The sequence below is a fragment of the Medicago truncatula genome, chromosome 5 (genome assembly GCF_003473485.1).
Source record: "Medicago truncatula cultivar Jemalong A17 chromosome 5, MtrunA17r5.0-ANR, whole genome shotgun sequence".
Taxonomy (NCBI): Eukaryota; Viridiplantae; Streptophyta; class Magnoliopsida; order Fabales; family Fabaceae; genus Medicago; species Medicago truncatula.
The window spans coordinates 24,628,559-24,755,971 of NC_053046.1; the positions used below are offsets into that span (position 1 = coordinate 24,628,559).

The window sequence follows — 127,413 nt, forward strand, 5'->3', positions numbered from 1 at the left end:
CACTCCAATTCCACCAACTGAGTCCTTAAATTTATGAAATTAGAAATAATGAGACAAAAATTCTATAGAGCAAAATGAGAGATTGTTAGGACTTAAGCCCATGAGAAGAGCCAAACCCAAAAGACTAGTCCAATAGGTGTGAGAGCCTCATGGCTTAAGTACTACATCAAACACTTTTAGTTACTCGATGTGGGACTCGTAACATTGTCACGCCCTTTAAGAGTCGGCGTCCACGACGTCTTTCCCTCTATCGGCACTGACCTGATGGTTGCCCTTTCCTTTTTGGCAGCTTCACTCACCTATCAGTATTCGGTGGCGCACCTTAATCCAACCTAACATAACATTGTCACGCCCTTTAAGAGCTGACGTCCACGATGTAACACCCCGTTTTCCCAATATACAAATTTCTTAAACATTTATCAGAGTAAAAACCATAAACGGGATATCACATAGAAACGTAATCCAAAAACAGTTAAATAATAATTTAACTTTCACATAATATCTTAACATAGCAGCGGAATATTAGTTCAGAAATCATAAATCAGTTTGGCACGTAGGCCCCATCAAACAATTCATATCGTAATCCATAACATGATAAAAATAACATATTAATCACGTAAGAGAATGAAGCATGTATAACATTAAACCCCATCCCGTTACGTATCAGAGCGACCTAGACGACACAGAGAAGGCAAGGCCACTCACGACGGCAACTGCACACTAAGCACGATCACCTGCAAGTTACCCATACGAAGGGCAACATTTTCAAGCAGAAGGGGTGAGATTTCATAACAAAATAACATTAATCAATGTAATTGCGAATCATAAATTAACATCATAATCATTACTTTAACAACATTGCATAATTGCTAAACAGTTATCACGTAATCATATATCCAATTATCATGAACAACATAACATAATTGATAAACACTTATCACGTAATCACATATTCAATCATTATCAACAAGGCATCTTAATCATGACAATGTGACAATGCTCTTAGACTCCTTATATGCATGTGGTACCAATCGTCATCATAAGTATTAATATACTTTAATCGTGCGGAGGACAAAGCTCCTATAAAACGTGCGGAGGACAAAGCTCCTAATAAACATGGTGAGGACTAAGCTCAATGATATGCTATGCATGGACTCTTAACAACAAAACACCGTAATCAACATATCAACATGCATCCAATAATTTGGAGATAAACTTCATCATATACCATATGCACTTAGTTAAATAACGGAAGCAGCATAAACAAGTCACATAACAAGATGATATCATTATACCAATAGCAAATCATTTGCATCATAATTAACCTTCATATCCTACATGATTGTACAATACATGAATCATGCTCAATTAACGACAACATGTCTTAAAGGCTTTACAGATTGCATTAAACGTCATCATTAGGTTTCATTACCAATTAGGGGTTCACTCTTGATCAACACGTGCGACACAGATCGCACAAACACTCAAGCAACTACATTCTGGTTGTGCTTGCGAGGCGAGAGTTCTTACTCGCCTTGGCGAGTACCACTCATCTCCCAAACTAGTGTTGTTCTGAGTTCAATCTGATCCTACATTCATTCCTAATCAATACTAGGTATGTTCAGGCACTCAAAGACACTCAAGGTCCAACTAAAAAGTCGAAAACATAAAATCTAACATGCTCTCTGCCTAAGCTCGCGAGGCGAGGAAGGGTTGTTTGTAACGCCCCATTTTTATTTAATTATTTTTAGTTGATTTAAAGTCTTTTTATATGATTTTTAAATGATTTACGTTGATTTTGTGGTGTGGTATATTTTATTAAATGACTATTTTATTATTTAATAGAATAAGTGAGAAATAGGATTTAATTGGAGTTTGGGGGTTTTACGAGAATTAAGTAAACTTAGGGGGAGTAAAGTGAATATTGGGAAGATTATATTTATAAAAGAATTAGAAAATAGAAGTGAGGGAAGCAGTTTTTACGTACAACAGAGAAAAGGGAGAAAAGTCAAGAAAAGGGAAGAGAACCAAGAAGGGCTGCGATTTTGATTATCTAAGGTAAGGGTGAGGCTAACTTACATTAATTTTAGTGTATATGATTCTGATTATGTTTTAACAAAAGTTATGAACAATTTGGATAATTGGGAATTAGGGTTATGATGAGAATTGATGATTAAATGATGGAATTAGGGTGAATTGATGTAGTAATGATGAACAGACCTTAGATGTTTCATATATTGGTGTTTAGAATCAGTTTTAAGGTGAGAACAATGGGTTTGGGTGAATTTTTGAGAAAAACTGTAACCTGGCCGTACTGTTATTCATCGCTCGCCTCCCGAGTGATGAACCTCGCCATAACGAGTGATGAAGATCATCGCTCGCCTCGCGAGCAGGAGTGGTCGCCTCGCGAGTTGCATTTCGCAGCTCGCCATAGCGAGCAAGTTTACTCGCCGTAGCGAGTGTGGGCAGAGAGCTTGCAAGATTTTGTGTTTTTGAGCTGTGAGTTTAACCTTGGATGTTTATGAGGGCCTGAACATGTACTCTAATGATTAGGCAAAGTTTTAGAATGAGATTGAACACGGGAATGAGACAGAATGGATTCTTGAGCGTTTTACCCTAACTCGCCGTGGCGAGTAGAGGCTCTCGCCTCGCGAGCTAGTGCTTTACAGACTGCCGTGTTTAGGTTTCTTGTGGTTTTGTCACACGAGTAGTTGTGAGTTGAACTTTGGGATAACAATGAAAGACGTATAGGATATAAATGATGAACTGTGAAGCTGGTCATGGCAAATTGAGGTTATTAATGTGATAAAATTGTATAAGTAATACTTAGATTATGTGAAAATGCTAGACATCATTGAATTGTATAAGATATTGTTATATCATGCTGTCGTATACTGTTGTGTTGCCGTTGATTGATTATGATTGTTAATGATCGCTGATTTATACTTAACTGCATTCAATTAGAATGAACAATGTGTTGGTTCGAGTTGTAAGTGGCGAGCTGTCGTTCCAAGTAACGGAGTCATAGGTGGTTGATGTTGATCGAGTTGGGGAGTGAGTCATAGTTATTATGCACGGTCGTTGTCGTTGCCTATGTTGTCGTTGTCGTAGTTGAGTTGTATGCTGATATACACAAGTTGAGTCCTTCATGATTAGGAAACCGTTGAGGGCTCATGCCCTGGAATGTTAATCATTCAACCGTTGAGGGCTCATGCCCTGGAATGCCTTGTCATTCAAATTGTTGAGGGCTCATGCCCTGGAATGCTTTGTCATTCAACCGTTGTGGGCTTATGCCCTAGAATGTTCATCATTCAAATTGTTGGGGGCTTATGCTCCGGAATGCTTAGTCATTCAACACGTTGAAAATAGTACCACGTTGTAGTTGTTGTTGTTGAGGTTGTCGTTGATGTAGTTGTTGTAGTTGTTGTTGTTGAGGTTGTCGTTGATGTAGTTGCTGTTGATGTAGTTGTTGAGGTTGTTGTAGATGTCGTTGTAGATCATGTAGTGGTCGTTGTCGTTGACGGAGAGATTGAGTCGTTGTTGTCACTATTGGTTGATTTAGTAAGTGTTGTTAAAGTTGAAGAATCATGAATATTATTGTTGATTATATATTGTTAATTATGTTTATTTAATTAAGTTGTTAAATGCAGTTGATGATTATATATACATCTATTATTATTGTTTGTGAATCTCACCCCTTCTGTTTGAATGTTGCCTCGACCGTGGGTAACGTGCAGGTATTTCTGAGTAGTAGGTGCGGTGGCTCAACTGTCTAGGGCTCTGATACGTTCGGGATGGGGATTAGATATATTCATTTTCATTCCTTATGTATCAATTTTGGAACATGTCTTTGGAGTTTTATTGTGATGGAATAAAGCCTTGAAAATTAATTATGTTGAGGCCTTCGTGCCAGATTTAGTGAAGGATGTTTAATGTTGAAAAATATTCCGCTGCAATTTATTGAGGTTAAATTAAATAGTTTTATATTCTATTTAAGAAATTTTGAAAAGCAGTGTAACACTCCGTTGTTGATTTAAACTCTGATTTTATTTATAAATATAATTGTTGGGAAGTCGGGGTGTTACAATTGGTATCAGAGCAGGTTGGTCCGTCCGGCCAAGTAGTAGAGTCGTGTTGAGCCACCTAGGATAGAGTGTCAACTTTAATGTTGCTTTTTGTTGTTGTTCTGATTGTTGTTTGTGGTGTAGAGTTTTAAAATGGCTGGGAGAAATGATGCTGCTATTGCTGCTGCGCTTGAGGCTGTAGCTCAAGCTGTAGGACAACACCCACAAGCTGGTGCTGGTAACGATGGAGTAAGAATGTTGGAAACTTTTTTGAGAAATCATCCACCAACATTCAAAGGAAGGTATGACCCTGACGGAGCCCAGAAGTGGCTCAAGGAAGTTGAAAGAATTTTTAGAGTTATGCAGTGTTCAGAGGTGCAGAAGGTGCGGTTTGGTACGCACATGTTAGCTGAAGAGGCAGATGATTGGTGGATAAGTCTTTTACCTGTGCTTGAACAAGATGGTGCTGTGGTGACCTGGGCTGTGTTCAGGAGAGAATTCCTGAATAGGTATTTTCCGGAGGATGTCCGAGGGAAAAAGGAAATTGAATTTCTGGAGCTGAAACAGGGGGATATGTCAGTTACGGAGTATGCTGCTAAGTTTGTGGAACTTGCTAAGTTCTACCCTCATTACAGTGCAGAGACAGCGGAGTTCTCCAAGTGCATTAAGTTTGAGAATGGCTTGAGAGCTGACATTAAGAGAGCTATTGGGTATCAGCAGATCAGAGTCTTTTCCGAGTTGGTGAATAGCTGCAGGATATATGAGGAGGATACCAAAGCTCACTATAAGATTAGGAATGAGCGGAGGAACAAGGGTCAACAAGGTCGTCCGAAACCCTACAGTGCTCCTGTAAACCAAGGGGAACAGAGATTGACTGATGAGAGGAGACCTAAGAGGAGAGATGATCCTGCTGAGATTGTTTGCTACAAGTGTGGTGAGAAGGGCCATAAGAGTAATGTTTGCAATGGTGAGGAGAAGAAGTGCTTCCGATGGGGGAAGAAAGGGCATACAATAGCTGAATGCAAGCGTGGTGATATTGTTTGTTTCAATTGTGATGAGGAAGGTCATCTTAGTTCGCAGTGCAAGAAGCCTAAGAAGGGTCAGGCGAGTGGAAGAGTGTTTGCTTTAGCTGGTACTCAGACAGCGAATGAGGATCGTCTGATCTGAGGTATATTTTCGAGGACGAAAATTCTTCAAGTTGGGGAGAGTTGTAACGCCCCATTTTTATTTAATTATTTTTAGTTGATTTAAAGTCTTTTTATATGATTTTTAAATGATTTACGTTGATTTTGTGGTGTGGTATATTTTATTAAATGACTATTTTATTATTTAATAGAATAAGTGAGAAATAGGATTTAATTGGAGTTTGGGGGTTTTACGAGAATTAAGTAAACTTAGGGGGAGTAAAGTGAATATTGGGAAGATTATATTTATAAAAGAATTAGAAAATAGAAGTGAGGGAAGCAGTTTTTACGTACAACAGAGAAAAGGGAGAAAAGTCAAGAAAAGGGAAGAGAACCAAGAAGGGCTGCGATTTCGATTATCTAAGGTAAGGGTGAGGCTAACTTACATTAATTTTAGTGTATATGATTCTGATTATGTTTTAACAAAAGTTATGAACAATTTGGATAATTGGGAATTAGGGTTATGATGAGAATTGATGATTAAATGATGGAATTAGGGTGAATTGATGTAGTAATGATGAACAGACCTTAGATGTTTCATATATTGGTGTTTAGAATCAGTTTTAAGGTGAGAACAATGGGTTTGGGTGAATTTTTGAGAAAAACTGTAACCTGGCCGTACTGTTATTCATCGCTCGCCTCCCGAGTGATGAACCTCGCCATAGCGAGTGATGAAGATCATCGCTCGCCTCGCGAGCAGGAGTGGTCGCCTCGCGAGTTGCATTTCGCAGCTCGCCATAGCGAGCAAGTTTACTCGCCGTAGCGAGTGTGGGCAGAGAGCTTGCAAGATTTTGTGTTTTTGAGCTGTGAGTTTAACCTTGGATGTTTATGAGGGCCTGAACATGTACTCTAATGATTAGGCAAAGTTTTAGAATGAGATTGAACACGGGAATGAGACAGAATGGATTCTTGAGCGTTTTACCCTAACTCGCCGTGGCGAGTAGAGGCTCTCGCCTCGCGAGCTAGTGCTTTACAGACTGCCGTGTTTAGGTTTCTTGTGGTTTTGTCACACGAGTAGTTGTGAGTTGAACTTTGGGATAACAATGAAAGACGTATAGGATATAAATGATGAACTGTGAAGCTGGTCATGGCAAATTGAGGTTATTAATGTGATAAAATTGTATAAGTAATACTTAGATTATGTGAAAATGCTAGACATCATTGAATTGTATAAGATATTGTTATATCATGCTGTCGTATACTGTTGTGTTGCCGTTGATTGATTATGATTGTTAATGATCGCTGATTTATACTTAACTGCATTCAATTAGAATGAACAATGTGTTGGTTCGAGTTGTAAGTGGCGAGCTGTCGTTCCAAGTAACGGAGTCATAGGTGGTTGATGTTGATCGAGTTGGGGAGTGAGTCATAGTTATTATGCACGGTCGTTGTCGTTGCCTATGTTGTCGTTGTCGTAGTTGAGTTGTATGCTGATATACACAAGTTGAGTCCTTCATGATTAGGAAACCGTTGAGGGCTCATGCCCTGGAATGTTAATCATTCAACCGTTGAGGGCTCATGCCCTGGAATGCCTTGTCATTCAAATTGTTGAGGGCTCATGCCCTGGAATGCTTTGTCATTCAACCGTTGTGGGCTTATGCCCTGGAATGTTCATCATTCAAATTGTTGGGGGCTTATGCTCCGGAATGCTTAGTCATTCAACACGTTGAAAATAGTACCACGTTGTAGTTGTTGTTGTTGAGGTTGTCGTTGATGTAGTTGTTGTAGTTGTTGTTGTTGAGGTTGTCGTTGATGTAGTTGCTGTTGATGTAGTTGTTGAGGTTGTTGTAGATGTCGTTGTAGATCATGTAGTGGTCGTTGTCGTTGACGGAGAGATTGAGTCGTTGTTGTCACTATTGGTTGATTTAGTAAGTGTTGTTAAAGTTGAAGAATCATGAATATTATTGTTGATTATATATTGTTAATTATGTTTATTTAATTAAGTTGTTAAATGCAGTTGATGATTATATATACATCTATTATTATTGTTTGTGAATCTCACCCCTTCTGTTTGAATGTTGCCTCGACCGTGGGTAACGTGCAGGTATTTCTGAGTAGTAGGTGCGGTGGCTCAACTGTCTAGGGCTCTGATACGTTCGGGATGGGGATTAGATATATTCATTTTCATTCCTTATGTATCAATTTTGGAACATGTCTTTGGAGTTTTATTGTGATGGAATAAAGCCTTGAAAATTAATTATGTTGAGGCCTTCGTGCCAGATTTAGTGAAGGATGTTTAATGTTGAAAAATATTCCGCTGCAATTTATTGAGGTTAAATTAAATAGTTTTATATTCTATTTAAGAAATTTTGAAAAGCAGTGTAACACTCCGTTGTTGATTTAAACTCTGATTTTATTTATAAATATAATTGTTGGGAAGTCGGGGTGTTACAATTGGTATCAGAGCAGGTTGGTCCGTCCGGCCAAGTAGTAGAGTCGTGTTGAGCCACCTAGGATAGAGTGTCAACTTTAATGTTGCTTTTTGTTGTTGTTCTGATTGTTGTTTGTGGTGTAGAGTTTTAAAATGGCTGGGAGAAATGATGCTGCTATTGCTGCTGCGCTTGAGGCTGTAGCTCAAGCTGTAGGACAACACCCACAAGCTGGTGCTGGTAACGATGGAGTAAGAATGTTGGAAACTTTTTTGAGAAATCATCCACCAACATTCAAAGGAAGGTATGACCCTGACGGAGCCCAGAAGTGGCTCAAGGAAGTTGAAAGAATTTTTAGAGTTATGCAGTGTTCAGAGGTGCAGAAGGTGCGGTTTGGTACGCACATGTTAGCTGAAGAGGCAGATGATTGGTGGATAAGTCTTTTACCTGTGCTTGAACAAGATGGTGCTGTGGTGACCTGGGCTGTGTTCAGGAGAGAATTCCTGAATAGGTATTTTCCGGAGGATGTCCGAGGGAAAAAGGAAATTGAATTTCTGGAGCTGAAACAGGGGGATATGTCAGTTACGGAGTATGCTGCTAAGTTTGTGGAACTTGCTAAGTTCTACCCTCATTACAGTGCAGAGACAGCGGAGTTCTCCAAGTGCATTAAGTTTGAGAATGGCTTGAGAGCTGACATTAAGAGAGCTATTGGGTATCAGCAGATCAGAGTCTTTTCCGAGTTGGTGAATAGCTGCAGGATATATGAGGAGGATACCAAAGCTCACTATAAGATTAGGAATGAGCGGAGGAACAAGGGTCAACAAGGTCGTCCGAAACCCTACAGTGCTCCTGTAAACCAAGGGGAACAGAGATTGACTGATGAGAGGAGACCTAAGAGGAGAGATGATCCTGCTGAGATTGTTTGCTACAAGTGTGGTGAGAAGGGCCACAAGAGTAATGTTTGCAATGGTGAGGAGAAGAAGTGCTTCCGATGGGGGAAGAAAGGGCATACAATAGCTGAATGCAAGCGTGGTGATATTGTTTGTTTCAATTGTGATGAGGAAGGTCATCTTAGTTCGCAGTGCAAGAAGCCTAAGAAGGGTCAGGCGAGTGGAAGAGTGTTTGCTTTAGCTGGTACTCAGACAGCGAATGAGGATCGTCTGATCTGAGGTATATTTTCGAGGACGAAAATTCTTCAAGTTGGGGAGAGTTGTAACGCCCCATTTTTATTTAATTATTTTTAGTTGATTTAAAGTCTTTTTATATGATTTTTAAATGATTTACGTTGATTTTGTGGTGTGGTATATTTTATTAAATGACTATTTTATTATTTAATAGAATAAGTGAGAAATAGGATTTAATTGGAGTTTGGGGGTTTTACGAGAATTAAGTAAACTTAGGGGGAGTAAAGTGAATATTGGGAAGATTATATTTATAAAAGAATTAGAAAATAGAAGTGAGGGAAGCAGTTTTTACGTACAACAGAGAAAAGGGAGAAAAGTCAAGAAAAGGGAAGAGAACCAAGAAGGGCTGCGATTTCGATTATCTAAGGTAAGGGTGAGGCTAACTTACATTAATTTTAGTGTATATGATTCTGATTATGTTTTAACAAAAGTTATGAACAATTTGGATAATTGGGAATTAGGGTTATGATGAGAATTGATGATTAAATGATGGAATTAGGGTGAATTGATGTAGTAATGATGAACAGACCTTAGATGTTTCATATATTGGTGTTTAGAATCAGTTTTAAGGTGAGAACAATGGGTTTGGGTGAATTTTTGAGAAAAACTGTAACCTGGCCGTACTGTTATTCATCGCTCGCCTCCCGAGTGATGAACCTCGCCATAGCGAGTGATGAAGATCATCGCTCGCCTCGCGAGCAGGAGTGGTCGCCTCGCGAGTTGCATTTCGCAGCTCGCCATAGCGAGCAAGTTTACTCGCCGTAGCGAGTGTGGGCAGAGAGCTTGCAAGATTTTGTGTTTTTGAGCTGTGAGTTTAACCTTGGATGTTTATGAGGGCCTGAACATGTACTCTAATGATTAGGCAAAGTTTTAGAATGAGATTGAACACGGGAATGAGACAGAATGGATTCTTGAGCGTTTTACCCTAACTCGCCGTGGCGAGTAGAGGCTCTCGCCTCGCGAGCTAGTGCTTTACAGACTGCCGTGTTTAGGTTTCTTGTGGTTTTGTCACACGAGTAGTTGTGAGTTGAACTTTGGGATAACAATGAAAGACGTATAGGATATAAATGATGAACTGTGAAGCTGGTCATGGCAAATTGAGGTTATTAATGTGATAAAATTGTATAAGTAATACTTAGATTATGTGAAAATGCTAGACATCATTGAATTGTATAAGATATTGTTATATCATGCTGTCGTATACTGTTGTGTTGCCGTTGATTGATTATGATTGTTAATGATCGCTGATTTATACTTAACTGCATTCAATTAGAATGAACAATGTGTTGGTTCGAGTTGTAAGTGGCGAGCTGTCGTTCCAAGTAACGGAGTCATAGGTGGTTGATGTTGATCGAGTTGGGGAGTGAGTCATAGTTATTATGCACGGTCGTTGTCGTTGCCTATGTTGTCGTTGTCGTAGTTGAGTTGTATGCTGATATACACAAGTTGAGTCCTTCATGATTAGGAAACCGTTGAGGGCTCATGCCCTGGAATGTTAATCATTCAACCGTTGAGGGCTCATGCCCTGGAATGCCTTGTCATTCAAATTGTTGAGGGCTCATGCCCTGGAATGCTTTGTCATTCAACCGTTGTGGGCTTATGCCCTGGAATGTTCATCATTCAAATTGTTGGGGGCTTATGCTCCGGAATGCTTAGTCATTCAACACGTTGAAAATAGTACCACGTTGTAGTTGTTGTTGTTGAGGTTGTCGTTGATGTAGTTGTTGTAGTTGTTGTTGTTGAGGTTGTCGTTGATGTAGTTGCTGTTGATGTAGTTGTTGAGGTTGTTGTAGATGTCGTTGTAGATCATGTAGTGGTCGTTGTCGTTGACGGAGAGATTGAGTCGTTGTTGTCACTATTGGTTGATTTAGTAAGTGTTGTTAAAGTTGAAGAATCATGAATATTATTGTTGATTATATATTGTTAATTATGTTTATTTAATTAAGTTGTTAAATGCAGTTGATGATTATATATACATCTATTATTATTGTTTGTGAATCTCACCCCTTCTGTTTGAATGTTGCCTCGACCGTGGGTAACGTGCAGGTATTTCTGAGTAGTAGGTGCGGTGGCTCAACTGTCTAGGGCTCTGATACGTTCGGGATGGGGATTAGATATATTCATTTTCATTCCTTATGTATCAATTTTGGAACATGTCTTTGGAGTTTTATTGTGATGGAATAAAGCCTTGAAAATTAATTATGTTGAGGCCTTCGTGCCAGATTTAGTGAAGGATGTTTAATGTTGAAAAATATTCCGCTGCAATTTATTGAGGTTAAATTAAATAGTTTTATATTCTATTGAAGAAATTTTGAAAAGCAGTGTAACACTCCGTTGTTGATTTAAACTCTGATTTTATTTATAAATATAATTGTTGGGAAGTCGGGGTGTTACATTGTTCGCCGTGGCGAGCGATACCAGAATCACTCGCGAGGCGAAGGGAAAGGGCTCGCGTGGCGAGCGATGAAGTTCATCACTCGCGAGGCGAAGGGAAAGGGCTCGCGTGGCGAGCGATGAAGTTCATCACTCGCGAGGCGAGGATCATAGCTCGCTGTGGCGAGCGATGAATGCCGCTACGGCCAGGTTTCCTAAAATCACAAAAATCCGTCGATCCACATGGTTCTAAGCTTGTTTTTGATTCCAAAGTTCGTCCTAAACATTATCTAAGGTCTAGGAACACTTTCTACATCAATTAAACCAATTCTCACCGTTTGATCATCAATTCTAAGGTTTTGACCTAGTTTTCGTTTTCTCCAATTAATCCTAATTCTTGCTAATTAATCATCAGAATTACAACAACTAATATTACTGAGTTATTAGTCTCACCCTTACCTTAAATTTGCAGAAAATCGCAGCCCTCTTGGTCTCTTGCTCCTCTCTAAGCTTTTTCTCCCTTTTTCCAAAAGTTTTCACGTACAATCAGTTTTTCTAAAAATTAGGTCTTCCCTATTTATATCTTTTCTTAATTACTTATCTTATCTCACTTTCTCCCCTAAAACTATCTAAAATATCAAAACAGCCCTCAACTAAATATTTTATATTATTTTCAAATCTTTATTTTATTTAACAATAAAATAATTCTCATATCCTTATCAAATCTTCCAAAACTCATAACTTATCACGTCATCGATCAAATCATCAAAACATATCAAAATCATGCATATATTATATAATTATAATATAATCACCTAAACTCGATTAAATAAACGATTAAACGAAAGTGGGCGTTACACACGACGTTTCACTCTATCGGCACTGACCCGATGGTAGCCCTTTCCTTTTTGACGACTTCACTCATCTATCAGTATTCGGTGGAACACCTTAATCCAACCTATGGAAAACTCTTTCCATGGTCCAACTCTCAATGAATGCACCAATTGTTAGGACTTAAGCCCATGAGAAAAGTTCAACCTAAAAGACTAGTCCAATAGATGAGAGAGCCTCATGACTTAAGTACCATATCAAACACTTTTAGTTACCCGATGTGGGACTCCTAACATCAAATTAATTTTTTCTTTTGGTTACTATATCAAGTTAATTCATTGTAACACGAAATAAAAAGAGGAATTTAACTAAAAAAATAAAACTTATCTCGTAAATGAAATTCAAATGAAACTCTTAACAGAAACTATATATACATCTATAGAGCAACCAAATCCACTCCAATTCCACAAAATGAGTCCTTAAATTTATGAAATTATAAATAATGAGACAAAAATCCTATAGAGCAAAATGAGAGATCCAAGTAAATCCCCTAAAAAAACTTATCACTAAGTAAATAAAATTCACGTGTTTGCTTAGCAACGGGGTATTAATACTATATTTTGGTTTTTCGAATGTGGCCGTTTTATCATACCAAGTGATACGTAGCAATGAATCTGAATGGGTTCTTTTTAGATAGTTTTTATTTTTATTTTTTTGGTTTTAATAAAATAACATATAAAAATTGTTATGCGACTTTGTTGAGTGGAAATTCAGCACCTTTTTAGAGTCTAGTATATATTATGCTTTTGATTACATGGAAAATGGAAAATAAAAGCAAAATGGTGTAGGTAGGTTAGGGTTTAGGAGTAGGAATATGAATAAAGAGGAGAAAACAGAAAAAAGAAGATGAAGGAGACGTCTTCTGGGGAAGAGATTGAGATGGTTATTGAACAGTGTGTGACTGTATCTCTATATGATATTGGGAAAAATCCCGAGTCAGATAGCAATAATGGTTCTTATTTTATTTTTTTGATCAGGTAGTTTAGTGGCTAGAATTATAAGGTGAATAAGTGGGGTGTCTGGGGTTCAAATCCCAACCCTGCATATAATAATGCATTGTCCTACCAACTGAGTTATGCTCACGGGACGCAATAATGGTTCTTATTATTATGCTTATATATTAACTTCCCATTACCTCTAATATATTATTATTATTATTATTATTATTGTAAATATGTTATTTGAACATATAAAATCCGACATCTTTTGTGAACAAGTGTATAAGTCGGACTTACGCAGTTCAAACATAGATGTTGATATTGATATCAATCATTATTAAATGTTAACAAGTATCTATAAAATATAAGTTAAAAAATCGTGTTGAAGAATTGTATTACATAAAAAAAAATTAAAAAAAAAATGGTGTCTTTCAATCCAAAATTACTATTTGGTTTTAAAACCACTATTAAGTACCCCCACAATGCTACATCAAATTTATGCAATTCAAACATATTTTGCTTGAGGGGTAACCTTGACGTAACTGGTAAAGTTGTTATCATGTGACTGGAAGGTTACGGGTTCAAGTCCTGGAAACAATATTTTGTGTAAAACACAGGGTAAGGCTGTGTACAATACACCAAATGGTGGGATCCCTTCCCGGATCCTGCGTATGCGGGAGCTTTTAGCTCAGGGACAAGTTTTCAAGAATGGCTCATTTCATCCTATGTTAGGAGGTTAGAAATGTTGTCTTGAGGAAGAAGAAGAAGAGCTTGACTCGAGGACGAGTCTCTTCCAACCCGGGGAGAATGATAGAGAATGATGAAGAATAATATGGAAGACTCTAGAATATTAGGGAATAATGTGGAAGTCTCTAGAAGACTAAATAATAATATAGAAGTCTCTAGAATACTATGGAATAATAAGAAAGCTACTTGACACTACTAAATAAGCACTAGGGAAGTCTTAACTTTTCTAGATCCTTCTAGGCTTATGTACTAGAGTATCCATATCTCTAGACTTTTCTTTGTTTCTAGATATTTCTAGTTGGTAATGGAGAGTCTTGCTAAAGTAGTATAAATAAGGCTCACCACCTAGTGTTTTGGATCATCAAGCATTGAAGCATTCAAATAATATAATCTTTTCTTTGAGAATATTAGAGAGTTTCTCTATTTTCTCTACCTTCCCTTTTGTCCCTGAGCCAACTTTAGTGCATCGGGTTGCTCTTTTAAACATATTTTGCTTAAATAATGGACAAATTAAGTAACTTGTATGAAACTCACTTTTTAATGTTTTTTTATTTGCACTCAAATTTTAATTTGACGAGACAATAATTTATTTAAGCTATTTCAATATGTTTTTCTACCCACATTGTCACACCATGGTTCCTCCCATAAGAAAAAAAATAAAAAATAAAAATAAAGAATGGTTTATCAAACTCGCTTAGATACTTCTACTAAAGATACTCTTGTGATACTTTGTAGTATGATTTATAAAAGTTACTAAATGATAGTTTGGCAAACTAACTAGAATTGCTTAATTTAGAAAATAGATATTGAAATTGCAGAATTTAAAAATTGAAAAAATGCTAATAAGTGTTCATGAGACATTTTTTTTATGAGGCCAAAAAACATTTGTTAAGAAATTAAATATAATAAAAAGAATTATCTTACAACTTGTATAATCAACCTCTTAAAAATGTAAAATAATTTATTTTCAATACAAGATTTAGCTTTTTAGTTTTCTTAACAAATCCTGTGACGTTACTAGTTAGTATGATCTATAAACTAGAATCAAAATTATGGTTGACAAAAATAGAAAATGCAAAGTACAAGTCTTATTATTGGATAGTTTTGTTTGGTTTTGCTAATGAGTGCTCATGGTACACTTTTTTAAATATTTTAAATTAAGTAATTATTTTTTAAAAATATCAAAATTTTTAATTTTCAATAAACTGATTATACAAATTTTTATAAAAATTTATCATTTAAGGTCTTTAACTAGTGCTATAAAGATATTAATTAGCATTTCCTAGAATTAGATGATTATATGTAGACATTTCTACTTCTCATAAACCCATTTAATACTATATTTTCTTTCCATCTCTCTCTCTCTCTCTCTCTCTTTTTTTTCTAAGGCAGAAGATTGGACAGACATCAAGGGGAATCAACGACATCCCAACTAGGTTGGCACCCCGCAGAACCCCCATCCTATGCCGTCAACCTCAACAAAATTTTATTAAAAAAAGGAAAAAAAGAGTATAAGAGGGAGGACTAGACCACGACCCTAAAAAAAAAAACAATAAACAAAAAAAAAAAAAAAAAACAAATGACTACAGGAACCTAGCGTGAGGGAACCCTCTCTAATCCAAATTGAAGTCATTCTGAATAGCGTGAGGCAACACTGAGAATCATATTGTACCCTGAAGTGAGTGTCCTATAATAGCAAGTAAATCAGCACAACAATTACCTTCCTAAAGATGTGAGACAATATTTAATAACACCAATGCTTATGTCAATAACAAGATGGAACCTGTGCCCATTGGCTCCCCAAAAAACATAGAACCATATTTTTTCTTTTATCACATCATTAACATATTTAAATAAAACACATTTTTATATGTGGGTTTAAATGGTCTGCCCAAAGGCATATGGACAAATAAGACTACATGCTATCATACATACTACTCTTTCTTTATCTCTCAAGGTGTAAAAGAATATTAGGATGTCCATTTATAACTTTCCTTATACAACTAGTTACAAACCCGTGCTTCGCACGGGTTGAATAACGTATCTTGTAAAAAAATTATTCCAAAAGAAATATTTACCAAAATATTTATGAAAGCTCTACCAAGTCTTGATTCATGAAAAGAGGATATACTTTGTTCATGAAACCAGAAAAACATGATCATAATTAAGTTGAAACTAATTGGAACCAATGCAGGTAAAGGGTATAGAAATAAATTTGAACTTCATCGAGTTTCTTTCTAAACAGTTTCACTTATCACCTATATAAGTTGAGATTTGATTAGATATAATTGTTGGTAATGTTTTTTGTATAATTAACCTGAACTTTCTTACAATATTATTAGTGCAATTTATCTCTGTATAAACTTCCTAACTCAACTCCTCTGGAAGCTCTATGAATATGTAAGTCAAACATTTATTCAGAAAAAAAAATTGATTAGTATCAGACGGCCAAAGGACTAAAGTTTAAAATAGTAATTTTACCACCATGACAATGATAATTTTTTTCAATCAAAGAAGGGTACCACCATTCCTATTCCTCAACTATACCATCAACATGTACCACAAAATATAAACATATCACTCACCCTAACTTCCTTTAGTTCTGCAATAGACTTCTTTGGATGGAGATGCAAGGAATCTTCATCTATCGATGGTTTACCCCTCAGACCAATAAGCGGCACAGTGGGCTACTTCCGATTGAATTAACATCCAAACTGATACAATATGCAGACATTGAGGCATAAACAAACGAAACACATACATATTTAATTAATGTGTATCAGAATCTGATTAAATATATTAAAAACCACGACAATCCAAATAAAATAACTAACCCTTTCTTAAATTCAGCAGCCTCTGATATATCCGGATTGATCATAATTCGGGTAGTATTCACTACTTTTTGCGGGGATCCATTCTCTACAAAAATTCAACCAATGACAAAACTTATAAGAATATTCATGCATTAAATTTTCAAAATGTTTAGAAGAAATAGACCAAAAACACACCACTGAAAATCTTCACTTTTGTGAACTGCATATCCAGCACATGCAAACCTTCATCAACTTTGGCCATGAGTTGTTTCAAGTGATCCACATAATCTCCAAACAGAGCAATCTCACATTTTCCACTTGTGACAAAAACCAAACAGAAGTTTAAACGATCTTCCCTTCTATAAACAAAACGAAGATAAATCTTAACATGCCTCATAAAATAAGATATCAACATGCGATCAGTTAGCTGAAGCAAAATCATCTTGGTGATCTTCCCATCCTTAATATACTCCCTTACCTCCGATATTACAGTCATTAAGCCAATGCCATCTAAACAACAAAAACGATTAAGAAAAGAAAGAGGTAATCATAACAAAAAAGGAACAATAACAAAGGGAAGCATAAGGAAAATAAGCAAATTAGGAAGATACGTAGATAACTCTATGAAAACAACAAACCAATCAAATAATCGTTGTCCACGGTTTGATGGTTAACCTCAACTATATTAGTCAAAGTTAATCCAAACATGGGAAGCAAGGGACCCTCAACAACACTCACTTTGGTCCTCATATGGAAAAACAACTTATAAGTATGGGTAGTTGTCTTGTACAAACCACTGCTTGGAGCAACTGAATTCTAATCTTATAAACGCATAATTGCTTGAATTCTAATCTTCCGATTTTGCCAAAGACATGTCCTGAAAATGCCCTCGGCGCGATGTAGCACCTTTTTATTCTACTCTTTAAGGGGCTGACACAAAGCATTATAAAACTTTGATGCATAAAAAGTGTCTCTTTCACTCTGATCAAGAAAAACTGGTGCAACTATATAGTAAACATTTTAATGTTTTTCAATGATTAAAATTAGGTGTCATTGCATGAAAGTTATATTATGTAGTTCGTAACACCATTGTTTCTACAAATGTGTTTTCATGGAATGCTATTAACATTTTTGTCTTTAAATGTATGCGACATGTTTTAGCAATTTTTTACAGAGATGTTAATTTTCATTTGTTTCAACAATGTTGATGCATTTTTCTAAGAATATTGGTTAAGATCATAGACGAATCAATTGGGTGACATAATGCACTGATAAAGTTAATATTTTCCATCCTATACAACCAATTATAAATAAGAGTTTAACCGTTCTTGTTCATTGGTGACTATATTCAACCAATTATTTTTTTTAAAAGAGGTAGAAATAGAAATCATAAATTATGATCAATCTTATGTGTTTCACATACTAAAAAACTTTAAAATTAAAAAAAAATGTTGTTCAACTTACATACATGATTTCTTTATCAGATTAGATTTTGGAAACAACCGTTATTTTCTAGTTAGAGATCCTGACTAACATCTCAAAATCTAATTATATATGAAAGTCAAATAACTTTGCAAGAGTCTATGACATGTTTTCAAAAAAGCAGACAAAGAAAAGGTCAATCACTCCTTCATGATGTGTTTGGCCAACTTAGTGGAAGACAATTGCGTTGGATTATAGGCATCAGATGCAATGTCATCTTGATATTTTTAAGTGGACGAACGCTTTGCATGAGTGCAATTCCAAATCATTTTCACCACAAGCAGAGAAGGAATGTTGTCAGAGTAAGGATAAAATTTCCATGGTTAAAATGAATATAATATTAATAATTACAATAACAAATCACAGAGAAATTCAATGTGTTTAATTATTATACCGTGGGAATGTTAAGGGAATCTGAGCACTTAACAGAAGCATTATTCTTCTCAAGAATGAATGTCTGGGTTGGATTATCATAGATAACATTCTACAATAATAAAATGAAAACCAAATATAAGTGACAGAAAAAGAAACAGTCAAATCAATTATTAAAAAAAGAACACGACAGACACAAAGAACCTCATCAAGTTGTTGCTCCTCTGGCTGAAGATGAGACTTAATTTTTTTGATGACAAAAGGATCACGGGAAACACCTAAAACGAATGATTGATGATAGTATGGCTGATGGTTGACACGTAACACAAACTCAAGGCCGAGTAGTTTATATAGATGTTTTTGGTATATTTTAGGATCATCCTCATCGACCTTCATAAATAAATACAATTACATAAGTTATAATATCTATCAACCATGCGGAAAATAAGATGAAAATTAAATTAGGGATACCTCTTGCATAGTCTTCCTAAGAGCTTGGGTAGTGATACCAATAATCTGAAGACCTTCACTATCCCAGAACACAAATTTAGCCTTGTGACTATCATGAACAACTTGCACAACTACCTTATATCTGATAAAATGGATAGATCCAAAGACATATTATAAATGTGCCAAACAAAAAACACTAATCTACCACATGAAATTTTAAATATGTAACCTAGTCAATGGAGCATCAACATCCTGTCCGCATGTACATCTATAGCTAGAACCATTTGACTTTGATTCCTTTGGATATTTGGTGCAACTCTTATAATGCCATCCAAATTGGTCAGGATTGAATTTAGTCATTTTTCCAATAGTGATGCAGTATGTATCTTAACACAAATTAACAAATTTCGTTATAAGAATACCATATTTTTGGTGACTTTCAAAAAGATAAGAATTTATATTATTTGACATTATATTTGCTAAATTGTTGTTGTCATTGAAACATACATGTTTAGTTTTTTTGAATAAGAAAAATATATGTATAATTTATTACAATATAAAGGTGCAAAATATATATAAGTATTATTTTTTTAGGCATCTATACTTGTATTTTTAATAAAATCAAAATTTTATAAAAATAATCATATGCATTATGCAACGCTAAAAAAAATTATAGGCATTAGCGTAACAAAAAAACAAACAGACGAACATAAAATATTACTCTAAATGCTAATGTGTGTGGATATATTTGTGAGGTTGAAGATAGGAAATAAAAATATTTGGTATCATTAAAAAGATAACGTGAATAAAAATATTTGTGTGGTTGTGATGATTAAACTATATTGAAATTAAATATATGAGTGATAAAAAGATAATAAAATTCCCTTGAAAAAAAGATAATAAAATTAAATAGAACCTCCTTAAAAAATTAAATAGAACGGTTCAAAAAATAAAATAAAATTAAACGGAAGAAAAAAAACATATTGAAATATAATATTAAAAAAATAAAGGAAAAGGTTTCCAACATGAGTTTAAGAGAGGTGCTTGTAAAATAAATTGTCGACAAGTAGTTTTTTGAGATAGCATTCCACAACTTTTGACCAAAGCTCATTCCATTCAATTTTATGCATTAAAAAAATATTTTTTTTAGTAAGTACTTAATTTGAGTGGTTTAATTTTGGCTCGTATCAAACATTTTGGCCTAACTTCTCCTTAAAAATGTAGAGAAGTTGAAAGAAAGTCGGGTCAAACAGTGTCTTAATCTCCCACAACGACAGTTTAGAAACAACTAAATTTAGAATTATTTTTATTCTTATAAAATAAATATAAAATAAAAAAGAAAATAATATAAAATAAAATATAGAATATAATATATATATATATATATATATAATGATTTTTCTTTATATATATATATTGAGGTGAGGTTAATGAATAATTGAATTACCAAATTGCCCCTCTTGAGGGTAAAAATGGTAATTCATAGGATATTAACTTTTATATAAGTAATAGATTATTTATTATAATTATTGATAACTTTTTCTTTCATATTTACATCATACACTTATTATCTCTATTCATTTTTATTTATCTATTGTTTTTATAAATAAAAAAAAAAAGAAAAAATAAAACTGTCACAAAAGTTGTCTTAATTCAACTTTCAAACATCATTTTTCATTTTCATTCATGTCATTTTTAAACAATTATTATCACATCATTCTATCACTTCACTTCTTATTCTTATTTTATTCCTGGTATATTTCTCACTTTTTCCTAGGCGTATATATCCTCGATTCCTTGTATTAGTAACTGTCACAAAAAAATCTAGGTTCAAAATATAATATTAATAAAAGAAAAGTACTAATACAAATCAATACGCAATCCTCTTCTTTAAGATACATTAAGATTTTCCTTCACTTCTCATAAATCTTCTGATTCTTCTCTCTTGGTTTTGCTGCTTTGGTAAAGACAGAAACAAGAACCTCTCTTACATTATGTGTGTTATGTTTTAGTACACAAACATTCTTAACACACATTATCAATAGTTATGCAAAGCTTCAAAACAGCTCAATCAAACTCTCAACTCTATTGCCACCAACCCTTCTTGCTTAGGTATGTTTGTGTAGTGTTTTTTTGTTTTTGTTTTTGCATTCTCTTGTGATAAAAATGGTTTCATGCTGTTTTGGTTTTTTGATGAAACAAACAGAGGAGAAGACATAAACAGAAACACAATGCGTTTTTCTGATATTGGAGACTTTCATCATTCTTCTCCTTTCTTTCCACAACAAGATGTTGTTGATTTAACTTCAAGTAACTTTCTCTTCTTTTACATGTGTTGGTATAGAAAAACTATATAGTATAGTATAATTTTGTTTATTTCTAATCTAAACTTTTTTTTTTTTTGCAGATTGTATGTTTAGTAGTGTAAAGTCGAACAATGTTGTTATAGGTGGTAGTAACATGCAGTATGGGACAACAATCAACATGGTTCATCATCTTCTTTTCTCTCTTACCTTTTTACTCCCTCCCTATATGTAAACATTTTTTTATTAGATGTAAAAGATGTTTACATACAGGGACGGAGAGAGTAGTTCGTAACATAATTTATTTTAGCCCATGTGGAAAAATGTAACAATTCATTTTCTGATAAAGAATAGTCCACAAATTTATTTTACACTTGAGGTGTTAGTGTTACCTTGGTGAAAAGAGTTTGACATCGTAACCTTAAGGTACCGTGTTCAAATCCCCTCGGAGACGGTTGTAAAATGACTATAAGACCACTTAGTTCTTTAAAAAATTTAAACACCCAAAAGGAGTCCTAACACCAGGAAGAATTTATCTTGATTCTGTAATTTTCATTAGAGTTTGGCCTTGTAAGCTGAAGGAGCGATGTTCAAAACCCTCTCGGAGATAGTTGTAAAATGATCATATAATACCACTTTATTAATTAATAATAATTTCTCCTTCCCTAATTTTATTAAAGAAAAAGGACTTGTTAAACTGGGTTTTGCATCTGATTAAGCTTTATCTGTGTTTTCATAGAATGTTGGGTCTGCAGAGATTGCTTCAAATGGTGCAGGGTGTTCGGATGCAGGGCTGCAGCAGCACCAGCAGCAGCACCAACTGATGTACAACAAGGGAATAGCTTCCTTGCCTTTGGGGAATTGTCATGTTGAGAATTGGGCTGATTCTGGCGTGGCTGATAATAATAGCCAACAGACTGATGATACTTCCACTGATATTGATATCGATACCGATGATAAACACCAAGTGAGTTACCTCTCCATTTCTCAGACATGTTTGCTTTTTACAGATTACATTACCGATACAAACAATACAATTACTCAATTTACATTTTAGTTTTGTTTTATTCATGCTTGTGTTATGTTAGAAATCTGCCTCATTTTTAATCAAGTTGAATATCATGTTATGCGATATTAATTGTCTTTTTTGAACCATCATGAATTGAGATACACAAGTATCTTTTTGATATTTTGTGTAGATGTTTCTTTTAGATGAGTTGTGTGTGTTTTGCGGACATCTGATATCGTTTTTTAAACTTTGTGTTAGTCCAATGGAGGAAACGCTCACTCTAATAATCAGACCAAGTTCAGAGCTGAAGATCACAAGGTTTTTGTTCTTGATTATTTCTTTGCTATAACATGTATTAACATTTTTAATCTAGTTCCTGATTTGGATGCTCTTTTTTCTAGACCCTTCGCAGACTTGCTCAGAATCGCGAGGCGGCAAGGAAAAGCCGGTTACGGAAGAAGGTAAATGGTCTCAATGGAAATACCGCATATGTATCTATCTTTTTGTTGTAGACCAAGGCGTTACTGAATTCAAAGGATAGTTAAGCTTTAATGGTATATATGGATGTTGGTTTTAATAGGCATATGTACAGCAGCTGGAGAGCAGTCGAGTCAAGCTTATGCAATTAGAGCAAGAGCTTCAACGAGTACGTGAACAGGTGCATCAAGTTGTTGATTTCTATTTCCAGTTGATGTTTATGCACAATCTGTTATTTTTTTCCTCATGGTTGTGAATTTTAATGCAGGGCATGTTTATTGCAAATCCTGGAGATCAAGGTCATTCGTCTGTTGGAAATGGTAATGAAAATGCTATTTCATGTGATGCATGTATATTTATTTTTGTGTGAATAAAGCACGATGCATATATTATTTACATATACATCAATGTACAATTGATTCTTGTATTACGCCCACTGTATTGTGATAATGTTTATTGATCATTCAGGTGCTCTAGCATTTGACATGGAATACACCCATTGGGTTGACGAGCATCAACGTATGCTCAATGATCTAAGATCGGCGTTAAATTCTCAAATGGGTGATAATGAATTGCATCTGCTTGTCGATGGTGTTATGTCACATCATAATGAGTTATTTAGGTTAAAGAGCATAGGGGCAAAGACTGATGTATTTCACATGCTCTATGGGTTGTGGAAGACACCAGTAGAAAGATTTTTTATTTGGCATGGTGCATTTCGTTCATCTGAAATTCTCAAGGTGACTGACCAATTCATAGTGTGTTTTTTAATTGGAGAATGAGGAAATTATTATTAATTAAATTGACATTAACGATTATTTTACAACTGTTCCGAGGAATTTTGGACCTTGTCCCTTGTGTTATAAAGTCAAGCTCTTATTGCTGAGCTAACACCTCATAGTCAATTCAACAATACTTCATTTGCAAGTAACTTGATCACTTGCGTAGAACCATATAATTAATTATTCTTAATTTGTTGACTCTCATATTCGTTTCGTTTATAATTCAGATAGTAAAGAACCACCTCGAGCCGTTAACTGAAAATCAGTTGATGGGAATTTGTAGTCTTCAGCAGTCTACTCAGCAGGCTGAGGATGCTTTATCTCACGGCATGGAAGCATTGAAACAATCTCTTTTAGAAACACTTTCCTCTACCCCCTCAGTATCCGGTACAGGTTCTGGAAATGTATCTGATTACATGGGCCAGATGGCATTTGCAATGAACAAGCTTGCATCCCTAGAGGATTTTCTTCATAAGGTAAAACAGATGTTCAAACCCTAAGTTACCGTCTTCATGTGAATTTTTTGTTTCACCGTATTCCTACTCCAGTATTCCCTTCCCTTCTCCGCCAAGTAGTTCAAACACATGGTTTTATCGTTTTCAAAAGTTTATAAATATTGTTGTCATGCTTGTTTTTAGGCTGACCTCTTGAAGCAAGAAACTCTGCAACAGTTGCAAAGAATTTTGACGACACGTCAGACTGCAAGGGCTCTCCTTGTCAGAAATGATTACATTTCAAGACTACGAGCACTTAGTTCGTTATGGTTGGCACGCCCAAGGGAGTAGCGGTGGACTTACATTATTAATATAATCATCAAGATCTAGCTATGGTGCATTTTCTATGTTTCCTCCATATTAATTGGTTGTTTATGTTAACTTTGTGATAGAAACTCAGTCATTAATAATCTGTTATAATCTCTTATACTGAGAAGAAACCTTATCACTGGTAGCTACTGATCTAATTTTCCTTAGAAGATAGGTTAGTGGCACATATTTTTAACCGTCGAGATATTTTGTATATTAATGCACATTCAAGCTGCTATATTGAAAGTTTAGGGTTCCAATTACTTCTTGTGTTTTCTGTCAAAGTTCATAGCATAAATGAACATCAATTTTACTCCTTCACTAACAACTATTAGGTAAATTTGCAAAATAGACATGACTCTTTTTTCAACTACATTGCATATCTGCACAACTTCAATACTTCATAGTAATTTACTAATTACTTCCATAATGTCGCAATTTCACAATGTGTTATGGAAATTAGAAAAATGTGTTCTGGAAATTTCATGAATGAATGTTTACTCCTTGACTTTATGTACTGCTAGTTCTGTTTGATCTAGAAAATTCAACTGTTATGACATATTAATATTATTGGTATGCTATAAAGCGTAGACACTCCTCATATCTCACATTGACACGATACAGATACATAACCATTGAATTATGTGATTTTTTCAAATTATTAGGAGTGTCGGCGTGTCTGTATCATGTCTGCTATTTGTGTCCATATCCATGCCTTATAGTTGGCATGTAATATGTTTGGTTTGATTCCGTAGTAGTGTGAAACACATTCGGTCACCTGAATTTAAGATTGCTACGTTTTCGTCATTTAGTTAACATAGTCATATACTGCCTTGCATTTGATCAATTAAAATTAACATAAACAATTAACAAATATGTACTGATTCAACAGCAAAACAAAAAAAAACTTGTAGATATAACATAAACAACTAACAAACATGTAATTTGATTCAACAGCAAAACAAAAAAAACTTGTAGATATAACATAAACAACTAACAAACATGTAATTGATTCAACAGCAAAACAAAAAAAAAAACCTGTAATTGATTAAACATTTCCACCTAAACAATTAATCATCCATAAAATAATTTAGTAAGTAGCTTAATCCGTTTTTAATCACGTAAAGGAATAATAAACACATAATCTTGTTCACAAATCAATTGCAAAACTACCATTTTTAAAAAGTAAGAGGAGTAATCTAACCTCATCCTTAATCTAAATTCACTATAGTAGTTTACTACATGTCTTCTTCTTGTGCGTTGCACTATTACATTGGTATGATGCGCCCCACCAAAAAAAAATTGGAATCACAATAGTAGAGGAAGGTGCATTGCTGCTCCGATTACTTAATTTTGAAAGGATAATCACCAAATAGCGGAATACAAGGATTATAAACGAGAACGGACTTCGACTGTTTTGAAATCATTTATGGAGTTTGTTTGATAAGCCTGTCAAACCTCTCAACTAGCCGGGTTGCAACTGCCGATGGACATTTTTGTGAGTAAAACCCAATCGGGTCGTAACCTTTCTTCTAAAATTGTGAGAAATTTGAGGGGTTTATTGAACAATCACCATCATTTATAGGCTAGGTTTTCTAAAGGATTAAAATATGAAGCTATCCCATATGTCCTAGAGGTTAGATAAAGTGGTATGGTGTGGAAGTTGTTTTTTGGTGTGCCAAGTCTCTTGTTGAAGGCTAGCAACTGTTTCTTCAGCTCATTTCTTTAGATGCTTGTCCAATTCACTTTTGAGTTTTGATTATGACTAATAACCTAATCAATTAGGTCAGGAGAAAGCATCTCTAAACCATAGTCTAAGCATCTAAAACTCTATAAAACTCTTAGCCATACTATTCACGGACGCAAATAAGGCCTAAATACCAGCAAATCCAGGACAAGGGTGTTACATTTGTCTGGTCTTCTTCTACAGTTCCAGAGTACTTGGATTGTAGGTAGGTCACTGTATTTTTTGAAAACATGTGATTCTGCTTAGAGAGCGTAATGTTTCATGAGTACTTGAACTGAATAATAAACAATGTCCATTGAGTAAACATGATCCTCGTATGTTGGTAAAGACTACCATGATGTTTTACGGCGCCGTTTGAGGTAGGCGACCCTTATGAGTCATGTATGGTAGGACATGCATTTACAAGTTTTATTTTTTATTTTTTATATTGGTCTTATAACTTGTATTTGTAGGTCAAGCCAGTATTAGTTATCTGTTGTTGCAGGTCATCAGTAATATATTAATCACATGTAACTTTAAAAATAATTTGATGTATATATGTATGTGGTTTTTCCAAACTACAAAATTAATAGTTAACCTTAATATTTAACTATTAATTGTTTGTTTTTAAGAAAAAAATAATATAAATTTTTAAGTTTGGGGGGCATTTTGCACATAAGTGCAAAACTTCAGGGGGATATTTGCAAAACGTCATGTTCACTAACATAAAAATTTGACGGAGGGGGTAAATTAACTAACATTGTGAAATTTCAGGGGGTAATTGATGAAACTTACAATTTCAGGGGGGAAATTGACTATTTACTCATTACTTTATTAAAGACAAAAATTAAACATTATACTCCCTCCGTCCCTCAATAAATGACCTAGTTGACAATATACATTATTGACTTAATATACTTTGACCATATTTTTCTACTAATTCACAAAGATAAATAATATCATGTAAGATGTTGTTGGAATCATCTCGATGAATATTTTTAAAATATTAAGTTTTCATAATTTTTTTTAATAGAAAATTGAAGATATCAAAGATAAAACATATGCATTGGTACGTGTGTCTAAGTCAACTAGATCATTTAACATGGGACGAAGGGAGTAATATACATTGCTAGTGGGTCAACATGTCTAAAGATCTATGCCATTGAAAACTTCTTTCCAAATCCAATGGCTAAAAAGCATTTTAGAAACCAAAAAAAAATAAAAAATGTAGTCACCTACGGTAGGAGATCCATTGAGGTCTCCTACCGTAGCCTAAGCCGATGTTTTACTAGTATTTGACTTAAGTGCCATCTTTCATACTTATATAAACAGAGAGTTCTTCAAGGCAGCAGAAACAGCATGGTTGTGTTGCTTTAAGCAACATTCTCTACGCGCTTAATTACAATCTTTTTCTTTGAATGATACATTTAATCTGGTAAATCTTTTAGTTATTATGAAGATAATAAATGACAAATATTTAAGACGGAATAAATGAATTGTCCAAACAAACCCCTCATCCGGGGATTCTTGACGAATCTTTAACACAACTATCCCTGTCGAGAAATCGATACATGAAACTGTTTGGTTTCTCAAAAATGTTCAGAGAGATCAGTTATTACTACATAGTACAACGCCCTTTCTAGTGCAAAGTAAAGTAAGAAATCAGTCGACCCAAACGTTATCCCTCTTTAGGCTCCAAGCAAAGAAGATAAGCCATTAAGCCAACAACCGGCACATATCTAAGATACTTCACTACTGCAACCTTATTTTGCTGAACATTCTGTAGGTTGTCACCAATCAACCAAGGCTGAAAAATTGTATACAGAGATATATCCCATATGAAGGCGTAAGCCAGCCTTTCTGAACCAAGATAACCAACCAAGTACTCCCATCTGTCTACTATGCCACCAAAATTTGCATCCATTCGACCAAAAAGAGCCCACAATAGAGATATGAGACATATGCCCCCACCAATAAGTCCAACAAGAGGAGCACCAGTTGTCATAATAGAACCCAATTTTGAATTTTTGATTGGAGCATTGTCATCATCAGCATTATTCATTCGGATAGCCATGTATGGGATCAAAAATGCTGTCATCACAAAGAGAAGTTATGACATGTGATATAATTACATTACGTCATCACATATCATGTTGTCAATCGAGAATCACGGAAAAAAGTTTTTGCTCAAATTCCGCTATACTACAATCTATGATGCAGGTACAGTACCGGGTACGAGATATGGTTTTTTTTATAAAAGTTACAAAATGAGAGTTTTATTCTATAATGTAACATGAGAGAGCTAAATTGTTCAATTCACAACAAAACATCACTATAAAAGTTTAAAAATCAAAATTTTGTTGAGTTACAACAACAAAGAAACTTAAATACGTTAATAGTATTATATTTATTATGTTAATATATGAGAAAACAGCAAATTTCATTCGAAATGGGATTATGAAGAAAGGGAGTACTATAAGCACCGTACGCATATCCATGCTTCAGAGGATACAATGCTATAGCCTCTATTTGACAATACTTTGCATTAAATTGCGTATTGCAGAACAATAGCAATTCGTTAAAATTCCGTTTTACTATAGCATCGCTGTTTGGGAACACAGAAAATATTAAGGAAAAGTAAGTTGAGATTAAAGCACTTATAGACGATAGACCTTTTTGTTGCTAGAAATATACTCTTCTATGTAGGCAATCAAAAGACTAGTCGAGCAAAAGAGTTATACGAAACGTACTATTTGTGAGGAACATTTGTAGTCCCCATAGTACATCAAGAGACCCCTTGTATCTATCTCTCTTACGATCTGTGAACAGTAAGGGGGCAAACATGAATGTCCATCCAATCACAAAGTTGAATAGTCCTTCTGACATCTGAAGCAAGAAAAATGTCCAACATCAGGGAAATTGTTTCATCAAATGGAGTGTATGTGGTACCAAATCATATGTTACATGTACAGTGACACTTACAGGATGAAGAACTGGGGCATCAATCAGACGAATGCCAACTACTCTGCCAAAACCGTCAAAACAGAAATCATTGAAGTGCAAAGCAATAATTTTCTTCAAAAACCAGAACAGTGTATATATTCCCCATAATTCTCAAAAAAATCATAACAAGTTTAATAAGTTTGTTAAAGGATTATATTAATTGGAGCATCACATATACAAATTGGGATTTAGCTGGATGACCAAATGATAGAGGGTAAACTTCTGGTTATTGTGTTATCATGAAGAAAATCTTATATCTTGAAAAAGCAAGATGCAGAACATGGTCACTAGATCGAATGTAGAGCTAGAATATCAAGCACAGACTCTTACCATGCGTGCGCTCGTTTGTCTGATATATATGCACACATGTAACGGACAGTGTTGAGACTTTTCTTACCTTATTTCTGTTTGTATAAACTTTTCTTATTCCCTCTATGTAAATTCCATTTCCTCTTTTTTCATTTTTCCTGTATCTATTTTCTCAAGAAATTAAGGTATTCAAATCATCTATGAATTCAAATTGTACACGTATTGTTATAAATTCACCAGGTTGAGAGCTAATTTCTCAAGCAATTAAGGACCGAGTTTAGTCTTCTACTTGGGTAATTCAGGTATACTATGTCCCTCTATTTACTAAAGGAAAATTCTATGGTGAAGTCATGAAAATGACTTTTCTGGTGAAGTTAAATGGCCAATCATTGAGCATTATGTATTTAATCCATGTCACGTCATATTATATGGTGTATTGGACATTTGCCCATAAGGTGTGTCATTATATCTTTACTTATTGCAATTGTGTCCCTGATTAAATCAAAATTAAACATAGATTCTCATTTGTGCACTAAAATTGAAATTCCCCTTAATATTTTGTATGAGGACTGATTTGTAATAAGGTAAAGTTTAGTTTTAGAGTGGTCCACCAGCAGGACACTAGCTGACATGACTGCAGTTATACTATTGGCTAAACAAAATAACTTTTCCAAAAAAATCAGTTTTCTGACTGCACCATAGAAGCCCCCCTTTACTAAATTGAGTCTCCAGAACTACAAACTAATATAATTGATTTAATCCTACCTTTACAGGTTCTACTCTATCCTACCCTACTATCATAACACTTAACAAAATCAAAGAAAAAGAATCCTATTGAACAAACCGGGAGTACATTTCTAAAATATGATTCCGCTCTCAGTATTTTCGCCAAAGGAATAGGATAAAAAAATAGAAACATGGTGAAAAAAAAAACCGCTCTATTGACAAATACGAAAATAGTGGAAGAAAAGGTAAAATCACGAGCGTGTCAGTTTTTTCTAGCTGACAATTGAATGCTCGGTGCTGAAAACAAACGAAATCAACTTAAACATTATTGATTAGGTGTAAAGAGAAATAGGACAACATACCAAGATTCACGAACGGCAAGATGAAAAAGAAATTGAGAGAAAGACCCACAAGAGAGTTGACTGTGTCTGAACTTATAGCCCATACAGGATCTCCCTATCAAAATTCAAGAAAACAATCATATATCAAAATCAAAGCTATGCAAACTTATCGGGGTGAATTTTAACCTTTTTCAAAACATCAAGTTGATCAAGGCATTGCTCATAGATCAATTTGTCCCCTGGCTAACTACATGATGGTATGGCTGAATGCAACAATTATCATATGGTTGAAGTAAACCTCTCTATATACTATCACAAGTTTATCTTCCACCCCAGTTTCAGGAGCATGCTTTCGAAACAGCCACTTATCTCATTAACAGATTACCCTTTATCTCTCACAACAATTTCATTCGTCTAACTACTTTATTAAACCAGAAACCTTACTACTCCTTTTTTAGGATGTTTAGGTGTGCTTGCTATCCCCCTGCTGAGACCTTAGGTTTCTCCTTTTAATATTATTGATCGTGACAGTGTTGCTTTTGATTCAGCAGCTATCTAGACGATTATCACAAATGCATCAGAGGCATTACTCTAATCTCATAGTTCATGGAAACGGTTCAAACCTCAAGTCCGTACATAGTAATGTTCTTATGAGGTATTTTCCACGTTGAGTTCTATGCGAGTCATTGCAATTTCTCCATTAACTAAAAGGTGCCTTAGTGGGGTGAGCAGAGTGAGTGTTTTTAAACTATATCAGCCTTAATTCTCAAGCAATGTACTTTTTTGGCATATCCTAACAGTAGCAATGGTCTAGGTTAAGGAATTAAAGAGTATGTCAGCACTCGTGCATGTCCGAGGCATTCCCTCTAGCACCAAAGTTCGACCTCAATTATGCACCACTTTTTGAGTTATTGTCAAGTTGGTTTTTCTGAAGCAGTATAAGGGTGCGTTTGGCCCGACTTTTTTTCCCTCCTATTCTCCTTAAATGGAGAAGTCAGGCCAAACATATATTTAAAAAAAAAATTGCATTAAAAAGTACTTAATAAGGTGTTGAGAGTTACTTCTCAACCACTTTTCACATCCCAGTAATTTTTTTTTCTTCTATAATATGTTTCGTTTTTTTGAATGTTTTATTTATTTGTGATAACACATAATAACATAATAATTTTTATTAAAATATGTTATCAACCACCTTTTTACTTAAGAAAATACAAACCCGAGAGATTAGTTTACAAAGTTGCGCACGCAAGATACTCAATTTACATACAAAATAATAAAATAAATATAATTACTAAACAAGTTAACGTAATTTCTAAAGCTCATACTTTTAGCTTTAGTCTTAAAGTAGCTTCTAGGCCTAAAAAAAAGTTTAGCCAAATGCACCCCAATACTCTTTGATGTATGGGAGAAGTAACAAAATCGGTCTATAAATTCAAAAGTGAAAATCATATCGTATAAGAACTATGATGAAGCACTAACACAGACACCGACATGTCATCATTTCAAAATATAAATTATTTCTATTTTTAAATCCTTAACCATTGCCCTCAGGCACTGGTTAGTAACATGACACACAAGAAACCACATGAGCAGTTATTAATTCAAGAAAGCACATCCAATTCCAACACAAACTACAGATAAGAACAAAAAGAAAGAGTACCTACAGGAGCATAAGGAAGCAAGAAGAGCCACAAAATATAGACAGCCTCAGCACCCCACAACCCAATTTGAAGAACTCTCTTTAGATTCTCATCTCCCTCTTTATCCGACGAGGATGTGGCCAACTCTGTGGGTTTGCGTCGACCTGCGGAGCACAAGTGGGTTCTTCTGGAATTGGAAAGAACGAGTGGTTTTGCAGAAGAGAGTGAATTGATGGAGCTGAAAGGGTAGTGATTGTGAACCTGTTTTGGTATGTGCCATTGGAGATGATAGAGTGATGATTTTGAGGCCAAAGGTGAATGGAATGAACATAGCAATGTTGGAGACAAAGCTGTTGATGTCATCGTTATTGTTTGGTCATTGCAATTCAAAGTTATTCAGTGTAATGTAATGTAACCACAGAATGTTGATTAAAGTGGAATGTCATTTTTGTAATTCTAACTTAAGTTATGGCTAAATTCGGCAAAAATGGGTTATATTTAACTGTGCTTTCCAAATAAAATAATTTTTTTTTTTTTTTTTTTGTTTTGAAGAAACTAAAATGGTTATATTGAATGGTTTAAATGTGTCATTGGTCTCTGCACTTTCATCAGATTTTGGCATTGTTCCCTGCACTTTTTTTTGTTTGGCATTGGTCCCTGCACTTTGTAAAAATATTGGTATTGGTCCCTCTGTTAACTTTCTGTTAAAAAAAAAAACACAAAATCAACGGAGTGCCACGTGGCCCAATCATTTCACGCCACGTGGCACCAATATCAATATTTTTACAAAGTGCAGGGACCAATACCAATATTTTTACAAAGTGCTGGGACCAATACCAATAGTTTTGTGTTTTTTTTAACAGAGGGACCAATACCAATATTTTTACAAAGTGCAGGGACCAATTCAAAAAAAAAAGTGTAGGGACCAATGCCAAAATCTGATGAAAGTGCAAGGACTAAAGACATATTTAAACCATATTGAATTAACCACCTCTTTTCCTCGTGAGCTTAGCTCAGTTGGTATGAACAATGCATAAAATATACAAGATCCGGGGTTAAAACTCCGATCACCATAAAAAAAAAAAAAAAATTAACCACCTCTTTCTTTATAGTACAACAGGTACCAAAAAAGAATCACAAAAAGGTTCTTATAACAAGCAAATCATTCTAGTCGCTCAAAAGTTTAAATTGGCTTTCTAAGATTTTCAAGGGCAATGAAGGTCAATGTTCATGTAGGTCGGTCCATCTATGAATATTAGGACACTCATATCACACTCTCTTCCCCCACTAGTACAAAAAACACTTATTAAGCTGGGTGTAAGAAAAGTTTTTAACTTCTAATGATATTAAATTGTTTCATCCCATTTAAAAACTATTTATTAAAATTTAAAGTTCCAAACCAAATGTAAAGCGCCAAGTGCCCCTCCTAAAAAAATTTCACATTTCATTATCTGACAAACATCCTTTTTAACTTTCCAAACCTTGTGGTTCTGAAACTGAATCAGTTAATTGTGCCTGATCAAATTTTGTCCTTTAATCTTCCATCTCTCAAAACTCTACATTTGAATTCTGTTTATTTTGTATATCCCATGGATTTGAAAAGGTGTCTTTCTGGGTGTCCTATTCTTGAGGATTTGCTCACCATTGATATACGCAAGGCTACGGAAGGAGGGTTTGAAACAGCGTTATCCAATTTGGTTAGAGCTACTATCAGTCCATTTGATATTACGTTTAAGGCAATTTATAATGTTGAGTTTCTGCGCATAATAAAGGTATCAATGTAACATCATGCATGTTTTTTACTTTTTTTTTTTTTTTTTTTGGTAGATAGACGAAATGGCAAAGCCCAGTCATGGCATCCGGCCTAACAATTTCGGCATTTTGTCAGTTGAGCTAGGACTTCTGGATTGTTTTTTACTTTACTTGTAGGTTCATTTTAATATTTTGTTTGTTGCAGATGGATGAGATTGATCACAACAAAAACATCAATGCCTATTACAAAGACTTTCCTGTTTTTTGTAACTTAATTCACCTTGAAATACTATTTTCGGACTATGACCATAGCTGGAATAATGTAGCAAAAGTGCTCCAACATTCTCCCAAGCTTCAAATTCTTTTAATTAGAAAGGTTCACACTATATAGTTAATATGATTTTTTTTTAGTTCTTTTATGTATTTAGTTTACGGAAAATTACACTTTTAGTTCCTTAACTTAATTTTAGGTAACAGTTTGGTCCTTATCTTTTTTTCATTTTAATTTGGTCCATTTTCATATGAATTTTTAAGCTTAAAATTCATGATTTTATTTTCTTATGGTCCTTGAGTCTTCAAATTTATGATCCTCATCTATGTTTGCATAATAATATTAGATTTGAAGCTTGAAAATGTATATGAAAATGGACAAAAAGGATCAAATTGAAATGAAAAAAAGATAAAGAACTAAACTATTACCTAAAATTAAGTTAAGGGACTAAAAGTGTAATTTTGCCATTTAGTTTAATATATTTTTAATTTTGACTTCCTTTGACAGAGAAGCAGCAACTATTACACATATAGAAAAGATTGGGAAAGCCCAAATTCGATTCCTGAATGTGTTTCTTCTCACCTCAAGACATGCACAATTATAAACTATGAAGGTTGGAAAGGTGATATTCAATTTTCAAGATACATTTTGAAGAATGCAAGATTTCTACAGGTTATGAGAGTCATGGTTAGTAGAATTGCTTCTTATCGAAAGAGCCAAATTTTAGAAGAATGATCCTCGTATCCAAGAATTTCAGAAGGGTGTAAATTTTTACATGGTTGAGTTAGTATATCTCAAGGCCTTAAGCAAATTCAAAGAAGAGGGTTTTTTTTAAAGTTAATAGTAATATTTTAGTGAAGTTGTTATATTTTTATTAAAATTTTTCTTTTTGAATTCATTGTTTGCAACATTATTTGTTAAATTATTGTAGCCGATTTTGTTTAACATGTCCTTTTCAATCGATAATAAAATTACTTCATTTAATCTTTATTGAGATATTGTTGATCTTAAATAAAATTTTGTTAAAGGAAAAAATGTTGGCTACAGGCGACACCCAACACCGAGCACCACAACTGGAGCATCAAAATCTAGTTCCAATTGCTGGAGGATCAGAGTAAAGAAGTTGAAAACCTCCACTACTGTCACACATGACTGTAAAACACGGCTTAAATTGCGACAAAAATCCAAATCCTCCTCTGCATAAAACCAGCTCCAGCAAACTGATCAGAAAATAGAAAAATGTGTCTCCACAAACAATTCCCCCACTCTTTTACTGCCAGTAGCACAGCCACAATGCACACAAATTCTGCAGTTAAGCATTTATCAGAAAAATATGACTCGACATACATAACAACACATAGACCGACTTGTTAAAACCCTCATCTGTTGATCGAATTCCCAACGAACAGTGAAAAGCCACTCCTAATACAAGCAAAGGAACAGACATAGAGCAAACTCAGCTCAACAATCATCTAACTTAGACTGCTTCATAAATATCTCTCACAAATATTTAACCTAGTTCCTCCAATGTACTCCTCAGCAACTTCACTGTCCAAATGCATTCGGTCATGATGCAAGACCCAAGCAAGCTAATGGATTTAACATCCGCTGTGACAATGGATACTTAAATCCTAGAGCTTTTGAATTCAGTCAATTGCATGTCAATACCTTTGGAAATTATGAATAGTTAACAATTGAACCACACCGTATGCCGTGCACTTTTGAACCACACTGTATGCCGTACTTAGGTTCCCAGGTAATATACACGAACTGCATTGTCTATATTTTTGACTTAAAAACTTTGCCTCCCGGAACTATAGCTGAGAAAAAAGTGTGAATGACCTCCTCCCTCTTTGCAAAACGAACTGTCTGCAACCCTTTGGAAAAAATATCAAACATTCAAAAAACAAATGGTTAGGTAATCAAATAGATAGAAACATATAAATTTGATGAATGAACTTTTGGTGCTGTCCACTGCTACTACGGTTGTTGCTGTCTGCTGTTTTCTGGTTTTTGGTGCGGTCTCTGCAGGTGCTGCTGTTACGGTTCTGAGACTGTTGCGGTTCTGTTTTCTGGTGTTGGGTTGCAGCCGTCGTTTCTGCTGTTGCAACCACTGCTGTTTGGCCGTTTGCAGGGGCTGGTAGCTTTTTTGCTGGGGCTGCCTGCGGGCTTTAGTTTGTTGTTAGAGCAGCAGGCTATGTTTTGCCGCATAGGTGTTTTTTGGTGTGGCAGTGTTTATGCATTAGCCTTTTGTAATCTGTTTTTCTTTTTTTCGCGTTCGTAGGTGTGTCTTACACCAAGTTCTGCTTAATAAAATTTAGCAATTCAAAAAAAAAAAAAAGATTAACTTAATGACAAATTGACAATAAATTACTATGGTCATATTAGCCTCTTACAAATTACAATAGCAGGGAACATGATTTAATGGAAGCTTGGATTCGAGTATACACATTGGCATTGGTACAGTACAGTATGGACCATAAAAAAATAATGGAGTATAATAAAAATCTGTAAACTAGAGGCATGTACAACATTATATAACACATATATGTAAACATAAACAGTAAAGTGATTAAATATAAGATAACTGTTTGTGGTTCGGTTCTTAACAGTTTAGTTTGCAAACTCATGTAATTGTTCAATTATTTTTGGTTCGGTACAGTTCGGCGGTTCAATTCCCATTTTCTGTTTTTGCCACTCCTAGGAAAAACTACACCAGGTTCCATCTGAAGACTGAAAATTTTAAAAGATAAATATGGTTGACCACATACACCATGAACAACATTATTTGCAACCTTCATCAACACCAAACCAATAAACTTCACAATTTCATAATCTTACCTCCAAACACAAAACTATGGCGATGAAACAATGACAACAATCTTCTAACATACTACCTCATAATCAATGTCAAGGTAGTACAACATATGTAGAAAGCAACTTCAGATATATTCAATTATTCTGAAGTAGATTACAATGTAGAATGAAAGAGAGAAAAGGGCAAACACATGTTGCCAGAAGAGAAGTGCTGAAGCTTCACTAACTGCATAACCCCTCAAGCTTGCAATAGCTCCAAGTAATATAGCACTAGGTGATGTGTACTGCAACAAAAGCACAAATCTAAACATAGCATCATTTTCGACCAAGAAATTTAGCTTATTCGACAAAGCAACAATCCCAATACCAAGAACAGGTAGCACCAAGAGTCTTGCCACAACAATACCAATAGTAGTTCTAAGTCCAAGTCTAGACTCATTTGGTCCTTCAGCAAGCATACCCCCTAATATAAGCATCACAGAAGGCACCATTGCACCACCTAAAATCTCTAAACTATCTGTAATGAACGAAAATGGAGCATCATATCCAAAGAACAAAGCTTTCAATTGAGGTACTGTGCCAATTATGATAGCCAACAAAGATGCAATTGTTGGTGGTTGAAGTATATGTTGAAGCGGAGTTTGTTCAGCAACAATTCTAATCCTCCTAACAACTTTAGGCTCCGCTAAACACCTAATAGACCTTGGACTGTTGTTACCATCATCGCGTTCAGCCATGATTTCAAGATCAGGAATCGCGGACGATGAAATTCCAGAAATACTCTTAAAAACCCTAGCAATAAAAGGTGTCTTAGAATGTTCGGTCTCTTTATCCTCCATCCCAGGCCATTCAGCTTCAACAAGAAGCGGTCTACTAATATCATTAAGCGCGCGTCGTTGTTCCTCAATCTCAGTCACAGCACCTTCCTCAACAATCTCATAATACTCCATAGGAGGCTCCATCATATGATAAACAAGAGTATAAACAAGAATAACAGCAACCCATTGAGCAAACGAAACATAAGCAACACCTCTCGTGTTACAATGCTTCCCAAACGGATTATCTTTCGTATGACAAACAGACCCAACAACAGCAAGGGGAAGATTCCCAGTGTTACCAAATCCTGTCATAATAATAGTGAATCGAGTTAACTGAGGTGGTGGCCGACATATAACCACCACAACGAACCCAAGCAAGCAACCAAGAGCAGTACTGACAAGAACATTAACCGGAATAAACCACCAATCCACAAAATTCTCAAGTGTAATACTTTCGCCAAGTTCGGTAAAAATAAGACACGGTAAAAACAGAGCAAAAACAAGTTTACTAAGGAGTTTAAAGGTAGCTTTTGGGATGAATTGCATTGTAGGGTTTGCAAGAAGTAATCCAATGACAGTTAAGCAGAGGAGTTTAAGTAAAGGTACAATAGCAGTGGCCAGATCTGCACCACCTGATCTCAAATTCATATCATACAAACTAGATGACATTTTTTGTTTGTTTGATTTAATTCTCCTGCAATAAATCACAGATTCAATTCAATACAACCCCAATATATATATAATATAGAGAATATTCTAATGACAAAACTTAGATATTAATTTCAATTGCATAAAACAACACCATATGATATAACAGAAGAATCAGTGAAGAGGAGAGGAAGGAAAAACTTACGAATGATTTGAGGATTATCGAGGTTGAAATGATAAGATTCGAATTAATTCGGTTTGGATAAGTTGGGAAGAAAAAACTAATCAGTGTCAGCCAAGATCCAAGATGCTCAAATCATTACAATTTCGATTAATTAACAATGACGTCGGGATTTTTTTAATGAAATCTATCAACCTATAATACTTCGATTAGGTATTAATTAGTTAGTTTTTCTTGTCAAGTGGCTATTTTTTAAATTGGCTAAAAATTCACTTTTTAAAGTAAATATCACGAGTGTCTGGAGTTTAAACTTCGGTCCATGTATAATGCATAATCTCTCCGTTTTTTAAATATAAGTAAAATTGATTTTTTAGGTTCATTCCCATATAATTAACCACATACATTATTAAATGAATAAACTTAAAAAATCAATTTTGCTTATATTTAGAAACGGAGGGAGTTCTGCCAACTGAGATAAATTCATGGGGACAAATTTCTTTTAGGTATCATGATTTTGATACGAAATTTCCTTTGTTGCATAACAATGAATAATATATTTTTCGTACGCACATGTCATAGAACGAACATGTGATCATAGGTTTAGAGGGCCTAGGCGAATTTGGCGAAGCGCGGTATCATTTCTTTAGCAGATCGGTTGTGTATGGCTAGGTGTGGTCACGAGGAGGACATCCAACATTTGTTCCTCTCGTGTAGCACATTTGGTACTCTATGGCAGCTAGTGCGGTCGTGGATTGGTTTTGATGGTGTGGATTCTCAAGTGATTTCAGATCATTTTCAGCAGTTCATTTATTACACAGGTGGTCTGAAATTGCGGCGGACCTTTCTTCAGTTGATTTGGTTATTGTGCGCTTGGATTGTGTGGAATAAGCGTAACAACATGTTATTTAAGCAGAAAGAAAATAATATGTTTCAATTATTAGAAAAAGTTAAGTCGTATTCTTTTATGTGGTTTAAAGTTAAGAAAGTTCGTTTTGTTTTTGGGACTTGGGTATCAACTGATTTATATTTGTATTCAGATGCTGACTTTGTATATTATTCGTGGTCTCTTTTGTACACCTTATGCTGAAGAGATTAGAGGGCCTAAATTGTTTACCACTTAGACAAATTAATTGTTTGGGTAGCTATTACTCCATCAGTATTATTATATGTCATTTGAAAAAAATAAAATATTTGTGTTTTACGACCAATGCATCATTGTTTTTTTACACATAAAAAGTTTCACATTGCTTGAAAGTTGATGTTAAGGTAGTTTATATATAAAACATATTCTTTCACCAACGAGACGTCTTTTACAAAGGGCAAAATCGTGAAGGGTTTATATTCAGAGCGGACAATATATCAGAACGGGGTGTGACGTGCTAAAGGGTGGAAAGGAACGACTTGCTAAAGGGTGGAAAGAAACAATTGTTCATGATTATTTTCTACCATATATATAGACCACATACATCATTTATTTCATGAATTTAAAAATTGAAAAGTTGTTTATAATTGAGACCGAATGAAGTGTTACTATATTTTTAATCTTTTTCTTCCATGTCATTAATAATAAAATTAATCATAATTTTCCATTTTTTTAATATAAAATATACATGAAGTAGAATATAGGTTTAATTGCACTTTTGGACCTCTATCTTTCCAAAAGTTGTAGTTAAGGACCCCTAACTAATTTAAATACAAAACAGCCCCCTATGTTTTGATTCTTTGGCAGTTTTGGACCTCCAAGACACAAAAAATAAAAATTTGACACGTGGCATCTCACTTAGGGTGCCACGTCAACGTTGACCGAGTCAACAATGGATCAGGGGTCCAAAACTGCCAAAGAATCAAAACATAGGGGGCTGTTTTGTATTTAAATTAGTTAGGGGTCCAGAACCGCAAATTTTGAAAAGATAGGGATCCAAAAGTGCAATTAAGCCTAAAATATAATATAGATGAAGTAATTTTTTAGCTGGGATGTAATTTTCCCTTGACAATTATTAGGAAAATATGGATAAAAAGGAAATAATAATTTTGTCCCACTACAAGACAATGACATAATGCAACTTCCAAAATACAGACAGTGACATATTGCAAATGAGAATTTTTTTTACACCACATATGATTCAGTTTAGATTAAATATTGTTACACCCAGTTGAACCCACCCTTGATTCCAAGAAAATTTACCATGTCTCGGTAGGATTAGAAACAATTTATAATTTATGCATAACACTCTACAGCTTATTTACCTTGAAAAAGGTGAATTTTTAGCCACCAACATACTTGACAAAAAAAAGAAAATTTACCTTAATTAGTAGTCTATCCCACAATTTAACATTAACCCAACTTATACCAGTAAAATTTGAAAAACAACATTTTTTCAAGTATTCTAGAAATGGGTGTAGCACATTCGTACATTGATCGATAAAGGTGTCATTCCCCTCAAAGGTAACCAATTATGTTCTTTTTTTATCCATAGTGTAGGATTGTTATGCAGAAACGAAGAGCATCATTACTGTTGTTTAGTTTAACGAGCATAAAGACAAGCATTTCTAGTACTGATGAAATGAAATTATTGAATCTTTGGATTATCTAAGGTCTGTAAACAGTTTCTACATCAATCTAACCATTCTAGACGCTGGACGGGAGTGCCCGTCTCGACACTAGTATTTTTAAATGAAATAAAATGACCAAAATTAGTATTTATTGTTTGCAACAACAAACAAAAAAAAAAAAAAACAAAAAAAGAAACTGAAAGGTCAATTCATCACTCTTTTCTCTCTCATTAAACTTTCTCCCTACCAACTTGTTTGCTCTATTTCTTCTTATTCATCACCCTTCTCTCTCTCTCATTCATCTCAACATCAGCATCGGTATGTTCTTTATTCTCCCTAATATTCTTTTTTATTCTCTTTTTATTATTTTCATCTCTTGATTAGTACGTGAATAAGAACATTGAATCTGAATCTTGATTGGATACGTAAGTTTTGTTGGATGAATGAACGAAAACAGAATCGTGGTTGCTCTTTGTTTGATTGGTCTATGCACAATAATCGTAGGGATAGAGATTCTTACTTTTTCGAGTGTTGTTTCTTTCTCCAACTTGAAACCTTGAAATCAATGATTGGGATGATCTGATGAAGTTTGATCCCTTTTGTATTCATGCATTCTTTTTTATTCTCATATACCTTGGAGTGGGAATAATATTACTTATATACCAATATATATTTGTGACCGCCTAGATTTGACTTCACATGTTATAACCAAAGAATCAAATTTTTATTGATTTTTGTTATGTCTGAATTTTTATTATATTGTGTATTGTTTCCTTCAAAAAAAATATATATTGTGTGTTGTTTTTTGTTTATTGGTAAAGGGTCCGAATGGGATAAAAATGAAATAAACTTAGGGAGATGAGAAAAGGGAAATAGCTTAGAACATGGAGGGTATCCTTCCAATTTTGTCCTTACGGGTTTACTTTATTTTTAAAAAACTGAACTGTTTCGCTTTATTTGCTTTTATTTTTACTTAACTGCTCCAAACAAACAGTCACGAAAAAAAATTCATGGCATGGCATGGCATCGTTGTGATTCCATTTTCCTTAGTGGGTGCCTTTGTATAGTATAACTTTTCAAAACTATTGGTGTTAATATTTAGGTAATTTCATTGCACAATGTCTTTTGTTACCTTTTTTGTTTTGTTTTCTTTTTTATTTTGAATGTATGTCTCTTCTTTGTATATTGCACAAATTTATTATTTTGAAGTGGATTGATTCTCTACAACTTCTACAAGAAAATAAATGGGTAAACCATGTTTTTTCTCTATTATCTCTTACTTTCCTTTCCTCCTTTTTATTTTCTAATTATCGATACTTATTTTTCTTTTTGGGGTAAAAATGCTTTATTATTTTGATTTATTAGTGCCTATAAAGTTGATAATTAGGGTCAATGTCATAAATTTTTATGAAAATAGAAGAATGTGTAATATTTGTTAGGATGCTAATTAATTATGTGCATGATATATTTTTTTTGTAGTAATTATTATGCATCTCATTAATTTTCTGTCTAATGTTATTAGTGCCTAATTTCACAATTGTTGTAAAAGATAAAGGCTTAGTTGCACTTTTCCCCCTATCTTTTGTTGTAATTATCACTCAAAAAAAAATGGGGTGCAAAATTACATAATTGACAAAAGATAGGAGGGAAAAAGTGCAATTAAACCAAAGATAAAAGGCAGGACGCCATTCATATTTTATGGATAAAGTTTACACTCTACACAATTGAAGCAAATTTTTTGCACAAAATAGAATCAACCAATGATAAGACAAATGGGAAATAACTTTCATCCCTCTCTATAACTCTTTCTTCTATTTTAATTTGTATATTTTCAAGTCATGCCTCCTAGCTAATTGTTTTTATTTTTTTTATATCAGTGAATTGTTTGTAATTTTATTTTTTTGTCAAAAAAGAAAATGTTAGGGGTTGGTCCAATATCCTGAAAGGAAGGATATCTTTAAAATGATTATAACATTAACACAAGTAGATTTTACAATGCATGTTCACCCTGACAATTTGCATATTTTGGCTTCAAACTGAAAAAAAAGGGAAACACTTCTTTGTTCTGTATTTCCTTTCGTTTTATGGGTTTTGGTTAGAGGCTCATGTCTGATCAAACAGTTGAAGAAAGGACCTTCACGTGGGGTAAATTGGTATTGCGAGTGTGGCACCACCGGGGTAAACAATCTTCTTTCTTCTCCCTCACTCTCTATACATTTCCTCATATCCTTTCTATTTCTTTCCAATAGCGTTTTTACTTTCTCATTTCACTTCCTGATTTTTTTTCAAACTAAGTAAAAAATCTCATGAATGTATCAATTACCCTTTTTAGATGTTGTAATTTGTACTTATTTATCCAATTTGGCTTTGATTGTGCGATTAATCATTTTAAGTATGTCTAGCCATTTCTTTTTGGTGGATGATTATGGATAAATTTGGCACAGTTTGCATATAAGAATGCTGGCCCTAAATGTTGTGGTGTCTCTCTCAACCCACTTTTTGTTATTTTATCCTCTTTAATTATTCCTATTTTGGGTGCATTCAGGAAGTACAACATGATCAAGTTATTTTTTTTAATCATTTAATAAATGGAAGATGTTTTTGAAACACATGTTCATAATGGAATACATGTGGTAGAATACTAATTTATCAATTTAATTATTTGTGTTTTCCCTTCTCATGTCTCGGTTTAATGTTATAGATAGATAACAAATAGTAGATAATTTTTTATATACCCATTTGCTAACACTTTTAAATAATCTTATATCATACTCTATGCTTCTAAAATGATTCAAATTTCCATGGTAATAATATTTTTGGACAAAACATAAAATGTTCCTTTATCATACCTTCTACAATTATCTGCCATAAAAATATCACTCCCCTCTTATTTTGTTTAAAATTATTTTCTCTACACATTCAGAGGAAAGGACTATACTTTGAGCACGTGGTTCTAGTAAGAAACTGAGAAACCCCTTCAACAATTTTAACATTGTGCTCATGTTTTTCTTTTACATTTTTTAAAGAATAAGTTCCTTGATTTTCCTTTTGGTTTAAAATATATGTGCAATGGACTTTATTTCATGTTATTGGTATGTCTTACATCAAAAGATTAACATTACAAATCTAGGCATGATGATTGTTGGATTTTGTGTAAAATTGAGGTTATAGAATACACATTTGCATCATCCAGGAAATTGGGAGAGTGAAAGAGGAATAGCACATTTGCTTAACTTCTAAGTTAATGTCAGAGTGTAAAATAACTGGTTTCTCTATGATTAGCGCTTTTTCTATGGGAAAAAAAGAGAGGGGATGTCAACCATTCATGAGGAAAATAATTGTAGTCATTAGGCAAAATCAAATTTTATCACAATATTGATGTGTAGAAATAATTGGGATTGTTATGCTAATTTTTTGTGTGTAGAAATAATATTCGGTGTCATGTCATGTGCTCCCTTTAATTGATGTGTTCTTTTTAGTTGATTTTTGTTTAAAGTGACTTGAACAAAGTGTGGTTGGCCATTAATAAATATATGATTGTTTAAGTAGATGGCTACAACAGTTGCAACCACATTTTAAATTTCTAAAAAGGCAACTAAGAAAGAGAAGGATTAGAGATATTGGAGGATTAGACATTTGAGACCACTTACAAAAGCAGTACCTGATTCCAACGTCATGCATCAAAAGGTTTCTCTAGGAAAGCATTGCATTGAAAATTATCAAATAAAGAAGCTTCAAGAACAAACAAAAAGAGTTATATGCTCCATCCTTATAGAGAAAAAATGCAGATATTTAGAGTTTTTGGTAGTATGGAAATAAGGGTCAAATTTGAAAATGTTATTCATTTCGATATATCCTTTATCTCTCTCCTCTTTATACTATCAATTAGTTAATGTTATTTTTTTGTTATGATCATATAGGGATGAAATTTGGACCCAGGCCCAGTGGATAGGGTAAAACCCCGCATAAAATATCCACAATGGGTAGGGTAAAACTCCGCTATCATGTGTCTGGGGACGGGTCTGGGTAATACCCACGAATTTAAATGGGTATGGGCACAGGTAAGGGTACTATACTGCCCAGCCCTGCAACCCTGCATATACATATTTATTTAATATCATAAGTAATTTATTCATTTTTAGTGTATAATTAAATAATTTATTTAGCTATTTAAGCCTAAACTAAAACCTAAACAAAAGAACTGTTTAATACAATAACAACTCCATCCTGCTGGTGTACAACTTTTTAGAGATATTTTTGATGTTTTTAATTTGACTAAATACTATGATTCGTATTATTTTATGGGTTAATTTTAAAAGATTTAGACCAATTTTATTTCAATTGTGATGTTTTTATTGTCTTTTCATAGTTAAAGTGCGGGTAATGAGTGCAGGTATGATCACTTAGGTACCCATAAGGTATGGGGAATGGCACTAAAGTTGTTGTATACGAAGGTACGGGCACGGATACAGGTAATTTTTACAAATGCGAGTATGGGGATGGGCATTGTAGTACCCTACCCATTGGGTACTATTGCCATCCCTATGTTCATAGATGTTATTTAATAGCTCAATATAGTATGAATCATAGCTTAATAAAATGTTCAAGTAGTATAAACAAAAGCATAGAAAAATATATACATAAATTAGCGCAGTAGAAAAAGCGGACAGCGTGCCCATCTGGACGCTAGTGTGAGTAAAGTCAATGATTTTATTTTTTTACGCGTAGGAAAGTCAATGGTGGAAGACAGACCAAATAATTTATAATTGTCCAAATAAAAATGTGAACACTTGCTATCTTTTTTTTTACAAACACTTGCTAACTTGGACTTTCATATTTTTGTGATACATACTCTCATCGAAATATAAGCTATTAACTCGTAATAATTATTAGAAAACCATTTTTATTTATATGATCACCAATCATAAAAAGATAATTAACACAAATTAATGTTAGTAAGTGAGAAAAATATTTTTTCCTTTCAGATGATTTGTTACTCTCATCAAAATATAAGCTATTAACTCTTATTAATTTCTTTCAAAAAAACTCATATTAATTATTAGAAAACAATTTTTATTCGAATGATCACCAATCATAAAAAGACAATTAACACATATTAATGTTAATGATTGAAAATTATTTTTTTTCCTTTTAGATGATTATTAATAATAGAACGTAATAATTGACATTAATATCTTATACACATAAAGTCTTCGTATAATTGGAGATTTTTTTTTATTATATTAAAAAACATGCTGAAAACAAATTTTTTTCAACTTTGATGATCACATGCTTACTAATTTCTCTTACACTTTCTCAATCAAATCATTTCAAGTCTCTTTCAGTCACATCAAGTCACTTTTATTTTGTCTAACTTAAATCAAATGTATTTTTTGCCACACCATGTTCCCCATTACCAACTCATGGAAATATACAATTTTAATATAAATTTCGTGATAAGATCATCCCAATGGGAGAGTCTCAAACTTTCAAGACCCAGTGAGAAAACATCAGAATATTAGAGAAAGAAACAACACTCGAAAAAGTAAGAATCTCTATCCCTAGGATTAATGTGCATAGACCAATCAAACAAAGAGCAACCACGATTCTGTTTTCGTTCATTCATCCAACAAAACTTACTTTTTCAATCAAGATTTAGATTCAATGTTCTTATTCACGTACTAATCAAGAGAAGAAAATAATAAAAAGAGAATAGATAAAAGAATATTAGAGAGAATAAAGAACATACCGATGCTGATGTTGAGATGAATGAGAGAGAGAAGGGTGATAAATAAGAAGAAATAGAGCAAACAAGTTGGTAGGGAGAAAAAGTGTAAGAGAAATTAAGAATGCTGGTATTTTATTTCATTTAAAAATACCAGCATTGTCACTCTTAGCTTGAGTTACAATGACCATGTGAGTTTGCATTTCTAACTTTCTTTCATCTAAAAGTATTTGACATTAAGAATAATCAGCCCACATGTGCAACACCAATTTTTTTAATAGGAAAAAGAAGAACATCATTCACCAAAAAAGAACAAAACTCATAAAACACGACACACTGGGATGTGATTGATTTTTATATTTCCTTTCATCTAAAACCTTAATCTGAGTTTATGAACTTTTACTAAGTACAGTGCCAATCTATTAACTGTTGTTTAAGTTGTGCGTGTAATTTTTATTACCAAATGGGATATCATAAAGGGTTAATAGTGTTTTTCACCCTTGTAATATATGTCATTTCTGGTTTTCACCCCTATAAAATTTTCGGTTTGATTTTCACCCTCGTAAAATTTTTATTTTTCGGAAAACACTTTTAATAGGCCATTCAAAAACCAAAATTTCTTGAAAAAAAATTCTGAAAATGGCCTATTATGGATGTTTTCCAGAAAATAAAAATTTTACGAAGGTGTAAATCAAACCGAAAATTTTATAAGGACGAAAATAAAAAATGACATATATTACAAGGGTGAAAAACACTATTAACCCTAACATAAATAACCAAACAAAAAAAAAAGTTTTGATGATTTACAATAACTCCTGACCATAATATCTCGAAAAAAAACAGCATTGGATTCGAATAAAGTCTTGGATCGAATTGCCAACATCATTAAAGCCTTATTCATATAACTGAATTTTTTGTAAGTGTTCATTTAACTCGGAGGTGTACCGTTCTATGGAGGGAACACAATTGTAATTTTTTATTATATATCTTGTTAATAAGCAAAGTGTTATAAAAGAGAGGAAAAACGTAAGACAAAAATAAAACCCTTCATATTGGGTTAGAACAAATAAAGCATGGGCAAGGTCAAAGAATTATCACAATTGCACTCTACCATCAAAACAATATCTAACAAATCCATGAAGCTAATGAACCATATATACCACATGTCCATATCCCCTAAATCCCCCTCTCTCTCTCTTATCATTTTCTATGTACAGCCAAACAAAGCGTAGATAAGTAAAACCTAGCAATAGATGAGAAAGATTAGTAAACAAAGACACATGCCTTAGAAGCATAATAAACACATAACTAATTTGCATAATCCCAAAATCAAATCAAATTGCACCTGAGAATGACAAAAGTCCTGCAAAGGAGAATATGAGGGAGCCAAAAAGGAGTTAAAGAATAGGGCAAAGAGAGAAATAGGAGTTGATCTATAGAGAAGAAGTTGTGATTTTTGAGAAAGAAATTATTGAAGAGGTTAAAGAGAGAAGAATTGAAAACGTGTATGAGAAACTATATTACAAACCTAAGCAAAGAGAGGTTATAAAAACACAAAACTTTTGTGTAGTTCGAATAGAGAGTTGAAAAATCCAAGAAAAGTTTTGGGCCATGTGATATTTCCCCATTGGAAATTGAAAGGTAATGAGCACCGGTTGGAGGAAGTAAGAGGTGCTACCACAACTTGTTTAGTCTTGTTCAACAACTATGCCATTAATTAATTAGTGGATAAAGTGTAGAAATTAATATGGACCACATACATAATTAATTGTATGAACCTAAAAAGTGAAATTTGCTTATATTTTAAAACGGAGGGAGTATCTACCTACTTACTTTATCCACTAATTAATGGCATCGAAAATGTGAAGCTGAAACGTAAGTCATTAAGACTAAGAAGTACTCCCTCCGTTCCAAATTGTATGACGTTTTGGACATTTCACACATATTAAGAAATGCAATTAATATTGTATGGAAAAGAGATATTATGAGTTGTTTTACAAAATTGTCCTTAATAAATAATATGAGAAAAATAAATAAAAGAATTGAAATAAGAGAGAGTAATAAATAGTTAATGTTATAATAGAAAAAGTGACATTAAAGTTGCATTTATATCGTAAAGCAACATACAATTTGTGACAAATTTTTTCCACTAAAGCGACCTACAATTTGGGACAGAGGGAGTAATTATTAAGCATTAACTTAGTTAGTTGGCAAACCAAAAGACACTTAAGCTATGACATGTGCATTTGAGAGGGAAGTTTAAATTTGAAAGAGCATTAAATGAGATGGCATTGGCTTGTAGAACACACCTTGGATTGATGCTTAGGAGGGAAAACACTTAAGTTATTAGGGTTTAGCATAAGCTTGCCCTAATTAGCTTTTAAAGTAAGTATGATATGATAAGAAGATTTTAGTATTAAAAACAAAACATTTGGCAATACACTCCCAACTTTAACTGTGTGTTTACTTATATATAATAGCACAAATTCAATTGGATAGTTCCAAATCAAGCAGGAAAGGTTACACTTATATTTGAGTACTCCCATTTTTAATGTGATGTCAGAGTGCATACCATCGATGTACATTGATGCTACCGTATTAATCTTCGGTATTTCTTATACTTAAATATCTATAAACTCAAAAAAAATGCAGTGACCTAACCATTCTCTATACAATTTTCTGTCGACATAGGTCTATGGTATGTGAGTTTCAAACCTATTCCATTTTTTTAAAAGTCTCTTTGAATTTGACTAATGTAGATAATGTATATATTTTTCTATTGTTAATATACTGTTTTTAGTGATGACTAGTCCGCTTTCCCGTGCTCACGCACGGGTCAATAATAGATATAGTACATCGATACCGTCGGAAATAAAACCTTGAAACACTAAACATATCATAAATACTGTGAAAAAAAAAATCAAAAATGTAACATTTCAAAAATAATTAGATGTTGTGAGGAAAGTGGTGAATCCTTGTATGAGACACTTCTACTATATAGGTTGGTGTGCAGACACTATAGGAAGGCTCATGAGTTGAAATATTTTTCCCTTCTCCTACTCTTTTTCCAACCACCAATTTGAAAACTCATAAACTGCAAAATCAACAAACAAAACCCCACACCAATCATATGAACAACAATTACTTTGATTTTGTAAGAAGCCTAAAAAGCTATTGCAAGCTATTTTGAACAAAAGAGGAATTGAACGGAAAGAAAGATATGCGGTTAACCTTAGTCACGGAGAAGAGGAGGAGCAACTAAAAATCCATTTGATTTCTCTTCTCAATCGAACAATGGCGTTCACAAAGAAGAGGAGCAACCACCATCTTCGCTCCTTTGATCCAGCGTTCAAGAAATCTGTTATCATAAGTAGATTAGATAACACCTAGATAACAAAAACCAAAAGAAGCATGTTAACTTTACCACTCGTAAACACAATAACAATACTTCTTTATAAATACATAAAAATTAAATTAGAATGAAACAATTACAGAATGGGTGAAAAAAGTAAAATAAAATTTTACCAGAAAAAAGAGATGAGAAAGTTTCTTCTTCTTCAACCTCTCCTTATCCTTCACCTTCTTGCCTTACCCCTCCCTCTCCTTCATCCTTCAATACTATTTTATTTGAAGCAGCATACATTAAAAGTGCAAATAGGCTAACAGATACAAACAAAAGCCACTATCACACTGCCATAATAGCACACGGTTCTGGCCAAGCATAACAGCAACAAAAAATGAAATGGAAGCATAACAAAACTACCCAAAATAACACTCCCAATACAAAGCATTCACCTTGCTCACTGACCTGCCAACAGAAGGCAGTCACAGTAGCGCACCAGAGCCAAAAAAACAAAACCAAAACAGTTCCAAACGCAACACTTTTTAGCTCAGCACCTTTCAATACTATAAATTCACCACTTCAAATTTTAAATACGATCTTTCAAATGCATAAACAAACAAATATGTATCATACACAGATCAATTGAAATTTCACGCAGAATTTGAATGAAGCTACAGTATGAAAAAAAATATTGAAATTACGCAGAATTGAATGAAAATCTTACAGAATTGAGTCGAGGATTGGATTCGTATTCGGATTCGATTTCTTTTCTTCCTCTTCCGATTGTTCTCTGGATAGATTCTGCATAATTTGGTGCGGTGCCGGTGTTGTTTCTCTTTTCCCCTGATTGAACAGAAAACATGTATAGAGAGAGAGAGATTCATTGTTTGGTCATGGGTTAGAGAGAGAGAGAGAGAGAGAGAGAGAGAGAGAGAGAGAGAGAGAGAGAGAGAGAGAGAGAGAGAGAGAGAGAGAGAGAGAGAGAGAGAGAGAGAAGAAACTATGGTTTTGAAAAGGAAAAAAATGAAACTGAGATGAGGGAAGTCTGTAGAAAATGGAAGAAGAAGGAGATGGGAAAAGAAAGGAAGAGAGAGAAGTGGAAGGTCAAACTGATGCACATGCTGTTATCATGATATTCCATTCAGATCCCTAACATGCTGGTTCCCATTTTCTGATATCAATGATCCAACATGGCTGACAATGTGAATGTATTGACTTCTAAAGAGATGAGCAGAGGGGTAAAAACGTAAACAATAGCAGAATTTAAACATTCTAGGGTTTTGCCGCGCTAGAGCTTGCAGTGTAAATTGGTTGAGTTTTCAAAGGGATCTCTAGGGCTAACTTGCAGCATTGTATTCCTTTAATAAATATATAGATATGTTTTCGAAGAAATATTTATTTATTGTAACATCTATTAACTCATAAGACCTGAGCGTCGCAAAGTCGGCGGTCTAGTTATATTAGAAAAGGTTAACTTGTGCCCTTAGGGCACAAATTAAGAAATCAAAAGTAGAAATTAAATCTTGAAAATTGTGCATTCTTAATTTTGAAAGCTTTAAATTTTATCTTTTTAACTTGTGTATTAATTGATTAATTCATTTTTTAACATTTTAACTTGTGTGCTTAGGGCAACAAATAACATTTTAACTTGTGTGCTTAATTAATTCAATTAATTTCTGCTTTACTTCAAACCGGTCCGGTTTGTCAAACCCGCCGGTTCACCGGTTTTTCCCGAGTTTGACCGAGTCACACCGGTTCAGTCCGGTTTGATTACATGACCGATCTGTTTATCAACTCGAACCGATCACCCCACCGGTTCCTGGTCGGACCGGTTCAACCGGCCGGTCCGATCCGATTTTCAAAACTATGACAAATAATATGACCAATATTTAATAAAGTGTTTTACATGATTGTTGTTTTGTGGAGTTGGGAACATAATTGAGTTTTTAGTTAATAATATTGATTTCTTTGAACTTCAAATTTTTATTTAAAAATAAATATTGTTAAAAATAAAATATTAGTTAGTAACAATTCCACGTTAGTTTATATATAAATATACTTGTTTTAAGGACCAATCAAATTATAAACTCGTGGGGGATGCGGCATGATAGAAAATATTAAAGACACATTTTATATCCGAATGTTCATTTTTGTATGGGGGGATGCGGCATGATAGAAGATGCAAAACATTTATTCCTCTCTTGTGATTTTTTTGGCAAACTTTGGTATGACATTTCTTACTGGCTTGGTTACCAATTAGTGTTTCCGGAAAATGTGTTAGACCATTTATATCAATTTGCCACCTTTAGCGGCTTCTCTAACAGCAAACGCTCTTCTCTTAATCTTATTTGGCTATCTTGTGTGTGGGTGATCTGGCTTGAAAGGAATGCTCGCATATTTCACCAAAAAGAAGCTTCTTTTAATCAATTGTTAGATAAAGTTAAGCTCCAATCATATTGGTGGCTGAAAGTGAACCGACCTAGTTTTGTTTTCTCCTACCATTCATGGTGGTTGAACCATTTACCTTGCTTAGGAATATTTATGTAACAGGGTAGCCTTCTATTTTGTTCATGTTTTGGCTATTTGGCACTCTTGTAACTGACTCTTTTAACTGGGGTTTTGGCACTCCTTGTGATGAAATCTCCAAACTTTCAGTATTTTAATCCATTTTAGTTTCTTCAAAAAAAAAAAAACTCGCTAAAGCATCCATGAGAAGCCACTTAATGTAATGTCGTATCATATATCCTAAACTATTTTTTTAATATCAACATAAATCAAATAATATATTTGAATAAGAATGTGGAAGAAATTTTGCAAATACAAATTTTACACCAAAATAATTTTTTACATAAAAATTCATACAGATCGTTCAAGTTGTGCATAACTATTTGTCACACCTATTGTTATTTATTTGTATCAATAACTTTGTTATATATGTTCCATCTACTTTTGATTTAAAATTTCTAAGTACTATTAGCAAAGGTGGAATAGTCAGTTAAAAAATTATGAATTTTAAATTTATAATTTTAAAGGGTAACGTAAAAACCTGAATAAATTTTAAATCATATGCAGGATTTTACGTTACCCTTTTAAATTCATGATTTGATTTACAAATCCTTAAGAGCTAGATGTATTTAACTATTATTAGCACAACAACATATGTGTCTTATACACTATAAATCAAATCATGTTTTATGTTATATTTCTTATATGACCATTCTCTATACAATTTTCTGTCGGCATTGGTCTATGGTATGTGAGTTTGAAACCTATTCCAATTTTTTAAAAGTCTCTTTGAATTTGGCTAATGGAGATAATGTATATATTTTTCAATTGTTAATATACTGTTTTTAATGTTGATGTGTTTTCAAATAAATATTTATTTATTATAACATATATTAGCACATAAGATTCGGGCGTCGCACGGGTCGGCGGTCTAGTTAAATTAGAAAAGGTTAACTTGTGCCCTTAGTGCACAAATTAAGAAAGCAAAAGTATAAATGAAATCGTGAAAATTGTGTATTCTTAATTTTGAAAACTTTAAATTTTCTCTTTTTAACTTGTGTATTTATTGATTAATTCTTTTTTTAACTGTTTAGTTTGTGTGCTTAGGACACAAATTAATATGGCCCATATTTAATAAGGTGTTTTGCATGATTGTTGTTTAGTGGAGTTGGGAACATAGTTGAGTTTTTAATTAATAATATTAATTTCTTTGAACTTCAAATTTTTATTTAAAAAAAATAAAAAATTTAAAATAAAATATTAGTTAGTAATCAATTCCACGTTACTTTATATATAAATATACTTTTTTTAAGGACCAATCAAATTATAAACTCGCTAAAGCATCTATGAGAAGCCACTTAATGTAATGTCGTTTCATATATCCTAAACTTTTTTTTAATATCAACATGAATCAAATAATCTATTTGAATAAGAATGTGGAAGAAATTTAGCAACTTCATATTTTACACCAAAATTATATTTTACATAAAAATTCATACAAATCGTTCAAGTTGTACATAACTATATTGTCACACCTATTGTTATTTATTTGCACCAATAACTTTGTTATATATGTTCCATCTACTTTTGATTTTAAATTTCTAAGTACTATTAGCAAAGGTGGAATAGTCAGTTAAAAAATTATGAATTTTAAAATTTATGAAGGTATTTACGTTACCCCTTTAGTAAGAATGCTAAAGGTGCAAACATAATACATTGATTTAATTACTTAAGAAACATTTAATAATAAATTTTTTAATTTTAACTATGTTTTTTACAAATCCTTAAGAGCTGAATGTATTTAACTATTATTAGCACAACAATATATATGCTTTATACACTATAAGATGATCAAATCATCTTCTATGTTATATTTCTTACATACAAAGAGAACAAAATATGGTAAAAACACTCAAGTTAGTTAATTATATGATTTTCTTTCTTTCTATTTTTCTTGTTGTAAAGAATGTTGATGGTGATGATGTTGTCTTCCAATATGGTAAGCAATTTTTTTTCATGTTTTTCAATTTTCCTTATGTAACTTGTAGTCTATATGGAATTAAGAACTAGCTTTATATGATAACAAGATAAACAATATAATATAATCCTCAAAACCATTAACAATATCAAACTAAACCTAAACTTAAGAAATAAAACTCTATAAGATGAATCAAAATTATTTGATATATGATGAATAAATCAGAAGGATAATGTAAAATACGAATAGTCATTGAACAATCAATTAGATTTTCAATTTAATTTTTAGTCAATTCATGAAGGTGAGAAAACACAAGGGAGAATTTAACTATGTTGGCTTTTTCTGAAAATATTTTTCTATATATTAAAACAAAACAGAACAAGCAAGACAATAAGATATATAAGAGAGAAGAAAAACAATTATCGCGGTTCACTCCACAATATGAGGTTAGTCCAGTTCCTGTGTGCTTCTAACGGATTTTTCAGTGTAATCACACAAGATTACAATTACTTAAACACACAAGTCTAAGATTTCCTTGCCTCACACAAGAATGGTAAATTTGTATGTGTTTGCTCTTTGTACTCAAAGAGTGGTAAACTAAACTTAAAGTTCAAGTGATTTATGATACTTAAGAAATTTTAAGATATAAAGTTGGGTTAATACTTAATAGGTCTTCACCCCCTGTAATATAGGTCATTTTCGGTATTCCCCCTGTAATTTTTTTTTATTTATCCCCTGTAAAATATTTTTGTTTTGATTTACCCCTAATAGGCCAAACAAAACCAATTTTATTATTTTTTTCAAGAAATTTTCGTTTTTGTTTGGCCTATTAAGGAGGTAAATCAAAACAATTTTTTTTTACAGGGGGGAAAACTGGAAATGACCTATATTACAGAGGGGTAAAGACCTATTAACCCTATAAAGTTTATAAGAAGTTTCTAAGTATTTGTGCGCTTTCAAATTTGAGAGAGATTTGCCACTTGTAAAATATATGAAGTCTCTCTTTTTTTTTAATCTAACCAGGTCCTTATATAGGAGAGAATGAGATATTCATTGTTTTAAGAGTTTCAGCGCATAAAAACGATCTTTTTCGAAGTTACCTCATTTTATTATTAGTTTATGACTTTCCTTAATTCAAGAGAGTAAGACATGACCCCGTAATGTAACGGGGGAAAGTTCGATTATTTGTGTCACGACAAATGTTATACTTGCAAAGTTCACCTAAAGATGAATCATATTCCAAACAATCATAATAATGTTTAATTTAAAAGAGATTAATTTTAAATAAGAAATTTACTCTTGTTCTTTTTCGAGCTGTGATAATATAATTAAGTAAGTGCACCAAATCATACTCAAGTAATAATGTAGTAAGTTAACGTCTCCAAATGGATTGTCGTTGTCGTTTAAATTGATAATTAGCGGAACTTATTAGAAAAGCAAATAAAAAAGAAGATTGAGAGTGGTTAGAAGGTTTTAATTATCCTGCATAATGCGAGATTATGTTTGGTTTGATTCGCTAGTGTAACAGTGATTAAGGAATCCTTGAATCCCCCCTCCTTCGTTGTTGAAATTAATTCGATTAATTATTAGTTTATGCTTGCCTTATTGGATTTAAGAAAGTAGAACATAACCATGTGATGAATCGTTGCAAGTTTATTTCAATATCCTCGCAATTTAACCAATTACAATTGTGGGATTTCCTTAAGATGAGTTATATCCCTAAATCCATACTTAAATTCAATTAAATTAAAAACTAAGCAATTCACGGATGTCTTGTTTCAATGGAATTTAGGTCCTCAATCCTACTTAGCACCATCTAGAGTTATGGTATAGAAATGGACATATACGAATTAAATCTGACTTTAGATCATAAATTGAATAAAAAAAACTGTATTATAGTCCAACAAACAAGAAGGAGTTCTTCGTGGAATCCAATCCAAAGAGGTTTAGTTTCATGTTGAAACGTACATCATTACAAAACAAAAGAGAGAAAAAATACCCTAGAGAGAACAAGAGGATGATGGATATCTTCTTCCTTGAAGCTCCGGATGTTTGAGTTTTGCCAGTACCGCTAGATTTCTAGATGAAAGAGTGTGCAAGGGTCTCTAGTTACACTGCATCATTACTTAGGGAGTAAGAGAAGAAAAATAGGGGTTTTGAACCAAAACATGTTGAAAAACAAGCAACAAGCACTCTCTGACCATGTACCATGCGCAGGGTGCATGTGCGCTTCTGGAAGCCCCTCATGTGCGAATTTTGTAGTTTTCGTTCCTTTTCGCGTGTTCTTTCGTCTTGCAATACCTTGGAGTTTGAAATGAATTTTCTTCAGTTTGTATTGTATTCAAATACCTTTTAAGAACCACTGATATTTAATCTTTATACCCTCGATCCTCCACTTGGTGTCTTGTTTTGCCGATATGCATGATTTCTCACTAACAAGACACAAGACACCTATGGCAAAAAAAAAAAACACAAAGTTAATCAAACCATTGACAACTCCTCTAAATGACTTCTAATTTTCCTTCAAATACAAAGAAAATAACTAAAAATATACCTAAAAATATTATATGTTATTCAATCATCACAAACCAAACTTAAACCGTTGCTTATCCTCAAGCAACAAAATGGCAAGAAGTTGGAATTTACATGTGATTGTACCTTATTGAGAGATTGAAACAATTCTAAACTAACATTCAAGGTACATATTACCCCACACACATAGAATGCAATGTTTATGTGTAGAGATATTTTTATGCAATGGAATGACATAAGATATATTGAAGACCTCAAATTAAAGGGTGCCTTACAATTAGATAAGAAATATAAGGAATTTATTCCTTTGGATGTATTTGAAAACTGAATTAGATTGTCTAATGATAAGAGGAAAATAAAATGTTTAATCTAAAAATTTATTTATCTTATTATTAATCAAAAATTTCATATATAGCTAGAACGACCTTCACAAATTGCAAAAACTAATTTGTTAAGAATTAATCGGATTGAAGCTATAACATCATCATTAGTTGGAATCGAAATATCTGCTAAATCTGGGTCACAATTTGTATCGATTAAACAAATTGTTGGAATTTCCAAAGTGATACATTCTTGAAGAGAATTGTAGCTAAACTAAACAAAAACAATATTACAACAATTAAAGGAGAAAACACAAACATCTTCAAAACTTAGTTGAACCAAGGAGCAAACTACATCGTACACAATATTTTATCTTATTTTAATAACACTATTGTATTTTTCTTTTCTTTTCATTCCAGTATTTGATGGATGTAGAATTGATGCTGACTGTCCAATAAGCGGGTTACAATTGCTTAAGTGGATGTGCATTAACAATGAATGTGAATTTAATCATGTGAGACCACGCTATGTTTAAGTAGGAGACCCAATTGAATACACTAAGACCCAATTATGACCCTGAAGAAAGAGTGAGTTCTTATGTTACTGAAAAAACTATGCAATATATCTTATATTTTCATTTAGTTATTATGTTTGCACCAAGTAGTTTTATTTTTTGTTAATTTTTCTTTTGCAATTTCTTTAATCTTGAAGTTATGTCATTGTACTCTAAATGTTGGTAATGAAATCAAGTTAGATAATATTATAGTTATATTTTTTTTCTTCTCTCTTAATTTTGAATGTATAGTCATGACATCCAATTCAGGCCCATCATATTTTCTTTCTAGCTCTACTATCTATCAATATATCTTCAAAAGTAAGTAGAACAATATTTCTTTTACAATGTTGGCTTATAACTAACAATGGAACAACGAGTTTCATCAATGGGATGTCAAGGTTAACTTACTCTTTGTACTCTACATTAAAAAGTTGGTTTATAATAACATGAGTAATGAAGAAATATAACGGGTTACAAGATCTTTAGTTAAGATGTGGTATTAAGTCCCAAGTTGTTGGATATAACCTACAATGTTTAACGTAAGTACAAGGTCCAAAATATATGCCTGGAGATAGTCCATAAGTCATAACAATGTGTTGTCTAAAACAACTCACAATGTAGCTAATAGCAAGGTTGTCAAAGTCGGAACTTTACTTCTGGTCTAAAGGGAATAGCAAAATTGAGACTCGTAAAATTGCAATCAAAATCGAAGGATTTTACTCAAAGACTTCTACAATATAGGAAATTGTAAAATCACAATCAAAATCGATGAATTTTACCAAAAAAAAAACAAGACTAAACATATGTTATGGTATATAGTCATAAATGACATTAGTTTATAAGAAATTGTAAAATCGCAATCAAAATAGATGGAATTTACTTATTTTGGGATTTTACTATGGATTTAAATCGTTGAAGGTGAAGAAAGTCGCAAAATACTGGATTTTAGGATTTAAGTCGGGATTTTGACAACAATGGCTAATAGTGCAATTATCATTCTTAAGATCTTTTACTGCATCAATGCAAGTGTTAAAACTACTCCCTCAATTTCTTTTCTTTTAATGTTTTAGCTCTTGGCACAAGTTTTAAGGAGTAATTAAAGTATATAAATATTTGTGTGTTTTTTACTAAAATATCCTTATTTATCATTAAATTCACATGTGATAAATCAAAAGTCACAACTACTTTAATAGTTTATGGTGTTTTTCAACAAGGTTAAACTTGAGAAAACAATAATAAATTCACTAAAGGAACATAGTTGAAGTTCTAAAAACATCAAAAGGAAATGAGAAATTAATTTCTTTGCAAAATGGTTATACCAGAAGAAAAAAAGTGTTACAAAACTCAAACCTAGTAGATATAGATAAACACTTGTTCTTGAACCCTTTATGATGATGATGCGCTCTTTGTTCTCCTCAAACCCTTGACAGATGGACTTGCATATTTCTTGATTCTATATTTTTTTTTTATAAAACATATGATTCTTAAAAAAAAAAAAGGTATTCTTAAAAAAAAAGAAGGTATAATTATGAATCGATAGAAAATTAATTAGCGATTTAAATTAAGTTTTAATAGAATAATTATATACTATACAAGAAAGAGAGTACAACATTACATTTGTATGGTGGAAATAACTGGAATCTCTTGTTGAATAATTATCTTGTGTTTGAACCTCGGATTCTTAAGGCCATTTTCTCTAGTGAATTGGAGATTAACCCCTATTCACATTAATAATAACACATGGATAAGGTAACAAAACAATATTTTATATACATCATATAAGTTTTTCCGTTTAATATCCCCGCGAGCTTAGATCAGATGGTAGGGATATCGTATGTTATATGTAGGAATCGGGGTTCGAACCCCAAACACTCCACTTCTCCACAATTTAATTGTGTGAGCTTTAGTCATTAAGCTACTTGACCAAAAAAAAAAAGAAATTTCCTTTTAATTTTCATGATTTCTTATTTTATGTATAAATATATTTTAGATGAACTTTGTAGCTCCGTTTATTTTATTTAATCAAATAGAATCTTTATAATTTTTTATTTAATAATGTAGTGTGACACATATTTTTTTTTTGTTACATTCAAAAATATCATATATTCAAGACGAAGATTCTATCATTTTTATCTTATTTTATTTTTAATTTTTATCAAGTACTTTATTCACTAAACTCACACAGCCCCTCCCAATGGGACACATATTTATATTATATAGTTAATTTAATTTATGTATTTCAGTCGGTAATAATGCGAATAAGTCATGTGAACATAATTCAGTTGGTAGAATAATGCATTATTATATGTAGGGGTTGGGGCTCAAACCTCAGATACTCCATTTATTCACCGTGAATTATGGCCACTAGTTTATCTGACAAAATAACTAATAATGCGAATAATAAGTCGGTTAGTTTGGTTTTAGTTCTAGTGAGACCAACAAAAATAACTATGGACCTCTCAATAATGTATTTTAATATTAGACCATCTTGAAAGGTGCATCTGATTGTTGGAGTTAGATCTAAATAAAGATCAATAATCTCACAAGACATGTTCAATATAAAACAAAATTATAAATAGAGCAGTGATATTTATACATCTTTTTCTAAACAACTTCCATGACAACTTTGTTTTTCTCTATTTTGATTGGTCAAAATCAATAGAAAGAGAAAAAGGTAGAGAGAATAAGAATATAATATGAGTATAAGAGAGAAAGTTGTCAAAAAGTTGTTAGAAATTGGTTGTGCAAATATCATTTCTCTTATAAATAATTAGCGAAAGCAAATAAAATACTGAGCATGAATATAATTGGATTTACAACATATTTGATCGATTAAAGATATAGATTAAAAGTATTAAAAATATCTAGATCATGACGAAAAAGTTCTCCGACAATAATATGAAACACACTCGAAAAGTTAACGACAGTTGAATTGATTCTTCCTCTACCGGTACCTTTACACCTCAAGTTTTCTTTGGATGGAAAAAGAGATAATATTGCCGTATACAGACCCATATTGATTCCATATCAATTGATTAATCAACTGTCGAATTTTAAATAGAAATCTAATTAGTCTTATTACTTAATTTGATAACTAATTAATTAAGACTCCAAATTTATAAATAATTAATATAATTATTATAAATATAATTAAAAAATAAAATATTTCAACATTAATATAAACTTAGAAGGGTCTAACCTTAGACTAGATCCGTATTAGACGCCGGAAAAATGGTGTATGACAAGTCCATACAAAGCTTTGCTTTAACTTAGAACAGGGTCCCGCAAGTGAATGGTGGGATTGATCCCCTCAGATTAGTCGGTCTTTGGATCGGATACCGAGTTTAAAAAAAATAAAAAATTGGACCAACTACAATTAGTCATATTATTTGTCCAGCTCCCATTAGTGATTTTAATCACCTTAGTCTAGAAGTGGAGTTGCAATGTGTATCCTATGAAAATGACTAAATGAAAGTGGTCTTTTGAACGAACCATGAAACCGACCCACTTCTAAATACATCTTCACGCTTTGTGTCCTTATTGTTCGAATGTGCAATCATGTATGTCACTGATTGGTGACGATATGATTGGGGACCAAAAGGATGATGAACCGTGACCGCAGCACTCATGGCTATGAATAAAAATGAGAGTGAAACACCATATTGCATGTCCCTTTAAACAGCATGTGAGTTGGAAACTTAATCTTTTATATGGATTTGAGGTCCCTAGACAAATATATGTATGACATGTGAATCTTATTGCACCAAGCATATGGATGTATCAGGGTCGTTCCTACGAATCCGGAGACTCGCTCTGTAAGTGAAAAGAAGCCTGTAATAAAAATAAAAATGTATATTTTTTAAGAACAATGTTCTATTTAAATTTTTTAAAAGATAAATACAATGTGTCGTATATATGTGGCACATCCAAAGGTGACAATCACTACTGTATAAATAAGAAACCTCAAACCACCTTCCAAAAAAACATCCACCTAACACCAAAAGCAAGAGAATCAAATTCTAATAGGACTATAATTTTTTTTTATGCCCATATTTTAGAGAGGTCCAATTCCATTGAGCTTCTTGTACACCCGAAGATCCGGCCCTGGATATACCATATGCAGGAGACCTTTTATAGGGAACTATTTTGGTGTCACAAACTATTGTGGATCGAATGAAACTAGAAAGTTAAGTAAGAGTCGTATCATGACTAGATATTAGGATTGTCTTTTATGGAGTGTCGTTTAAAGAACCGAATCTTCAAAGTGCCAAGGAATATGTCAGTTTAAGGATCCGTTGTGTATTGATATCCTTTAATCTTTTTTTTTTAGTTTGTTTTTATACCAAAAAAATAAATAAAATAAATTTAGTTTGTTAAAAATAATTAAAAAAAAAGAGAAAGGGGCTATAAATAAGAAATATATTGATCGGACTTTTGATCCGGTAATTAAAAGGTGAAGCTAGCTAACAATGGCAACGTTCTCCTGCAAACACTCGAATACCTAAGTCACAAAAGAGTTTTTTTTTTTGTTATAAAATTTAATGACGGAATTAGAGAAGGATTTCACGTTTTCCCTCTCTAAATTTCTCTCATTAATTTTTATTTTTTTAGTAATGATTCATATATATGCTGTACAAGTACAACGATTTGTGCGGGTTTAGAATGGACCGTAGGATATAGCCTTAATGAGGTGAAGTCTAAAGAGTTTTGTTATTTAAATATTCATATATGTGACAACCGAAATGAGGTAGTGACACAAAAACTAAAGCAATATGGAGAGAAAGTAAAAAGATAATGTGAGTATGAGAGAGAAAATTGTCACAAAAATTGTAAAAAATGGTTGTTCAAATATCATTTCTCGAAGTCTAAATTAGATTTTGCCTTAGTCCATAATAGTTATTCCCAAGTCGGTAGTATAGTCTATTATGTTATCCCTTGGAGACAAGACGTTGACATAACAACTTTATGCCTATAGCGCCTATGTCGAAAAATGGTAATCATGTCACCAAAGTTGAGTTGTGGGCGCATTTCGATGAAACGAAAGAATTTAGATCTTCTAATTTTTCTTAGTGGCGGATCTTGATTTATTTTGTTAGGGATGTCAAAAATTTGCGCAATATAAATTAAACTATTTCAAAAAATTGTCAAATTTATGAATTGTAGTTGTGATTTATTTGGCTTGAATGTAGTGTGGGGGATGCGGATTCACGTCCCAACAAGAACATCTAATATATAGATTTGATAGGTTGCCTTTCCACTGCAACAACCAAAAATTAGTAGAAATATTATGCCTTATATGGTATATATAGAAAATTTGGGGGCTGTCATGGCTCCCAAGGAATATCAGCCAATAATTTCCCTCATTTTCTCCTTCCCCCTCCTTCCCCAATTGGTATCTATCTCTTTATAAATATTAGAGAGAAGATCAAGCGAGAGAAAAGGTAAAAGATAATATCGAGAGAGAGACTCAATTTGGTGAAGGAAGGAGAAGGAGAGAATAAAGGAAGACTCAATTTGTAGGAAAAAATTTAAAAAACCTTTTTTTTCGAAAAAAAAAATCTGATCTTTTTTAAAAATTTCGTAAAAAAATAAATTTTTTTAATTTTGAAAATGATTTTATAAAAATTCTGAAAAAAAATCTGGAATATATTTTTGCCTTCAAAAAAATCAGATGTTAATCATTCACCGTAGACTACAATAAATCTACATGATCCAACGATTTCTATTTGAAAAATAGATCAAACAGTTAAAATGTAACGGATAGGACCAAAAGAGGTAACGGCAAAAGACATAAGGGACCAAATTGAGACACTTTATAGTTAGGGGACCAAAATGAAATCCGAAAATAAGTTAAAAGTCATGTGCCATTGATAGTCCTATGTGCTTGAGCTCTTAACTTGGGTCTCATAATGTATCATTAATTAGAGCTGATGGGATGTGTTGTTTGTGTTTCCTAAGGATTGTGATAATCATAACGCTACATCCTTCGGTTATTATTATAAGCAAAATTTTGTATTTTAGATTCATTTATTAAATGATGTATGTGGTCTATAATAAAGACCATATACATCATTAAATAAATAAATCTAAAATGTAAAAAAAAATTTATAATAGTAACCGTAGGGTGTATGATTTACTTTGGTGATGATTGTGTTTAGAATGTTTAGGTTTTTTTTTTTGTTTTTGTAAGGTGTGTCTCAGGTAAAAACCAAGTTAGTTTGAAGAACAATGACCCTTAAAAGATTTGATAAATGTTGAGGAAAATAGCAAAACCCTTTTTAGTTGATGTTTTATTGATAACAAACTTATTTGAACATAGGAATAAAATGATTCTGAATTGTTTTGTTTTTTGACAAGTTTCTTTAAATGTTTTTAGAATATGATATTATAAATGTAGAAATCCAAATATACAAAGAAACATGGATTTTAACATCAAAATTTGTTAAGTAGGACTTCTAATTGATAGAAATTAAACTTAATTACATTTTTGGTTCTCGTATTTTGACCAGCTCACGGAAATGGTCATGCCTCTTTTAAATCAAACAAAACCATCCTTAAACTATCATGTTTTTGCAGTTTTAGTCCTACCTCCTTATTTTCAACTCCAGAAACGCACAAAAATGGCAGTTTTAGTCCAACCACCTATGCTCAACCATGAAATAAATAAGGAATAAAGTATGTGGGTATAAGGAATCTACTTTATTCAGCAGACTAACCTAATTACTAAGACATGTTACATACATGAAACATGTCTTAGAAATTTGGGTTTTTTTTTGTTAGTGTGCTGAATAAAGTAGATTTCTTGTACTCACATGCTTTATTCCTTATTTATTTCATGGTTGAGCATAGGTGGTTGGACTAAAACTGTCATTTATGTGCGTTTATGGAAACATAATAGTTTATGGACGATTTTGTTCGATTTGAAAAAGGCAGAACCATTTTCGTGAGCTGGTCAAAATGCGAGGACAAAAAGTGTAATTAAGCCTAGAAATTATTTATAATGAGATCAAACACATCTTATCAATACATCAAAACTAAAAACATGATTGACCAAAAAACGTAGGAGATCATATGCGATATTCTTGAATTGAGTATTTTAGGGTATTGTTTTTAAGCCTTGTTCTTTATTTTGTATACCTCTATGTGGTGTGATTGATTATCAAAGCACTAAGATGATTTGTTCTAGTTGAGTTGTATTTGGACTGAAGCCGCAATTGAGAATAAAGTCATTTAGGGTTTTATTACGTCCTTGCTTTTTTGTGAGCCACTCTTGTATCACATTGTTGCATTGATCTGTACTGATAGTTGAGTTGTACTTGTGAATCGCTCTGAAGCTTTTAAGCAAACAGTAGGTTTTATTTATTGGAGTGTGTCTGCTTCTTGATTGTATTATTTGTAATCATGGTTTGTGTAATTGAGAGGAAGTGAGATGTGATCTTATATCTAGGAGAGTCTTAGATAGAAATATCAAAGGTAGTTATTTGGTGAGAAGGAAGTGAACTGGAGGTTGTTCACATAGGACTTCAAACTAATAATATTATAGTGAATTTCCTTCCTGGCTTCGATGCCCCCATATGTAGGCGACGTTGCACTGGACTGGGCTAACAAATACTCTGCGTTATTTTCTTCCTACACTTTACTTTAAGTTGTTTATTGTTTATTGTGTTAAGTATTTGTTATCAAGTGTCCTGCACATTGCATTCAACATTTCTGGTATCTTGGACATCGTATACGACATTTATCCCCTACGTGTCAGAATTTCAAAAATGTATATGAAGTTCACATATAATATTCTAGTAAGACAATATAGAAGCATGTGAGATAAGAAAGGTCATTGTGGTGTAAAATACATAAAGATCATAAATGTAACACCCTAAACTCTAAAAGCGATAAATTACGCTACTGATACAATTATATAAAGAATTTAGATGTTACACCGCCTCTAATTCACCAAGCATGCATAATTTTTTTTTCAAAACATCGCAGCGAAAATAGTAACATCATTATATAGACATTTAAATATAACATCTCAACATCCATCCATAATATAATAAGTCACCAAGTAGCCATATCATCATAACATCATCAATACATGTATCGACATCTCCAATAGTCATAATATAAGCAAATAATAAAGACCTACCCCAAATCAAAGACCTAAAATCTAAGACGTCAAAACGCAATAGACGAAGTAGCATCTAAGCTATCCTCAAGCAACTTTTGAATTAATTTTTTAAGAGGGTCACAATTAACTTTTGTTTAAGAGGGTCACAAGTAACTTTTGTTTAATTTTTTTTGAAATGGTTTTGCTCAATTTTTTTATATAAAGTATAAAAACTAAAAGAAAATAAATTTTAAATTAAACATTAGCAAATTTATGAATTTGCAAATAATATATGAAAGACATGTTAAATTAATATATTTAAATTATTATATTATAAATATTTTAAATACCAATTGATTTGAATTTTATTATGGATTAATAATACCCTTTTATGTCATTTTACATTTATCAGCTAGTTGAACCGCTAATTTTACCAAACACTTCAACTAGCTTATCAACTATAAGTCATCAGCTGCTATCAGCTAACTTATCAGCTATCCGCTATTTTTCCCAAACAGAGCCTTAATAAACCATTTTCTCTTATCTAAATAATCTATTTTAATCATTCATCCATTATTCTTTCTCATCTAAAATGGACAAATGTCAACAAAAAAACATTATGTCACCAAGTGAAATCCCACTTCTTCACACCTTCAAATAGTATCCCATATACCCTTCTATACCCTTCACGTGCATTATGAAAGAGAAATGATTTTTGTACAACTTTCTCTCTCATACTCACATTATCTTCTTATTTTCTCTCTATTATTTTTGACCAATGAGAAGAGAGAACAATAAGATTGTCCCAAAAGAGTTGTTCAAATATCACTATTCATTATAAAAAACAATTTAACCTTTCTACTGCAAGACCTCTATTTTGAGGTGCCTATTAGACATACCTAGGAAATCAAAAGTAGAAAAGTGATTAAGAGTTTGAATAAGATTCATGTAAACAAAATAAGAGTTTGAATATGATTGTTGGATCGATTTATAGTTAATAAAACTGTCACTAAAAATCCTCCTATAAAATATTCAATCTTCTTAACTTTTTTGTAAATTATAAAAAGCTTAATTAAATACCACCGATTTTTCTACCATTTCTAAAAATCTGAATTTCCAACAAAAAATCATAAAAAATTATTAAATTAAAAGTTCTAATTGAATGCTGAGTTGGGTAGCGTCAACTTGTCACCCAAGTGGGAGCACTAAGGTTATAGGACATGACTATGGCTTGTTGAGCTAGGTTGGTTTCTGCAATATGTTGGTTTGCCCGCTCCAAGTTGAGAGTTGGGCCACGGGATTTGGGCGAAGGCCTTGGTCTCTTGGTTCCTAGATTAAAGGGCACTGTGTGAGGCTGGTTTCACATAGCAGCGAATACCTCTGGCTCTTGATAGTGGAGGGATAACAAGCTGCTGCGGTTCTAGTCCATTAAGCTTGGTGAGCCTAGCCTCTGAACCATCACTTTTAAAAAAGAATGTACCCAAAAAAAAAGGTTATAATTGAATACCATGGTTTATTTATGTTTTGAGTAGATTTAAATCTCAACTTAATTGTATAATAAAAAAACAATAACTGCACTCTATTAGCATACCAATATGAAAAGCTAAAGAAGCAAGAAGCTTGGCAAACGAAAATAAAATAAAATAGTCCTTGTTATTTTTGAGAGGAACTCTACTAGGGTAATTTCTTTATAGCACACTGTAGATACTTTTAACCAAATAAAAAAAATCATCACATTGCAGTAGTACATTGCAAGTTGGCCATGAGAGTTAAAACTATACAAGACAGAAATATCTTGTCCCATACCTATTTACCAATATATCAAAATTATAATTATTTTATTCGGATAAAATCATTTTACGGTTGGAAAGAAAGTACAATAATCTTATTAATTTGTGGCTATTATAAGTCTACAAGTGGTAGTGTGAACATTTGACAATGTGGTTTCCGTGATAGGTCAAAACCACAAGTTTTCCCTTTAAATACCTAACTATATTAGTCATTTAATGTACTGCAAAATGAATACAGGTTTTGAAAAGATGGAGAAGAATGGTAATCTTACTAGAAGGAAAAAAGGAGGGCTTGCAACAATGCCTTTTATCTTTGGTATGCTTTGAAACCCTAACTCTTTTATATTACATTTACAAACTTTTGTAACTCATATTTTATTTTATTTTTGGCTTTCGCACTGGTTTTCGACCCACAAAGGTGGACGACTAATCTGACTTATGCGTAGAGGCATGCACACTGATCAAACATTGTTTCCCCTGGGAATCGAACCAGGGGTTAGATAGTAAACTAAAGAAATATTAATGTTGATTTAATTTTCTGTTGTTGCAGCTAATGAGGTTACTGAGAAGTTAGCAGTGGTGGGTTTCAATGCAAACATGATAAGCTACCTAACAACACAGCTTCACATGCCATTAACAAAAGCTGCTAACACTCTCACTAACTTTGGAGGAACTTCAAGCTTGACACCATTGCTTGGTGCCTTCATTTCTGATTCTTTTGCTGGAAAATTCATGACTATTACCGTTGCTTCCATCATATACCAGATAGTAATGATTTTCCCTCTAAATTATGATTTTACATTAGCTTGTTTTTGAAATTATATGTACACTTTTAAACAAGAAATTTTAATAATGATCAAATCATGTGATATTTTTGTGAATAATTTTATAAAATAATATAAAATTATTTGATTGCTAATAATTGTAACTCATGTTGTCATGGGGTCGGGTTCATATATAGGAAAGATAAAAATTGTGCATTTTTATATTAGAATTGGTTTGTTTTTTTTTAACAAGCCAAAATGAATTTTATATCAAACGATAAAAGATGCTCCTCTCAGCGCAAGGTGTGCCAAGAAAAAGCAATATTTGAATTGGTGTTATAACCTAGTTGGGTGTTTAGAGCCATGTTAGAACACTAGAATCCTACCCATTCATGAAAATGAATAGCTTTTTTTCATGGTTAAAATGAATAGTTAATATTAAATAGATTTGCACCGTAAATCTTGAAATTTAAAATAATGATTTTTTTATATTTAAATATTGATATATTTTATTAACATTTTAATATGTAAAAGTTCACATTAAAGGATACCAATGCCATATTTTAACCTTAAGGAACCAAATTAGTTTTCATGTCCGTTTTGAAATTTTTTGGGGTTGGGTTTTCTTGTTTGTCATTTTTTATATTACAAAAGTTACTAAACTTTTATTTCAAAAAAAAAATACAAAACTTTTAGTGAATTTTTTTTGAGCGGTTTTAGTGAAATTTTAAACATCCCCATTTCGTTTTTTCTTCTTCTTTAAGTAGTCTAATCACTATAATTTCATTTGTTTATGATGAATAATTGAGGAATCTAATATTCAAATCTCCAACCTTATATGTTCACATGAACCTCAATTCATTTTTTACCTCGAAGTTTTAGTTAAGTTTTCCTATTACGTATATAACAATATATTGTCCTGGCTTGAAGCCAAAAAAAATATATTGTCGTAGCTTTCCAAAAAACGACATAATTAATAAAATTAGCTAGTTGTTTACATGAGTATTGTCTTTGGCACTAGAATTTGAAGACAGTAATTCTTTAAAGTTTTGTCCAAAATTATTTTAGACTTTGAAGACCTCAAAGGTTACTATACTAAATTGAAGTTAAAAAAAGAATAAATATTTTAATAGAATTATGCAGACTTAAATAAATGAATCATGATAGTATGCTTTTTTTTTTTTTTGTTGAAAATAGTATGTACTCATGTAGATGTTTGAGGATATCTTTTGTTTGCGCAATGCATTAAACATGTCATGTCATATTTTCTCCATCAATAGACTGTGTACATACGCATGATGATTGAAACCATTTTTTTTATATATATGTTATAAATACTTTGAATTCACCACTATTTAACGATGATTAATCCTTATTGAAAGTTTTTTATTCTAATTTATCGAAATTTTTGTGATTTTTAATAATCAGGGCATGATTAGTTTGACTATGTCGGCGGTACTTCCACAATTAAGACCACCTCCTTGTAAAGGGGAGGAGGTATGCCAGGAAGCTAGTTCAAGACAACTCGCTATTCTATATGTATCACTTCTACTAAGTGCACTCGGATCGGGTGGGATCCGACCCTGTGTGGTAGCGTTTGGAGCCGATCAATTCGATGAATCGGATCCAAACCAAAAAACAAGGACATGGACTTATTTTAATTGGTACTATTTTGTCATGGGAACAGCTATACTTGTGGCTGTGACTGTTCTAGTTTATATTCAAGACAATGTTGGATGGGGATGGGGCCTTGGAATCCCCACATTGGCAATGTTTATCTCAATAATTGCATTCATTGGTGGATATCCACTTTACCGGAACTTGAACCCGGAAGGAAGCCCGTTTACCCGACTTGTGAAAGTGGGTGTGGCTGCTTTTCGTAAGAGGAAGATACCTAAAGTGCCTAACTCTACATTGTTATACCAAAATGATGAACTTGATGCATCAATAACATTAGGTGGGAAGCTGCTTCATTCAGATCAGTTAAAGTAAGTATATTAACTGATTCATGTATCTCTTATCTTTTCCTTCCATAATCTATGTTCTTGTTAGCCAATGTTTCTGGGTCAATCGTTTAAGAATTTTATAAATAGAAAATTTCTCTTGAAAAACAACAATTATTATAAAATGGAAGGAATAATATGACATTGAAACTTGTGCAGTCAACTTTTCAGAAGTCTAAAAAGTATTTTAAAACTTTTTTTTATCTGGGATACCGGTTAGCATGACCTTTTTATACTACCTCCGTCCCTAATTATAAGATCCTTTTGAGAATTTTTTTTGTCCCTTTTTATAAGATCCCTTTTCTATTTCCAACTACATTAATTATTTCTTTACATACATGCCCCTATTTATTATACATCTTTTTCTTCAATCAGCAATAAATAGAATGTTGAAAACATAAGCCAACCCTCTTTCTTAAAGGATAAAATTGTAAAAATAATAGTAATTACAAACATATTTAATACAAATATTCATTATCTTAATTTCTTTAATTTTTTCAAAAAGATCTTATAATTAGAGACGGAGGCAGGAGGCAGGAACATGTTGTTTCCTTTCTTGATAAAGCATATCATATGAGGTTCTAAAAAAAAAACACATCATCACATGAGTGTTTCAATAATTGAGTTGATAAAGGCCTTAGGTGAGCAATGATTGGAAGATATTCACAAATTGAGGAAGTGATTAATTGTCCAAAGTAGGACCCTCCTAAGAAAAGAATTCGAATTTGATTTTTATAGAGATACATCTTGAAGATTAGTCTTACCTCATAATCCTTGGAGTTCATTTCTCATGCTATGTTCGGGAAAAAGCTAACATCATTACAAAAGTTATTTCATATCAAATCTTTAAATAAGAAATATAATATAAATTTAAATAGACTATCGAACTAATATATCAATGAAAAAATCTTTTTGGCAACATGAATTTTTAGAGAATGTTATTCTATATTATATCATATTTCAATTTTAATGTATAATAAAATATTTAAATATATAAAAAAATTAATGTATATTAATAAGCTTAAATTACTCATAAAGGTTAACAAATTTATAATTTTTTTTTTTTTAAAAAACAAATTTATAATTTATTCAAAGTGCAAAGTATAATATAATAATATTTAAAATAAATAATATATTTATTTAAGTAGAGGCTTTATTTATAACCTGTGGTTTGATTTTTCTTTTTACTAAATAAGCTTTGAAAAATTTGTAAGTCTGATCTATTTGTAGACTAAGTTGTCGGGGAAGCACTTTAGTGCCATTGGCTTTTTGTGCCATTGATATCATTGATACTTTTGTTTTATCTCTCTGTTAGCAACATACTTTTTTTCATTTAAATAATTTATTTTAATCATTCATTCATCATTCTCTTTCATCTAAAATGAACTTATGTTACCAATCGCACCAAAAAACTATGGCACCTAAATATTTTCTAAGTTGGAGACCCTCGTAAAACAGCCTGGCCTATTCTCATTTTTATTTGGAAGGGAAAACCTCTTTGCTTCTTTCGGTGGGCCATAGATAAGACATTGACCATCACTTTGTTTTGTCGTGAACTATGAGCCAAATTAATCATCATTATTATAGGACCAATTTACACACACCACTAGTCTCTTGTACATATCCATCCACTCTATTCAGCCCAGTTCAACAGAGCTTTGTTATAAATATGGAAAAAATATATCGTCAAAGCGATAAAGGAGTTTTATCTCTTGAACAATTTGTTAAAAGTTTGATCTCTGACTCTTAATTTGAGAGAAAAAAAAAGGTTGGAAGTGAAAAATTATTCCATAAGTTCTCTAACAAAAACTATCATATAAGTAGTTAAATGAAAGTCTAATTTTAAAATACATACTGTGTCAAACTATCATACACAATCGTCACTATTAAAAATGTTGAAATAGTGTTGACCAAATCACAAAATTATAAAAAAAAAAAAAAAAAAAAAAGAGTGTGTGAGAGAAATTATAGTGTGAATTGTATTGAATTTTAACATAATGAACGAATGTACAAGCTTACAAGTAATCATACTTAATCTATGATTAAAATGTTAAGCTATGATGTGATCAATCCTATATGATCATAACTAACTCCCCTAAGATTAAAGGAAACAGTTACAACCATTTACAATTCAATATAACCTTGTAATATGTGATAACTTGCTACACAAGTTATTGTAGTGTATGGTGTTCTTCCTCGATTTTTTCAAGTAAATTTGATTCCATCTTTTCTGCATTTAGCTTGTACCAAAAAAGCATTTAAATTAGAAAAGTTAATTTTGATATTAAAATGCGAAATTCAACTCAAAATTGTCTCTAATTTTATAGTGTCGAAAAGAAAAAAAAAGTAGAGGATATTTTTTTTGTTATTTGTCGGTCAAAGGGTAAGGCTATTAAAGCCGTCACATTAGGCCTACAAACAAAAAAAAAGTATTTTTCATTAAATTTTATGAGAAAAATGGTATTTTATGCTGACAAAAATGACCTCATATACCAAAACTTATTTTAGGCCTCTTTTATTTTTAAAGATTATTGAGCCGATCCTCGTTATCAATTTTCATCACTAATTTTACTTTTTTAGTAGCTGATTTTGTACCAACATCTTTTTTAACAAAATCATCTACCAAATGTTGTGATATTATTCAAGATTAGAAACTAATTATAAATTTATAATCCAGATTTTTAGACAAGGCAGCAATAGTGACTGAGGAAGACAATACCAAAACACCAGACTTATGGAGGCTATCAACTGTTCACAGAGTGGAAGAATTGAAATCAATAATCAGGATGGGACCAATATGGGCATCAGGCATTCTTCTAATCACAGCATATGCCCAACAAGGAACTTTCTCCCTTCAACAAGCCAAAACTATGAACAGACACCTAACCAAGTCCTTCGAAATCCCAGCAGGGTCCATGTCGGTATTCACCATCCTCACAATGCTCTTCACTACTGCCCTCTATGACCGTGTCTTAATCCGAGTAGCCCGTAGATTCACTGGACTCGACCGTGGTATAACCTTCCTTCACAGAATGGGCATTGGTTTTGTGATCTCACTTTTTGCTACCTTTGTTGCTGGATTCGTCGAAATGAAACGAAAGAAGGTCGCTATGGAACACGGACTCATCGAACACTCTAGTGAAATAATCCCAATCTCAGTGTTTTGGCTTGTTCCACAGTATAGTCTTCATGGAATGGCTGAAGCTTTTATGTCAATAGGGCATTTAGAGTTTTTCTATGATCAAGCTCCTGAGAGTATGACAAGTACTGCAATGGCATTTTTTTGGACATCAATTTCTCTAGGGAACTATATCAGTACACTTTTGGTTACCTTGGTACACAAGTTTACTAAAGGGCCTAATGGTACCAATTGGCTTCCTGATAATAATCTCAACAAAGGGAAGTTGGAATACTTTTACTGGCTAATCACACTCTTGCAGTTTATTAATCTCATTTACTACTTGATTTGTGCTAAAATGTATACCTATAAGCAAATTCAGGTTCATCATAAAGGGGAAAACAGTTCTGAAGACAACAATATTGAGCTTGCTAGTACTACAGTTTAAGTAAAAATTTATAAGGATACTATACTTTATGAGTTGCTTAGATTTGGATTTGGTCATCACACTTGTAGAAGTTAGTTGATCATTTGCATAAATAATTACTATCATTATATAGAACCCACTTGGGTTAGCCTGATGATATTGACTTGGGATCTGAGAGTATACCCCACCTCAAGATCTCAGGTTCAATTTTCTCCGATGCTAATTTGGGTGAGTTAATTTAGCTTCTTCAACAAAAAGTTATTATCATTATTTAGTGTACAAGGAATGTATTTGTGAGCTTACTTTAGCTTTGTGGAACACATCTGTAAAATAAATAATAACTACTCTGTGTGTCCATTTTTAATTGATGGTTTTTTGGAAAAATATTAGTTCTATTCATCTATTGGTTTTTATATTTTGAGGTTTCATTTACTTCTTTAAAGTAGAATTTTTTTTTTTTATAGAATAGAAAGGAGCACTTTTTATAGAATATAAATTATGAAAATTTGCTTTAGCGCAAAATGCCAAATTGTTATCAACCCGTTCCTACTCATGTCCCCTCGAATCAAGTCAAGGGATCTCTGCATCTTCATCTTCCAGCCTTGAGAATTTAATCTTGATTACTCACCATTGAGTCGATCAAGAAGCAGGAGTGACAGAGAAAGCAAATTGAATTGAGTAAGAAGAACTTGTATAGAAGTGACGAACCGAGACAAGTGGGTCAAGATCGAAGAAAAATGAAGATTTTACAAAATAACATAGATAAAAAAGAAAAAAGTGAATATAAAAAATATTTTAGAAAACGGGCACTATTTTTTTGCAATATTAAGAGAGGTTACGATACTTAATTAGATAGTACTAGTACTACAAACTGACATGCACCGAAACATGCACCAAAACTTTATACCTTGTATTAATTTCTTCTCATGTCGTGTGTAACAGCCCGATTTTTCGCTAGATTTATTTTTTAATTGTTTTATTATGTGTTTATATGTGCTTGTGTGTGATTATCAATCATTGAGTGCATTTTCATGGGTTCCCGTGTTAGAAGGATATTTTAGTCATTTTGGACTTAGGGGTATTTTGGTCATTTTGGAAGTGAGCGGGAATTAATAAATTTTAGTAAAGATTATTTTTAGTATTTCGTGATGACCGTTATTTTGCTAAGTTACCGGGATAGTTATTAGTAATTACCGTTAAGTGACCGTTATTGGTAATTTACCGTTTAGAGTGTAGAAACATTTTTGATTTGAATAGAAATGGGTTAAGTCCATTAAGTTTAGGGTTAGGCCCATTTAGGGGGAACATCCTATAAAAGCCTAGTCTTATGAGAAATTTCCATACACTTTCATTTCATAATATATTTTTGAGAGAGTAAGAGAGAGAAAGTGAGAGCAAGGAGAAAAGGGTTAGAGAGAAGGGAGAACTAGAAGAATCAAGGATTGGGAGAGAGCTAGGAGAAAAATTGAAGTCTAAGCTAGGGAGATTAATCTAACTAAGGTAAGGGGGATAGAATTCATCATAATCATTTAGTGTAGTTTTCATTTGTTGTATGAATAAGTGTTTAATTGAAATAAGTGATTATTGTGAACCCAATCTTTGAAATTCGTGCTCATGTTGTAGTGATATATTTGAATATGTTAATTTGATGATAATTGAATTGTTGATGATGAAATTGCATGTTCATGATGTATATAAATGGGTAGTTTGAGAATTATGTTCAATGGGTACCGACATCTGCTCATTGCTTAGACACATTGAGTTTCGACGCATCCAGGTCCACCACAGACCTGCAGCAAAGGTTGTAGCGCGGGGACCCTTCATTCCTTCTCTGAGCCAGTCCGCTGCATCCTCCATAGCAAAGAATTCCGAGTCATTGAAACCAATATTGTGCCATATATCTCTTGAGAAGCTGCAATCACGCATACAATGGAAAAACGTTTCATCATGCAAACCGCACCGAGAACAAGTTGAAGAAGGAGCAATGTTACGGTGGTGTAACAATGATAAAGTGGGGACAACGTTGTTACATGCGAGGCAGATTAGAAATTTATACTTCTCAGGGACTTTGAGATGCCAAATCCACGACCACAAGTGGTTTGAGTTATTGGCTGAACCTGGTTGTGAGAGAAGCCATTTGTATCCACTTTTGGTGGTATAAACTCCATTCTTGTTGTGAGGCCAGATAAAGGCATCCTCAATTGCGTCATTGAACTTAATTGAAGCATTGTTGATGAAGTTTGTCACGTCTTGAGGTAGGTTGGTGTATAGCGCTTGCGCTCTATTGCCGTTAGAGTTAAGGACTTCTTTCACAGAGAGGTGAAGGTCATGTATGTCTATGATGGGGATTTGAGCTCCGAGGCATCCAAAGCCACTCCAATGGCTGAACCAAAACGATGAAGAACCAGAACCTGCTCGCCAAGAATAGCCATTAATCAAGACATTTTTTGCACGGTTAATGGAGGCCCAAGTTGCGGAGCTGCTGCTGTTGGAGGTTGCATTAAAAATGCTCGCCCCCTGCTAGGTATTTATCCGAAAGCATGTTCACCCAAAGCTTATTATTATTTTGGATCAAATCCCAAACCAATTTCCCAAGGAGACAAGTATTGGCTTCTCTTGCTGATCTAATGCCCAGGCCGCCAAGATTCTTCGGTTTTGCAATTTTCTTTCATCCTACCAAATGAATTCCCTTATCATTATGACCCCTCCTTCTTTTGAAGATTCAGTCTTGTCATCAGCTTTGAATTTTCCATTATTTGATCAATTTGTTTTACCTTTTCCTTTCTTCTTGAAATTTTTGTAATTTCCTTCTTTCTTAGTTTTTTGAACTTGAAGAGCTTGCTGCACTGATATTTCTAATCCTCTATCAATCACCATTAATTCATGTGCTTCCAAGGAACTTTGCAATTCCTCAATTTTCATAGTTTTCACATCCTTAGCTTCTTGAATTGCCACTACCATGAAATCAAATTTTGGACTTAAAGATCTCAGCACTTTCTCAACAACTATTTGATCAGAGATGTTTTCACCACAATTCTTCATCTGATTCACAATTTCAATCAGTTTTGAGAAGTGGTCACTTACTTTTTGATCTTCTTCCATTTGCATAATCTCATATCTTCTTCTATATGACTGCAACTTTACTTGTTTCACTTTTTCTCCCCCATTGTGATAATTTTCCATAATGTCCCAAGCTTCTTTGGATCTTATTGCCTTTGATATATTCTCAAAATGTTGATTATCAACATTTTGTGGAATGTAAAATATAGTTTTACAGTCTTTATTCTTTGATTCTTTGTATGCTAACCTCTGCGCTTCAGTTGGATTTGCACCAAGTTCTTCATATCCATTATGAACAAGATCACTCACATCTTGTGTGCCAAACAAATATCTCATCAAGGCACTCCATCGTTCCCAGTTTTTGCCATCAAGAACTAGAATGTTTGATCCAAAACGGTTATTGTTCATCTTGCTTCTTCTTCAAGAAATCAATGCACACACCTCACTCAGTGTTTTCCAATGATGATTCCCCTTACACTTCATTCATGTTTCCCTTAGATTGAACCCATGATCTCTATACTAATTGTTAACGTAGCAATGGTGTTTCTTGATAGAACTAGGTGGATATGTCAATAGAACAAAGTGGATAAACAGTTAAAACTGTTTTAACTGGAAAACAGTTATTACCTGGTTTCTAGGGTTTGGATAAGGAAGAAGAAAAATAAGAGTTTGTTTTAAAAAGAAGAGATAATAGAGAAAACTATTGCTTGCAATATGAATTTCATTGAGTTATAAATACACACATGACATTATAAAGCCTTTATATAGACAAACTATCACATGCTTGTAGCACAAACTATCCCTAACTAATTGGTTGTTTTTGTAACAAATCACTAACAACCTAAAATTAAGTAGTTATAAATTAACTCTTAACACAATGTGCATGAATATCACTCAGATATGTAAGATTCAACTTAACTTGATTATGAATGTAGAGGCCTAGAGTACACCTCAACTAACTTATAAACCGAAGTACAACTAAGCAAAACAGAAAATCTAACCAACTATCTAGCTCATTTGAGGCTTCTCCTACACACTTTGGATCTTTTTTGGTGGTGGCCGGGGTTTGAACTCCGGATCTTGCATATTTTATACATTGTCCATACTAACTGAGCTAAGCTCACGAGAACACACACTTTGGATCTGCTATTGTATGTGTTGTTGATAGAAAGCAATATAATATGATATTTATCCAAAGAATTGATGGTTGAAACTGACAAAGAAAACAAACGCTATAAATTTTACAAATCAATTCAACACTTTTTTTTTTTTATCATCAAATAATTACATCAATCACAACACTCTTTTTTTTCTCTCATTTTTCCTCTTTATTTTAAGATGTATATACACCCTACACAAAACATTTCCCTAAATGAAATTACATGATTGAACATGCGTTTGCATTGTCATCATTAAAAAGTGCCATCATCTTCAACTCTGGAGACTTAGGGTCACCCACAGCTTGAGGGACACCTCTGACGAAACCAGTTGGTGCTTTCATGTCATATGCCCCAATTGCATAAGGATAAGCCACTAAATTGTAGGGAACTAAGGACCACATATCAGCTGTTTTTCCTGTGCTCCTCACTTCATCTAAGATCTCATTTGCATCTATATGTCCAGTCACGGTTACCCTTTGTTGGTTTTTAGTTACATTATATGATTCCACACCTGAAACATAATATCATTTTCTTAATAAATTTATGATGACTTTTGTTCGTTCAAATATCATTACTCTTTGTAAAAAAAAAAAAGTTATTACTCTAAATAATTCTTCTATTTCCAAATACAATTGCTTAGCCTTTTCCTTTCTCTTGAATTGGTACATGATAATTAATTAATTCAACTTTATGTGTTGAAATGCTGTTTCCTACGATTTTGGAGTTGCAATTTTATATATTTAAAAAATATTCCTTGTCTGCCTTAGTTTATTTTTTGTACAAATTGCATAGTATAATACTTTAACGTACAACTGCAAGTCAGATAGTGATAGAAGAAGTTGCAACGAAAATATGTCAAAGTAAAAGAAGTTGCATCAAAGAAACAAGATAAATATTTCATAACTTTTTTCGGTCAAACAGTCTAGTGACTAGGTTAACACACATTAAATACGGAGAAGTGGGAAATTTAACGTTCGAATTGAGAAATTCGAGCTCCAAACCTCGATAAGTTCAAATACACTTCGAAGACATATGAATATTCTTTTTAAAATGCATATAAACGGTGAAACAAAACAAAAACTTATGCATAATATTAAAATACATGTATTTTGAAATATAATATTTTTTTTATTGTCATAATTACTCATGCATATATATTTTCCTTCCGCATATGATTAAATATTTTAATCAGGTTTGTAATGAAATATAATATTTTTTTATTGTCATAATTACTTATGCATATATATTTTTTTATTGTCATAAATATTTATAGGATTCAGTTAATTCAGGTTTGTAATGAAATATTTTAATTCCCCGTGCATCATGAGTACATGGTACATATGTTTGAAAACCCAACAATAATAATAAAAACAAATAAAATAAAATTGAAGGGCCAAGGGAAAAATTTCTTGATTGTTACTTGATATGCAAAAACATTATAAATTTTTTAATGATGTATCTATTCGTTATACATTTAAGAAATAAAATGACCATCACCCCTAAAATGAATGCATAACTAATAATAATTTTTTTGCTTACATGTACATTTTTGGACCAAGTCATGAACATAATTATAATTTTTCCTTCTATTAATTGTAGTGCATACAAAAGCTAGTTTATTCTGCATCTTTTGGCTGATTAGTTATTTTAAACCCATGTGATTTAGTATGTTAATGGCACTCTTTCTAAGTGTTTTTTTTTTTTTAGTCTAGTAATCTAGTGACTATAACTCACACAATTAAATGTGATTGTAAATGTATTTCAAATACCCGCAAAGAAACCATATAGATATGATTAAATATAAATACGAACCATCAAAGTCTTTGACAGCGTTTTTAACCTTCTTTTCACAACCTTCACAATCCATTTTCACCCTGATATGAACGGTCTAAATGAAAATAAAAAATAAAAAAAATAATTATAATAGGCACATAAAACCTCAATTGTGTGAGTGTGTGAATTAATTAAAGTAGAGATGAATGAAGAAAACCTTCTTAGGAATACGTTTCTCTGGTGGCTTTGTACAAGAAGTGAAAAATTCTGAAAGTTGGTGAAAAATACCCATTATTTGTGTGTGCTCCAAGGTAACTTGTTATTGAAAAAAATTTGATATGGAACTTTAGTTGTTTGTGAACTTCAACATGCATGATTTCATATATATAGCAATAGCAATACATTGGTCATAATAAATTAATAATTTTTGTTTGATAATTTTACTCGTACATCAATTTAATGACGTACTATATAGAATACTATACTCTCCACATTGAATACATAAATTATTTTCTAGCGTCAAATGAAAGATTTATATGTTGAGTCAAGAAATAAATGAAAGATTATATGGTAGTAAAAGAAAATATTGATTAATTGACTTGACTTTAGTTTTTATATTTGTTCACACACTTAAGAGAAATTGCGACTAAGATTTCATATAATTTTTTACTAAACAAAAATTAATTAAAAAAGTTAAGAGATGCTCCAATCATTACATAGAAAATAACGGTCATTGAATAAGTCTTGCAAGCATTCTCTAAGGAACTTACACCAATTAGTTTAATTAAAACATGTTTGTCTTCCTAATCAGTGGCTTCCTAGCTACTTAATGGAAGAGGTTGAAATAATTTTATAAGGGGACAAGAAATTTGCAAACATAGAAAATTATTTTTATAAGGGGGCTTCCTAGCCTCTTCTTTTTCATCAGAAAAAATTGAAAGAGTTATGATTGAATCATATATTCATCAAATCTAATATTCAACAAATTCAGTTTATTCTAGAAGGCAAACTTTATTACAACAAGTCGAGTTTATTTTAGCCCATTGAAATTTGAACTAGCAAGAATTGAACTTGAGATTTTATGAGAAACATACCTTCGAGTCTCAAGTCAACACCACCAGACCAACCTAAATAGATTTGTATAAGTTGGGTGCTTTGTATAAAGAAAATAAGTATGAGACATACTAGTTAAAACTAAATCAATCAAAGTAACTCTTACTCCTATAAAAATGCAATCTTTCCCACATCGATAGATCGTTACAGTAATCTAGACACAGATGGATCAACTAATTGAAAATTTATTATATTCATTTCAATTTTGAAATTTAGTAAATGAATTGAGTAATAGTGAGTCTATTTTGGATAAATCAATATTCATTTCTCTTGAAATGTGACGCAGTACAGAAGCAAGGGTTAGCAAGCGCTAAACCTAAAAGATATTCTCTTGAGATCTTATAAAGGTTATAAAGAGATTCAACTTAATACGAAAGTAAGATCCTTCACTTCTTTGTCATTATCAAAACATTCTTCAATAACGTTTGATAAATTGATGGACATTTTTTTTTTTTTACGGTAAACAATAGATTAACATTTCATAAAACAGAGAATATTACAAACAGCTAAATACAAGAGAAAAAGCCTACTAAATTATGATTTGCAGTGCACCTAAACTTTGGAGACAAGTATGAGAATTTAAGCCAAATTACATAACCTAACAACCCATCCAGTTACGGATCATTTCTTCAATAACTGACAAAGGAGATGTGAGAATCCAGAGTCTTTTTTCCTATCCAGTTACAGATCATTTCTTCAACCACATCACGCCCATTTCTACTACACTTTGGTCTCGGATTTGTTCACTTTGTCATGCTGGACAAAAATCAATTGATGGGCAAAGGTAGTGAAACTGGATTCATTCTCATAGAGGCCAATAAAGCTTGTGTGATACCAGCAATTCGAACGCAGTAGAGACAGTGACTCAAAACAAACTAAACTTAAAAACAAAACACAACACACAGACCAACATAAATAACAGACAAGACCCACAAATGGAGAAATAGAATTCAAACAAAGCTAAACAAACCGAACCGTAAATCACCCATGGAGGTTTCCACGGAGGTCTTTCGGTGCCGAGCTCCAGAGAAGAGAAACAAAACTCAGTTTTCTGCAAGGTGGGGGGGGGGGGGGGGGGGGGGGGGGGTCGCAGCAGTAGCCGTCCTTTCGGTATGCTCACGACAACTTGAGGGGGTGGCTCTGGTGGTGGCCGCTCTGCCGAAGTAGAGGAGATCACGGTGAAGGATCTTGAAGGCTTCAACATAAGAACACCAAGAGTGGTACTGACGGTCTTCTCCTTCAACAGCTCAGACTTTTTCCAAACCTCCATCAATAGCCAAATCTGGATCTAGATCCAAAAAAAAAAACACAATAAAAAAGAAAGGAGAAACAAAAAACCAGGAGGTGCTGGGGGGAGGCCAGGAGATGCTGGGAGGAGACCAGGAGGTACTGGGGGGAAACCACCACTTAGCTGCCTAGGAAAGCCTAAACATCTCGGGAGGAGAAGGTAGAGAGAAGTCAGAGCTTCTCTCTCTAAGTTTTCCCCAACAGTACTCCCACTCAATTGATGGACATTATTCCAAGAATGATCAAAATTTGCAATTTCAACATGAAACAAAAGTGTGTCCTTTCTCTCATTTTGGCATGATCAAATACAAACGGAAAGCATGCGACAATTTAATGATAAACATTTTTTTTTTTAAGAATCCAAAAGATATAATAGATAAAACCTCCCTTATACATACTAACGCATAGGACCACCATGCATGATAGTCATAAAAATAATGAGTTATCTGGTTTCAACCACCACTAAGAATAAAATTTAATGCGCTCAAGTGTTTGGTCCATCAGTAGCTCTGTATTTTGCGTACCATCCACACCAACCAAATAGTAGCCACTTGAAGAACAAAATTTCTTTCCTAAAAACATAAGAACCCCCGAATTGTTGTGCATTCTTCAAAATATTAGTTGGGTTATTGTTGAAATACCCAACTACCGATGAATTGAATCCCAAATACTACCAAAAGATTTGCAACCTAAGATAGCGATTAATTGATTCTTCATTGCTACAACCTTCGATATAATTCCTTCCCCCTGGAAGCACACCCTACAACGAAATAAACTATATTTTGTTGCATTCCTTTGTTAAGAATTCTCCATGCAAAAAACGACACCTTTAGAGACACCGATTTATTCCATATTATGTTAGAATGAAAACTAATTATTGACTACTCGGACGAGAGATTATCCGATACACATCTTTGAATGTGTATCCATCACGAAAGATGGGTAACCAAACCCATCTATCTACAACATTGTCCTCAAGAAGAAAAGATATTATCTAACAAAAAGATTACCTAACCCGCAAACACTCACCATCTAGCAATAGGTTACTTCAAAAAGATGTACTCTCGTCATCACCAACAATTAACCTTTTCTCATATAATATTATAAAGGATAAGCATAATTAATATTTTTCCTGGAATAATAGGAATGTAATACACAATCCTAAAGATGATAAATAGTCCAAAATGATTACAAATCAAAGACTAAACCAGAACATCACAATTAAAACTAAAATGTCAAAAGATTGTAATTCTATCTGAATGCAAAGTTATGCTTCACAAATTAAATGCAGAGTAAAGAGTAGACAAAACAGTCCTAAAAGCCAATATATATATATATATATATATATATATATATGGGTTAATTAAGTTTTTAGTCCCTACAAAATTTTCCGTTAGTGTTTTTAATCCCTGTTAAATTAAATGTTGTTTAATTATGCTTAAAATTTTAAATTTTTTACATACTTGTTGAAAACATTATAAAATGTTCCTCCGCAATAAGTTAGCACAAAATTTTATTTTTAAGTCCAAATTTTCGTTAGGTTTATTTTGAATTTTTGGCGTTTAAAAAAATTATATTTAATTCATTACATGTTAAAAAATTCTAATTTTTTATGAAAGAGATTATTATAATGTTCTTAACATGTCTGTTAAAAATCATTTAAAAATATAAAAGTTTAAGTATAATTAGACAAATTTTAATTTAAGAGGGACAAACACATACTTTTAGTCCTTGTAAAATTAAAATTTGCTTAATTGTGCTTAACCTTTTAAATTTTCAACATATTTTTTACATACTTATTTAGAACATTATACAAAGTTCCTCCGCAAAAAAGTAGCTCAAAATTTTATTATTAGGTCCAAATTTTCATTAATATAATCTTGAAAATTTGGCTTTTAGAAAAATTCATATTTAATTCATTACATGTTAAAAAACTAAAAGATTTTATAAAAGAGTGTCTTACGATGTTACGAACATGGTAGTAAAAAATCATTCAAAAATTTAGAAGTTTAAGCATAATTAAACAAATTTTAATTTAACAAGGACTAAAAACACTAACGGAAAATTTTGTAGGGACTAAAAAGTGTGATTTATTTTTATAGGGACTAAAAACAAAACTGCAGATTTATGGGGGTTTGCTACAATGACCCACTCATTTTCATGAAGGTCTATTTTAACAACCAACACCTTTTCACCTGTACAAAGATACCCGTGTTTTTGTTTTTTGAACCAATTAAAACTAAAGGCCAAAAAGGTCATTAGCAGTTCTTAGAAGAAGAGAAAATAAAAAAGAGAATGGGGGGAGAAAATAAACTAACAAATATCTCCTGGTTCGTAGAGGTAGGGTGCGGTTATGGTGCATAAATCCATAAATGATTTTGGAGTACAACTCATAGAAACCATTTCCACAGCAAAATGGTTTTGGCATAATTTTATGCAGGGTGCTGGAAATTCTTATGTAGGGTGCTGGAAACCATTAAGTACATCTGATGGTTTTGGAGTACAACTCATAAAAATCATTTCTGGATTTATGCAGGATGCATAAGGATTTCCTTATGCACCATAACCGTACCCGTAGAGGTAGGCCGAAGTTTCATGATATCCAAAAAAGGGAAATTTTCAACTCTAACTTCTCCTAGGGTTGAGATATATAGGCAGCTTTTACTTTCATAGACTATATTTTTTTTTCTTCATTTTTTGCGAATCTCTTTACTTTCAAGGTTGAACAAGGGTATTTTTACTCAATATTTGGAATAATTTCTTTTACGTAGAGATAACTTGCTTCTCTGTCCCAATCATTGCCTCCCCTAGTCCACATTTTTTAGGGAGAGATGAAGAGATATTTTATTGACACTAGCTTGCTCCCACCAAACTTTTCATTTTTCCAATAGCATTTGGAAAAGTTGAGCATAATGTGTAAGAACCAATTTGATTTGAATGTCTCATACCTTTGATTTGAATCATATGATGTTATATACGCAAAGGAACAATTTGTCTACTAACGTTGTGTTCAAGTATGCATGATTTAAGTTGTGAGAGTTAACTTAAAATTAGAATTCTGGAGAATCGTGCCACGATGGAAAAGCATTGCGCCACAATTGTTGAAGCAAGATTCTGAGGGAGTTACTGGAAATTTCGTGCCACGATGGTCGCGCTGAAGATAAAAATAAAATGTATTTTCAGTTAGATTTGTTTCAGTTTTTTTTAAGGGTTTACTTTCCACTATAAATAGAAGCCTTGTATCAGATGATAAAGTGTGTAGAAAAACAGGGTTTAGAAACCAACATACAAACTAGGGTTTATAGAGAATTTCTCTTGGCAACAACACTAGGGTTGGGATTGTTTTGATTCACCTTGAACAAAGCACTATTAGGATTGAGTCTCTTGGTCACGAGAAGAGGCTGAGACTTGGGTAGAATTAGGTTTGAAGACTGATTCTTGTAACTCAATATCTCTTTGTAAAGAAACTCATATCATTATAGTGGATCGGAGAGCTGCTCTCTCCCCCAGACTAGGTCATCATTAGACCGAACTGGGTAAACAAATTCTTGTGTTCTTTCTCTCTTCCTTTTATCTCTTGCTGTTTATTTTTGTTTGAATTATTTGCTACCCGCTTGATTTGATTACTTGGTATTAATTTGCTCCACGCATCAAGTTTTATTGGTGTGGTTTTCTTAACGAATTCACAACACAAGTGTCTTAGCGAACATCAACAATATAGCCAAACATCAGATTGAAAGAAGATTTAAGGAATCCAAAATATCTAAAGCACATCCATCATCAAAGTGGGAACACAAAAAAAAAATCAAGCTTAAGATAAGTTGATTAAGCAAGAAATCAAGATCAAGAACCTCAAGATCAACAACATAAATATCAAATTTGGTCTCATCAATCCTCTATATGATATTCAATGAGAGAAATCAAGAAATCATTTATACTTTACTAAAGATCAAATTTTAAAACACGCAACGCTTATCATCCGAAAGATCTTCTGAAGTAGCATAATGTGAATCTGTAGAATGATATTCATCATAAATTATTGATCATGTCAAACAAATGAAGATAATGGTAAAGAGTACAACGTTGTACATCTTATCCAACAACTCTTTTTGTAACAGATTTTATATTGTTATGCAACGTTTCTTTTCTCATCAATGGTAGTATTCTCTTCGGTATCACAGAGAAATTATTCAAGACATGGAAATTGTCTTTGTTGTTGTCTTCCTTCAACGAAGCCTTAAAGAAATCAGATGAAGAAGCAAGACCAGTGTAAGTGTTCATAACAACTTTTAAAAGAAAAATGATGTGTTATAATTGAAATAAAAATCAAGAAAATACTTAGTACGTGATTTAGGAAACATATGAAAAATCCTCGATGCATTTTCTTGCCATTCTTTGTCATTAAGGTTCTTGCTAAATAACAAGATGAAGAAGAATAAGAATCTGTTTGGTTAGAGGACCGAAAAATCGACGAATAGAATTTTATTGATTGTAGAAACTGAACCCTAAAGCCAAATAGAATCAATGAACTTCAAAATTTCATTAGAAATTGAAAAAGGAAATGAAAATATTTATTTCTTGGAGATTTAAAAAAGGAGTCTTCAAGGAAGAAACAAAGTAGGAAAATGTTGTAGATTGCTTCAATGAAATTTTCTCATGAAATTTTGAGAAAGAATGCAGCAGAATAATTACACTTTTAAAAACGTTTTAAAGATGAAAAAGTAAAAAACTTGTTTGATAACTTATTTTTTTAATACACTTTTAAAACTATTTTTCACACAATGCTTTTTTTTTTTTAAACTAAAATTCATAAAATTTGTTAATAAACAAATATACCATATTTGTTTTTTGTAAAATAAAAAAAAAAACATATTTGTTTAATTATTGACTTGATAATTAAATATACATTAGATTTGATGAGTTCATAGCTTTTTTTTTAGAAGATTTGATGAGTTCATAGTTGAATATTGTATAATCATATCATTTAACTATACACACAAAGTTATGACAAATCAAAGATTTGTGATGATGCAATCTTATTGTTGAGTGCTAAGACATATCATTTTATTATCTTTTTAGGCAAATAATAACATATAACCTTACTCTGTCAAATCTACACACTAGTGTGTGCCCAATGTACATACACAATCAAGCAGGTGAGCTCGTGCACAGGCTCGAAACCAACTTTTTGTTACTTCTTTTTTCAGTGTGTGCCCGTTTTTGCTTGTGTCGATAACAATTTTTTTTTTCTTTGGTACGTACTCGTGTGTGTATAATGTCAGTTTTTACATTTTTCGTTGCGGTGAGGAAAAGAAAATGTGACTTAAAAAAAAAAATTTATTTGTATTATTTTAAAATGCCAAAGTAATTCGTTGAGAGATTAATTTGTGAAGTTTACAAATCAATAAACAAAAAAATGTTAAAAATCAATTTCAAGATGTGCCTTTCATATTTTATTTTTTTCCGAGAGTATGCATGTTTTACTTTTTTTTCTTTTTCTTTTTTTGAATCAGTAAATTTTATTAAAAATCAGATCTTTGTTCAAGACCATATATAGGCGGAACACCCAAAAAATAATCACCATAAAAAACCCCTACACACAAAACTCCTAGTCAAACCATACCTGACACACCCACCAAAATAAACATCACCACCTAAAAACAGACCCCCTTCACAAAACCAGCACTGAATAAACAAAATCCATAACCACTCATCGCCACTACTTAACCGAAAATAACCCCCCTCTAAATGAAACAACTCCAGCCGAATCCCTTAAGTTGAGCCACTAGTCTAAAGATCAATCAACTTCCACCACCTCACAACCTCCGGACCACTGAAAGAACACCATTAAAGCCCAAAACCAAACTTGAGCCAAAGAACTGACTCCCGATCTCGAATCAAAATCGATCGGTCCACCAGACTTTAGAACCCAACTAGACGAATACCCTTACCGGTCCACCAGAGAATGTTCGTCAAACCAAAATGCAGCTAGACGCCAACTCCCGGTCTCGAAGCAAAAGTAACCGGCCCACCAGAATCCAACACACAAAAAGTAAGATTGTGGTGGTTCAAACATCAATAAAAAAGAAACAGATGCTCAACTCAAAGGACACGCATCCTCAAAAACACCCTAAACACCTTGGCCACCCAAAACTCAAAGAAGAGGTAGCGACAACGAATAAGGACCCGAATAACAGAGGTGGTTTCCAAAAGGAGTCACCCACAACAACCGCCACAAAAGCACCCACCTCCTCACCTAAGCAACACCAACCACCCCTTTTCCTAAAAACCCACCACCACCACACTGTTGGAACAAAATGTGTTTCACAATGAACCTTATTAAGTTTTGATGATAACAAGGTATTAAAAATTGTCAATTGGTTATTACTAATAATTGTTCAAGTGTACAGGACCAAAGGCTACTCAAGTTATTTCAATAGGTCTTGGAAGAACAATGGAAAGAAAAAAGAAATTCTGAGCATCTGAAGAAAACTGCTCCTGAAGCTAAACTGCTCCTGAAGAGATGACGTCATCAGAAGCAGAAAGTCATCAGAAGCAGAAAGTCATCAGAAGCAAAAGTTTTCATCAGAAGCAATATCTTCACCAGAAGCTACTTTTGATCCTTTAATCAAACTGAAGATTCAAAGTTGCTGATTCTCAATTCAGTCTTATCAAAGAAGAACAAAGAATTGAAAGGGAGGTATCAACGGATATATGGATAGCACTGAACTCTTGTCTCTCGTTAATAGAGTTGACAAAGTACAAGTGTACAACCACTACCTCCACTACTCTGTTTTCTGTCTACGCTACAAGACAAAACAACAGCCATGCCTGCAGAATTTGTACACTCAAGATGGGAATGAATTTGAAGTTTATTCTTCAAAGGACTACACCCAAATCAGGCAAAGGATCACTGGTGGATAATCAAAGGATTTCAAACGACTCTTTAGACGTGCTGATTATCTCAACGTCTCTTTCACACCTCTATATAAAGGAATGAAGACTTGAAGATTCAAGATAGAGATACATAAGTTCAAAAGCGCCAAAACTCTGTCAATTTGATTCTACAAAGCACACTGAATTTCTGCACTGATTTGATACATCTTAGAAATTCAAAGTCTAGAGTCTTTTCTGTATTGTATTGTGAACACCACTGATTGTATATCAAGTGTTCAATTTCAAACTCAATTCTCTGTATTTTTGTTTGATTAGAAGTCTCTCGCCTGCGTGCTTGAGCATTAGAAGTCTCTTGCTTAGTGCTTGAGCATTGGAAGACTCTTGCGTGTGTGCTTGAGCATAGTTTTGTGAAGTCTCATACTTAGAAAGTATTGAGCAGTTGTAATCTTTGTGATTATAGTGAAATCTCCTTGGAAGTGCAAGGGGGACTGGACTACTTCCGTGTTGTGGAAGGAACCAGGATAACTGCTTGTGTGTTTGTCTTTCTTTTCTCTGCTCTGTTCTTTTCCGCTGCAATCTGACTCTGATCATTTCATCAGAAGCAATCAAACTGCTTCTGAAGTTTTATCAGAAGAAGTATTAATTAAGAGAAAAAGAAAACACAATTCAACCCCCCCCCCTTCTTGTGTTTTTCACCTTCAATTGGTATCAGAGCTTGCTCTGTTATCACAGCACTTAACCGTGTTACAGTTCAAGATCTTTTAGAAAAACATGTCTGGAGATGAGGAATCAGCTACTACAAAATACACAAGTGTCAAGCATGACTATGATACTGCTGACAAGAAAACAGACTCTGGAAAAGCTCCAAAGTTTAATGGAGATCCAGAAGAGTTTTCATGGTGGAAAACTAATATGTACAGCTTTATCATGGGATTGGATGAAGAGCTATGGGATATACTGGAAGATGGAGTTGATGATCTGGATTTGGATGAAGAAGGAGCTGCTATAGACAGAAGAATACATACTCCTGCTCAGAAGAAGCTTTATAAGAAACACCACAAGATAAGAGGAATCATTGTGGCTTCTATACCTCGCACCGAATACATGAAAATGAGTGACAAATCTACTGCGAAGGCTATGTTTGCTTCTCTATGTGCAAACTTTGAAGGCAGCAAGAAAGTAAAAGAGGCTAAAGCTTTGATGCTAGTTCATCAGTATGAACTTTTCAGAATGAAAGATGATGAGAGTATAGAAGAAATGTACTCAAGATTTCAAACTTTAGTTTCTGGATTGCAAATACTGAAGAAAAGCTATGTTGCTTCTGATCATGTTAGTAAGATTTTGAGAAGCTTACCTTCAAGATGGAGACCCAAAGTAACTGCTATTGAGGAAGCTAAGGATCTAAATACTTTAAGTGTTGAAGATCTTGTTAGCTCACTCAAAGTGCATGAAATGAGTTTAAATGAGCATGAAACCTCTAAGAAGAGTAAATCCATTGCTTTACCATCTAAAGGAAAGATCTCAAAATCTTCCAAAGCCTACAAAGCCAGTGAATCTGAAGAAGAATCACCTGATGGAGATTCTGATGAAGATCAATCTGTAAAAATGGCTATGCTGTCCAACAAGCTTGAGTATCTGGCAAGGAAGCAGAAGAAATTTTTGAGCAAGAGAGGTAGCTACAAGAACTCCAAGAAAGAAGATCAGAAGGGATGCTTCAATTGTAAGAAGCCTGGTCATTTCATTGCTGATTGCCCTGATCTTCAGAAGGAGAAGTTTAAAGGCAAATCCAAGAAATCAAGCTTCAATTCCAGTAAATTCAGAAAGCAAATCAAAAAGAGCTTGATGGCGACCTGGGAAGATTTGGATAGTGAATCTGGTTCTGATAAAGAAGAAGCTGATGATGATGCTAAGGCAGCCGTTGGGTTAGTGGCAACAGTATCATCAGAAGCAGTATCAGAAGCTGAATCAGATTCAGAAGATGAAAATGAGGTATATTCCAAAATCCCTAGACAAGAACTTGTTGATTCTCTAAAAGAACTTTTATCACTGTTTGAACACAGAACCAATGAGTTGACAGATTTAAAAGAAAAATATGTTGATTTGATGAAACAACAAAAATCAACTCTATTGGAACTGAAAGCTTCTGAAGAAGAACTCAAAGGGTTTAACCTCATATCAACAACATATGAAGATAGACTCAAGAGTCTTTGTCAGAAGCTACAAGAAAAATGTGATAAAGGTTCAGGCAATAAACATGAGATTGCCTTGGATGATTTTATTATGGCTGGAATAGACAGAAGCAAAGTTGCTTCTATGATCTACAGCACATACAAGAACAAAGGCAAAGGGATTGGATATTCTGAGGAGAAATCCAAAGAATACAGTCTCAAGAGCTACTGTGATTGTATCAAGGATGGATTGAAATCCACCTTTGTGCCTGAAGGTACAAATGCTATAACTGCTGTTCAGTCAAAACCTGAAGCTTCAGGTTCACAGGCTAAGATCACATCAAAGCCAGAGAATCTTAAGATCAAGGTAATGACAAAATCTGATCCTAAGAGTCAAAAGATTAAAATTCTGAAAAGATCAGAACCTGTTCATCAGAATCTGATTAAACCAGAATCTAAAATTCCAAAACAAAAGGATCAGAAGAACAAAGCAGCTACTGCTTCTGAGAAAACAATACCAAAAGGTGTCAAACCTAAAGTATTGAATGATCAGAAGCCACTCAGCATTCACCCTAAGGTACAAGGGAGGAAAAGTAAAACCTCCAAAACTAACCCAAAAGGACCCATGAAGATATGGGTACCTAAATCTGAATTGGCCAAAAATGCAGGTGTGCTTAAGGGCAAGAGAGAAACAAAGGTCATGGTACCTAGACAGCGGATGTTCAAGGCACATGACTGGAGAGAAAGCTTTGTTCCTTACCCTTACAATGAAAGATGGAGGAGAAGTGAAGTTTGGTGGCAACCAAACTGGAAAGATCATTGGTACAGGTACTATTGGTAATTCCTCCATCTCAATTAATAATGTGTGGCTAGTAGATGGTCTGAAGCATAACCTATTGAGCATTAGTCAATTTTGTGACAATGGGTATGATGTAACGTTCAGTAAGACCAACTGCACACTAGTCAACAAGGATGACAAATCCATTACATTCAAGGGAAAGAGAGTTGAGAATGTCTATAAAATAAATTTCTCTGATCTGGCTGATCAGAAGGTAGTTTGCCTTCTGTCAATGAATGATAAAAAATGGGTATGGCATAAAAGGTTGGGACATGCTAATTGGAGATTAATTTCTAAAATTAGCAAGTTACAACTGGTCAAAGGATTGCCTAACATTGATTATCATTCAGATGCACTTTGTGGTGCATGTCAGAAAGGGAAAATTGTGAAAAGTTCGTTCAAATCTAAAGACATTGTATCAACCTCCAGACCCTTAGAATTACTCCATATTGATCTTTTTGGTCCAGTTAACACTGCATCCTTATATGGAAGTAAATATGGATTAGTCATTGTTGATGATTACAGCAGATGGACTTGGGTAAAATTCATTAAAAGTAAAGACTATGCATGTGAAGTGTTTAGCAGCTTCTGCACTCAAATACAATCTGAAAAAGAATTGAAAATTTTGAAAGTCAGAAGTGATCATGGTGGAGAATTTGAAAATGAGCCATTTGAACTTTTTTGTGAAAAACATGGGATTCTCCATGAGTTTTCCTCTCCTAGAACTCCACAACAAAATGGAGTTGTAGAGAGAAAGAACAGAACTTTACAAGAAATGGCCAGAACCATGATCCATGAAAACAACTTAGCTAAACATTTTTGGGCAGAAGCAGTCAATACTTCATGTTATATTCAAAATAGGATCTATATCAGACCTATGTTGGAGAAAACAGCATATGAACTCTTTAAAGGAAGAAGACCCAATATCTCTTACTTTCATCAGTTTGGATGTACCTGTTACATCTTAAACACTAAAGACTATCTGAAGAAATTTGATGCCAAGGCTCAAAGAGGAATCTTTTTAGGTTACTCTGAAAGGTCAAAGGCATACAGAGTGTATAATTCAGAAACACAATGTGTTGAAGAATCTATGCATGTAAAATTTGATGATAGAGAGCCTGGAAGTAAAACTTCAGAGCAAAGTGAAAGTAATGCAGGTACAACTGATTCTGAAGATGCATCAGAATCTGATCAACCTTCTGATTCTGAAAAGTATACAGAAGTTGAATCTAGTCCAGAAACTGAAATCACTCCAGAAGCTGAGTCTAATTCAGAAGCAGAACCTAGCCCAAAAGTACAGAATGAAAGTGCTTCTGAGGACTTTCAAGATAACACTCAGCAGGTTATTCAACCTAAATTCAAGCACAAATCTTCACATCCTGAGGAGTTAATCATTGGAAGCAAAGATAGTCCTAGAAGAACAAGATCACATTTTAGACAAGAAGAGTCTTTAATAGGACTGCTTTCAATAATTGAGCCTAAAACTGTTGAAGAAGCTCTCTCAGATGATGGATGGATATTAGCTATGCAAGAAGAGCTAAATCAATTCCAAAGGAATGATGTGTGGGATCTGGTACCCAAACCTTCTCAGAAGAACATTATTGGAACAAAATGGGTATTCAGAAACAAGCTGAATGAACAAGGAGAAGTAACCAGAAACAAAGCCAGACTTGTTGCTCAAGGCTACAGTCAACAAGAAGGCATTGATTACACTGAAACATTTGCTCCAGTTGCAAGATTGGAAGCAATCAGGTTACTTCTATCCTACGCAATTAATCATGGCATAATATTATATCAAATGGATGTCAAAAGTGCTTTTCTTAATGGTGTCATTGAAGAAGAAGTGTATGTTAAACAACCTCCTGGGTTTGAGGATCTTAAGCATCCTGACCATGTTTATAAACTTAAGAAATCACTATATGGCTTGAAACAAGCTCCCAGAGCTTGGTATGATAGACTAAGTAATTTCTTAATTAAAAATGATTTTGAAAGAGGACAAGTTGACACAACACTCTTCAGAAGGACTCTTAAGAAAGATATTTTGATTGTGCAAATATATGTTGATGATATAATATTTGGTTCTACTAATGCATCTCTTTGCAAAGAATTTTCTAAGTTAATGCAGGATGAATTTGAAATGAGTATGATGGGAGAATTGAAATTCTTTCTGGGAATTCAAATCAACCAAAGTAAAGAAGGAGTATATGTTCATCAAACAAAATATACAAAGGAGCTTCTGAAGAAGTTCAAGCTAGAAGATTGTAAAGTGATGAACACTCCAATGCATCCAACCTGCACCTTAAGCAAAGAAGATACTGGAACAGTAGTAGACCAGAAGCTATACAGAGGTATGATTGGTTCTCTGTTATACCTCACTGCATCTAGACCTGATATTTTATTCAGTGTATGCTTGTGTGCAAGATTTCAATCAGATCCTAGAGAATCTCATTTAACTGCAGTTAAGAGAATCTTCAGGTATCTGAAAGGAACAACTAATCTTGGACTCCTGTATAGGAAATCCCTAGATTATAAGTTGATTGGATTCTGTGATGCTGATTATGCTGGTGATAGGATTGAAAGAAAATCAACCAGTGGAAATTGTCAATTCCTGGGAGAGAATCTGATATCCTGGGCAAGCAAAAGACAAGCAACTATTGCTATGTCTACAGCAGAAGCAGAGTACATTTCAGCTGCAAGTTGTTGCACACAACTACTTTGGATGAAACATCAGTTGGAAGACTATCAGATCAATGCTAACAGTATTCCCATTTATTGTGATAATACTGCTGCTATTTGTTTGTCAAAGAATCCAATTCTACATTCAAGAGCCAAGCATATTGAAATCAAACACCATTTTATCAGAGACTATGTTCAAAAAGGAATTTTAGATATACAATTCATTGATACTGAACATCAATGGGCTGATATATTTACAAAACCTTTGTCTGTTGAAAGATTTGATTTTATTAAGAAAAATTTGAACATGCATTTTGTGTCTGATTGAAAAATTGCTTGCCTCTGAATAAGAAGTTTGGTTCTGAAGTTTATTCAGGAGCATTTTGGTTCATCAGAAGCTCTTAACTGAGGTTCTGAGGAAAATGTGCTTCTGAAGATGACGTCAGCACTAAAACTTCAGAAGTGTTATTCTTTGCTTCTGAATAGCTTGGTTAGTGGGAACGTTGGTAGTTACTTTATGTAAACAGCTGTCCCATTATCCAAAAAGCAGTTTTCTGAAGAGTCTCTGACGTGGTCTATTTGTATTGGAGTATAACAAAAAGGGCAATGATGTTTTATTCGCTTTTTAACATACTTACACGCGCCCCCAATTTGTCATTAATGCTATGTTTGTTTGTCTCTATTGAATTGCAAACGGTTTAATAAAAACACTAAGTCAATTCACACACTACTCACTTCACAACAAACACTTTCTATTTTTCGTCTTAACCCTCTGCGAAAGTAAACGCATTCTCTCATCCTCTCAAAAACTCTTTAGAACCCTAAAACCACTTCATATCAATGGCATCTTCAAGTTCTGCCGGTGGTTCTTCATCGAATATGGATATAGATACTCCTGCTTATGAAATCAAAGGAAGAACTATGTCGATTGAGGAATGGGATCTAATCATTCAAGCGGAAAATCCAGTGGATTTCACTTCTCTAACTCATCATGGATGCGACTTGGTAAGATTCTACAAAAAGCAGAAGCTGATGAGTTACTTCAGTCTTCTCAACGGTCCTACTTATGAAGTGCTTGTCAGACAATTCTGGGTAAGAGCTTCAGTGTTTGACAAAGTTGCTGCTAAACAGGAAGAAGCTCAGATGATTCTGGTTGATCCTACTTTGGAGGGAAAAACCAGAGAAGAAATGGGTCTACTCGCCTTCACTGGGACTGAGATTAGATCAAACGTCATGGGGATTCCTGTAACAATCAATGAGCATGTGATTGCTCAAGCCATGAGAAGGGATGCTTCTGGGACATACGATGGAGAAGAGATTCCTAACCCCAGAACAAGCCCATGGAAGGAGATAGTAAACAACACTATCTACGGATCAAAGGATGCTAAGCCTTACAGCACCTTAAGCATGGAAAAGAAAATGCTGCTGAAGATCCAAAATGAAAACATTTTTCCCAAAGGTGGAGGAAATGATCAACCTTCACTTGGTCACAAAGTCTTTCTGCATCACACCATCTCTCAGGAAACAACAATGAACGTTCCCAAGTATATGTTTAAATACATGATCAAGGAACTCAAGAAGAGCCAGATGGAGAACAGGAAGTTTGTTCCCTATGGAAGGCTGCTCTCCATAATCTTTCAAGAAGGGAAGAAATGTTGAAAGAACTGGAAGAGAACTGGGATGAAGACTCAAGCCCCAAGAAGGCAAAAAGGACTGCAACTTCTGAGCCCATAGTCATGCCCAGTTTTGAAATGACTGAAGAAATGAGGCAGTACGCTAGAGAGGTTTCTGCATCCAAGATAGCAGAAAAGAAAAGGTTGAAGGAAGTGTTTGAGAAAGAAAGGGATGAGCGTCTCAAGGCTGCAGGGTATGTGCCTACTCCTGACATTGCTGCTTTAGCGTCTGAGTTAGAAACAGTTCAGTATGGAGCAACTCTGCTTTCTCAAGCCTTGAAGAATAAGCAAGCTTCAGGAGCAACTTCATCAGATCCAGTTTCAACAGCTCCAGAAGCAATTCATCCAGAAGCTCAGTCCTCAGGTAATCCATCTAAAGCTCCAACTAATACTCAGTCTCTATCTCTACCCTCTTCACCCTCTTCATCATCCACAGAATCAGATGACCAACCCCTTAGCCAACATATAGACAAGCTTCTAAAAACCAAACCTACCAAACTAACAGAATTTGGAACACTTGACTATGAGAGTACTCAAATAGAATTTTCAAAAAATAGGATAAAACTTTGTGAGAAATTCAATTTGCCTACTACTCATCCACTATATCCAGATACTCCAGAACCTGTTAGTATACAACAACCTGAACCTACCCAAACAAACTCACCAAATAACCAATCTCCACAAAAAGCCTCTGAAGTAGCTTCAGATGCAACTACTTCAGAAACCCCCCAACACCAAGAATCCTCAACCCTTCACAACTTAGAAAAACATCTAGGTGGTGAAATGCAACCAACACCCACTAAGGCCTCGAAGACAGTTTCTGAAAAGACTGTCTTGGAAACCCAAACAGAAACCCAAACCATCCCTGAGCAAACTGTTCAGGAGCAAACTGCTTCTGAACAAGTTGCTCCTGACCAAACAACTTCTGACCAAACAACAGAACAACAACAACAACCAGACTCACCCACTATAATAGACTTAACCTCTGACCAACCTTCCACATCACATACAACTCAAACTGAACCTTCACCCATCCCTGACCATATCCTGGAGTCTGAGTATATAGAGGAACAGCTGATTAGACTTAGTGATGAGATTCAGGCACTGATTCTTCGCAGAACAGTTCCTGCACCTCCTATTCACTATTATGATCAGTGGATGGATCTACAGAAGAGCTTTGATGAGCTGCTGGATCAGCTTAGAACTAAATGTGTGTCATCTCACTCTGCTATGCTGAAAAAGCTTTTGGATGATATGCATGAAGCAGCTAAGGAGAAAGAGCTGAATTTTGTGCCTCTGCTGGACATCACTCCTTTCTATCCAGAAGAAGAGTACATCACTAGGGCTGCTAGAATTCAGGCTGGATTTAAACGAAGAATGAGGGAAAAGGATGAGCTACTTCAGAAGAAGGATGATCAGATCAAGTATCTCTTAGAACAGTTGTATAAGCAAGCCCAACCTTAGTTGCACACCCAACTCTAGCTTGTTTTTTACTTTTGTTCTTCGTAGCTGTGTCCTTGTATCTTAATCTTCTTTATATATATTATCATTGTTTCTGGATCTTGTGCTTTTTCACCTTCAATATGTTTTACAAGCTTTAACTCTGATGATATTTACTGTTTAATGCTGCTTGCTCTGATACTCTTTCTTTTGTTTCTATTCTTTTTGTTGATGACAAAAGGGGGAGTAAATGTATAGTATTTGTTAAGGCACTGAGCCCTACTATAACCACTTCTAAATTTCTTTTAAATACTTCTGATTTGATTTTATAAGTATTTTATTGAAATTTAATTAATAAGAATAGAACTTAGGGGGAGCTTACAAACCTCACCTTAAAGAACTATTAGACTCAGGGGGAGCTTAAAAACCTCTGTCCCAGCAGTCAACTTATTAATTAGATCAACAACAATTGAACATTTTAAATACTATTGTTTGTCATCATCAAAAAGGGGGAGATTGTTGGAACAAAATGTGTTTCACAATGAACCTTATTAAGTTTTGATGATAACAAGGTATTAAAAATTGTCAATTGGTTATTACTAATAATTGTTCAAGTGTACAGGACCAAAGGCTACTTAGGTCTTGGAAGAACAATGGAAAGAAAAAAGAAATTCTGAGCATCTGAAGAAAACTGCTCCTGAAGCTAAACTGCTCCTGAAGAGATGACGTCATCAGAAGCAGAAAGTCATCAGAAGCAGAAAGTCATCAGAAGCAAAAGTTTTCATCAGAAGCAATATCTTCACCAGAAGCTACTTTTGATCCTTTAATCAAACTGAAGATTCAAAGTTGCTGATTCTCAATTCAGTCTTATCAAAGAAGAACAAAGAATTGAAAGGGAGGTATCAACGGATATATGGATAGCACTGAACTCTTGTCTCTCGTTAATAGAGTTGACAAAGTACAAGTGTACAACCACTACCTCCACTACTCTGTTTTCTGTCTACGCTACAAGACAAAACAACAGCCATGCCTGCAGAATTTGTACACTCAAGATGGGAATGAATTTGAAGTTTATTCTTCAAAGGACTACACCCAAATCAGGCAAAGGATCACTGGTGGATAATCAAAGGATTTCAAACGACTCTTTAGACGTGCTGATTATCTCAACGTCTCTTTCACACCTCTATATAAAGGAATGAAGACTTGAAGATTCAAGATAGAGATACATAAGTTCAAAAGCGCCAAAACTCTGTCAATTTGATTCTACAAAGCACACTGAATTTCTGCACTGATTTGATACATCTTAGAAATTCAAAGTCTAGAGTCTTTTCTGTATTGTATTGTGAACACCACTGATTGTATATCAAGTGTTCAATTTCAAACTCAATTCTCTGTATTTTTGTTTGATTAGAAGTCTCTCGCCTGCGTGCTTGAGCATTAGAAGTCTCTTGCTTAGTGCTTGAGCATTGGAAGACTCTTGCGTGTGTGCTTGAGCATAGTTTTGTGAAGTCTCATACTTAGAAAGTATTGAGCAGTTGTAATCTTTGTGATTATAGTGAAATCTCCTTGGAAGTGCAAGGGGGACTGGACTACTTCCGTGTTGTGGAAGGAACCAGGATAACTGCTTGTGTGTTTGTCTTTCTTTTCTCTGCTCTGTTCTTTTCCGCTGCAATCTGACTCTGATCATTTCATCAGAAGCAATCAAACTGCTTCTGAAGTTTTATCAGAAGAAGTATTAATTAAGAGAAAAAGAAAACACAATTCAACCCCCCCCCCCCCTTCTTGTGTTTTTCACCTTCACACACTTCAACACCACCACACATCACCACCACTACGCATCGCCGCCACCACCACCCTTGCAACACCACGGTTCAGCAGGTGCAAGAGCATGACAACGAGGTCGAAAGACTACACGAAAAGCAGCAAACATCACCATAGAAGTCCGAAGAAGCAACCACTGAGAATAAACCCACAAACCATTAAAAGAGACAAAGACTACGCCGCCAAACCACCTCGCCAAGAAACATGTTGAAACCCAAACACATATCAAAAGGAAGATGAAACCTAACAACAAAACACGAGCAGCGACACAAGTCTGAAGCGGAAACACAACCTGGATCGTAAACAGGCATCCGCCAGTGACAAGGAGAAGGCGTCCAACGCCGGAGTAAACAACAACCAAGTCAAAAAGCGAAAAGAGCCCACCAACACGACCTAAAATGATTTGAAGGTACATGAAAGACTACTACCGCCATCATGGAGCGTCTACGCACCAAGATCACACAGATGAAACAGAACAATAAAGGAACCACACCAAAGTTACCTCCAAGAAGCACGAAAAAAGAAGAACAACACTAACACAACATAAATGACTCAACAACACAAACGACACCAACAACAGAAACAACACAAACAACACAACATGACCAACACCAAACCCAACCACATCGTCGGCAAGGTACATGCAGCCACGAAACAACCACCACAACAGGGAGAAACACAACAATATAGATGTCTCTACCCTAGGACGGAATCACGTAGATCTAGTTCAGAAAATGGTAATTTGTTGAAAAAGAGAGTGTTTAAGCTTGAAGATGAGAGTGTCTTACTTTTTTTTTTCTTTCTACAAAGGCTTTACATTAACCAGTGTAAAATCAAGCATAAATTAGAAATAAATAATATGTTTTTTTTTCCAGGTAGTCTAGTGGTTAGAATTCACCTTTTTCAAGGTGAATAAGTGGGGTGTTCGGGGTTCAAACTCCAACCCCTACATGTCCCTGCCAACTGAGCTATGCTCACGGGGACGAAAATACCATTAACAAAAATATGCCAAAGGTTTGCCTTTTTTGAACTCTAAAAAGATAACTAAAACTAAAAACCAAAACTACTTTTGATTGTTTGTTTTTTTAGTTTTTAAAACTAAAAAATTGAAATTAGTTTTCAAAATTACAATTTGAAAAATAATTTACCAAAGAAGTTTTGTAGTTTTTAATTTTTAAAAACTAAAAAACTGTTTTTGAGAAATGAATCGAACAAGCCCCTTTTTTTTTTTTTTTTTGACAAACGAACAAGCCCTTGTTGTTACTTGTTACATCAAGTAGCCATTGTGGTATATATAGAAAATTAGACTAACTCCTAACTAATCTAACTAACATGTAACTAACTTTGTATATCGGATACAAGAAATTGGTGATTTGTATTTCTGTCTATCCTATCAAAAAATTTAATTACAACTTTGACATAAAGAATTAAAAAAGATATCTAACGTTGTTGATATTTACAAGGAAAAAAGGGTAAAGAGGGACCGATTTATTTATTTATTTATTTATTTTTGCAGTATTTACAAGGATTTAACATTACTTAAACCTTAACATAAGCTTGTCATTACATTTATATAAAAATTAGAAAATATATTCATACTTTTCTATAACAAACTACAATAACTTATGAATATTCATGTTTAAAACTATATTTCACAATCTTGCAACAATATTTAAAATATACTACTAATTCATCTATCTGGCATTTAATCGTGAGATAGTTATACCATTGATTGAAGGTATTTCTTCTCTTGAAGAAGATGATGTTTCTTCAATTGAGACTCTTTGATTTAAGAAACCAGGTTCTTTTGGTTGAGGTAAGGTAATTTCACTACCCAACATCATAACCACAGTTGTCATATTTGGCCTATCATTAGGAACATGTTGCACACATAAAAGACCAACTTGAATACAACGTAATGCTTCATGTAAAATACATGAATCTCTTAAACATTCATCAATCAGTTCATGTGGAATGTCCTCTCTCCACAATCTCCAAGCCTACAACAAAATTTGATAAATTTTTATCCAATACTTTATTCAAAGAAAGTCTTTGTTTTTTGTGGTACTTACATGCCAAATAAGATTGTGATCATGTTCATGATAGGTAAGTGCCCTATTTCTTCTTCCGCTTATGATTTCGAGCAATAGGACGCCAAAGCTAAATACATCTGATTTTATAGAGAATAATCTATGAATAACATATTCAGGTGCCATGTAACCACTGGAAAAAAAATTCAAACTATAGTTAGTTTGACGATTACTTTAATCATATAAAAACTTATCATCACATAACATACTTACTATGTCCCGACTATTCTACTAGTCTTCCCTTCAATTTGATCCCCTCCACACATTCTAGCCATGCCAAAATCTGAAATCTTTGGATTCATATCATTGTCTACTAAAATATTGCTTGCCTTTAGATCCCTATGTATGATTCTTAATATAGAATCTTGATGAAGATAAAGAAGTCCTCGAGCAATTGCATTCAACATGTTGAAGCGCACAGGCCAATCTAAGAACCTACTTTGAACTGGATCTGTCAAGATGGTCATGTGAGTTTATTAGTCATTATTCCTTTCAGAAACGTCCTTATAAACAAATCACTACATTATCATAAATATCAGACATTTACAAAAGTCACTAACCAAATATGAATAAATCGAGACTTCTATTCGGCATGTACTCGTAGAGTAACATTTTCTCGTCTCCTTCAATGCAACAACCAATAACCTTAACAAGATTTCGATGTTGCAATTTAGCGCACAATATGACTTCATTTTTAAATTCTATTGATCCTTGTACTGAATTTTTCGAAAGTCTTTTAACTGCAATTACTTGTCCATCTTGCAATGTACCCTAATTTTCATAGTTGAGAAAGAAAGAGATCAATAACGTAATTCATTAGTTTCTTTTTGTATTACTTTTACACATGATGAAAATTTACCTTGTATACCGGTCCAAAACCACCTTCACCAAGTTTATTATCATTTGAGAAGTTATTGGTCGCCTTGAGTACTGTAGCTAGTTCAAATATAGGAAGCTCAAAATCATCATGTCCATCTTCATCTTTCTCTTTTATCATCATGATTTTGTCTATTATCACTTTTATAAATCAAATGAAATAAATTTCAATTAATATATATTTTCATATTTCAAATTTAAATGAACCACTAAAACATTTTTAACTTTCAACTACACAGACCGACCTAGTACACAACTAAAAAATTGTGGCCTAGTGTTCGAATAGGAAACTTTTTTTTTTCCACATTGAACGAGATTTTAAAGAGGAGCACATTTCATAGTCTCAAGTCAACACCACCAGACCAAATCAAGTGGATTAACTATGATGGTGTGCTAGAAGACCAACAACACTGAAATTTTGCGTAGTATGGATCTGGATTTACTGTTGTAGAAATACATGCGTGAAAGTAATTAATCCTGATCATTTACTTGACATCAAACGGTTCAGATTACACATCAATTATAACACAGTTAATCAATCTTGGAGTATGTTACTACGTCAAGCACTAAATCCAATTCCCATGGAGTATGTTACTTTGGTGCATATCCAAATAAATTAAAAAATTGTATCGTTTGAAATATAAAAGCTTTGTAAACTACCTTTACACTTCCCCTTGTATATGCAAAAGTAGGAGAATGCGAATAAAATCACAAGAACCATTGAAAGTGTGATTGAAACTGGCAATATAAACTTTTTTCCAGGACCATGATTCGCATCTGCATTTATGAGTTAACAGTGTAAATAAGAAATTGTTATTCCCAATTAAATTGGATGGGATAATGTTCAAAGGTAAGACGTAATGTAATTTTTTGAGGTAACTCAAACTCTTTTAAATGAATTTTATTATTTGGATGATTAAAATGTAGAATTTTTAAAATGACGACAATTTAAGAAGGATGTTTTCCAAATTAAATTAGTAGAATTTCAAATTTAGTCCTTAAATTTTTTCAAATTTTGCAAAGTTTGTCTCAATATTTTTCAAAATTTTCTAATTGACTCCTATAATATTTAAAATACTGCAAATTGGCCACTACAATTTTTTTAAATTGCAAATTGATCACTCAAATATTACAAATTGACTCCTCAAATTGGTTCCTATTTTTCAATTTGACCAATTTTTTTAAAAATTTGTCAAAGTAGCCCAAATTGCTAACAATGAAAATTTGTATACAAAATCATTTGAATACAATTCGATTCAATTGAATCATTTGAAATGACTAGAATTCAAAATTCTTTCCTATTACCTCATCCAAACATATATAAATAGTTTTAAAATCTTTACCAATATATGCCGAATCCATTCGAACGTATAGGTCTTGTCCGTCTTGTGAAATTCTTAAATCAATAAGATCACCTAACCAGATAGAGCAACCCTTTCCTGCTCCAACTGGGTCTAAGGATGTATATGCTGTGCAAGAGCAATTATTTATGCATTTGACTTTGCATTCATCAAGTGTCATGTTTGCATTAATCCAAGAATTTGTTGTATCTGGAAATTTCATTCCAATAAATTTACGAAATCCGTCCCTATTTTTGACCCCACAACTCCAATTTCCGTTGCGCACGCATCCTTGTTTCCAGTCCAAGCTATTCCACAGTTCAAGTGATTTTGGTTTAAATCCATCTAAACATCGACATGTTTGCGATCCTTCAATGATGCAATATCCATTTGCTCCACAAACATTATAAACATCGCAATTATCTATTGGCAGCGATTGATAAACATTCCATGTTCTCGATTCAGGTATCCAAAGGAGGCGTTGACGAACAGAAAGAGTTTGGTTTAGAACCCCTGCAGAGATGAGAGAAGCATTCTTGAGTATGAACATATAATACACTTCGTTTTCATTGACGGAATATTCAAAACCATATATTGGATTATCTCTCAATCCGACTGATCCCCTGGACTCAGCCCCGATCAATGGTCCCGTCCTATAGTATTTTGTTGAACCCTTCCAAAATATGCCTTCAGGATTGCTGGTAAATTCCACAACATTTTTTAAGTCTCCGGAAGATGGATCCTCCCAATTTTTCCATGCAGTGAGATGCCTATTAAGACCTGTTCTTTTGTCGATTCCAATCTTCATTCCCGGTAACAACGTATCACAGGGATAGTCAAAGCCTTGCCACAAAAAACTTTCTCCATTGTCGCTGTTTATCACATCTTTAAGAACTAAATTACCGTTGTCCAAAAGCTGCACAACACGATTTGAGGCATTGGTTGATATGTTTGTGGACCACCAGACTAAAGACTCATTTTGATTGAGAAGCATGAGATTTCCATCTTGGCTTATGGTCAACTTGCTGGAGTCGTCTTTGATCGGATTATCACGGTTGAGAACCCAAACCACTCTTCTAACTGGAATATTTTTGTACCAAAGTCCGACATAGCGGTTTGATGAACTACCTGGACTGAAAAAACCCAACTCAAAGCTTCCATCTTTAGAAATCAAACTGCTGCCATCCCGAATCGACGTAGGCTGGGTGATGGTATCAGTTGCATATGAAATTTGAGATAGTAAAGATACAAGCATGGTAAAAATAGTGATCATTTTGTGTTTAGGGTGTAAACGAAGACAAATGCAGTGAACTAATAGGCTGCTTGCTTATGTCTCCATCAAGATAACAAGTTGTCCATTTTTTTAAGACCATTGACATCTCATATTTTAATATACACGTGAATTCAATGGGATAGAAGACAAAACGGGTTGCTTATAAATAATTCAATTAAAACTTGTGAGATTAAGGGAGTGATTAATTTTGCATTACATTACATGAATAATTTTTCAAAAACAGTGTGGAAGCAACAAATAATTTCATAAATATGTGACTGGTCAAGGGAATTTAAACTAATGTTTTTTGACAAACATAAACTCATATTATTTCATTCATTATAGATACATCAAGTATATTTTATTTAGACGTACAAAAATATCTTTTACTTAGTCATCACATATATATCCTTGTATTTTGCTGTTGTCAAGAAAAAAAATCCTTGTATTTTGCTAAATATCATCAACTATGTATTATGCTTGATATATTTAAACGGGGCCCCCGCAAGTGGGCGGTGGGATTGGTCCCCTCGGATTAGTCGATTCTTGGATCGGATACCGAGTTTAAAAAAAAATGAAAACTTACTTGTTATTAGGGTGGTGGCTGATTAGAATTTGAAGAAATTTGGTGTTGGATGATTTGAGAGAGTTTTAGAGATTGGGATTTGTGAAATGGAAGAAATGAACGGTTGTCTCTGCTTTAAAAAGGACGTTGCTACATCTAACTTCCACGAGGTACCAGCGCATGTTAACTCACGCGGGAATGAGGGATGGGTTAATTTTGGAAAATCGAGGTGGGAACGAGAAAAACTGAAAGGGAAAAGATCAATTTTCCTTTTGAGTAATGAAGACCACAACAAAAGCCTCATTGTTTGACCAAGTAATTGGGCTTAAAGGTCCACCAAAGACCGAATTCAATTCGCTAGTGAAACAAACGAAACTATGCTTAACTTGCGGAACTTCGAATTACCAAGCTCCCTTTCTCATAAGATTGGTTGTGCAAAAAAAAAAAGCCTCAGGAATTCATATTGATATTTGTCCGCAAAAAAAATGCAAATTTCTCATAGTGATACAACAAGATATATAGTAGGCTTAAAACAATCCTTGTCTTTAAATTTATTTCCATAATAAACTATAATATCTAATGAATATCTATATACTAATATAAAAATAGATGTCTATTGATTTTCCAATTTTGCCCTCAGGAGGGGTATTTTGATAATTTACTAATTGGTTGATTACACTTACATTTCTCTCCCATTTTATTTTCCTCATTTTTTCTTTTCCCCACAACAAATCAGAGAACATTACTCCCCTTCCTCCCTCCCATTTCTCACTCACGGCTCTCTCTTTCTCTTCTCTAATCTTCATCAAGCTTCAATTTTTGCTCAAACTTCAAACATGCAAGATTAAAATCATGTCATAGGTATCAAATCAAATCTCCAGCCAACTCTTTTTCCCTCATTCCTCCTCTTTTTAAACTCAACCACCATCAACCATAAGAAGATTTGAAAGTTTTGGTTAAGCTCATAATTGGGATTGCATATGTGTTAATTGTGGTGTTAGATGCAAGAAAGTGAATTTTCAACTTAAGCAGAAGATTGGGGTCTGATAGGAGCTTGGAGCTTTTCAAGGGAATCAACTCAAAACATGTGAGTTCCTGTTAGTGTAGTACTACCCTTGAGTTTGATTTTATGAAATTGAGTGAGATAACATAAAAAAATTAGGTTATTTTGCATGATTAAAAATTCCCCCAAATGAATGCATTGATTTTTTATTTTATTGTTATTACTTGATTTTCTATGTTTCTATATGTTTTCTGTCGGACTGAAATGATAAGAATTGCTCAAAGTATAATATGTGTGAAAGTGCTAAAAAAATTTGTAGAAATGCATTTGATTAAATTTGGCAAGGATGTTAAAGTTAATATTATTTGCGAATAACACTGTTATACCATTGTATCATAGTAATACTCTATAGATTAAGAAAGTAGATGTAGAATCAATTGAGTAAGTTAAAGAAAGAATAGATTGAAAATTCTGCAATTTGCAGCTTGGCTACCCTGTTAGTAAATTGATCATAGATTTTTATACATAGATCATTTGAGAGTGAAACTTGAATCTTTGTAAAGTAGACAAAAAATACTTACATAAAAGGCTCAAGAATCGTTGAATTTCATTGAGTAAAGTATGAGAAATTCATGTTGTAAGTTGAGTAAAGGTTTCTGCCCTGTTTCTGTACCTGTACTAACATGGCAACAAAACCCATACCCGTGGTTACCCGCCCGAACCAAACCCAATTTGACGGAATTTTCCCGTTTTAACTGGGTTTGGGTATGGGTATGGGTTTCCCCGATCTCAAAATACGGGTATGGGACGACTAACGGGTATAGAGGTACCCACCCCGAACCCATACCCAAACCCGTCCCAAATGTAAAAAATTATTTTATGTTGATATGTAATGTTATTTTGTTTGATAATTGTCATGTTAATAAAAACTACCATTGATATTTAAAGGATCAACTATATCATTTTGTCTAACAAATGTGAAAGTGAGCTTATTGTTGGATAATGTATTACAACGTTGCTCTTGGGGATGCAAAAAAACTTCTATTTTTTATTAAAAAAATTATTCAATGCGAGGACGGGGATGGGGCGGGGATACCCGAACCCGTCGGAAACGGGGATGGGATTCAATTTCTCATCCCCATTGGGTATGGGTAGGGTAACGAGTAAGTATATGAGAATTGGGTATAGGGACGGGGAAGGTAAAACCCGTCCCCACCCCGCCCCATTGTCATTCCTACCTGTACATGTTCTTTAGTAAAATTGTACAAATTGGAGAATTAAACACCAAAACTAAAATTATATTTATAATCTTGACATTCTAAATTGTACTATGATTTATGCAGGGTGCTGGAAACCATTAGGTACATCTAATGGTTTTGGAATACAACTCACAGAAACTATTTCTGGATTTATGCAAGGTGCATAAGGATTTCCTTATGCACCATAACCGCAGCCGTTAGAGACTTGCTTCCCAATTGGTGCTGCTGGGAATTTTCTTTTGCGACGGGTAGTGTCATGTAACACTTTAAGACCCGAATTTGAATTATTAAATAAAAGAATATATTTAATTAAAAGGTGCTACACATACTCATTTCACAGTTTTCTAAAACCAAAAATCATAATTCAATAGCGGTATAATTCATCAAATTCATATGAAACAATTAAGTCCTCGACACAAAGGTAAAATAAATAAAACTTCCAAAACTTTAAACTTCAAGAAACATAAATCAAACGATAAACCCTGAGCCCTAATGTTATAGATGAGACATGCAATTCTACTATATAGATTTCACTAATATAATAATGATCAAAGAAAAGTTTCCATCACCATCTTCTAATCGTCCCGCAACTAGAGCTTCTTGTTCTAAGTATCTGTACCTCACAAGGACAGACACCGCAAACACACAACAACAACAAGGGGTGAGAATGCAATTTAAAAACATATGATTAGTGCGCATGAACAACATAAATCAATAACAACATTAAGTTGTCAACATTAACATCAACACTCTCACACATAATTTACAACATCGACAAATTTCAAAACATCGTCATGTAAGATGCAAATAAACTATATCACCTATATGCATGTGGTACTGTTTCTACTCACCAAATTTGTATGTCATTATTATGTTACTGAGCATACACATCATTAGAATCATCACTAGAATCCAAATTAAGTTATGATGCATGAAGACTCATCATTAATAGAAAACATCAAAACAGCACCAATAATCATCACCACAAGGTTTATTGTCTCACCAAAATATATATAGATAGATACATCAACAATATAAACGACATTAATAATTAACCCACCAAATAACTACACCAATTTCATCATTAACCATACATCTTGTTAAATTTAAGTAATATAATATGAGAAATGCTAGAGTCACACCCTCTAACATTCTCTTCGGACACACTCTCATCTATTGAAGCCACATCATCACTTATTTTTTCTCTTTTCACCTCTAAACCGGTTCTCCAAGTAGAGAGAGAAACCAACTCAAAACACTAACTCAACTATTCACCACAAGTCCAAAACCACCACCACTTCCTCCACTCTTTCCACTCCATCTTCTTTCCTCAGACGAGAAACAAAATCCTCTTCCACCACTTCATCATGTTGTTTGTCTTTCCTTCTTCCTCCAACATATCCTTTGTTTTTGGAAAAGTTGTTGCTTCAAGTTTCGTCACTTTCCCTTCATATCATCTCCAAGTTTTCGATTCGTATCATCTCCATATTTCTACAACCAAGCATCACTTGGAGAAAATAAAAATAAGCTACCTCCCCCTTCATTAATTCACGCTCACTAGCTACAATTTTAAACCCAAATCCTTGTTTTGCTTACATATTCCAGTTTTATTAAAATAAATCAAATTAAATTATATATTCCATTTCATACATAACTGTTTCCACACAAACACAAAAAATATCAATTCAATTTTATCGATTCACCCAATTTTACAATTTCCCCTCTCATGTACAAAAACCCTTTCTCTACGATGTTACATCAACATAAAATTGAAACTAAAATTGTTAGGATTTGTGAACAATTGGTAAAGAAATTACATAAAAGCATCGAAGGGAGGGGGAGAATTTTTTTGTTACATCAATATGTTTTTAAGGTATCTTTTACTTTAAATTGTTCTTGTTTGCATTTAATTCAATGTGATTAATGACATAGTATAACATTATCTAATAGTTAATTTATTATATTATTATTTTATAAAAGTTATTTAATAATTTAAATAATAAACACATAGGTTTAATATTATTTTTTTGTTGAGTAGTCTAGTGACAAAGTATTTCTCCCTTGAAGTGAATAAGTGGAGAATCCGGAGTTTGAACTCTGGCCTTTGCATAATAGCATGTCCCCCTAGATCATTAATTTTTTTCTTTTTTTTTTGACGGAAACAAGCTTATAGCTTTTCATTATTAATCAAAGTATGAATACAATGTGGAATATTAAGATGATAATGGAAACTAGCATGATTTAGTGCTTCCCTAGCTAGATTATGGGCAACACTATTGGCTTGTCTCCTAATGAACTTCACATCAGAGTTCGCTAAATCAGTCATTAATAGATGTCTACAATCGTGTATTATGGCCATGAAATCTGAGACACCATCCCCCTTATAGATATTCTCTGCCACCACTTTTGAGTCCGTTTCGAAATCCATATTTACTAAATTTAGGTCTTTCGCCCATCGCATAGCATGTAGGAGTCCTATAGCTTCTCCCATTTCCACATCAAGTAAAGGTGTGAAACACTCAGTACGGCTTATAACATGATTTCCATTTGCATCTCGAATGCAAGCTCCAAAGCCTACTCTATGGAGAGAAGCAGAAAAGGCAGCATCAACATTGCACTTGAATCTCCCAACACTTGGTTTTGACCACTTACTTATGTCGAAATGCGGGTTTGCTAGTGAGCTTCGAATCCTTGTCTCTTGCGCGGCCTTCCAACTATTTAGGAAAGCCACCGCTCGGTCACCAATCTGCTCTGTTGTTTCTACGGTATTATTCCACACTTTATTGTTCCTGTGTTTCCATAAGCTTCAAAGGGTAACCGCAAAAATCTATTGTTGAGCGATGTCGAACTGTTGGAGTAAAGAAAAAATTATATCAGCACAAGAGGCGGTATGAGACCAAATCTGCTGAATTGAAAGCCAAAAACCCAGTCGCTGCCAACACCCAACACTCTTACTACACGCAAAAAACAGATGTATCCCATCTTCCTCATGATTGTTGCATATGGCACAAGTTGGGGGGCACTTAACTCCTTTTGTGATCAACCGCATACGAGTTGGTAAGCAATTTCGACATACACGCCACAAAAAATTCTTAATCTTCGGTGGGAGTTTAAGGTTCCAAATTATATTCCATTTCCCTGGAACCCTATGCTGGAGCAGAACATCGTTTCTATTGATAATCTCTCTATATGCGCTGCGCACCGAGTACAAGCCATTCTTTTCAAATCTCCAAGTTGCTTTATCCACCTGAACTGATTGTAAAAGGGGAGTTTGTAGAATCTGATTCGATGTTTCAGCATTAAACACATACCGGATAAAATTCTCATTCCACTCCTTTGTGTTTGGCTTGAAAAGATGACCAACAGTGAGAGCATCCCACATGATCTGCACTTCTGTAACAGGCTGAACACAAAGCGGATCTTTTAGCCACGGTTGATTCCACACTGAAATGGTTTCTCCCGTTCCAATACTCCACTTTAAACCATGCTTAAGATAATCTCTTACAGACCACAAGCTTCTCCAGACATAACTTGGGTTGTGTCCTAAAGAAGCACTAAAATAATCACTATGTGGAAAATATTTAGCTTTGAGTAATTTAGTGATCAAAGAATCCGGGTTGCTTATCAACTTCCAGACCTGCTTTCCGATCATTTAATCTTAAAAAACATAAATTGTATGTCTGTTAAACCTTATTAGATTTCTCATTTAATCTTAATAAGCATGACTTAATAAAAACATAATTAATCGACATTTGCGCGTGAGGCTAGCACACATTTAATTTGGATACCTGTTAACCTAAATTGTGTTGGTGTTAGATAGATATAGATTAATTGTCTTCAAAACTGGGATAGATTTTTTAACCATAAGTCAAAATCATTGATTTAATTATTAAAATGGTATAGATTTACATATTTGTATATTAAAGTCGTTTTTTTATGAATAAAATTTTAGATTATGGAAAACACACCTCATAAAAAATAAAAATAAAAACAAAAAATAAAAACCACAAACATTTGTAGAACTTACAATAAAATTTACATATATTGAAGCCTTTATAAATGAATTAGTCTCTTTAATTTTACCCATCATCATAATGTTAAAATTCAATGTAAAATATGTAATACCAATGGGTGACGAGTCTAGTGGAAGTGGCTAGATTTCCACAATATGGGTGACGAGTCTCTTTAAACATGATTAATTTGAAGACATGTCTTCATCGTTCTTTTCCCGACGATCTTTGTTTACATTTTATTGTAATTTTAAAACTGCTAACTAGATGGTTGAAAAACAACCAAGTAATGAAACAGATTCATTGAAATTAAAGGATTAATGAAGATTTTTAGAGATATATGAAAATATAAAGAAATAAAATGCTCTTTATTTAAATAATGCATAATACAACACCAATATGATTCAATCCTAACCAGATCACATATATGAAACTAGTTAAGTCTGTGTGCTTTAATGAATTAAGTTAAAACATTATGAAACATAAAATTATAAAAATAATTAATAGAAGCATCTTAAGGTGGATTTAGGGGCTCATATCAAAAGAACCCATAGGGACCATGTCCACATTCTTCTCCCATATTGTTGAAACCAAACAAATGAGGTTGCAACATAGGGTTCTGAAAAAACCCTGCTGAAAAGGTTGAATCTTGTTGAGGATTTGGCTGATGCTCAAGAGGCATCCTAGAGGATGAACCATTTCCAACATAAAATGGAATGTTTTGGGTAGAAGTACCTTGCATTTCAACCCTATCAGCATGTTGTGCAACGAGTTTCAAAAGATCCTCCAAAGCCTTCTTGTATAATTCAAGTTGGACCTTATTCATCTCACAAATTGGACGAGTCCACCAAAACTGAGTCTCATTTATCATTCGTACCTGGATCAGCTCATTCTCACGGTTCTTATCGATGCCTATTGCATCGTTCATACGAGTCAATAGATCATTGAGCTCGCGCACATTGGCTCTACGGTAATCCTCAAGTAATTGCATGATGTCATCATTTTGGGGTGGAACTTGAGAGAGAAAACGATCTATGACCGTTTCAACATTTGGATAACCAAATGAAAATACCTTCTCACTAGGTGAGAATATAATTAGAGCAATATATGCACCACAAAGGGTGCAAAGCTCGCTAGCTTTTTTAAAGAGCCCAATACGGCGCTTTGAGAAAGTCACTTGCAAGTTGCTTTCATTGCTCATCTTTTTCATCTCAATCTTTTGACGTCCTTGAGTTTTCTTTCCGCTTGACATGGCTGAAGCACAAAACGAGAGAGGAAAAATATGGGTGGGTGTGTTTGTTGTTTAGACTAAGAAATGGCACATTGTAATAGGGTGTGAAGGGGCTATTTTATAGATAAATTTTGTGAATGTAATATCGACACACAGATCTTTTCCAAAATCTACTTTTTTATTACATTAAAATATTTATTGGATTGAGAGATTCTCATAAAATCTCTTTTAATATGTCTTATATGGAATGTGATTCAATGTTAAAAAAAATGTCATTCTTTTGTCAATTTGTATATATATTAGTGTATTAAATAAATTGTACTTGGATAATCTAGGAATTTGTAATAAATATTTTCATACTAATTTATTTATATAAAAATTAATAAGTGTGGTACCCTATAAAGAATAATGATAGTATCCTTCAGAAACAATGTAGTAGGTTTAATGTTTAGTTGGTAGGTTCAAATACACCGATGTCAAAACTTGGGTTCATAGTTGTTTTACTTCGTCTTATTATGAAACAAAATTGATCAATTAATTGAATTACGATGTGGTTAATGAAATATTTATTTATAAATTAGGATTGAACTAGGAAACAATAAGTAAAAAATGTATATAAACAATTTTTAAATGATCATGTACACAATTAAATCAGAGTTTAATGAAAAACAAGATCAATTTGTTACACAAAGAAAAAATAATTAGATGACTAACTTGTTCATATCCCCTTTGGAACGGTTGTAAAATGATAATTAGTGTCACTTTAATTAATAATAATTTCATCATTCTTCAATTATTAAAAAAAATAGTTTTTATCTGGTTGTCATTTTTATAAAATATTATTAAATTTATTGACTTGCAATAAATTAAAATAATGACATTGCTAAAATATATTATTTTAATAATATATTATAATTCAAAGAGAAATATAATTTTCAAATTAAATTAATTATTTTAAGTAATAGTTATCCTTAATTTTATATGATGAAATAAGTCATCATTAATTTACTACATTATTATACGTATGGCAATTGGTTTATATATATATATATATATAGGGGTTTGCTAGGATACACCCACTAATTTTTATGTGGGAGTGTTTTAACAAAGATATAACTAAAAAGTTGTGAAATACACTTTAAGGTGAATGTTGCTAAAACACACCTTCTAAAAAATAAGCGGGTGTACGTTAGCAACTCTTATAAGCATTTGCTAGAATACACCCACTTATTTTTGGAAGGTGTGTTTTAGCAAGTTATAACTAAAAAGTAGTTAAATGCACCTTAAGGTGTAACTTGCTAAAACACTCCCACATAAAACACTAGTGGGTGTGTTCTAGCAAATCTCATATATATATATATATATATATATATATATATATATATATATAGACACACAAACTATATATAAAGAAAATAGCCTCTTTCAGCTCTTTTAGAATAGTTTTTTCTCTTTCCAAAAATAGCCTCAATTTTCAATACAAATAACATGTAATAAATAGATAAGAATAAATTTAAATATTAAAAAATTATAACAAACACGATATGAATATATGTGTATATATATATGTTTGATTTTTTTTATTTTATCATTTAAAAAGTATAACAAATAGATGAGTATATTTATACTTACTTTTTTATTATCTCAATTATACCCTTAAACAACTTTTTCTATAAGAAAGATTGTTGTTGGTGTCATTGAAAGAAAATAGAATTTAGATTATATTTTTTGTGTCATTGAAATAGATAATCATAGTTATTTTGGTTTATTATAACTTGATAACAACATACATTTATTATTTTAGTTTTAATTAAAATCAAAATTTCATAAAATAAAATAAAAACAATCGCTCATATTTTTCAAACATTAGTGTAATAAAACGTTAGTATATATAATATTATTCTCAATTTGTTACTGAAGATAGATACCTAGATAATCCATTTGTTAAATAAAAATTTAGATTTAATAAGATTTTAACCCCTATAATTATCTACAATTTTGTTTTTAATCCCCTTTTTAAAATTTCAGCAAGTTTTGGCTTCTCAAATATTTTTCCTCTCGACTGTTGGTCTCTGATTTTAATAAAACTTGTATGTATCCTTCAAAGTTTTAAATTATTTTTCACAATCATGTTTATTACATTTAGAAAAAAATAATCTTGCAAAAGTTGAAACATTTTTAACAAGGAATTAATTAAATATTAATTTTAAAGTTTTTGGTGCTTAGAAAAAATTATATTTAATTCATATTTTTGTTGAAAATTAAAAAAATTCGGAAGAGATTGTTATAATATTTTAAACATTTACAGAAAAAGTTATTTAAAAATATGAAGGATACGCATGAATTAACCTAAACATATAGACCAAACGTCATCATGAAAACAATTGAGGGAACAACATTTGTAAATATATGTTTAGAAAGACTAAATTTTTTTTTAGAGATATTTATAGGGAAGATAAACTTTTTTTTTTTTTTTATTCAGCCTGATTTCAAAAGGTGCACTAATCTAACATGTACTACCAGGAAGTAATTAATTAGTAACTAATAAAAGAAACTGAAAGCGAATGTACTCTGATAGTAAGTAATTATGGAAGTGACGTATTGTTAGCCTGTAATTTCGACAGGGTCATTTAATATGGTCAACATTTGTTTGCCTTTAACTTTGCAGGAATCAAAGACTTTCTCATTTCAATTTGAGGATTTCAACAGGATGGCAAGCCTAGCGCGCATAGTCAAAAGTTCGACAGAACAAAGCTGAGAGTGCAATCGCGTCGACTTCAAGCATTCAAGGTGGGAAAACACGATTTCAAGCTCAAGAGAGGCTTCCTTAGTGAAAACATGGGGAAAAGTGGTTGTCCAAGATGGAGAAAGTGTTGATCATGGGATTAGTGCTTTGCCAGTTAGTTTCTTTTGGTATAAATAAGAGTTTTCAAGTCGGAAAACGGGTCGCAAATCATTTATAGAAATTCTTCAACACTCAAATTACCGGCGTCTTGGAAAACAAGTTATACATAATATATGTAAGCTGATTTGTAGACCACTTTAATTGTGAACGAAAGGTTCCCGGATAATCTCTATAATCAAATACCATTGATGAGTACAAGAAACCACCAATCCCATATTTTTTATTTTATTTTTTTTAGTTTAATTTCTGGATATGATTTTTTGTAGTTATTGTGTTGTTATTAGTTTCATGTTATAGAAATTCGACAAAGTTTTGTGTTGGCTGTCGAGGTCTAACACAACCCTCTCCTTTTAGTAGGATAAGACTTGGTTGTTGTTGTTGTATTGTGTTGTTATTATAATTTGTCTTGTGGGGTAATTTTATTCAATTGCTAGTATTTGAAAGTTAAACTTATTTTCTTGTTATGTTGTAACAGTTGTTGAAGAAAGATTACAGTATAACCTGCCTTCAAAGAGATATTCAAGAATCTACAAGGGAATTATCAATCATGAGGGGAATTATTCACATATATGCCTACTTCACTACTGTGTTCATAGTCACTCATATATGTAAATGTGAATGAGGGGTTTTTTTTTTCTGTAGATTTTGTTTTTAAAGTTGGTATTCTTTTCATAATCTGTTTCACAAAAAACAGTACAGGAAGTTTATAAATACACGCTATCGCAATTTTTATTTGATACGATATTATTCATTAAATAAATACAAATATAAATAAAATGAAATGAACTAAATTAATATTTATTCATTAATACAAAATTAGAAAATAAAAGAAAATATAAAATTAAAAGGAATGAACAAAAATTGATGCATATAACAATATCATCTCATTTTATTAATAGAATTCATACAATACAATAATTGATACAACAATTTATTCGAAATCACTTGTCATACTCCAATTTTTGACCTAAGACCCTACATTCATACGCCGTTTGGCCCTGATCAGTCTCTGACTTTTCAGTGAAAATTCGACAGAGAGGTATTTTAAAATACCTCATTTTTGGTTCCGAGTCCCCGACTCTTCTCTCTTTATTTTTTATTTTTTTATTTCATTTTTAATTCCATTCATTCAATTTAAATCTGCAGCTGCCGATTGATATATAAATTGGAAAAACCTTATTTCATGCAATTCTGATGTTTCAATTGTCTTTTATTTCTTTTTTAATTCACGTTGCTTCTTTCATGTTGTTGTGCTCATATTTTGCTGTTATGATTTAATTCTTATGCATGCATACTGTTTTCACTATGGCCGAGGCTTTTGTTATTGCTGCTTAATTACTTTCACGTTTCTGCTCCGAATACAAATTAATTGTCGTTTTATGCTTTAAGTTCTGTATTGCTTCTTTTGTTTTCCATCGGTTATGTTCCAATTCATTCCATGTTCCATATTGATGCAATTCCATATTCCATTGAAAGTCGTGCCATCCAATTCCATTGCCGTTAGTGTATATGATGCCCATTCCAATTATTCTATTTTGTGTTGCACAGTTAATTCAATCCTTAATCGTTTGCTGCTTGTTGGTCTATTTTCATTCGTTGATTTGCTACTGCTAATTCTTGCATTGTCACAGCACTTATTCTTTTTATTTAAAGTTTTCATCATTAATCAAGTGTTCGTGTTGGCTGTTCTACTCCATTCCAATTGCAAGGCTGTGGTTGCTCTCCAAAGTTAAAGAGATTCCATGGTCGGTGACCCCTTTGCGTTTCCCTTTTATTAATTTCTACTTCATGCATTTTTATTTTCTCTAGCATTTTTTATTAAGCAAATCATTTATGCATATTTATTCTTTTTCGTTTATTTTATTGCGCAGATTTTAGATTGTATAATAGGCTTTAATGTAAACCATTCATGCATTTTTTAGTTTAGTTTTATCATATTTTAATTTATTTTATGTCATTTATCTTTATCGCACAGAACATAGCATGCATACTTCGGCTTAATGTAAATTTATCATGCATATTTATTTTGGCGCAGACTTTAGAATGTATATATAGACTTATTGTAAATCATTCATGTGTGCGTGTGTGGGTATATGCTTTATTTTTATGCTTCAAGGTCTTTGTGGTGATCCAACGTCACCGCAAAGTACCTACGTTTTATTTTCTAGCTCCGTTAGTTTTAATTTTGGTTTAATTATATTTAAAAACAACAAATTTTTATCCTGAACTACGAGGTTTTGATCCCTTACAGGTACATAGGCAAAAGACCATATCCTTCTAAATCATAAAAAATGTAGATAAATTAGGTCTTTATTTTTCCACTTCAATTCCATTTCAAAAAATAAGCAAGTTATAACACATTCAATTAAATAAAGTCAAGAGGTTCTCGTAGAGTACTACGAACATAAAGGGTGCTAATACCTTCCCTTTATGTAACCAACCCCCAAACCCTAGATCTTTTCAAATGGGGTTGTTTGAACTTTTTTCCCCTTTTCCTAAAATAAAATTAAATGTTCAGTCGTGAAATAAAAAGTGAGTGAAACGTTAATCAAATAGCCTTGATCTCCAAAAAAATGACGCGACATCACTAAATCTACTTATTTTCTCCCTCTTTGGGTTAAAAGGTGACCAATCATCTTGGGGTAAAATAGTGAGCAGCCTTCATGGGAAAAGCTAAATTTAAATCTGGTTTTTTTTATACCCCTAGACAAATCTTTTTACCCACGGTAAAAAGTTTATGGGGTAAAAAAAAAAGCAGATTTAAACTTATCCCAAGGGTTGATCACTTCCCCATGTCGGCTACTCACTATTTTACCTCGACGAAGATTGATCACTTTTGCCTCCAAAGAGAATATTGTAAAAAGAAAGAAAGAAGAGAAATAGAGGGAGAGAGAGTGAGGGGGAGGAGAAAGTGAGATGGTGTGAGGAATTAGAGAAGTATGGAGGGGTATTTAAGGGTAGGAATGGTAATATAGGTTGTAAATACCATTAATGTGGTCAAAAAACGTGTAAAATTTGATAAAAAAACGTGTGGAATGAATGTTGAAAAACTATGATGGTGTGTTTTTTTGTTTTAAAGAAACTGAACTAGTTCATCGAAATTGACAATGGAGATAATCGGATTTGAGACTTTGAGGAAGAATACACTTCAAGGTCCCAAGACAATACCTCCAGACTAACCTAAGTGGATTAACTATGATGGTGTGCTAGAAGACCACCAAATCTGAATTTTAAGTTTTTGGTGTTTCATTTGGTAAAATTATCATCTAAAGTGTTTATGACGGTTATGTGCTCACAAAACCTTGTTGACACAAGTTGTCACACTCACAAGCCTTTCCCCTCTCACATGCAAGTATCAAAGCCTCTCTCGCTTGTAGACACTCACAAGCCTATCCCCTCCTTTTTGCAAGTTCTCATCTATGATTTGCTTCTTTGTTTGAAAAAAAAAAACTTGAATGAACTTTAAACAAGTCAAATAAGTAAAAATCAACTTTTGAAAAATCTGTATTCAAAGATAATTTCATAGAATAATCAATAAAGCACGTAGTATGTTACTTTGGTGCATATCCAAATAAATTAAAAAATTATATCTTGTGAGATATTAAAGCTTTGTGATTGTTATTAAAAAAAAAAAAAAAAAGCTTTGCGATTGTGACTACCTTTATATTTCGCTTTGGTTATGCAAAAGTAGGAGAATGCTAATAAAATCACAAGAACCATTGAAACTGTGATTGAAACTGCCAATATAAACTTTTTTCCAGGACCATGATTCGCATCTGCGTTAATGAGTTAACAGAGAAAAGAACAAATTGTGATTCTCAATTAAATTGGATTAGAGAATATTTTGAGGTAACTCAGATCCTTTTTGATGAATTTCATTACTTGGATGATTAAAATGTAAAATTTTATGTTCCCGTGATTTAGCTAAGTTGACAGGGACATTGAATAATATATACGAGGGACCTCATTTATTATCCTTGAAAGATAACTTCTAGCCACTGGGCTGATTGATAAAAAAAATTATATAATTTTCATAATAATAACAATTTAAGAAGTATTTTTTCCAATTTAAATTAAGAGAATTTCAAATTTCTTCCTTATAATTTTTTCAAATTTTGCAAAGTTGGTCCCAATTTTTTTCAAAATTTTCAAATCGGCTGGTATAATTTTATAATATTTCAAATTGGCCACTACAATTTTTTAAAATTGCAAATTGACCACTAAAATATTACAAATTGACCACTCAAAGTTTTCAAATTTAACTCAATTTTTAAGCAAATTGGTTCTTTTTTCAAATTTCAGCAAAGTTTTTAAAATTAATAAAAGGAGCCCAAAATGTTAACAATGAAAATTTTTATTACTCAATTTTAGACAAAATCATTTGAAGTTAATTCAATTGAATCGTTTGATTTGAAATGAGTTGAATTAAAACTTCATAAAAATTTCCTATTACCTCATCCAAACATATATAAATAGTTTTAAAATCTTTACCGATATATGTAGAATCCATTCGAACGTATAGGTCTTGTCCATGTTGTGAAGTTCTTAAATCAATAAGATCACCTAATGAGATAGAGCAACCCTTTCCTGCTCCAATTGGGTCTAAGGATGTATATGTTGTGCAAGAGCAATTCCACTTGTTACCGTGCTGACAGTCGATCCATACGCCAATTTTAAAACCCTCTTTTATCCTAATGTTGCTCTCTCGTCATGTTATTTTTGTAACTTGGTTTTGATTTCGTACGCGGGTTCGCTGGGTTGCGCTCGTAATGAAAGTTTGTTTTGTTAGAATTGATTATGATCGTTTCTTTTTATGTTTTACCACGATGTATCTCCGATTGGGTTATTTCTGGGCCAGATCCAATGCCTCTAGAAATGTCATTTTTATGGTTTATTTTCTAAAAGAACCCTAATAATGTCTATGTAACATGGTTAGATTGGATGTATTCATTTTTAAATTTGTAGCAAATGAAAAAATTGATTAAAACTTAATACTACGAGTCTTCAATTTCAAAAACTAGTTTCACATTTTTCAAACATAGAAACCAAAATACACTTGCCTCGTTTTTCATTCACTAACAACGTCGTAGAAGCTCATATATATACCCTTGTCAACACTTTCATTATCAAATCAAATACCCATTTCATTCATTCACTTTTATCAGAAACAGAAGAAAAGAAAAACGGTTACAGAATTTTCTTCCGATCTCCAACAATGGCTCCATTTCTTCGTTTCTTCGTTTCTCCTTTTCGCCCGCCAAAACCAAAATCCGATAACGCTGAAGGTACTCTCATCACACACTCATCTCTCTCTCAATTTTTCGTTTCCTTTCATAAACCTAACATTTTCTCTCTTTAATTCAATTTTCAGCAATCGCGATGAACTTCGTCAACGAGGTAAAAATTGTTTTCACTTTCAATTAGTTTCTATTGATTTGGTATTTTATACTGTGTTTATGGTAAAAATTTGTTGAATTATTGTGTTATTGTTTTGTTTTTGTGATTTGGGTAGCAAAATAGGCCGCTGAATGCGTTGCAAAAGTTTAAGCCTAAGCCGAAGAAAACGGCGATACAGAAAGCGTTGAATTGTCTTGAAAAAGAAGAGCTTAATCAGATGAAGAAAATGAATGCTGATTTGCAGAAGCAGTTTGAGGAACAGAAGAAGGTTATTTGTGAGGTTGAAGCAGGTATGTTTTGGAAATGTTTGATTTAATTGATTGAACTCGATGCTGTTCGGTTATTTGAGTGGATACCTGGAGTCTTTCACAAGATTGTTCAATTGATTGAACCTTGAACCCATACTATCTTTAATTAATGAAAAGAGATGGAATGGAGTACAATGATACAAAGTATCTCTCAAGTTAGTAGGATTTCGTTGTAAAAATATACACAATTATAGTGTTTTCTGTGCTGCATTTCATTTTATAGTATTTGTTGTGATCTCCACTGATATCTTTCATTGCTGAAAAAAGATGGAACGGAATACAATGAAACGAAGTAACTCTCAAATTTGAGAGGATTTGATTGTAAAAATCTAGAGTTAATAGTATTTATTGTATTCCATTTCATTTTGTTTCATCTGATTTCATTCAATTCTCTATTGAATATTCCAAGTAACAATCTAGTAGGACATTTGTTAAAGATTCCAGTTAATTGTTGAAACTGGTGAGGGCTTGAGTTTGGTTATTTGAGTGGTTTAGTTGTCGTTTTGTCTCGATTTGAGTGGTTTTAAAAGAGGTTTAGGTTGTGTTTTGTCCCGATTTGAGCGGTTTTAAAAGAGTTTTCAGTTGTGGTTTTGTCCAGATTTGAGCGGTTTTAAAAGAGGTTTAAGTTGTGGTTTTGTCCAGATTTGAGCAGTTTTAAAAGAGGTTTAACTGTGACCACGAGGTTCGGTTCGATGTATGTTTGAGTCTTTAAAACATTGTTATTAATTTGTGTAGTTTAATTTTTACATTTCAGTTGTTTGAGCATTTTGATTGCCATTTAATCCCGATTTGAGCGGATTAAAATAATTGAACCATCACCCAGTGGTTTTGTCGGCTTGATGCCCGTTCAGTCTTTAAAACACTGCAATTAATTGAAGTCATATTGTGATCTTCACCAGATTGGTCAATTGATTGAACCTTGAACCGTTACTATCTTTCAATAAATGATAACGGAATACAATGATACATAGTATCTCTCAAATTAGGATTCCACTGTAGTATTTGTCATGCTGCATTTCATTTTATAGTATTTGTCGTGATATGTACTGATATCTTTCATTGCTGGAAAAGTATGGAACGGAATACAATGATACGAAGTAACTCTCAAATGTGAAGGATTTGATTGTAAAAATATACAAAGTTATAATATTTATCGTATTCCATTTCATTGTTTTATCTGATTTCATTTGATTCTCTGCTGAATATTTCAAATAACAATCTAGTAGGACATATGTTGAAGATTCCAGTTATTGTTGAAACTGGTGTATGCATCAGTCGCCAGACTCAAAATTCTAAAATGCGGGACAAGCCAACACAATCTGCATTGTCCGCTGTCCAAAATTCCCACTGGAGCGAGAAACCTGCTAGTAGTTCTTCAAGATCCCATCACGAATCATCAGGGAAATCTAGTTGTTCTAGTGACTGGTCATTTAATCTTGAGAAGTACCGGTCAGAAGCGCAAAGGCTTCGCGAACGAGTTAGAGAGCTTGCTGATGCTGAAGAGAATGTATCACTTCAAAGAGAAATTTCCTCTTTTAGTGAGAGGGAAACAGAAAGCAAAAGTGTAATGACACATACTGACCAACAGCACAAGGTGTTGACTAGTAAGGCAGAAAAAATGAAAGGCGAGATTCTGGGTTTGCCGCAAAACCTCTCAGAACTACAAGACAGATGGAAGATAGCTGAAGTAACAAGGCACTGCCTTCGAAGAAATTTTGAAGAGAATGTAAATGACATAAACAAAAAGCAGATGCATTTGATGAGATTAAATAAAATAGAATCAGCCTTGAGAAGGGAGTTGGAATCACACAAGTTTGAGGAGATTCTGGGTTTGCGGCAAAGGCTTCACGAACGAGTTAGAGAGCTTGCTGATGCTGAACAGAATGTATCACTTCAAAGAGAAATTTCCTCTTTTAAGCAAAACCTCTCAGAACTACAAGACAGATGCAAGATAGCTGAAGTAACAAGGGACTGCCTTCGAAGAAATTTTGAAGAGGATGAAAAGGAGATTCAGATTCAAAGACTAGAAAAAGAAAAGAATGAGATGCAGTCAGCGTTGGAGAAGGAATTGGACAGGAGGTCAAGTGACTGGTGGTCAATTAAACTTGAGAAGTACCAGTCAGAAGAGCAAAGGCTCCGGAAACGAATTAGAGAGCTTGCTGAACAGAATGCATCACTTCAAAGAGAAATTGAAAATAGAGGTTCTTGGTTTGCAGCAAGACCGCTTAGAACCACAAGACAAATGCAAGATAGCTGAAGTAACAAGGGACTGCCTTCGAAGAAATTTTGAAGAGAATGAAAAGGACATAAAAAAAAAAAGCAGATGCATTTGATGAGATTAACAGAAATAGAATCAGCCTTGAGAAGGGAGTTGGAATCACACAAGTTTGAGGAGGACTCTCTTCGCCAAGAAAATATAACAAAATATATGGACTCAAAAGTGGAACTGAGGGGTTAACAAGGACTTTGCAGATGATGCCTTCTTTGTTGAAAGAAAAGTCAAATTTATTGACTATAGACGATGATATGTTAGCAAAATTGAATAATCTGTCCCAGAGGTAATTTTCCTCTATAAACTTTTCTTTAATTGAATTTTAGAGGAATAAACATTTGAAATGCTCTATCCTGGGAATGGAGATAGATATATGTCATACAGTAATATGATGGACTATATGTACCAAATTGTTTCTCATCCCACTTTATCAATTCTTTTTACAATATTGTCAAACTTAAATTTTTTAACAGTGTTTTTATATCTTATTTAAATTTGCTCATCTTTTATCTCAAAAACAAAACACCTTTAACTTAAATCTATTTAAATTCAAAAATAAAATCTTGATGTTCATCTTCTTCATCAATCTTGTTCATTTTACAATACAAGTCAAAATTAACACTCAAAATTCAGAATCCAAAAAGTTTACACGGTGAATTGTTAAAGCAAATCTGAGTATTTTTAGAGTTTGACATCTTATTTTCTTATTACCAAACTCAGAAAAGTGGTTGTTTATTATTTCTTCCTTCATCTTCAAAATCACAATTATCACAAAAGTACTTACAATAATGGATTACTACTTCATTATTGTAAATGACTTGTTAAACTTTTGTCTTCTACTATAGTACACCTTGTGCTAAGTTAAATGCTTTGTTGGTAGTAATATATTCTATTTTAGCTTATTCAAAACAAAATTCATTTCAATATTAATAAGAATATCACTATGTATAAATAACTAAAGAATTAAACAATCTCCAGAATGAAGAGATTTGCGGCTTGAGTTATTTTATTAAGTGTGGGCAACTCTCCGATTAATCAAATTATTTCTATATGTGCTCATTTCTTATAGAATTTATAGTGTTATTTTTTTTCACCCCAATACATAGTGAGCACCCTGCCCCACACTAGTTATAAATTAGGTTCGTCCTTTCACATGCATCTAATTAAATTATATTAAAATGTCATTTTTATAGTTTATTTTCTAAAATATCCCTAATATTCTCTATGTAACATGATTAAATTCAGTGGCGGAGCTAGGAATTTTATCGAGTTTGGACAAAATTTTGACCGCAAGTTTACATGTGACATGATATATAAATAGTCATAAATTGAAATAAAGAGGCTCGTCATTTTGTCGATAAAAGTACAATTTGAAATAAGAGAGATGTAACATAACATGACAATAGTGTGCTAAATAAAATTAGGAGGTAAATGCTCTTTCTGAGACCTCTTTGCGGTGAATGTTTGAATAATATCAACATCATCAAGTGACATGAATATCCCCCGCTCATATCATCAAGTCATTGAACCACGCATTATTTTTTTTTAACATGCAAAAATAAGATATATATTAACACCAAACACGTCGTTTCTTCCGCACAAGGCGTGCAAAAAAAAGAAACTGACGCTACTTACAACAAAAGTTCACTCAAAATGAAAGAAACAAAAATTAGGGGACTATCATATGTCCAAAGAGAGAATAGGACAGACTAGCCAATTATGCACCACCAACACATGAATTCCATTTGCTGCTTTCAACCACTAATAAGAATGAATTTGAACCTTTTCGAACAACTGATGAATATTCATTTCGATGTTATTAAACTGTCTATTATTACGTTCAGTCCATAACACCCACACACATAAGAGCCACAACAATTGCATGAAGGAACGTCTAGTTGCTCCTACTCCTGCCAAATAAGTGAATTGGAGAAAATGAGCAGTTACCATATTCGGATCAACCCCACTAACGCCAATCCAGGCACAAACAAGATGCCATAATTCACTAAAAATGGGACAAGAAACAAATAAATGTTGAGATGTTTCAACTTCCCCACAACCAGCCACACATAGTTGCGCATTCAGACATAACATTCCACGAACCTCCAAATTTGCCTTGGTAGGTAATCTATTGCGGAGAAGGCGCCAAGCAAGAATAGACATCTTCAACGGAATTGTTGATCTTGTTGGTAACAATTCTTTTGGCAATACAGACGGATGTAGAGATCCATAATGTTAAGTTTTAGTGACAGTCACAACCGTATGTAGAGATCCATAATGTTTTTAAAATGGTCTCTTTAGAATTACATACGTTTTGTGCGTCGATAAAAGTGGAAAACATGCAATGACAACCATTTGACAATGACATACGGATTTAGCTATAGGAAATTTGCCCCAAAATTTCTGGGATATATATTTAGTTGTTGGCTGTTGCAAAGTATTCATGAGATCATTAATTGGTCTACTGGTCAGTTTTTGCTAGAACCAAGTGTAGGGTGCGTGTTCGATTCCCTCTTAATTTTTTATTTTTTATTTTTTTTTTGAAAAAAAAAAATCTGAATTTGTTTCTGATTTTTAAAATTTCATTTTTTTTTATTTCTTCAATTTTGAAAAAGGTAATCTGATTTTTTTTTCTATTTTTAAAATTAATTTTAATATTTTTTTTTTATGTTTTGAAAAAAAAATCTGAATTTGTTTCTGATTTTTCAAATTTTTTAAAATTCAAAAAGAATTTGATTTGTTCAATTTTGAAAAAATAATCTGATTTTTTTTTTCTATTTTCAGAT

General features: G+C 33.2%; 8 protein-coding genes and 3 long non-coding RNA genes across 14 annotated transcripts; 5 read left to right on the forward strand and 6 right to left on the reverse strand.

The window, feature by feature from the left end:
* The first annotated feature begins 20,746 nt into the window (after nucleotides 1-20,746).
* On the forward strand, nucleotides 20,747-24,386 carry LOC11431666 (transcription factor TGA2.3). Of its 3 annotated transcripts, none has more exons than XM_013598484.3 (11): nucleotides 20,747-20,979; nucleotides 21,074-21,177; nucleotides 21,275-21,354; nucleotides 21,910-22,137; nucleotides 22,438-22,497; nucleotides 22,581-22,640; nucleotides 22,760-22,825; nucleotides 22,925-22,976; nucleotides 23,125-23,396; nucleotides 23,666-23,914; nucleotides 24,077-24,386. In XM_013598484.3, exons 1-11 carry the CDS (start codon nucleotides 20,915-20,917, stop codon nucleotides 24,221-24,223), a joined length of 1,383 nt encoding a protein of 460 aa, XP_013453938.1. In that variant the 5' UTR covers nucleotides 20,747-20,914; the 3' UTR covers nucleotides 24,224-24,386. The 3 variants fall into 3 exon arrangements, with proteins under 3 accessions (XP_013453938.1, XP_003614511.2, XP_039690030.1); XM_003614463.3 differs by having other exon boundaries at nucleotides 20,752-20,979; nucleotides 22,760-22,837; XM_039834096.1 differs by lacking the exons at nucleotides 20,747-20,979; nucleotides 21,074-21,177; nucleotides 21,275-21,354 and adding an exon at nucleotides 21,416-21,783 and having other exon boundaries at nucleotides 22,760-22,837.
* Nucleotides 24,387-27,434: 3,048 nt separating this feature from the next.
* On the reverse strand, nucleotides 27,435-32,403 carry LOC11435591 (uncharacterized). The gene is made up of 6 exons (XM_039834596.1): nucleotides 32,011-32,403; nucleotides 30,368-30,461; nucleotides 28,950-28,987; nucleotides 28,718-28,853; nucleotides 27,635-28,058; nucleotides 27,435-27,594 (listed from the first exon to the last, which is right to left on the reverse strand). Exons 1-5 carry the CDS (start codon nucleotides 32,347-32,349, stop codon nucleotides 27,646-27,648), a joined length of 1,020 nt encoding a protein of 339 aa, XP_039690530.1. The 5' UTR covers nucleotides 32,350-32,403; the 3' UTR covers nucleotides 27,435-27,594; nucleotides 27,635-27,645.
* Nucleotides 32,404-36,361: 3,958 nt separating this feature from the next.
* On the reverse strand, nucleotides 36,362-38,658 carry LOC11436472 (protein PIN-LIKES 2). The gene is made up of 2 exons (XM_003614468.4): nucleotides 38,498-38,658; nucleotides 36,362-38,338 (listed from the first exon to the last, which is right to left on the reverse strand). Exon 2 carries the CDS (start codon nucleotides 38,311-38,313, stop codon nucleotides 36,952-36,954), a length of 1,362 nt encoding a protein of 453 aa, XP_003614516.1. The 5' UTR covers nucleotides 38,314-38,338; nucleotides 38,498-38,658; the 3' UTR covers nucleotides 36,362-36,951.
* Nucleotides 38,659-49,255: 10,597 nt separating this feature from the next.
* Nucleotides 49,256-51,081, reverse strand: LOC11435902 (uncharacterized). The gene is made up of 4 exons (XR_003012204.2): nucleotides 50,819-51,081; nucleotides 50,277-50,369; nucleotides 49,983-50,109; nucleotides 49,256-49,845 (listed from the first exon to the last, which is right to left on the reverse strand). It is a non-coding gene; the product is annotated as an uncharacterized lncRNA (long non-coding RNA).
* A 3,342-nt stretch (nucleotides 51,082-54,423) lies between these two features.
* LOC11430122 (uncharacterized) lies at nucleotides 54,424-58,199 on the forward strand. The gene is made up of 2 exons (XR_003012154.2): nucleotides 54,424-54,598; nucleotides 57,850-58,199. It is a non-coding gene; the product is annotated as an uncharacterized lncRNA (long non-coding RNA).
* Nucleotides 58,200-68,034: 9,835 nt separating this feature from the next.
* On the forward strand, nucleotides 68,035-74,571 carry LOC11433179 (protein NRT1/ PTR FAMILY 3.1). The gene is made up of 4 exons (XM_003614474.4): nucleotides 68,035-68,196; nucleotides 68,431-68,648; nucleotides 70,073-70,632; nucleotides 73,325-74,571. The coding sequence occupies exons 1-4, from the start codon at nucleotides 68,097-68,099 to the stop codon at nucleotides 74,211-74,213; spliced, it is 1,767 nt and encodes a 588-aa protein (XP_003614522.2). The 5' UTR covers nucleotides 68,035-68,096; the 3' UTR covers nucleotides 74,214-74,571.
* A 3,885-nt stretch (nucleotides 74,572-78,456) lies between these two features.
* LOC11432618 (heavy metal-associated isoprenylated plant protein 22) lies at nucleotides 78,457-80,551 on the reverse strand. The gene is made up of 3 exons (XM_003614475.4): nucleotides 80,403-80,551; nucleotides 80,225-80,300; nucleotides 78,457-78,923 (listed from the first exon to the last, which is right to left on the reverse strand). Exons 1-3 carry the CDS (start codon nucleotides 80,475-80,477, stop codon nucleotides 78,631-78,633), a joined length of 444 nt encoding a protein of 147 aa, XP_003614523.1. The 5' UTR covers nucleotides 80,478-80,551; the 3' UTR covers nucleotides 78,457-78,630.
* A 21,115-nt stretch (nucleotides 80,552-101,666) lies between these two features.
* On the reverse strand, nucleotides 101,667-105,704 carry LOC11435592 (G-type lectin S-receptor-like serine/threonine-protein kinase At4g27290). The gene is made up of 7 exons (XM_013598489.3): nucleotides 104,408-105,704; nucleotides 103,725-103,841; nucleotides 103,048-103,205; nucleotides 102,749-102,959; nucleotides 102,402-102,639; nucleotides 102,171-102,321; nucleotides 101,667-102,098 (listed from the first exon to the last, which is right to left on the reverse strand). The coding sequence occupies exons 1-7, from the start codon at nucleotides 105,675-105,677 to the stop codon at nucleotides 101,793-101,795; spliced, it is 2,451 nt and encodes an 816-aa protein (XP_013453943.1). The 5' UTR covers nucleotides 105,678-105,704; the 3' UTR covers nucleotides 101,667-101,792.
* Nucleotides 105,705-106,943: 1,239 nt separating this feature from the next.
* LOC11442134 (uncharacterized) lies at nucleotides 106,944-108,819 on the forward strand. The gene is made up of 2 exons (XR_003012176.2): nucleotides 106,944-107,329; nucleotides 108,589-108,819. It is a non-coding gene; the product is annotated as an uncharacterized lncRNA (long non-coding RNA).
* A 4,233-nt stretch (nucleotides 108,820-113,052) lies between these two features.
* On the reverse strand, nucleotides 113,053-113,766 carry LOC11442135 (agamous-like MADS-box protein AGL62). The gene has a single exon (XM_003614480.3). The coding sequence runs from the start codon at nucleotides 113,764-113,766 to the stop codon at nucleotides 113,053-113,055; it is 714 nt and encodes a 237-aa protein (XP_003614528.1).
* A 7,907-nt stretch (nucleotides 113,767-121,673) lies between these two features.
* LOC11428954 (golgin candidate 4) lies at nucleotides 121,674-125,083 on the forward strand. 2 transcript variants are annotated; one of them, XM_003614483.4, is made up of 4 exons: nucleotides 121,674-121,935; nucleotides 122,022-122,047; nucleotides 122,163-122,337; nucleotides 123,579-125,083. In XM_003614483.4, the coding sequence occupies exons 1-4, from the start codon at nucleotides 121,866-121,868 to the stop codon at nucleotides 124,610-124,612; spliced, it is 1,305 nt and encodes a 434-aa protein (XP_003614531.2). In that variant the 5' UTR covers nucleotides 121,674-121,865; the 3' UTR covers nucleotides 124,613-125,083. The 2 variants fall into 2 exon arrangements, with proteins under 2 accessions (XP_003614531.2, XP_013453944.1); XM_013598490.3 differs by having other exon boundaries at nucleotides 123,582-125,083.
* Nucleotides 125,084-127,413: the final 2,330 nt, after the last annotated feature.

Bases quoted from the DNA above. Each gene is read 5' to 3' on its own strand.
- LOC11435591 (XM_039834596.1), bottom strand. From the start codon at position 32,349: ATGACATCAACAGCTTTGTCTCCAACATTGCTATGTTCATTCCATTCA. The intron at 30,462-32,010 runs GTAGGTACTCTT...GAATTTTGATAG, and splicing joins TCTTGCTTCCTTATGCTCCT to GGAGATCCTGTATGGGCTAT. The intron at 28,059-28,717 runs GTACGTTTCGTA...TTGTGATGACAG, and splicing joins ACAAATGTTCCTCACAAATA to CATTTTTGATCCCATACATG.
- LOC11435592 (XM_013598489.3), bottom strand. From the start codon at position 105,677: ATGATCACTATTTTTACCATGCTTGTATCTTTACTATCTCAAATTTCA. The intron at 103,206-103,724 runs GTAGTTTACAAA...GATTTATAAAAG, and splicing joins ATACAAGGGGAAGTGTAAAG to TGATAATAGACAAAATCATG. The intron at 102,099-102,170 runs GTAAGTACCACA...ATTTTGTTGTAG, and splicing joins ATCACAATCTTATTTGGCAT to GCTTGGAGATTGTGGAGAGA.
- LOC11436472 (XM_003614468.4), bottom strand. From the start codon at position 38,313: ATGTCATCTAGTTTGTATGATATGAATTTGAGATCAGGTGGTGCAGAT.
- LOC11428954 (XM_003614483.4), top strand. From the start codon at position 121,866: ATGGCTCCATTTCTTCGTTTCTTCGTTTCTCCTTTTCGCCCGCCAAAA. The intron at 121,936-122,021 runs GTACTCTCATCA...TTCAATTTTCAG, and splicing joins AAAATCCGATAACGCTGAAG to CAATCGCGATGAACTTCGTC. The intron at 122,338-123,578 runs GTATGTTTTGGA...ATAACAATCTAG, and splicing joins TATTTGTGAGGTTGAAGCAG to TAGGACATATGTTGAAGATT.
- LOC11433179 (XM_003614474.4), top strand. From the start codon at position 68,097: ATGTACTGCAAAATGAATACAGGTTTTGAAAAGATGGAGAAGAATGGT. The intron at 68,197-68,430 runs GTATGCTTTGAA...CTGTTGTTGCAG, and splicing joins AACAATGCCTTTTATCTTTG to CTAATGAGGTTACTGAGAAG. The intron at 70,633-73,324 runs GTAAGTATATTA...TTTATAATCCAG, and splicing joins CTTCATTCAGATCAGTTAAA to ATTTTTAGACAAGGCAGCAA.
- LOC11442135 (XM_003614480.3), bottom strand. From the start codon at position 113,766: ATGTCAAGCGGAAAGAAAACTCAAGGACGTCAAAAGATTGAGATGAAA.
- LOC11431666 (XM_003614463.3), top strand. From the start codon at position 20,915: ATGCAAAGCTTCAAAACAGCTCAATCAAACTCTCAACTCTATTGCCAC. The intron at 22,838-22,924 runs GTGCATCAAGTT...ATTTTAATGCAG, and splicing joins TTCAACGAGTACGTGAACAG to GGCATGTTTATTGCAAATCC. The intron at 23,397-23,665 runs GTGACTGACCAA...TTTATAATTCAG, and splicing joins GTTCATCTGAAATTCTCAAG to ATAGTAAAGAACCACCTCGA.
- LOC11432618 (XM_003614475.4), bottom strand. From the start codon at position 80,477: ATGGGTATTTTTCACCAACTTTCAGAATTTTTCACTTCTTGTACAAAG. The intron at 80,301-80,402 runs GTTTTCTTCATT...ATTTTCATTTAG, and splicing joins AGAAACGTATTCCTAAGAAG to ACCGTTCATATCAGGGTGAA. The intron at 78,924-80,224 runs GTTCGTATTTAT...ATTATGTTTCAG, and splicing joins CGCTGTCAAAGACTTTGATG to GTGTGGAATCATATAATGTA.